This window comes from Peromyscus californicus, unplaced genomic scaffold (assembly GCF_007827085.1).
Source record: "Peromyscus californicus insignis strain IS unplaced genomic scaffold, ASM782708v3 Scaffold_6__1_contigs__length_162567912, whole genome shotgun sequence".
NCBI classification, from domain to species: Eukaryota; Metazoa; Chordata; class Mammalia; order Rodentia; family Cricetidae; genus Peromyscus; species Peromyscus californicus.
Window position 1 is genome coordinate 118,036,371 of NW_026294584.1, and position 144,179 is coordinate 118,180,549.

General features: G+C 37.3%; 1 protein-coding gene and 2 long non-coding RNA genes across 10 annotated transcripts; 2 read left to right on the plus strand and 1 right to left on the minus strand.

The window, feature by feature from the left end:
* Positions 1-46,724: 46,724 nt before the first annotated feature.
* LOC128099492 (uncharacterized) lies at positions 46,725-98,675 on the plus strand. 8 transcript variants are annotated; one of them, XR_008214543.1, is made up of 6 exons: positions 46,725-46,868; positions 48,022-48,105; positions 48,216-48,315; positions 49,489-49,717; positions 52,129-52,192; positions 98,526-98,675. It is a non-coding gene; the product is annotated as an uncharacterized LOC128099492 (long non-coding RNA). The 8 variants fall into 8 exon arrangements; XR_008214536.1 differs by lacking the exon at positions 98,526-98,675 and adding an exon at positions 52,987-56,461; XR_008214541.1 differs by lacking the exon at positions 98,526-98,675 and adding an exon at positions 53,574-56,461.
* Positions 66,324-70,701, plus strand: LOC128099493 (uncharacterized). The gene is made up of 2 exons (XR_008214544.1): positions 66,324-66,562; positions 70,452-70,701. It is a non-coding gene; the product is annotated as an uncharacterized LOC128099493 (long non-coding RNA).
* Positions 98,676-104,809: 6,134 nt separating the features above from the next.
* Positions 104,810-106,118, minus strand: LOC128099030 (non-histone chromosomal protein HMG-14). Its single transcript, XM_052720676.1, has 3 exons — positions 105,859-106,118; position 105,806; positions 104,810-105,241 (listed from the first exon to the last, which is right to left on the minus strand). The coding sequence occupies exons 1-3, from the start codon at positions 106,003-106,005 to the stop codon at positions 105,096-105,098; spliced, it is 294 nt and encodes a 97-aa protein (XP_052576636.1). The 5' UTR covers positions 106,006-106,118; the 3' UTR covers positions 104,810-105,095.
* Positions 106,119-144,179: the final 38,061 nt, after the last annotated feature.

A 144,179-nucleotide genomic window follows, 5' to 3' on the forward strand; every position in this document is an offset into this window, starting at 1 on the left:
TCTGTTTGCCAATATTTTATTGAGTATTTTTGTATCAATGTTCATGAGGGAAAATGATCTGTAATTCTCTTTCTCTGTTGAGTCTTTGGGTGGTTTGGATATCAGGGTAACTATAGCCTCATAAAAAGAGTTTTACAATGTTCCTTTTATTTCCATTTTGTGGAATAATTTGAGGAGTATTGGTATTAGCTCTTCTTTGAAAGTCTGGTAGAATTCTGCCCTAAAATCATCTGGTCCTGGGCTTTTCTTGGTAGACATACTTTTAATGACTGCTTCTATTTCTATAGGGATTATAGGTATGTTTAAATTGTTTTATCTGATCTCAGTTTAATTTTGGTATGTGGCATCTATCAAGAAAATTATCCATTTCTTTTAGGTTTTCTAATTTTGTGGAGTATAGGTTTTTGAAGTATGATCAATTATTGTCTGGATTCCTCTGGGTCTGCTGTTATTTTTCCCTTTTCATTTCTGATTTTGTTAATTTAGAGAGTCTCTCTCTGCCTTTTAGTTTGGAGAAGGGTTTGTTTTTCTTGTTAATCTTCTCAAAGAATTAATTCATTGTTTCATCCATTCTTTGTATTGTTCTCTTTGTTTCTATTTTATTGATTTCAGCCCTCAGTTTTATTATTTCATGCCATCTACTCACTTGGATTTCTTTATTTTAGAGATTTCATGTGTGCTCTTAAGTCACTAGTATGGGATTTCTCCAAATTCTTTACCAAGGCACTTAGTGCTATGAACTTTCCTCTTAGCACTGCTTTCATTGTGCCTCATACATGTGGGTATGTTGTGCATTCATTTTCATTGAATTCTTGGCCATCTATAATTTGTTTCTTTATTTCTTCCTTGACACAGTGGTGATTCATTTGAGAGTTGTTTAGTTTAGCTGAGTTTGGAGGCTTTTGTGGTTTGTGCTATTGTTGAAATTCAGCTTTTATCCATACAAGGGATTATTCCAATTTTTTTTGTATTTATTTGTGACTGAGTATGTGATACATTTTGTAGAAGATTCCATGAGGTGCTAAGAAGAAGGCATGTTCTTTGGTGGTTGGTTGGTTGAAACACTTTGTAGATCTCACTTAGGTCAGCTTGAGTAATAACATCTGTTAGTTCCATTATTTCTCTCTTTACTTTCTCCCTATATGACCTGCCTATTGGTGAGAATGGGGTGTTGAAGTCTCCCACTATTGATGTGTGGGGTTTTATATGTGATTTCAGCTTTAGTAATGTTTCTTTTACAAATGTATTTGTATTAGGAGCATAGACATTCAGAGTTAAGACATCATCTTGGTGGATTTGTCCTTTAATGAATATGAAATGTCCTTCTCCATTTAATTAATTTGGGTTTGAAGTAGGTTTTGTTAGATATTAGGATAGCTACACCAGCTTGTTTCTCAGGTCCTTTTGACTAGAAAATCTTCCAACCCTTTACTCTAAGGTAATGTCTGTCTTTGAAGTTGAATCATGTTTCTTGTATGCAGCAGAAAGATGGATCTTGTTTTCATATCCATTTTGTGAGTCTGTGTCTTTTTATTGGTGAATTGAATCCACTGATACTAAGAAATATTAATGACTGGTGATTGCTAATTCATGTTATTATTATATTTTTTTGTGGTGGTGGTGGTGGTGCTGGTACTGGTGGTTGTGGTAGAGGTGGTAATGATGCCGGTGCTGGTGGTGTGTGTGTGTGTGTGTGTGTGTGTGTGTGTGTATCCCATCTTTTGTTTTTGTTGATGTGGTGTTGTCTACTGCCTGTGTTTTCATGGGTGTAGCTAACTTCCTGGGTTGGAGTTTTCCTTCTAGTACCTTCTGTAGAGCTGGATTTGCTGATATATATTGATTAAATTTTGCTTTGTCATGAAATATCTTTTTTTATTCATCTATTGTGATTGAAAGTTTTCCTAGGTATAGTAGTCTGGGCTGGCGTGATGGTCTCTTAGTATCTGCATGAGGTCTGCCCAGGCTCTTCTGACTTTTAGTGTCTCTATTAGGAAGTTAGATATAATTCTGATAGTTCTCCATTTATGTTATTTGGCCTTTTTCCTTTGCAGCTTTTAATATTCTTTCTTTATTCTGTATGTTTAGTGTTTTTATTATCATGTGGTGAGGGGACTTTTTTTTTCTAGTATAGTCTATTTGGTATCTGTAAGCTTCTTGTACCTTATAAGTACAACAATCTTTAGGTTGGAAAAATTTTCTTCTATGATTTTGTTGAAAATATTTTCTGGGCCTTTGAGCAGGGATGATTCTTTTTTTTTTTGTTCATTCTCATGATTTTTGTTTTTGAGATTATAGTATAATTTTTTATACTTTTTTATTAAGAAATTTTTTATTCACTTTACATACGAATCACAGATTCCCCTCTCTTCCCTCCCCAACCTACCCCCTATATCCCCCTCCAAAAAGGCCTCCCATGGGGAGTCAGCTGAGCCTGGTTGTGGTAATATATTGTGCACTCTAATAAAACTTGCCTGAGGATCAGAGGACAGAGCCAACCATTAGATTAGACATAGAGGTCAGACAGTGGTGGCACACACCTTTAATCTTATCACTCAGGAGACAGAGATCTGTCTGGATCTCTGGGAGTTCAAAGCCAGATTTCTTACTTAGACAAAAAAGGGAAATGTAGTTGGTATTTGTCCCACCTATAGCCTTGGGGTACTTTTTTATTGATAAAAGGACTATTTATTAAAGGTTTATATTGAGAGGAACAACTCACTAATAACAAATGAGGCAAATTCCATCTTAGAGTCCTGGAAGGCTGACAACCAATCCCAAGCTGCTTCATGCCACCTGATTTGGTCTCCACCTTTCAAGACTACGAGAGAGAAGGGACATACGTACATGATCCCCGGGTCTTAAGCTAACCAACAGGCCATGCCCTAGATGGAACAAATTCCCACTATACCTAGGACCAACTTGGCCTCTGGTAGAGCTTCTGGGGCTATTCTTTCCACTGCTCTGGACTGTATATGAGCCTATGGCAAAAAAAAATCTAAACATACATGTATATGTATATATACATAAAATATTTTATATTTTATGTTAATTAAAAATCTAAGCTAAGACTTTGTAAAAAAGATAGAGGGATGGGTTATCCTTATAAATGATTTAGACCATCAATGACTCTTGATCCTATGTAATTTTCGTGGACAGGTTAGTGTTAGATGTAAACTGAAATTCTACAAACTCAAATTTCATTCCATTTATAAATGAGAAAGCAATCTCACATTGATTTGACCTACATGATGCTGAGTTCATAGAAATTTCAAAAAGATTTTTTGAAGTATTTTATTAGTTCTTTGAGAATTTCATGTAACATGTTTTGGTCATATATATCTCCTTCTCCTAACACTTCCAGATCCACCATTCCTTTCACAGTCACCCACCTTTGTGTCATTTTTTTTTAAAAAACTCATAAAGACTGTTTTGTTCTGCTCAAATATTCTTGAATATGTGGCTCTCTACTGGATCATAGACAAATTTACCAGGGGCTGCACTCTTAGGACAAACTGGCCTTCTTTATCAAGGTGCTAACAATTTCCAATAGCTCCTTATCTAGGGATTGGACTTGGTGCCAAACTCCTCTATCCATGCTGGGATTTGACAGACTTGGGCTTGCATGGATCTTATTCAGATGGTTACAAAACAACTACTCTGAGTTTATATTTGCAGCTGTCCTACTACAACCAGAAGATACTTTTTCCTTGTAGTCATCCACCTCCTATGACTCTTAATTTCTTTCTTCCCATCTTTCCACAATGATCCCTGAGTCATGGAAAAAGAAGATATGGTATATATGTCCCATGTAGGGCTGAGCATTCTGCAATCTCATATTCCCTTCACCTTGACCAGTTGTGTGTCTCTGTGTTAATCTCAATATACTACAAATAGAAGCTTCTCTAATGAGAGTTGAAATAAGAATTAACATACAGGTTAATGATAAGTCATTAGTAGTTAGTTTAATACAGTATCCATTTAGCAATTTGATAGTAATAAGTTCTCTATTACTCTCTAGGGCCTATGATTGTCTAGCTACAAGTTCTTGAGCTGATGATATCAGATATCTTTTATCCTTTTCAACTTATGGAACAAGCAATAAATTCTCTCTCTCTCTCTCTACACACACACACACACACACACACACACACACACATATATATACACACACCATAGCTAGACACATTGATGGTTACAGTGCTACAATGTGATATTTAATTGACATATAATAATAAATTATTTTAAACTTTAAGGCAAAACTTACCCCCAGTCTAAGATGTTAGCCAGTATCGTCAAGATGGCTCAGTTGGTAAAAGGACCTCTTCCAATCCTGAATACCCTAATTCAGTTCTTGAGCAACACATATTGCAAGGAGGGAACCAAATTTCACAAGCTGGTCTCTGACCTCCATATGCCACATTCCATGGCACATGTGTGTCCACACCTACAGTAAATAAAAAAAAATAAAGGTAATGAAAAAGATTATCTAAAGACTCCATTGAGAAGATATGTATGCAATACTTTAAAAATATATTTAAAATAATATTTCTCTCAGGGTAATTTGCGTGTTCACTCTTAATGATTTAAGGAAAAGTTTAATGTCATTATATATAAAGAATAATAAAAATTTAAATAGCTAGGGTAGGTGTAGTGAAAGAAGAATGACCTTTCTAAAACATGAAATAGGACATCTGAATTTTATCCTAACTACATTGTTGAGTTTGTACTAAAATTATGAAATGTGCCCCAATATTTAGAATTTAAATAATAGTTAACTCTCTTGTATTCAATGTGTAGTTTCTATCTTAGGATTTCTGTTGCTTTGACAATCACAGCAACTCTTATAAAGTAAAACATTTAATTGGGGTGGCTTCCTTACAGTTTCAGAGATTCAGTCCATTCAAATTGTGGTGGGGAGCATGAGGGCATGCAGGTGGACATGGTGGTGGAGTAGTAGCTGAGAGTCTTACATCATACAGTGTTGGGAGGCCAACTGAGACACTAGGCAGTATCCTAAGCATAGGAAACCACAAAGTCTGCCCCCACAGTGACACACCTCTTCCAACAAGGCCATACCCACTCCAACAAAACCACCTTTCCAAATAGTGCCACTCCCTATGAAATTATGGGGCCCAATTACATTCAAACTACCACAGTATAAGACATGACACAGAAGGTGTGCATTTTCTTAGGAAAATACCATACTCATACCCATTTAAAGCTGTTTTTGATGTGTATTGGAAAGACAGAGTGAAATAAGTCATGATTGTGCACATTTCCCAAATTTTATTTACTATTTGTTTTCTTTTTACTTTATAAGGCTGCCCTGAATTTTGTCATACATGAATCCTTATAGAATATGGACTTTATTTGTCTCTGTGTTAATTATCTCGCTCAGTTTACACAAATTAGAAGAGCTTAGCATGACCATAAGGAAGTGTCAGAGCAATCCCTGCAGTGCTCACTTCATATCTACTCTACATAGAGTTGTCTGAAAAACATTTGTTCCTATGTTCATCCATAACTAGTTATTTTTCAGAAAGTCAAATAAAAGTTTTTCATTTAGCTATTTGCATATAATGTTCATTACATGTTGAAATTAATTTAAAATTTTAGGTTGTGTGTTCTCCCAGCTTGTACACAAGGTGTTTACCAAAGTGGTACTCTAAATTTGTTACCATTAACTAGCATCTGTGGGCCTCTTGCATTACATCTGACTGTCTGACATTGAAGCAACCATTTATGGACTTCTTTCATCTCTTTACTGCTATTTGAAATCTTTTCTTTGGAAAATGCACTCATTTGCGTGGACATTTGGGTCATTAAAGAAAGAAGGGGGAAAAACAGAGTAAGTCACCATTGATCCCTAGAGAACTTCTCGAGCATTGTAATTAGCTGACATTGACTTTGGAGTAAAAACTATTCACTATGTAAAAGTAAAAGCCACCTCATTGGCTGTTTTCATATTCAGAATTGAACTTTCATTCTTAGCAGTCATAAATTTGCTCTAGAAGATGATATTAATTAGTTACTGGGTAAAACCATGTGAAACAATTTTAGTATAATTGGGGTAACAATGGGATTGTTTGGGTAATAAGAATGAATCATTTAAGTATAAAGAGCCTAGGATATAATATTTATGCCTTAGTAATCTTTACCCCCAAAATGAACAAAGTTGCTTTTATAATTAGTAGAATAATGAAACATGTAATAATTGTACAATATTAGGAAAAAGCTTATAGATCAGTAATTCAATTTATACATAATAAAATATTATGTATTGACTGAGTTAGCCTTTCTGTAAGCCCATGAGCAAATAAAGAACAAATATAGGCATTATACTTTGATTTACTAATTGAAAGGTTGGTGTCAAAAATAGAAATGATAAAAATTTGTGAACATTTTATGATGAGAGGAACAAAATATCTAAATATAGGAATATCCATTTTCATCATAATTTTATTTCTTTCAGTATGTTAATCCAACCTTTTCAAAATTGTAATAAAAGCCTTTATAATTGATCACATTGAAAAATATGTGTTTATCCCTAATATGATATAACTCCTGTCTATAAAACAAATTTATTTGTTTGTTTGTCTCTTTGTTTTTCAAGACAGGGTTTCTCTATGTAGCTTTGCACCCTTTCTGGAACTCTGTAGCCCAGGCTGGCCTTGAACTCACAGAGATCTGCCTGCCTCTGCTTCCCAAGTGCTGGGATTAAAGGCGTGTGCCACCACAGAATGGCTGAATTTTTATTCATTGATTCTGGGGATTTGTAATATTTTAAAATATCTCACAAAGGAGAATTCAAATCATAAGAATGATGGATTTTATACAAAAATTTCTAGTACAAAATTATTTCGCAGCAAGTATTTAGAAGCTTGTGTGTGTGTTTGTTTGTGTGTGTGTGTGTATTTATAATGAATTCAGAACATTCTCAGTGGTCTTTCATTTATTTTCATTTCAACAGTAAATTCTAATCTTATGGGTACAAACACTGTTATGTAAAAATGTGAGTCTTCTGCAAGGTTCAGCTGTGTGCAGTTATACATGGGGCCATTAGAGAGTATGTGCTAAGCTAATAGGTGACATGAAATATACATGAATAAATAGCAAAGCTAAACTCATAGCTTTTCAGACAGCTCTTCAGGGTGCTCAGGAACCCACTCTGTGTTTCTGCCCATTCCTTACAGGATCCAGGTTGTGAGTGTTCCTTCGAAATGCCTCCTCTATGGCCTCTGCCTCACAACAATTATAAAATGGCTCCAATGCAAATACTGCTTCCTGACCTAATATTCCACAGTTTTCCTCACATAACTTACTACTCTGTTATTCCATCTCGGTTCTGAGTGTTTTTAAGTCTATGGTCAATTTTCTTTTTGCCCAAACTTGATGTCTTCCTTTGTTTGTAGGTTTGTCCTTAATAACATTATTCTTTCAGGAAACTCAAACTGAGTCCCAACATATATTTTCTCTTCTTTTCTTCCTGTTATTTTCCCTACGTACTACTTCTTTATATTCTATTTTCCATTATTCTTAGGGCTCTAATGCAACAAGTATATGGAAGATTGTAATACAAAAGATTCCTTATTTAGTGTACTTGTTATATATCAGTTAAGTAGGAAGATTCTTTAATGGTGTCTTCATTGGGTCCTCCAGTGTCCTTGGATTCGGTATCCACAGACAGAATCAATAACTGGTGAATGTCATCATAAAAACTGGATTTTTATTAAAATGTGTAAACTTTTTATGCCTGTGTGTTCTTGTGCATCACATTAGATGTTATAATCAATCTAGAAATGAATTACAGTATGCAGAAGCACGTGAGCAGATTCTGGGTAAATACCTGGTTTTATACAAAGAACTTGAGCATTCATAGTGTCTGTGAAGAGTCTAAGAATCCAGTCCCTTAATGAGCCTGGGAGATAATTGCCAACAAACTTACTTAAACTAAAACTGTATTTTTTAATTTTTTTAATGAGGATATTAGTGTTGACAACTTACAGAATTTGTACTTGGCTTATAAGTATCAGAACCAGAGTTTGAACCTACTGATATTTGTTCTCCAAACATGGCTATTGTTGCATCTCCTTTTTCTTCTTTGACATCTTTTAATTTTTTTTCTAGTCTTCTCTCTAACACAAAAAAAGATTTTGTCATAACCCCCACCCACCCAAATCATTCAGATTCCCATATTTTTTTATCCAAACTCCCTGGCAGGGGATAAAAGACAGCTGAAGATTGATCTCAATTTAATATTCAGGTTTCACCTCCAGAGTGCTTGACATGGATGTGCACTCCAGCCACCCTGGGCCTTACTCAAGTCTCAGCAAGAGGTCTTTGTGTTCCACCTCTGTCATTGATTCAGCTGTTCATGAGGCTTGGAATATTTCTCCACTCTGTACCTTCCTGCCGTAATTTTAGCTCCTTAATAAGACATGAGAAAAATATAAAGCACAGATAAAAGAGACAAAAGGAACCATGATAAGAATATTGAATACTGCTATGTTGCAGACAGCAGAACTCTAGACTAATGCATGTCATATACACGTCTTATGATCACTCATTGTCTTTCAGTACATGCATAAATTATTCATTCATTATATTAGTCTCTTTTATGAATTCTTCTATTGTGATATTCTTAATTAAAAACAGACTTTTTAAGAGTATTTTTAGGTATATAAAACAATGCATACAGTTTCTCCATTATTAATGTCTGGTATCAGTGTAGTGCATTTGATACAGTTAGTGGGTGGGCCAGTATTGATACATCATTACTAATACAATACACAGTTTATGTTAGGATTCACTGTGCAATGCATTTCAAGGGGTTTGGGGAAATGCACCATGTTATGTCTGTTACCATATTTTGTGTAAGACAGTTTCATCATTATAGAAATCTCTCCAATCCCATTTGTTCATTACTTTGTATAACAGTAAAATGTTTTTTTAAGCAATTTTCATGTGACACAGCAGGTTTATAGTTAATTCCATATTCTCTCTTCTACTTTGTGTGTTTTTTATATAAATAATAAAGCATGGATTCTCTCTGAAGAAATCATTTGAGTCATTCAAAATTCCTTATCATTTTACATATTCTTCCCTACGGTGTTGATAATGCAGATATACATCTATATATCCATCTCTTTATCTACATACATTTTATAAATAATGCATTAATATATTCTAATTTTTAAACTTGCACACTGCAGGTAGAAGTAGAATTTTTATGGCCATCCCTTTAGTCCCTGTATTTTGCCCTGAGGGAACCACTCTTCTCATTTTATTTACATATGTCCAGGAATTTTCCCCAAGCATTTCTATATAGGTTCCTTGCCTATAAATTTACAATATTTATATGGTCATACTTGTTTCGCAACTTGTGTTATTCATTCAAACTCTAGGTGTTTTTATTTTTATATACCCTTTGCTGTTGTGTTACTACATATTATGAATTATTTATATTATTTGAGCCATTTCTCTGTTGATGAAAATTTATGTTCCTTCCAAACTTTTATTTATATTGACAATCCAACAATGAATATCCTTGTTACCCTGCTTTGTGTACTTGAATTGTGTTTTTTGAGATGATCTGATCCTCTTTATTTTAGTACATGAACTCTTTGTCATCACAAGTCCTTTCTGTTAACTTCCACAGCATTGGTTCTGTCAGTGTCTATACAGTCCATGCACAATGGCATATGAATAAATGATGGATACATGAACTTGATAAAGAGCTGACATATCATTAGAGATATTTCAGCTCAGCTTGCTATGTTCTTTGAGGTCATCTAAGATTTTATAGATGATTTTCAGTGGCTAGACGACATTTAAAACATGAATTCTAGATCTAGAAATGAGCTAATTAGATGCTAATTTTATCTGCCCTTCTGTTTGTCACCTTTAAATTGGTAACATATCCTAATGTTAAGTATTTCTCATTAATGAGATATTCTTCTATACAACAATTACTTGCAATAAATCAGGGGCTTGTTTTAACCCTCTTCTAGACCCAACATCAGAACAGGAAACCTGACCAATATCTGCAGGAAGATAATCAATCTGCCAAACAGTGACACCTGTTTGGGACATATTACAGAAAATCTGCCACAGCTTTATTCTAGTGAATTGCTTCTAGTTTCAAAAGTGAGACATAAATTAAAAATCAGGTCCAACGGATTACATGGCCATTAGAAATAAAAATATCGATAAAGTGGCAAGTGTTGAAGTGTTTTATTCTGCCTAGTTTAACTGAATTGTCCTGAAAAGTTCATTGCTCATCATTGTGCCTCTTCATGTAGCTTCACTGAGAAATTTTATTCAGCAAAATCACTGGCCTTTTGCATGAAATCAAATAAATGTGAGCTAATGTGCTCAAGTGTAAAGTCAGCCCAGCCGGTTTCTGTGTGCTGCTTGTCTGAGGGTGCAGAAAGCAAACAAAAGATTGCTGCAATTTCCCTCTGCTCACTCTGCAGTTCTGTTGGATGTGTTCCTGAAGAACGTGTGCTTGGTGCTCCTCTTTTCCAGTTCTACTTTGCTAGACATTGCTAGACCTTTTCATTAAATTGATAAAACTACACAGGACAAATCGACCAACCAACCAGACAAACAAACAAAAGAGCAGCCTATGGACCTCAGCATAGTAGATACTTCTTAAAATGTTTATTTCAATTTTTAAGTTGTCCTGTTTGTATTTCCATATTTATAATATTTATCTATAACATGATCCTTGTGTGTGTGTGTGTGTGTGTGTGTGTGTGTGTGTGTGTGTGTGTGTGTGTGCATAACCATGGTTGGATATGCATGTATGTGTATAGGGACACATGCATGTGTGTTTATTTGTGTGGTTGACAGCCAACTTCTGGTGCCATTCCTCAGAATAACTTATCTTATTTTTTGGGGCAGACTTCCTCATGGACCTGAAACTCGCTGATAAGGCCAGAGTGGCTGGTCAGGAGACCTGGTGGTTCTTCCTCTGTCTCCTTCCTCATCATCAGAATTATAAATGTGCTCAGATAATCATGCTCAGGTTTTTGTGTCAGAGCTGCAGATCAGTGTGGCAGGTGAACTTTCTCTCTGGCTTCTTCCTGAGACACGACTTTAGCAATCACTGAGTCACTGCACAGTGATGCAGATTGTATTAGACATGGAAATGACAACGCTACTGCTCTGATGGTGAATGTTAGTGCTTGCCTTTGTATTTTAAAATGCTATTAATGAAGATGGAAGAGCAAATGATGAAGATGAAGAGGAGAAGGGAAAAGTATAGAAAAATGTAACTTTACATGCATTATGAGGAGTAAATGATAGAACAGACCTGAAAATGCTCAGTCAAAAGTCATATGTGGGCTGGAGGGATGGGTAAGAGGTTAGAACATTTCTTTCTCTTCCAGAGTACTGGAGTTTAGTTCCTAACCCTCAGGTTGAGTAGTTTGCAATCACTTATAACTGCCATCTAGGAGATCTGACCACTTCTGGCCTGAGTGGGCACATGCACATATGTGGCACACACACACACACACACACACACACACACACACACACACACACACACAAACACACATACACACAGACATAAAAATAAATCTTTAAAATAATATTTTAAAGCAACCATTACGTAATATACTATGGTGTAACAATGTAATTAGCTCATCTTTTTAAGGTAATAGCTATTAAAACAAACAATATGTATAGGAAAAATGACTTGGTGGGGTGGGCCTTGTTGTGGTCTTTCTTGTCCTGCCTGGTGACCAAACATGAACAAGTAAGTCTGACTTTAGCACCATGCTTTGTACTGGGCAATTTAATTAATGTAAAATTAACCAATACTATAGAAGTAAAAGATTTTATGTTCTAATACGTTTCCCATTTTCTTATCTTGCTTTCATTACCTCTTGGAGAGCCTGATTGCCTTTGAGCATTTTTAGTTTCTGTAAATGTTCCCACAGGTTTCAAATACTGCAGTCAGTTTAAGCCAACATCTCACCAGTTCATTTGACTCGATAGTCTTTAATTAAGGGACCCCATGCATCTTGCTGAGTTGGCATTTTTAGAAAATAGAACTGAACATGTTGGACTATTAAGAAACCCTCCCAGCAGGAACATCCCTAAGAATCTACATTTTTATGGGTGTTTCTGCGTTCCTCATCAAGATATAGAAAGGATGTTTTTATAAATGTCAACCACACTGAAGTATGATACTGAATTTGTTGCCATACATGTCAGTGATTTGTTCTGCAACAGGTGTTGTGGACTGCATCTTAATTGATGCTTCAACAGAGGTCAGGTGTGATTTTGACAGTTCGGTTTGCAGTGTCTTGGAGCCGACTTTCCAACTCAACACGATTGAAGATTTTGATTTGACAATTATTTCGTTTGAGGGCTTTCCTTGTCAGCTGTATGGTGTTCCACAGCGAAGCTAGCCTCCACATACTTGCTGAGTAGCACCACTCTCTCCTGACAGTTACAGATGTCTCTAGATACTGCCAAACATCCCATGGGAAGCAAAATCAACCCTAGATAAGAAGCGGTGTGTGAGAATTACTATTATAGAGCAATGCCCAATTGAAGACGAGATGTTTTACCTTAGAACTGGGTCTAACATAATAACTGAATTCCCCAAATGGCATCCTGCTGTAGAAATGTTTGCTTCTTGAAGGCAGTAATGACAGTGCTTGCCACCTGTGTGTTCTTGCCTGAAGTTGTGCTTCGGTTCATGAGTTGAGCCCTATTGTGGGCACTATTGCCAATTAGATTTAAGAGGAAATGAAAAGCAGCTGCAATATTTCAAGGCACTGGGCAGATTGGGCAGAAGGTATGTGGACAAATCCTGTTAACAAATAAGTGGATTTGTGCATACACAGGGCTGCCCACACTGTGCCTTGGAAATCTACAACAGGCTGTTTCCTTCTGTGTTATGCATAAATCACAGAAATTACCATAAATTGAGCAGAATGTTCTCACACACAAGGAGGTTCAACCTACATTCCAATGATGACAAGATATCTTGGATCATTAATTTAAGAAGATAGATGATGAAACAATCTAATCCATCTTAGTTTCCAAATGGCCAGAAGATACTAAATACATCTGCTTTCAATTTGAAAGATGAATATTAAAAATAATAACGATAAGCTCATTTATGGGATCTTTATGAAACAGAAAAACATTAGTGACATATGCCATTCAGAGGTTTGACCTGAATGGCCTTCGAATTCCTTTCAAACCTTAGGTTATGAATTCTCAACAGATCTGATTGTTTCACAATGTTTATTCCTTCTATTCTAGAGCACCTTTCAGCTTGTAGCTATGGTGAAAGTGTTGTCTTTATTGTTTTGTTATTATTCTGTTCACAGTTGGCCTATGGAGATGCTTGATATCATAGCTGTATTCACTAAAATATATGTGTATATAAATGAAATAGGACGTGACTTCCAGAGATAGTAAGATTGGATTTTCTGAGCCCCTTGGTTCTGAATATTTGGGAATGGTCACTTCATATATTTAGTCTTTACAACCCAATACAACAAAGGCACAGATTTGAAGCAGGGAAATGTAACTATAAATATGAGTGCCAGTTTGTTTCCTGATTATGGAGACTTATTAACCAAAAGTTCGTTTATAGTAAAATTCCCAAAAGTCCTGACTACGGGATCATATATAATGTTTATCTGAATGTCTGCATGTGGTCTATTTTTCTTTCCTCAACTCTCTTCTCTCTTTTCTTGCCACTTTGTCCTTGATTGATTTCATCATTCATTTGAAAGGTGGTGCAGTGTGGGATAGAGCAGGGATTGTAAAGTCAGAATGCTTGGATAAATTTGAATGTTAGTAGACATGGGTACTTGGGATACTTCTTTATAGTTAACAAACACCAACAGTGATTATGTTGTTCCAGTAGAGGTTAAAGTTTTAATTTACCCTAATATGTGATAATTCCTAGAACACGGTAAGATTTAAAGAAGCAATAACTATTTTAATGTATTCTTTCTTATGATGACTTAAATATAACTATGTTTGTTGTATCCAGCATAGCTTCAGGTAAATATTTGACTGGGCTGACAAGGGAATAAGAAGAAGCCAGACAAACAGACAGATGGAAAAACCAGGATCCAGTGGACTGTGATCTCTGATGGAAAAGTTACATATCCCAAAAGCTCAGTACATTTGTCATAAATAGTTGAACAGGGGGTTGGATTATTATATACAGCTGAACAAGGAGGCAGGGTTGATGGCATACAGATGAATCAAGGAGACAGATTTAGTTGATCTTGGTAAGAGTAATCTTTGTAGGGGATCAGTCTTCAGACAGTAAAAATTTGGCTAAAAAGGTACAGTGGACATTTCTACATGTAGTCTTAGTATCCACATAGAGACCAGAGGAAGGTTTTGCCCTCCCTCTCAGTCTCACCCATGGGGAAAGCTTTGCCATTTTCCTGTGAATCTCAGGCTTTAGTCCTCAACATGGCTGGTTCATGTCAATAGTACACACACACTCAGGGCTTCCTCCACTCCCCACTGTGTTTCCAAGTTGAAGAAGTATAATAGATGGTCAAAAATATCTTCTACCTATTCTTATGTAATGTACAGGGTTTATTTTTGAGAAGCCAGGTGTTAAATACAGAGAGAGAGAGAGAGAGAGAGAGAGAGAGAGAGAGAGAGAGAGAGAGAGAAACATGTTTTCTGAGAGACACCATTCTAAGGGACCGTGTAGCAAGGAGCAAGGAAAACTAGCAAGGAGACAGAGTTTTGGTCTAAACTGTCCCTTATTCATACACTACTTATTTAAAAGCACCAGTGTGATACTATTGGGAGACATGCACACTTTAAGAGGTAGGGTCTAATAGAGATACTGGAATCTTTAGGGGACCTTCCCTGAAAGATGATGAGACCGTGCCCCTCTAGTCCTCTTTTATTCCTCCCTGCCAAGAAGCAAGAATCATACTCCACCACAGTCCTTTACTATGAAATAGTTCTATCTTGCCACAGACCAAAAGCAACTAGCCATTGGATCATGAACTAAAACCTCTAAAACTATAAGCCAAAATAAACCTCGAATCTTTATAAGTTGATTATCTCAGAAACTGGCTACAGTCATATAGAGTTGACTAATACACGCTAGTTGAGTGTGGAAATAAATAACAGATGGTTATGTGAGAGGAAGAGAGACAAGCCCTTAAATACTTGTCTACCACATTCCTTTAAAAATTGTCCATGTCTGTAGCAGACCTTTGCTCAGAAATACTCAGAAAGTTACATATCCCCAAGAAGCCTGACAGCTGATAAGGAAGAGGTGAGGAGCCTCCGAATCTTCGTGCTAGTTTATAGTGGTTTGGTTTTATGTTTATGGTTCAGACTTCTCTAGTCTGTGATTAATGCTAGAACTCAGTGGAAGCCAATCCCTTGCTCCTTTCTCGCACTTTCCTCTCTTGGTTCCAACAGTCCTACATCAGTCACTTATTCAGAATCAGTGCCTCATACAAATGAATTTGCACCTAACAGCAAACATACTGAAAATAAATCCTGGAGTATTGCTTGGCAAGGCTGAGGACCTATTGGAAACTGGAATCAAGAATATATAGTGGTCCAAAGTTGTTTATATGGGTCTGTGGTGGTTTGAATGAGAATTTGCCCCATAGATTCTAGCATTCAACCATGCAGTTTCTAGCTGATAGTGTCTTTGGGGGAAATCTAGGAAGTGTGGCTTTTCTGGAGAAAGTACATCACTTGGAGTTGGCTTTGAAATTTCAAAGTCTCAAGCCATTCCAAGTTCATGCTCTCTGCTTCCTACTTGCCTTTTAGGATATGAGATTTCAGGTTGGTGCTCTAGTCCTCATCCCTTACTGCTGAAACACTTCCCTACCATGATGGTGATAGGCTCTTATCAGCCTGTAATTGTAAGTCCCAAAAAATATTTCCTTCTATGTGTTGCCTTGGTTATGGTGTTTTAATCACAGCAACATAAAAGTAACTTATGCAGGGTTTACACCATATGATGCTTGGTACTAAAAACTCAGGCCCACATAATATTTGCTTGGGAGTATTATAAAAAGATAGACATGCACCAGAATTGGGGTATTGGCAAGAATATCTGATTAGTGGGATTGTATCTCACTATAGTTTTGATATGTATTTCCCTGATAATTTGTTTAAGATTGAGCATTTTTCATACATTCTATTCAGAAATGTCTATGGAGATCTCTTGACATTTTCAGTTGGATGACTTGGTTTCAGATTGTTGAGGATTATTCGTTCCTTGTATTTGGTAGAGATTGATCGTTTGTCATAGAAATACTCTGTAGATATTTTCTCCCATTTTACAAGTTGTTTACTCTTTTAATTGTGTTCTTTGGTACACTGAGTTTCTTAGTTGCCATGGTATCCATAATTTAGTAGGGAAAAATAGCAACAAAAAACAAGAAGCAAAGAAAAGATTTGGCAAAAAAAAAAAAAATCGGAGACACCAACACAGTAAAGATAGAATACACCATCAGTTCCACTAAAGTAAATAATGATAGTGGCACCCACATAAGACAAGAACCAATAATTCCAGAGATGGGGTAGTCACTGTACCAACAAAGTCCTCTGCATGGCTTTTTCAATAACATTACTCAGAATATTAAAATGGAGCTACTGAGGGGTATTTTCTGTGTAAAGTCAAAGGCACTGATGTATTGATGAGGCTTTAAACTGATACCAAGAATCCAGGTGGGTGAGTGGAGAATAACTGACAGGCTGAACAAGGACAGATGGATGCAGTAGGGTAGGAGACTAGCCATGGAAGAAACCAGGAGTCAGTGAAAGGCATACTGAGCATCACAGTGATTTTGTTCTTTAAGTACTCAATATCCCCATAGGCTCATGTTTGACATTTAGTCCCCAGCCAACAGGGGACTTTGCATGGTTGTCTACCTTTTAGAAGGAAGAGATTAATCTAAAAACTGGGCAACCAGGAGCATGTCCTGGGGCATGTGGCCCTGTTTACTATCCTTTCTTTTCCTGCTGCCTGTCTATGCAGTGTGACTCACACTTCATTCTGCTGCCACCCTGGCTTTTCCTGACATAAAAAAAACAGTATACTCAAACTGTAAGCCAAACTGGACTCTTACTATTAAGTTGTTTCTTGTCAGCTCTTGGTTCACAGGAATGGGAAAAGGAACTAGCACATCTTCTAACCCCTACCGTTTACCAAGTTAGTAAACACCAAAAGAAAGCTACAGAGAAGTACCTTCTAATGAGAAGTCAATTTCAGCTAAGACTAGAACTGATAACTCAGAAATGATGAAGGATAAAGTGGAGTTTGTAGATTAGTCTCTAAAATGATGGCCCATTTAATGGTATTTGCTATTTGTGCTGTTCTGGAGCTCTCATGAAGTGACTTGATTTGGTGAGTGGTCCATAATAAGTGAGGAGAGTTGCCATATTCAAGCTGTTCTCAAGTGGGAAGTTTAAATGTGGCTTGGTTTGCTTGGAATCTTGTATTTGTGAGGATAATTTGGGTTTTGCTGCCTTAACAAAAGTGAAAATTTTGGCATTATGGGATAATTTTGCTATTGTCAGACAACTGATAGCAAAAGGTGACTTAACATTCAGAAAATTGGTAGTCTGTGCTGTACCTGGAGACTGACCCAGTCATAAAACAAGCCATAGAATGATCTTTTCCTCTGCCCAGATCTGCCCCAAGCCTACAGATTTCTCTGTTTTCTATCTGTAAAACTCCTTAGTAAGTCAAGGGATAACACTGCTCAGAATTTCAACTCTGAATGGAGAGTTTTGTGTGGTCCTAATTGGAAGAGGAACTTGTCAAAAATAATATATTCGCAAATATTCTGAACCATCATGGGCCTAGCAACACTCTATAAATTGTCACAGAGCTGGTGGCAGGTGGTTGATTTTTTTCAGCAATGCTAAAAGCTGCCAGGAATGTCTTTCAAAAACCTACTTCTTCGAGATTTTAGTTCAGGTAATAGCAGAGGTAAGGAAGGGAGGTGGAGGGGGAAGGCATAGATAGGAAGGAAATTAGATGGCTGGGTACCTGCTGTGAAATATTTGAACTATGACAGTCGATTTCCCTTTCATTTGGGGTAGGAACTAATCTGCTTTGAATTAGGAAGTCTAGAGAAAGTTTGAATACTTCCTCACTAGCTTTGGACTGTAGAGAACTTGGGGGAAATTAATAAGAAAAGTAGCAAGATAATATCAGAAAAATTTAAATAAAGAATAGAAGAATGAACTCTTCAGATCTTTATGAAGAGGATGTGTCTGTGTACGTACAGGATGGTGGCAGTTCCAGCTTTTTCCTTTCTGATTACATGAAATCAGTGTTCCGTTCTCATCACTTCCTGTCCTTATTCTGTTTGACTGCATACACTGCCCACAGTTTTCCACACTTAATGAAAGTACTTTAAAGTGATTCAGAGACAAAAAAAGAATGTAAAAAGAAAGAGTGAATAACTACCAGCAAACATTTTCAGTTACCTCCCTCCTTTTCCTTACTTTCGGAGTTTCTTCAAAATGTGTTTTGCATCATGGGCTTCTTTGGCAAATTAGAGAAACCTATGGGTCTCTTTTCAGCATAGAGTTTATAAATGCACAAAACAAACTGCCTGTGCTTGTAAGAGAAACCGATTATATTGAAATACAATGCTGTCCTCCAAACCCAGAAGAAGAACCCCTGCCCTAGTTCTTGGGCCTTATTATGCAGATCATGGTAATCAGAGAACTGGAATCAGAATAGGGAATTTGAATTATGTCAAGAGTAACTCCTATCAAGCATGAAAGAAAAGGAAAGGAATTGGAAATGGAAGAACCCCTTGGGATGAAGTATATTTTGATGTTGCACAGAGAAGGCGAGACACAAAGGGAGGCTTCAGGGGAAACAGGAGGGGGTAAAAAATACAGTGGAAGCAATGGCAGAAGTATGATTTAATTTGCACATCCTTTGATGTTCTTTGAGAGGCACAATTAAAAATCAGAATCACTTTCTTACTATTAGTGGAATCTGTTTCCTTGAAGATTGGGCCACATGAAGTTCAGAAATGTGCTGAGATTATATATATATATATATATATATTTTTAATTTACTATTTTATGAATAGTCTTAAATCCCTGGTACAAACACCTCAGATTCTAGAAGGCATGTTTATTTTCCATGACCAATCTGAAAGTTTGGCTTCTCTTTGATGTTTTTTTTTTTTTTTTTGTAGTGTCCAATCTGGCCATTAATTGTCTCTCAGCTGTACCATCTTACTTTCATAGTTGGTATTTTTGTTAATTTCAAGCTCTTGAATGACCCCACTGTATTCAAGATATCAGGTGGCTTTCTTTAAAGTATAAAGAAACATGACAAATCATGTCACATATTAATTAAAATTTTGTAAAGAATCTAAAAAGCATTTTATAACTGAATGCACAGGAGATGAAGACAATGAGAAATACTGGACACATTACCGTTTTACAAACAGTTCTCTTGGGGATGTTTCTAAATACAGAAGACATTGTCATCACAGATATCACAGACATGAGCAAGGACCCAGGTGAACAACCAAACTAGGACTGCTCACTGCTCCATAGATAGAAAGAAAGAGTTATTGGGGCTGGTTCAAACTACTAAGGCTGTTTCTCAGGCGTAAGGCCACTTTGACCCTAATAATAGATACAAACCAATGAAGAGCAAGACACAAGCCAAATGATACAGAAAGTTCCTCAGACCTACAACCTATTGGGTAAATAACTCCGAATTTTTACTAATCCTGATCAACAGTGAAGAAACAAGATTCCAACAGAGGGGCTATTGATAATTGGAGATTTTGATTTGAATATGAAGTTGACCCTCTATGTTTCTTCTATATGTGAGTATTAAACCAACTTGTGATCAAAATGTAGACAGACTATTATGATGGTGGCATTTGCACTGAACATATACAGATACTTCCCTTGTCTTTATTGCCTAAGCTACATGTTACAGCAAGTACTTCCAAAATATACAGAATGACTTGAATAGTATTATTTACACATTATCCATTGTATTGTGTAGTACAAGTAAGATAGTGTTGTGATGGTTAATCTCAACTTTCAGCTGTATGAGTTCTAGAATTACCTGGGAGGTGACTACCAAGGATTATCTTGATTAGTTTAATTGAGGTAGAATATTCCTATTCTAGGTCACTGGTAAAATTCTGAAGGCCACAGACCGGGAATAGGTAATGTGCTCAACTCTGATGGCATAAGGATTCTAGTCTCTCAGTCTAATGTGTTATTTAAGCATTGAAAAAGTAACAGCTACCTTTTGAGTATTAAGATGATAAAACTGTAACTACCATTGAATCATAGGGGATATTTTACATTAATTTTAAAGGTGGTATGTGTTAAGGAGAAAAAACAATACAGCAAGAATGTAATTATTCTTGATAAAATGTAAATTATTCAGGTCTATTTAGTTTTATAGCTATATTAAATCTTGCATTAAAACAGAAATAATAAATGCATTATGTAAGTGATTTTGCCATATCTATACAAAACAGATGAATAATGTACAAATACAAACATACACTTTAATAATCTTTCCTGTATTTGGATATCTAAAGTAGTGTCATTATTCTGGGTATTACAATTGATTTAGGAAATACTTAGTTTGATTATTCACAATGATGTTAATGATGTTAACGATTAATTTTGAAGAATAATTTCTAAGTATCCCTTTTTAAATGTTTTAGTTAGTATTCTGATTTAACACACACACATGATTTTACGAAACAACAAAAAATTTCAAGTTATTTGATATTTAGTGTCAGTTCAAATGGCTATTACATGTCAACTATCTATTAAGTTTTACTTTAGGACAGTGGTTCTCAGCCTTCCTAATACTGCGATCCTTTAATATAGTTCCTCATGCTATGATGACACCAACCATAAAATTATTTTCATTGCTTACTCATAATTGTAATTTTGCTACTGTTATGAACTGTATGAATATCTGTGTTTTCCTATAGTCTTAGGCAGCCCCTGTGAACTGGTCTTTTGATACCCCCAGAAGGGTCATGACACACAAGTTGAGAACTGCTGCTTTAGGACATGAAAGCCTTTATTAAAACCATTGTTTAAACCTTAAATTAGAAATACTTCATTTAAATCATCCATTATTGCATTTTTTCAAAGGAACAAAATTGTAGGAAATGTATTTTTACCTAGATTGTTGTTTATCAATATTGTTGGCTGTTATTTATTACAAAAGAACAAGGTAATTAAAGCCATATTTAATCTGAGGATTTTGTTTAATATTGTCTGTTTTTGCAAGATTTTGTTTCACTCAAAAACATTAAAAAATTGCTTTGCATTCTGTCCTGAAAACTGTATTTTTCAGTTTTAACATTTTAAGAGGTCAGTTTGCATGTAGTGTGCATATGTAAGTCCCTCTACTCAGGAGGCTGAAGCAAGAAATCAAAGTTCAAAGCCTTCCTAGAAATCAGAGATAGTTCAAAACCAGCCTAGATATCTTAGGAAAACCCTAGTTATAAATTACATATGTTATGAATTATATATAATATTTATACATTATAAAATCCTAATTATATTTAATTATTGTAAAACCCTTTTATATATAAATATAAATATATTATATTATATAGATGTAGATATATACCTGGGGATATAGTTCTGTGGTTGAGGTCTTACCTATCATGTGTGAGACTCTGGGTTCAACCCTTAGTAAAAAGTAAAAAATTGAACAAATACATAAAATCAAAACCCAACTAACTGTGCCAAGAGGTATCAGAGTGAACATGAGATTACATCAACTTTCGTTTGTAAAAAAATAATAAAAAACATTTAAAAATTAAGGTAAACAAATTGACTATATCCTGAAAGAATTAAATTAATATTTTGGTTTTCAAAAAATATATTTATTAGCCAAACAGTTTATCTGAGAAAAAATAGACATTCCTAACATGAAAATGATTGGAATTGGAGTCACTGTCATTTAATCTATATCTATTCTAGGAAATAAAAATCAGAAATCTCAATCCAGATCCTTTGACAACGTTTTGATTAACAAGAAAAATATTTCCATAACTCCTCCTAACTCCAACAACATGTAATTGAATACACATGAGAAAAGCATCATTAAATGTAAAACTCCTCGCAAGAATTATAAAAGAGACATAGGTTGTCTCTCCTCCTGAAGGGAGTGACTTAGTGCTCATTAAAGACTGGATCATTAAAAAAAGTGTAGAGCTAAGTGTTGATCTAAGAACACAGAATGTTAGGATTTTATGAAAGCTATACCTATACACCCATTCAATCACTTAATTTTTAATATTTGAATTATATAGACTTTCTTGTAAAAACTGAAAAAATAAAAACAATCACACACCCAAAGTAAGCAGACATAAAGACTGAACTTCTGTCCAGTTTCAATAGCTATTCAGAAGCTGTGAAGCTTCACTTTGGATTTTACACTTTCACTATCGAATACACTTGTGTACTTTTCAGCACTGAAACAAAAATCCACGACAGAGTTAGAAATGGAAGAACAATTAACTTCATTTTTTTCGCTTGTAACTTGTGTTCATTACCTGACTTCTCAATCACTGATCATGATGTCATAATTAATGCAGGCAAAGATTAAACTATTAAGAGCTCAGGTTGTGACTCTACCCCACCCCTCCATACTGGGTCGGCTTCCCCAGCCTCAATACATGGGGAGGTGCTTAGTCTTAGCAACTTGATTGGCCATGTTTTACTGATACTCATGGGAGACCTGACCTTTCCTAAACAGAAAAGGAAGAGGAGTGGGTTGGAGGTTGAGAACAGAGGAGGGTGGGGGGGGGGAGGGACTGGGAGGAGAGGAGGGAGGGGAAACTAAGGATGGGATATAAAACAAACAAAGGAATAAATAAATAAATAAATAAATAAATTTAATTTTAAAAAAAAGGTTTAATAAAGGGATGGACTAAAAGAATAGTGCCGCTGACTGTAGTCATAGAACTGTTTATGAGCTATTGTGGGAAACACAAGGCGAATATCAGATCTATTGAATTACAAACCTCAAAGAGTTAACTTTATTATTCTAATATTAAAAACACCTACCACCAGTAACTGAGGAACACAGCAGAAAGTGAAAATTATAACAAATCAACACGACTGTAATAGAAATAAATGGCTTAACCTCCCTAGAGGTGATAAAGAAGAAAAATGCTTTAAGCAAATTCTGAGAGCAGTGTTTCGAGTCGATGTTTAAGGCTGAAGACAAAAGGAAATGAACTGTTCATAAGCACTATAAATGGCTGAAAATTCATTCCTACCAAAAATAAATCTGGGGAAACATAAAATAAATTTATGTGTGTAATGGGATCTGCCAAACAAAGATATACAAAGTAGGTAAGATTATGGCTTCTTGGCTTGGGAGCAAGTAGATATTAAACATTAAAAGGGGAATTCTCCAATACAGTCTTTAGTATGGGATTAGAATTGCGGGCTCTTGGTGTAATTAGAATTGATAGTTGTATGAATATCTATAGATATACAGAACAAATTATAAGTATGAAGGTATATATGGCTCAGGATAGAGATACACTTCTAACTGTTGCCATGGACAGCTTAGAAGCAGAGGTAGTTTGAATATACAACCAGAAGTTGCTGAGCCAGGCACATGAAAAAAGCTGATTTACAATGTGCAGCAGACAACAGAGGACACCATGCCCGTAGTAACTGCTTAGGCAGATAGTCTAGTGCATATAAGACAGATTTTCCTCTTGTGTAGTGCCTAAAAGACAGGCTTGTCTCTTGCAAACAGTACCAGAATTCAAGCAATGATGCTTGTTACAAGCCCAAAGGACAAGACTTGAGTAATACTAGTTTGGATCCCATTTTTAATAAAATACCAATCTGAAGTAAACAAATACTCACCTTGAAGTTGTTCCATAGAGTAGTGTTTTTAACACACATTTCTACAGCCTCACCATGCCAACAGCCTAACTGACAGGGGAAGTCTTTTCTTTCTTCTCTAATGAAGATTTTCTGTTTTCTTCTCTGCCTTGGATCTTAAGCCACACGTAATGGGAGTCACCCACGAATAGCCTTCTCATTTGGTCATTGGTTGCTCTTTATTTTCACCCTAGTGACACTCCATAAACTCACAGCCTAGATCTTGGCTCCTAGATATGATCTTCTAATAAAGGGAAGCAGAACAGGACTCTTTGTAAAAATGATTCATTTCAAATCTGAAGTAGGGGACACAAATACAAGATGATTTCCTGAGTTTCTTACAAACCCTGAAAATAAGGAAGTATTGAAGGAGAAGCATAAAGAAAGAGTGGTGAAGAGGAAGGGGTGAGGGAGAAAGATAAATGGTGTAAGTGTCAGCTTGACAGCTTTCTGGTGCCTAAAAATGTGGAAAGGTCTATTAGACCATTTAGAAAATAATGATAAAGAATATGGCCTGATGAGTTCCATGAGTCAAATTGAAAAGAGAGAAGAGGGATTCTATGAGCAAGGGGCATCAAGATCATGATGGGGAAAGCTACAGAAACAAACAAACCAAACTAGTGGGAACTCATGAAATTTAGGTCAACTCCAGGGGACTGGACTAGGCCCTCTGCATAGGTGAGACAGTTGTGTAGTTTGATCTGCTTAAGGCACCCCCTGGCAGTAGGATCAGGATCCATCCTTGGTGGATGAGCTGGCTTTTGGAGCCCACTACCTATGGTGGGACACCTCGCGTAGCCTTAAGGCAGGGGGAGGGCCTTGGGTCTGCCTCTACCGAATGTACCAGGCTCTGCTGAATCCCCATGAGAGGCTTTGCTTTCTTGTAGGAGGGAATGAGGGGTGGGTTGGGGGGAAAAGCTGGAGGGTGGGAGGAGGGAAGAGGGGGATCTGTGATTGGAATGTAAAATGAATAAAACATTTCTTAATAAAAAAAATTGAAAAGAAAGAATTGTCAACAATATCCTTTAAATAAATGGAATCTTTTGCCATGACCTGCACAACTTAATCTTAGAAACTTGACTAGGGCAACATGGGAATAAAGAAATGACAGATACTAAAGAAACAAGACACACAGAGAGAAAAGCTGTGATGAAGTGGGCTTGCTTTCTCTGATGGAGGACCTACTATGCTGCCCAGAAACTCAGCATGTTTATTATGAACAGCACAAGGAGGAGGGTTTAGCTAATCTCTAGGGGAGAAGAGCAGTCTCAGGCTGCAGTCCTCTGAGAAGAGGGTACTGCTGGGGTTGCTGTTTTTGTCACAAGCAGGTCAGTTGTTCACAAACATTTGCACTTGGGCTAGAGGAGAGCTTAGCCATGCCTCTAAACTTCACCAGTGTAAGGCTAGGTCATTCCCGTGGGTCTGTGGCATTGGCGTCTTTGACATGGCTGTGTCCATGTAACAACACACAATCAATCAAGACTTCACATGCTCCCTGAAATCTTCAAAGTCTTTAAAATTGTAAAGAATAAATTAATTGAAAATAAAATGTAAAGAGCTTTATGGTATTTAAAAGCTGATTATTTTCTTGGGCATATGTAAAATACAAACATATCTTCAGTTATCACATATGCTATACATTTTTTCCATACCATATCACAGTAAGCACAGTTTTATTGTATTCTTACTTTATGATTATAAAATCTAGGATTCCAGCCATTGTCACACTGTGATCCTTCAGGAGAGAGTTTCAAAATTATCTTCCCATTACTCTTGCCTAGTCAAATCATTTCTTCAGCTTCCCCTTCTCTGAAACCATTCTTGATTCTTGTAACCTCCACTCCCATTTGAACCTATATATCTCTTTCTCTCTATCCTTACAAAGTATAGATGCCTCAGGGGTAAGGCACTACTTGTTTCTACCTAAAGGACCTAGCACAGTGCTAACCCAAAGTAGCCACTTACTGAGCAATTCATTGCTCAATTAAACCAAAGGCTAATCCAATTGCTGACTCTCCAAGACAGCATAGAAATTACTGGCTATCAGATGCTGCCCACATTGCTAGACATTTATTCCAAACAAAATATTAGACCTTTAAGTACAAACATCATGCTAGATTAATGCCATTCCCTGTATGACTTGACAGGAGTTATTTTAGCTAGCTTCAGTGTGGTGACTTTTAATTAACTTTCTCATTTTCAAATCAGATCAGAAAGGATGCTCTGTAGACAGCAGCTTTTCCTACTCATAACCCAACATCATGGCCTGTTCCTATGCAAATAAATAAATGCATGTAAAACCTTATTGGCTAAATGGTCATTAGGTTCAGAATTTTGAAAAACAAAAGAAAAACACCATTGACTTGTGGGAAAATCCTCCATACAGTATATTTCCAGAGAAATTTTGAAAAAAAAGTATATGTGTGTGTGTGTGTGTGTGTGTGTGTGTGTGTGTGTGTGTGTATATATATATATATATACATATATATATATATATATATATATATATATATGTGTGTGTGTGTGTGTGTGTGTACGTTGTTTGAATCTTAGATGGTCTTTTAATAAAAAACGCAGAGCCATAGCTGGGTGGTGGTGGCGCACGCCTTTAATCCCAGCACTGGGGAGGCAGAGGCAGGAAGAGCTCTGTGAGTTCGGGGCCAGCCAGGTCTACAAAGCAAGTTCCAGGACAGCCAGGACTTGGGGGGAAAAACCCCAGAACCAGATATCAAGGTGAAAGCTGAACGATCAGAGAAGCAGAACAGTCAGCCACTAGTTCTTCCCTCTATGAAATCCTCAGCCTAAAGAGAGTGAGTTCCTGTTTCTTCACACCTTATACACCTTTCTCTGCTGTACCATACTACTTCCTGGGATTAAAGGTATGTGTGCTTCCCAAGCAAAGGCATGAGATCTCAAGTGCTGGGATTAAAGGTGTGTGCCACCACTGCCTGGCTCTGTTTCTAATTTAGTGGCTGGCTTTGTCCTCTGATCCTCAGGCAAGTTTATTAGGTACAAGATATATCACTACACACACACTTACACACACACACACACACACACACACACACACACACACACACACACACGTGAGTTGAAAGTTGAAATGAGCAGTTTGTAAAAGACTAAAAGGAGAAGTTTGGAATGAAATTTTAGAAAGACTAGAGAAGACATGGAAAACAAAGGGGGCCAATACTAGACTACTGACAGTTTTTATTTTGGGGGAGAATTTCATAATCTTGAAAAATGCTTACAACACTGGCTTCTTTGAAGGTATGGGAAATGTACTAGCATGTTATACTTATAATAAATGGCATGTCTGGGAATCTTAGCAATTCCATTCTTAATAACTTGAGATACCAACATGTTTCCTTTTGGGTTGAATTATTCAGAGCTCAATAAGGTCAAATTTCCACTTCACATGAAAACATTGCTGGAGGGCATAAGCCCTTAAATAAGCTCACTCTAATTTTAGTCACTAACTGACATAAACATATTACAAGATAAATAAACCCTCTCAGTTATTAGCATATAGCAAAACAAACCTATGTGACACATGCATTCTTCCCTTTCCGTCCTACTTGGTAACATCCACTTATTGTCACACAGTAATTGTAACCTTAGAGACCCTGTAAATAAACACTGTCCTTTACAAATATCTATATTTCTTCTAGGCAGATAAATACTTCAGAACTGTGTGAAATAAAGAAGGGAAACAAAATTGTTTTATAATTCATGTAAGATATTAGCTCAGGTAGAAATTTTTAAAAATATATTTACAATTCAAACTCCTCAGACTTTGTAAAGGAATTAATTTAGTTATTAGTACTGCAAGGTCTCATCAGTAGGTTTATAAGAGAAAACAATTTTTAAAGACTGGAGAGAAAATAACCATTTTCCAGAACTCAACTGTATATTTTCAGAATGAAATAATATCAAACAATTATTTTTTTGTTGCTTTTTTTTATAGAATCTCAGGTTTAAACCCAATCTCATTTTATTGTAGGGGCTACAAAACTTCCCCTGGTAATAAATTTATTTTTTCCCTCTAAAGTTGAAGTAATGTGAATAAAATGTTCAAAAGAAGAAAAGCTCTTCTCTGTCTATCTGTCTGTCTGTCTCCCTCTATCACACACACACACACACACACACACACACACACACACACACACACACACACACACACACACATTTTATCATTAGAGAAGCTTTAAAGAAGTTTAGTTTAAAATGTAATGACACCATTTCCCCCTTCCCTTTCCTCTATCGAACCCTTCCTATGTACTAACTTCTTGCTCCCTTTCAAATTAATGGTTTCTTATTTTTTAACTGTTATTGTTAAATATATGGACATTATGTGAAGACAATCTTCTGAGTCGCATTAGTCTTTCTTGTATGTATATGATTTTAGGGCCAATGACTTGGTGTATGATAACCAGTTATGGGGGTCATGCCTGGAGGAGACTATGTCTCCATCTGTTGACTGCTTCTCCAGTTTCCAGTAGCTCTTTGTCTAAGGATGAAGCCATGTGAGATCTTCTCTTTCCATGTTAGCATATATCTAATGGTGGATTTCTTGTTCAGGTCTTATTTAGGCAACAATACTATTGAGATATCATGGGCAAATCTTCTCTGTCATTTTTAGGAGACATAGTTTCACATCAGATTTCCTAGCCCACTAGCTCTTAAAATATTTCTATCTTCTCTTCTACAGTCATCCTTGAGTCTTAGGTACAGGAGTTGTGGTGTAGATGTAGCCATTGGGCTGAGTACCACATAATCATTTTTCTCTATATTTTGACCACTTGGGTTTGTGTGTGTGTGTGTGTGTGTGTGTGTGTGTGTGTGTGTGTGTGTGTGTGTGTGATGGTCACATCTACTGCAAGGAAAAGTTTCATTAATGAGGTACAAAAACTATACTTATCTGTGTGTATAAAGATGAGTATTTAAAATACAGTTAGAAAGTATTCTGGTTTAATAAAATGGCAGTAGTAGTTTCTCTTCTAAGACCTATAACCTCACAGTCTCAGGTATCTGGCTAGGTTTCCACATCCAGGCAAGATTCCTTTCCTGTTGAGTGGCCTGTGAGTTCAATTAGACAAATTTTGATTATTGCCAAGATATGAGTGTAACTACTATACCCATAGTGATATTTGCCATGTTAGTCATTATTGTGGTTCATGGGTGTCACAGTTGGGTAGTATTATTTGGCTGCTTCCCTCCCTTGGAAGCTTCCAAAGCAGTATGTGGCACAATGAAAGCTCGTTCTTGAGGAGAAGGCTTTCCAATCAGATCCAGCTGAGATCCGTTAAGTTTTCTACCAAAATTTGATTTCTTCAGCTCTTCAGCAATAGGGACTTAGCTTCAACCTGTGGGAGGCAACCAAGGGAATCAGTAGCAGCATATTTTTGGTTTTGGGAATCTCCTGGGCTCCCTGAACAATTTGATAACCGATTTCTAATGCTTGGTACTGGCATTTGTGTTAGATAATCTATGGCTTGGAGGGTATCATCAACCCAAGAGGTATAACTTCATAAAACATGTGTGTGTGTGTGTGTGTGTGTGTGTGTGTGTGTATGTGTGTGTGTGTGTGTGTTGATATACATGTATTTTAACAAAAACATTTAGTAGAAATGTATACAAATTTAGAAAGTTTTCCTAGCAGTTTTAAAGTAGCATATTTTTAATACCATAAGCCATGGAATCAATTCTTTCTGTTTAATTCAATTGTTTGACAGGGATGGGGAGACCTGGTTTACTTTGTAAAAGTAGAGAAACTTACTAGAGGTTATTTATTCACCTTCTCACTCATTCACTCATATACTCACAAATATATATGGGCTTTAAAACAGACATGAGCTTCTATGCTAGTCACATGAGGAAACAAACATGAACAAAACAAAGACATGGAGCTAAGGATTAAAAGAAATCAATACTACTCAAACTATCAAGACAATGAAAAACTGGCTTTACAGTTTGTAATTATAATGACTAGAGTGATATGGTACTGCTTAAGTTGTATTTGGGTTGAGAAGTCTTCTCAAAGACAGCATATTTAAGCTGAAATCTGAAGGGTCTATAGAAGCAAATCAACTCAGAATGGGAAGGTAGGCTGCACACTATAGATACCAAATGTAGTGGTGTTTATGAGTATTGACTACTTTACAAGTGCTGACCCAGGGCCTGTGGAACAGCTGCAGTGAGATACATAGAATAAACCTGAAGTAGAAGGCACATCACTTTACAGTGATTTTCAGGTTGGTAGACTTGTGCATGGATTTGAATAAGGGAGATACAAAGGGAATCAGTGACTGGCTACAGAAGAGAGACTATGCAGTGAACTGTGTGGATTGTTTTTATCCTGAGTGATGATCAGTGATTGAAACCGTGGAAGTAGGTAAGGGAGAAAGACTTCAGCAAAATTGCTATGACAAACAAGAAGATCATCATATGCATCAAAACTACCTTGAGAAACTATTAGGGAAAGATAATATTAAAGCTCTTTCCAGATTCATTGCTATTTGGAGAATATACTATCCAGATTTCAGAATAGGTATTATGATTCACTCTACAATATATGATGCTTGAGATATTACCAACAGTTCTTTACAGCAAGCCTCAAGCAGGTCAATTGGAGAAACTGAAAAATTATACAGGATAGAGTACAGTGATGGAGTGTTCTGTTATCTAAACTTTATATTTGTGCAATATGTATGCTTTTCCCATGATAAAATATCTGTCCCTTTAAATTACCTTCATGTCCTCTTTCTGCAAAGAAATTGAGCTGACTTAAAATCTGTCTTCTTTTTTGTTTATACTGGTATATGTTCATTCATTCCACAAATTTTAAATGGTTTTTCCCATTTGCATTCATTTGATTTTATGTTTTATCAAGACAAGCTTGTGGTAGCATTATTTGGCTGTCAAAAGGGGCTATGATGATGTGCGTTTGCTAAAACAAGAAATTATTAAGAAGCTATGCATGTAACAGATCTGCTAGGTGCTTGTGCATCTCTGGTAGCTTTCTTTTTTATCAGATAGAACTTTTGTAAAGAGCCAGCTTGCTATATGCACACATCAAGTAATCTGTATTCTTCTATGACCAGAGTTTTTCCTGTTCTGCTTTTAAAATTACTTTATTCTGTCTTGAAGAGTTATTTAGACAGTGTGGTGGATTCCTTTGTTGGAGAATCAATCAAATTATGTTGTCTTTATTCTAAGTATAACAAACTTCTATAATATAAATGTGAGTTCATCAGTATATATATATAATTCTTTCAGCCATTAACTTGATGAATGTAGAAATGGACTTACAGGAATAGTGACAACCAATTATCATTGTGGAAATAAAGTTTTATTTTAGCTAAGATAACTTTTAGTTAAAGCATCCAAGTCTTCTATTTGTACAGTAGCATAAAAGGAGCTATGTGATGGTGTGCCTTATCAACTTGACAGTAACTAGAATCACCTGGGATATGGGCCCTCTGAATATGTCAATAAGGGATTATCTCAGTGATGTTAATTGATGTGAGAAGACCTATCTGTGGTGGTTTGAAAGAGAATAACCCCACCCCCACTGGCTCAGATGTGAGAATACTTGGTTCCCAGTTAGTGGCACTGTCTGGGTAAGTTTGGGAGGTGTGGCCTTAATGGAGGAAGTATGTCACTGGGGGTAGGCTTTGAAATTTTAAAGACATGCACCATTCCCAGTTCTCCCTCTCTGTTTCATGTTTGGTATTTAAGATATGAGCTTTTAGCTTGCTGCTCCAGTTTCCATGCCTTGCTGTCTTGCCTGTCATGTCTGTGGGATGATGTTGGACTGTTATACCTCTGGAACCATAAGACCAAGTAAATTCTCCCTTCTATGTGTTGCCTTGCTAATGATGTTTAATCTCAGCAACATAAAAATTATACAGCATCTTATTTGTGTTAGAACCATTCCCTGGACAGACAGTCCTGGGCTGTACAAGTAATGAGAGGAGGCTGAGCAGTGGCATGCATGTATTAATTGCCCTTTTCTTCTGATGGCACATGTAATTTGACTCAGTGTTGTAAATTCTGGTTGTCTTGACATGCTCACCATAATGGAAGTGTAAGTTGAACTGTGAACTAAAATAAATCCTTTTTAATTTAAGTGTCTAGAGCCACAGGAGAGGGAAACTGACACAGACTCTGAACGCAAGACAGAAGAATCAGAATAATTCAGTGCTAAGCATATATACAAATATAGAGTGAGTACTAATCTAGTCTTCAGTGGTTACCTACATGACATTGGCCAAGGTTCTTACTCTGTACCTCAGTTATTTGAGTTGTGAAATAGGTGCCATAATAGTATTTACCCTGTGATCCTTTTGTGGTATTCAATAAGACAAAGAAGCATATGTAACAGATAACAAAAGCTAAAGCAACAAATAATAGTAGTTACAACACATACACTGAGTAAAGTATAATTGAAAATTGAAAGGAGTCTGGCTTTCTGAAACTAGACCTTATCAGAAACATTTGTTCCATCTTCTTGGCTTGCCTGTAATTTTTTGAGTGACAGTTGAAGGAAGCAAGAAGATAGAAGGAAGAATTGACTTATGAAATTCAAATAAGTGGCATTTCAAAGCACTGTTCAGTTTCTTCATCACTAAGAAAGCATTTACTGTTGCATATTTAAAAGATGAGAGAAAATGCATACATATTAATTTTACATTAGGCTTTCTAATGCTGATAGAACTTTTCAAGTGATTTCCAGTGGTGGGAAAAAGATGAATTCATGCTCAGTGAACCTCTTAGTGTTTCAAGAAAGTATAAATTAATTACAGCAATTTAAGGTATACCCCAAACTCTTCCAAGTTTGAAAATAAGGTTGGGACATATATGCATGTATGTATGTATATATCACCAATTAAAGAGTATTCTGTTTAGTGTGTTGGTTGATATTCTACTCAGTCATTATATATTATTCTCAACTTGGAATTATCTTTGCTTTATAGTTTATAGTTTACATATCCACCATAGCCATGAATCCTTCCAAGTATCCTTTACCAAGTATCCTTTAGCACTATCATAATGATTATAATGCTATGATAATTCTCTGTGTTTGATATTTATTTGTTTAGAGAGAGCCTTGCTATGCAGCCTATCTCCCCTGGAACCTGCAATCTTCTTCCCTCAGTTTCCTTGATGCTAAAATTATTATCATATGTCATTACGCTAGACTTTCAATACTCCTGAGAATTATGTTATTTCTTTTACCTAGTAGCAGCTGTGTTACCACAATCATTCCTCTTTTTCCTCATTTATTTATTTCTTAATGTTAGTCAGGCTCTATGGGAATAGTCTTATTTTTATAATATAATCTGTTATCTCAATAGCATCATTACTATTGAGATACTATTATTATTCTTTATTTGGACACAGAAAACTGCGTCTTAGAATTTGAACATCCAAATAAGTCATGCACACAAACTTTAAATATTGGCAACCTGATTCCAGAATGTAATTTCTATGTTTTACAATCCAATACTATACATTTCCTAATTTATATATGTACATACATTTAAAGATAGATGATTGATTGACAGAAAGATAGACAATCTCACTGTGCAGTCCAGGCTCAACTCAAAACCAGCATAGCTCAGGCTTTCCTGAAAATAGCCACCTTCTTGCCTCAGTTTTCTGAGTTTGCAAGTTTTTAATACGATAGTCATATTTGACTATTACACTGAACTTGTGATTTTATGTTATATCCTGATTCTTATAGCAGGAACTACTATCTTGTCCCAAATGTCTTGCTATCTTGTCTTTATTAGAATTGTAGTCTTTAAATTTGAATTGGTCATATGAACATCTATAAAAATGAGATCCACCTGCCTCTGCCTCACAGGTGCTGGTATTAAAGGCATGTGCCACCATGGCCTGGCCTTTGGGTCACTTTTTTTAAACCAGAATTTACATCTATCCCAGCCATTTCTGCCAAGTTAAAATGGGGAGAGTTGATATTAAATCCTGTAACACAAAGCTTGGCACACAAGTTAACAGAACAAGAGAAAACCACACTTGCAAAACCAAGATTCTGTTATTAAATATATGTTAACATTTTTTATTATGATCTCAACTTACATTACTAAATAGCTTGTCTATAACTACTGTGCATATACCATTCTAATAGCCATTTACACCATTTTCATTAGTGTTATTGTTAAACAGCAAGTGATAGTTAAATGAAAATGGCCCAATAGGGCTCCTAGAAGTGGGACCGGGATCTGTTCCTGGCACATGACCTGGCTTTTTGGAACCTATTTCCTATGGTAGGATGCCTTGCTCAGCCTTGATGCAGGGGGTGGGTGTGGGTTGGGAGGAGGAACTTACTCCTGCCTCAACTTGATATGCCATGCTTTGTTGATTTCTATGGGATGCCTTACTCTTTCTGAGGAGTAGATGGGTGGTGGGTAGAAAAGAGATGGGGGAGAGGGAACTAGAGGAAAAAAGCGAGGGGAAACTGTGGTTGATATGTAAAATGAATTAAAAATAATTATAAAACAAGAAAAAAAGAATATGGCCCCGTAGACGCATAGGAAGTGGCATTATTGGAAGTATGGCCTTGTCGGAGGAAATGTGTCACTGGGGAGGGTGGGCTTTGAGGTTTCAGAAGCTCAAGACAGGCCTAATGGCTCACTGTCTCTTCCTGCTGCCTGAAGATCCAGATGTAGAGCTCTCAGCTACATCTACAGCACCATGTCTGCCTGCATGCCTCCATATGTCCTGCTATGAGAGTAATGTGCTAAGCCTCTGAGACTATAAGCCAGCTCCAATCAAATGTTTTCTTTGATAAGAGTTGCCATGATCATGATGTCTCTTCACAGCAATACAAATCCCAACTAAGACACAGGATTACCAAAGGAATATTCGGGAAATGAGTATAAACTAAGTGAAGGAGAATGGCAGTCTAAGAGTTGCCAGTATTATCTGTTGATGGCATAAAGCGAAGATGATACAGATGGGGAAATGAACTATATGAAAATTTAAGAACCAGTCCTATACTTTTTAGTTTTGCCTTTGTCTTGGGAATATTATCTAATCCATTACTTTCTCAGAACACATGAAAATTTAGTGATAGAATAAAATGGTAAAAAAATTATTCATTCTTTTATTTACACTCCTTCAGAAATATTTCAAAGTCCGTCCCAGGCATCATTAACACTCTCATCTTTATTGATACAGTAATAAATGACCCTGACAAAGGCCATATCTTCTTGAACTTCCTTACAGAGCAAGATAGGCAATAACCATAAGCAACTTGAAAGTTAAGCCTTTTATCTTTTATAAGGCAGTGATTAAAGTTAACAAGATACTGAGGTTTTACGTACATGGCCACAAAGGATGGGCTTGATCTGATTCAGAGATGCCAAGATATGCAGCCTCATGAAAATTCAAGGGACAGGCCATCAGGGCAGGGGAAGCAATAAGTGCAGAGCCTTGAAGTTAGAGTAAGCTTTGCTGACTCAAGAGATGAGAGATACCTCCAGAGGTTCTGGAGAAAGGCTAAGAATGATGAGTGCTAAGGTTAGGGGGCAGCAGGGCTGGATCGTAAGGGACCTTCAGAATATTTGACTTCTCTTTATGATCTTTCAGCGCGAGAGACACTGGCAGTGGAAATTTCATATTAGAGACTTATAGTTCTAATTCAACTTCCCAATTTAACTTCAAATGAGGATTTTAAGGGTGTGAGTTCATGATCTCTTAATTTAGGTGTCTCATAACTTAGGTGTTTGTCATTGGCAGGAAATACCCTGTATTTCATAGGTGCTCATTTGAATGGATACATTGAAGCTGAGACATTTATAGATTATTGTGAGGTAATGTCATGTATCTTACTCAATATGAATCTCTTTTTATTCAAAATGAAGGCATATAGAAATGATAAACTCTGTTTCATCTGTTGATAATATATTAAGTTGATTCACTATTGATTTATACATTTTTAGATCTGTCATTTCCTCCTTAATTAAACTTCATATTTACCTTTCCCTATTTATTACTTCATGAATTCATTTTGTGTGTCTGGTTGAAAAGCTCTAGTAAACTATTAAATGCACAGGTAAAAATGGGAGCACACAGAGAAACAGAATGACTACATATTTGTGAAAACTCTTACCTTGTTAGAAAGGGTAAAATGTTGTCTACTCAGTGGGTTTCCATCATGGAATAAAACAGAAGTGCACTCGTTGTTTAGTTTGTAGGATTTAAGAGAGATACCCTGAATACACACACATTGCTTCTTTCCCCCACATATCATATATACCAGGTCACCTCCAGATTTTCTTTATTTGTCTTGGGGAATGGAAGCTGTCATTTCCAGTATAGGCAAACCCTAATATTGCTTGGAAAGAGCACAGAATAATCAACTGAACATAAAAGCAAACAATAAACTTACAGAAACTAGTAAACCTTTTAAATATAAAAATGTTCTCAACTCACCAATGAAAGGATGAGGATTAGCAGATTGGACAATACACCATCCAACTATCATCATCTCCAAGAAACTTATGTCATACTAAGTGCATTTTAAAGTTAAGATTCATAGGACATAAGTTAATCTATATAGCAATTAGAACCTAAAGACAGCCTGGTGCAGTTATTTAAAAAGAATAGAGGATTTCTTGGTGTTGGGATGGTTGCTCAATGGTTAAGAGCACGTTTTGCTCTTGCAGAGTGCCAGGGTTCAGTTCTCAGTATGTACAAGATGGCTCACAACTATCGATGACTCCAATACCAGGGAATCTAATAGTTTCTTCTGACTTCCAAAGGTACCATGCACTCCCATATTGCATATACATACACAGTCGAAGTATTTATACATATAAAATAAAATAAATCTAAAACATTTTGCAAAAAGCTTTTTCTTTATTTTATGTATTTGAGTGTTTGCCTACATATATGTATGTGTCCCATGTGTATGCAATGATCATGAAGTCTAGAGGGGAACATAAGAGAAACAGAATGTTTGTGAGCCACTATGTGGGTGCTAGAAACTGAATCCAGATGCTTTTGTTAAGAGCAAGTGCTCTTAACTGCTGAACCAGCTTTTTAGTTTTCAGTGTAACTACTTTAATATTTGATAAATCAAAGCTAGTCAGCAGAGATAAAGAAGACCAGTGCATACGTATCATACTCATAAAGGTGGGGGCGGGGGGAATATAAGCAGAATAGATGACTCAGTAGTTAAGAGCACTGGCTGTTCTTCCAGAGGACCCCAGTTCAATTCCCAGCATCTCCAGTTCCAGAAGATCTGACACCACCTTCTGGCCTCTGCAGGCACTGTATGCATGTGGTACACAGACATACACACAGATGAAACAGCCATACACATAAAATAAAAATAAATCGTAAAATAATAAAAATAAAACAGAAGCCGTTAACATGAAGATATAATGGTTCTTGATATGTGTACACTAATTATTGAGAATCCTATTTTCATGAAACCAATTCATTGGTAGAAAAGGTCCCTACCTTTGGCATCTTTGATAATTCATTCAAATTAAAAATCAACAAAGAAACCGCATATATAAACTATATCATGGATCATTGGGTGTGCTTAACATATATGCATATATACCCATATTAACATGTATTTGTATATATGACTTGAAAATAGAAAATTATAAATGGAATTATGGGGCTAAGAGATGTCTCAGTGGTTAAGAACACTGGCTGCTTCTTTAGAGGACCAGTGTTTAATTCCTAGCACAGATGTGGCAGTTCACAACTGTCTGATATTCCAATTCCAGGGGATCTATGGCACCAGGCAATCATGTGGTGCATATACCTGTGCATGCAGACAAAATATCCATACACACACACAAAAAAAAGAATAAAATAAATAAATATTTTTTAAAAAAGAAACGGAGATGTAAAAGGGAGGAAAAGTATAAAGGATGGGATGTATAGGGTGATCTCTAAATAAGGCTATTTTATTACATTTACCTACCATGTGTCATTTGTTCTAGAAATTAAAATAATATTAAAGGCTATTACAAGCATCCTGCTTCAGAAAGGGTAGAAATGGATTTAAAAATCTGATTTAGAAAAAAAAAAAACCTTGAAAGGAGATGTGTTTTATTCATTGTGAACCCCCCAGGATAGTGTTGGTCACTCAGTAACTTTGTTGAATGAATGAATAATCTGAATGAAGCTTTATTTGTTGAAAGTGAATAACTGCTCTCCAAATAAAATATAAATACAAGCAGTCTCTGTGTGGATTTTAATTCCCCTTTATGCTCCCAGATGATGGAAGTTGTTTATATAGCACAGGAACATTGCTCTTATTCACCAGCCCTGACCCTGAAAATGTCTGTTACCAATGACTGGAGTCTCTGATTGTTCATAATGACCCTGTTCTCCAAGCAGAACTAATCAGTGACTTGGAATCAAATAGACAATTCTAAAAATGAGACACTGCTTACATTGATCCTTACCTGGCCATCATCTTTGCATTAGATTAGACAACAGCAGTATGTTAGCATCAATCAATATTATGAATAAAATTTCCAAACACGAGGCATGACAACTGACCTATTGTGATGTTAATTTTTCCCCTAATGCCAGTTGTTAGCAGTGAAAAAGCTCATAATACCTTAAGATATGCATAATTCAACTTCAACTGCCTTCTTTTTCCTTTTCTTTCTTTCTTTTTTGTCGATTAAATTTGCTCGTTGGCAATTTCATACATGTATATAGTACCTCCTGTTTAACTCTCAGCCTTTCCCTCACCCCCCTTTCATCCATATTTTGCTCTCTGCTCCTTACAAGTCTCTTTTCCACATTCACAACTGCATCATTTGTGATCTTCTGATGTTAAATAGGACTGTTGTGTGGCTATGGAATTGGAAATATCCACTTAAACTTGGTAGCCTTGCCATTTGGTACATGGCAATGGCTGTCCTTCTCACAGAATCCATCATTTGTGAGAGTTCCTCAAGGAAGGTTAACACCATGTAAGGCCTACCCCTGCCTAATCCATGATTGGCTGTTAACAGGTCCAGTTTTGTGCAGGCGTTTACACTGGCAATTCCATTGGTGCAAGAACACATTTTCAATGGTTGTGTCATGCCTGAGGATAGCACTTCACATCACTTCTCCCTGTCTTCCAGGTCTTACATTCTTTCTGCTTTCTCTTTTACAGTAATCTCTGAGACTGCCAGGGGGTGGTATAAATGTTCTGCTTAGCGTTGATCACTAAATCATTGTTTACCAACAACCTCAAATCTCTGCATTCACTGTCATTCACTGCAAAGAGAAGGTTCTCTGATTCAGGGGGAAAGTGGCATTTGTCTATTGGCATCAGCATGAATATTGAAAAGGCACCTTGGCACTGTGTCAATTTAGCTAAAAAAAAAAAAAAAAAAAAAAAAAAAAAAAACAGTAGTGAGGTCCCCACTAGTTCTATGGCCTTCCCAGTCATAGGTTATTTACTTTTCTTACAGTACCAGAAATTTGTTCTTTCCATGGAGAAGGCTTCAAAGTCAGAGACAGATGTGTCGCTGTTGTACCTGTACTAGTGGCCCATTTTGCCTGGAAAGACAGCCTTGCAGTTCATAGCGTTCACCGATGAGGAAGATTGCTGATGACTTGTCTTCCCCAGAAGCCAGCATGGCACCTTCTCACACTATAAAAGCTAGGAAGGGTTTGGAGAGTGACAACTACTTTCTGATTGGGTGTAACACCTTCCCCATGAGACAAAACTCATGCATGTTATTATTGTTAACTAGGCAAAATGCCCACAGTTGGCTACATCCTACATCATGAGGGAGAAATTGATACTGCCATTCTGCTAAATGGATGCATTATTAACCTGCCCCAGTTCCTCTATTCATACCCATAGTTTTGTATGTCTCACAACCCTTATAAGAGAAGCTTCTCTTTATAAGCCATGAAGTAGTTGTGGTGCATACCAGTTCATATTCCATGGGGCACACTCAGATTAGCCTGCCTCTTAAAGGCTAAACACTAAATCAAATGCACATGATGTTATTTATGGGCCTGCCCAGATAAAGAAGCTAATAGTGATTCACTACAAATCTACTATCCTCAGTTATAAAATTTTAGTAAAATAACATGTAACTTGAAGTTATTGGATTAGTGAAAATTACCCTTGAGTCTGATACTTTAATTTGCTATATATTTTAATTAATCAAAAAGTTTCTAGATCCTGAAATAATGATGCTATATAATTTCATAGTGAATTACAAGGAAATAAGTCCATAAATATAGCCCTACACCTTTGGATTCCTATCTCCATTGACCAAATTTTAATATCAAATACAAGACAATTAATTTTCTTGATAATCAAATGACTTTGAGCTAATAAAATATAACTTGATAAAAGTGAAAGAGAAAATATCAGTTTTATTTTTATTTAATTTTTAAACTTGTTTGTTTTCATTTCATATGTATGTATGTGTGTCTACAAGTATGTATATGCACTGCATGCATATGGAGTGCCCACAGAGGCCAGAAAAGGGCATCAGATCCCCTGGAACTGGAGTAGTAATAGTTGATTGTGAACTGTCCCATGGATCCTGGGGACTGAACGTGAATCCTTTTGCTCTTAACCATTGACCTATCTCTCTATCCCCTTTAAATCTATCTATCTATCTATCTATCTATCTATCTATCTATCTATCTATCTATCTATCTATCTATGTGTAAGTCTATATATATTATATATGATATATACGAATGTATGTAGGATCCTAAATACTATGTAATATCTTTTACTGAGAACTTCAAAGTTTAAGATCTGACCATTCAAAACCTATTTTTAATTACTTTTTCTTAAATACTTTTAAAATTTGATGTAACTCTAAAACCAAGAGAAATAATACATTAACAGAAATAGGAGTTAATTATAAAATTTGTATGGAAGCACAAATGATTCCAGATATGCAAAGCAATGATTAACAGAAAAGAAATTCTAGGGATATCACAATATACTGTCTTAAATTATATTTCAGGGCTCCAGTAACAAAAATAGGATAGTCCTGTCCCCCAAGTAGACATAGACACCAATATTATAGAGGCAATGAATCAGAAAGAAGCCCATATAGCTTTTAACACAGACACCTAACTTTTAACAAATGTGTCAAAAAACATATGTGGGAGAAGAGAACCTCTTTGAGAAATGATAATCAGAATAGACATCCACACACAAGAAAAACAAGGTAGATCAATATCTATCACTCTAAACACACACACACACAATCAATCAATCAATCAATCAATTCAAAATGAATCAAGGACTTTAATTATATATAAAACTTGAAATTCTGAAACTGCTAGAGGCAGATACTTCAAGATAAAGGCACAGGCAAGAGCGTTCTGTAAAGGGCTCCAATAGCAGAAGAAACAACTCTAAGAATCAGAAAATGATGTTACATGAAATTAAAATATTCCTGCCCAGCAGGAGAAACAATCATCAAACTGAAGAGACAGCCTATTGAAAGGGAAAATATATATCTTAATAAGTACACATCAGACAAGAGAATAATACCTAGAATATATAGAGAACTGCAAAATTGAGCATCAAAAATTCTATCAGTAAGTGGGAAACGTAACTAAATATACAATTCTCTTAAGAGAAGAAATGCATATGGACAATCAGTTAAAAAAATGTTCAAAATTCTTAGTCTCAGAGAAGTACACAGGAAATGACATTTAGATTCCATCTTACTCTTCTAAGAACATGACAGCAAATACTGGTGAGGATGTTGGGGAAAGGAAAACTCTATTCATTTCTATCTGAATTTAAATTTGTGCAGCCATTATGAAAATATGTATAGAGTTCCTTCCAAAACATGAAATACAGGAAAAAATGAAATATGCCAGATTCAGAAAAACAGATGCCTCATTTTCCTTTAAATGTTCAAACTGGAATTGAAATTAGATGTGTGTGTGTGTGTGTGTGTGTGTGTGTGTGTGTGTGTGTGTGTGTGTGCTCTTGAGATTTAAAATTACTCTTAACATTGTCACATATTCCAAGAGAGAATAAAGTCAAAACAATAAGTTTTATGTATCATCAAGACATAAATACTTTTAATATTTTCCTTTTGGTTAATTTTATAGAGATGTGTTTATTTATAAAATTGATGATTTTATAAATGTTTCATACATTTATTTTAAAAAGATGAAGCTGAAAATGTGGTTTTATATCTTGGAAAAATAGTATCAAACAAGCACTATTAATTATGCATTGCTCTAATGTGTGCCTGTGTGAGTTTGTGTGCACCGCATGAGTGCAAGAACCTGAGGAGTCTGAAAAGGGGCTCTAGAGCCTCTGATACATGAGGTACAGGATGTTATGAGCCACCACACAAGTGCAAAGAATATAACTTGAATCCTCTGCAAGAGAAGTGTGTGCTTTTAATCACTGAGAAATTTCTAAAACCCATAGTTAAGTATCTTTAAAAACAAATCATTGGTCTTTTCAGGATAATATCTCACCCAATGAAATTCAACCACACATTGTATATTCAGAATATTCCTACAGTGATTATCTCTATCCTGGTACCATTAAGTGGATTTCTGGTTATTTTTTTTTTTTTCAGTTTTAGGACAAGAAACGACTTGTGTAAATTCAGGTAGCTTTTAAAAGGACTGTGCAGAGTTACTTAACAAAGGGAAAAAGAAGAAATTTATATCAAAAGATTTACAATTGATCAATTTCAGCTAAAATTTAGTTTACTAACACTGCCTTCCTGAACACATAGTCCCACAACCCCATCTACTAGTAAATATCTTACTGGTTGTATGTTTACAAACATACGTTTTAAGATGAAAGGAGGAAGCAGATTTCTCATAGAAGTGGATAATAGATATCCTGGTGGCATTTAACTGAGGCGTTTCCAGCTATTATTTAATTTGCATTTTAAAAGCATTTATTACAAGTTAATGAATCAACTGATACTCCAGGGAGCATTTAATAAGATTTATTGCCATATAAAATTTGTATGGCTTCAGCTAAATAACTGAGATTATAATTATCAGCAGTAGCATAATTACATTTGTGGCAATTCTAGAGATGATCTGAGATAGGGAACATCTAAGACATTCTATGAAATAGGTGACTTGAAAACATAATTTTTAAACATTTGAATAACTTTGAAGCACCAGTTTTTTTTTTTTTTGCTGTAGTTTTTTTTTTTTTTTTAATTTGGAAGTTATGTAAAGCTGTGGTAACAAAAAATGGAAGACCTTCATATTAGCACTAGGGCAGAGGACCTGAAAGGGCAGTTAATTAGGAAACATTGAAATACGCACTTTATAATGTCATGTTGCCGAAGGAATCTACAGTTCTGTGGCTGAAGGCAGAAAGTTTATACACTCCAGAAACTATTCAATGAGTGTTTCACATACCTTTCTTTTACTGGCTCACATCACTGGCATAATAAATCCAGTCAATTCATTGGAGGCAAGTTCACATTGCACCACACTCTCCTCCTTTCTTTCCTGTATCTACTTCACATTTTCTTCTCTAAGCCTTTGAGATGTGTCTTTTTATTAGCATACATTAGTTGCACACAATTGTTTAAATGAGACATATAATGTATTTGATCATATTCACTATTATCATTTTGTCCCCTTTCCCATGCCTCCTGATCTCCCTACTCTTTCAACTATTCCCCCTTCACATTTATGTCTTGTTGAAAATGTGAGTGTGAGTGTCTATGAGTATGTGTGTGTGTGTGTGTGTGTGTGTGTGTGTGTGTGTGTGCAAGTGTTTGTGAGTACGTGTGTGTGTGAGAGAAAGAGAGTGTGTGAGGGAGTGTATATATGAGAGAGAGTAGTTGGGGGAGACCCAGTGTGTTTTACCAGGATTGCTCATACGCGCATGAGTAAGAAGTTGTTTGGAGGACCATGGGAACCTCATCAAAGGTTATACCAATGAAGAAAACATCTCTTTCTTGCCCAGCAACCATAAACTCTGTATATACTAAGGTAGATAGAGGACTCCACGAGCCCCTCTCAATTCATGGATGTCAGTTCTTTTTAATTTTTGTTTAATGTTCCAAAGACTTTTATTTACAAAATCAAGCAGTGGGATAGAATTAGCACACAAGCAATAGTCTGTGCTCAAAGTAATATAAATAATCACAATAATACAAAATATAGTAAGTATAAGTACAATACATAGGTCATGGACAAATCAAATAGATTAACAAATTACACAAATTCTATACCTTGTATAGTGATTTTTTTAAGTGTAAAATACATAACCAAAATGTAAGTATTATTTTCTAATATTAACATCCAACCTGTAGCAGACAATACTGAAATCAAACTTTAAGTCAAAGAAATCCTGCAGTGAGAAAAAAAAATACATTTGAATACCTTTTCTTTTTTCCCTTTCTTTTTATTTATTTATTTATTTTTTTTTGGTTTTTCAAGACAAGGTTTCTCTATGTAGTTTTGGTGTCTGCCCTGGATCTCACTCTGTAAACCAGGCTGGCCACAAACTCACAGAGATCCTCCTGGCTCTGCCTCCCGAGTGCTGAGATTAAAGGTGTGCACCACCACTGCAGCCTGGCTATATCTGAATAACTTTTAAAAATACATATACATCATTTGAATTTTTTCAATTAAAATGTAATTATATCATTTATCCCCTTCTCTTTCCTCCTTGCAACCTCTTCCATGTATGCCCACCTGGCTCCCTTCCAAAATCATGGCTCCTTTTCCTTTAGTTGTTATTTGTTACACACACACACACACACACACACACACACACACACACACACACATATACACACACAGAGAATATAGGGGAGATATTTTCTCTAAGTTCTAGAACCTACCAAGTTTTCTGTTTCCTTAAAGTAAAGTAAGGTCTCTGCCTCTCCTGTATGTCACTCATAAACATGTATGGAATAACTGTATCTGTGTATTCTACTCATAAATTGACATAAGAGAAATGGCATTGTGATATAAGTAAATGGGAGCATGGCTCACTCTAGATTTTGAAGTTTAAACATTGTCTCATGCCATTTTCAAACTACTATTTCTCACAGAGTGTCATGGTCAGTTTCTACGAAGCATCACGATGGCAGCTGAGGTATCTTTGTTTATTATAGCAGTTCTCAAACTGTGGGTTGTGACCTCTTTAGGGTCAAACAATCCTTTCACAGGATTGGTCACCTACAACTATCGTAAAAGGGGGATATTTACATTATACTTCATAACAGTAGCAAAACTATACTTATGAAGTAGCAACAAAAATAATTTTGTGCTTGGGGGTCACTACAACATGAGAATGGTATTAAAAGGCCACAGCATAAGAAAGATTGAGAACCACTGGTCTATAACCTTTAAATTCAGGTACAAAGAAAAAGGAGGGACTCAAGAAAACCTATGAACATGTGAATGGCTCTGAGTTGTGTACTTATCACCTGAACAGAGCAAACAGCATTTTAATTGTTTAAATCATTTCTCAACCCTGAACCATAGGTTAGGTGTCATAGGGATTACTGATGGAGGGCAAATTAATGACTCTCAGAGTATTGGTACCTGAAAAAGGTTTTCAATGAACAACAATGGCTTCTACTAACTATTCTATAGAAAATAGTTGTAAGATAGCGGAACAGAACTGCTTATTGTCAAAGATGCTACAATGTAAGAATTCAATCAACATCATCCAAAGAAAGGAATCTGAACATACACAGGCAAGGAGTTATGTTTTCTGTGTCTTGACTAAATGTGCACAGAAATTGTTACAGTTAATAAAAGTGAACATACACAGAAAGACACCAGGAGTGTATGTAACTGGCAAAAAATCAAAATGAGGTCAAAAGATAGTGGCAATGATGATTTGCTGTGGATATCACTCTGTATGCTGTGAATGTGTTGCTCTGATTGGTTAATAAAGTGCTGATTGGCCAGTAGCCAGGCAGGAAGTATAGGCTGGATACACAGAGAAGAGAATGCTAGGAAGAGGAAGGCTGAGTCAGGAGTTGCCAGCCAAACACAGAGGAAGAAAGATGTGAAGGCAGAACTGAGAAAAGTGTGGCTAAACATAAATAAGAATTATGGGTTAGTTTAAATGTAAGAGCTAGTCAGTGGTAGGCCTGAGCTAATGGCTGAGCAATTTTAATTAATATAAGCTTCTGAGTGATTATTTTATAAGTGGGCTGTGGGACTGTGGGGGCTTGGCAGGGCCTGGAGAGAAACTTCTTAGCTACAATGATATTCTAATTTGACAGGGTGTTATAGTTATGCAAGGTGTTTTATTGGGTAAGGGTTAATAATCTTTCTGTGTCATTTCTTGAAACCAAGCATAAGTCTACAATAATCCAAAACTAATATAGATCTTAGTACAGGTGGTATGAAGGGGAAAGGGAACCTAATGTGGGGTAAGATTTAAGTAGGGAAGTGGATGAAAGAGAAGGGGTAGAAACATTTTATGGGCAGTGGTGGTGCATGCCTTTAATCCCATCACTCGGGAGGCAGAGCCAGGCAGGTTTCTAAGTTCGAGGCCAGCTTGGTCTACAGAGCGAAATCCAGGACAGGCACCAAAATTACACAGAGAAACCCTGTCTTGAAAAACCAAACAACAACAAAAAAGAAACATATTTTGCATGCTTTCTAAAAATATAAAGGTTTTTTTTTTTAAATTAGTAAGTATAATATTTGTTACAGGGTTGATTTTGACAGTTACCATAATACTATGATAATTTGAACTCTAAAGTAATTAACATCTTTCCTTAAAAACACAAATCTGGGGATGAGGAGATAGCCCAGTATTTATGACCATGTGCTGACGTAAGTTCAGTTTCCAAAACCCACATCTAGAAGCTCACACTGGACTGTAAGACTTCATTTTTTAAAAAACCACTCTAACATTTACCAGGGACAGCTATCAGCATTCCTCCTTCATGTTTCTGTGCAAGCTGACCATGACATCCTGAAAGGTAAGAAATTATTTACTCATTCTTTGATTTAGTCACTTCTATTTTGTATTTTGTTTCCCCCTCCCTTCGCTCTGTGTCTGTCTTTTCTCATATTGGACTTTCAATATAATCTTAAACTCCCACATATACATTAGCATATATTCTTCATAATCGTAATGATTTTGACATCATATTTTTATTGATTTTACTTATTTCAGGATTGATGTGAGCTGGCTAATGTTTTTTTCTGAATTCGATTGTCTTTGGGAGTGTTTTTATCTGTTCAAAGAGACTGAAAGACAGCAGACATCTACTCAACAGAGGTTTTATTTCACAGAAGCCTGGGGATCAGAGATTAGCTATTGAATGATTATCACAGCAGGAGTTTCAATCCCCTTTTTATTTAGGTCTAGTGTGTTTCTGTCATAGAGAGCTTAGGTAAAAAGGGAGTTCACCATCTCCTCCTGAGAAGTCTGCAAATTTTTATAAGCAAGAAAAAAAAAAAAAAGAAAAGAAAGAAAAAAATGCCAAGTGAGTTTTTTAATAGAGGATTACTCTCCCAGAAGTCGACTATAACTCTTATATATATAGGATCGCTGACCATGGCGGAGTGAGCAGATAATAGCCTGTTTAGAAGCAGTCAGCTTTGTTCGCTGAAGGGCATTCTGTCCTCCCACTACTCAACCTTCTTCTTTCTTTTTTTTTTTTTTTTTTTATCACGCCCACCAAATAAGAGAGATGCCAAGTCTGCAAATAGAAAGCAAGACTATTAACATATGAAGCAGCTCCAAGATCAAAATACTGCATGCAGCATGTGTGTTTTAATGAAAAAATCTCGGTGCAAAGGGAGCTGGTGTCTGCATTGTATGAGCTTCCAAGATAAAAGTGCAATTGCGGTGAGAAAAGAAACTTTCAACACTCCAAGTAAAAATGGCTTCTTACAGTTAGAGCCAATTACTTTCCCATGAGAAAGTGTGTGTCATCGCCAAACCTCTTTCCCAAGACACAGGAAGTGTTCTTTCTTCTGCCTGAGTTCCCCTTTGCCTGCGGGGGGTCTATCTGCAATGATCCGGTTCCTGCTATAAGCTGTCTTGAAAGGTGGTCATTTTATTTATTTGGGAACTCATTCCTGTTGGGGACTGGTGTTTCTAATGGCCTTATCTGTTACCCCTAGGTTTTGCATTTCTTCAGCTGATGGCTTTGAGGCTAATGTCATTGATCATCGTGGTACCCAGCTCATCATTCCAGAGAAAATGAGGTTACAACTCCATTTCCTTTGTCTAGCATATGCTTTGATGAACTCACATATTTCTTCCCCTTCCTTTAGTGTTTCCCTGCCTGTTCACCTTGCTGACACTTTTCTTACAGAGGAAGGGAAAGACAATCTCAAGCATGAAGGAATAGTGGATTGCAACAGAAAGGGAGAATTCTGAGGCCTGAGTTTCATCATTCATCCCAGCAAAGAATGGTATTGTTTTTTCTACTGCCCTGTATCAAAGGGCTACCAGCTTGGTTGTTTAAATCAACATGTATTGATCATTACAGAGCTTTTGTTGGTAAGGGGTTCAGGCATGGCTTAGCTGGACACTGTACTCTGGCCATCATAGACCAGTCAAAGTGTTGGCTGTTTGTGCAGTGGTCACCCTTGCTAATTTAGGAAACTAACCGGAACTGGTTCCTTATGTTTGTAGAAAAGAAGTTTTCCATTCAGAATCTAATTCAACAGCAACTGTAAATGTAATCATGGAAACATTAAGAACATTATACAGCAGCATGGGTTGTCTGTCCTACTCCTGGAATTCCTCCTGTCATTATGGAAACATCTGTCTTATTCATTAGTGCCTTGAGTTCTTAAGACCATGAGTGATATACAGTATGCAAGCCAAATATCTAAACAAAAAAAAAATCACTTCCATCTTTGAGATCATAAGAAGCAAAATTTCAATGTTGTCGTTATTTATTATTCTATACATGTATAATTCTATTTTCACAAAAAGTCCTATAGTGACAGTTAACAAACAACCAGTATAATCATTTCATAAGCACAGGACATAATGCTAGGTCATGAATGGAATGATTACTTATTACATGTTTTCTTAATTCCAATTATATAAGACAGAAGAACTAATGGATATTTTTGCCTCTTCAAATCCACACCTGTGTCCAGGCACTGCTTTGGCATGAGAGAAGCAGGAGTGACTTCACATGCTGAGCCCTCCAGTTTCTACATGCTTATGTGTTGGCAGCTGACAGCTACCTTGTATTTTTGAGAGCTGTCTCAGTATTTCCTGTGCTTTTTTTTTTCTTCCAAGGCTGATGGCTCAGCATGTGCAAACCAGTTTGTATGTTCATAAATTGCAGGAGTCAAGTTTTGAGCTCAGCCTTCGATTTTTCATAGTGCGGTGAGTTGTGGACTTGACTTTGTAAGGATTCCTGAGAGAAAGCACAAAAGAAGACAGAGCATTCTGTCAGTGAAAGGTCATAGGAAAGGAATGCATGGATATGTATCCTTTCATATATACATTTTATACTCTATATGAATATATTTTACATTTCCATATAAAGAGACATACTTTGAGGATATATTTTACACATATTAAATATTATGTATTTTTATAATATTATATACATATATTTGTAGTGGGTAGCCATTCCAACTTTGACCTGGAAGTTCCAACTCCCATTGAGGCTTCGGTAATGGTCACGCCTACAAGGTGGGGCTGATGGGGGGATGCTGAAGACCCGAGATCCGGATGCCCAAGTAGTCTTGGTTCCTGGACCCTGGACGTTGAATGTAGACTGAGCAGAGTTCTCCAGAGAACACCGCCCGACTGCACCTTTCCCAGACCATGTAGCCTATCCCTTTCCTTGTAAGTTACCCCGCAAAATAAACCTCCCTTTTAACTACGTGGAGTGGCCTTAATAATTTCACCAATATATATTCAAAGAGATAATGAGTATCTGTGTATGTGTATTATACAATTTAATAGAAGTTTGTTAATCTCCCTTAAACTTAGGGGTAAAATTTAGGATACAGAAATTTTGGACTGGGATGCAATGTAAATGCAGATAACATGAGTAATTCCAGGCTGATAGACTGAACAAAGAGTTTTGCATTTTCAAAAAAACTTCCTCAACTTTTTCAAATCGGAAGTCACACCTTACTGGAGGTGATTCTGTGTCTAGAATTAGAAGCCCTTCTGGCAAATCTCTTAACCTTAAACCTGAAAATTCCCATATGTCTAGTAGGAAGCAATATCCGCACCACTTCCTTGAGAAGAGAGCTGTGAGGGTTGAGGCAAAGCACTTGTGCAGGTAAAAAGCTTAGGGCTTCTGTTCTCTAAACTGGAGATCCCGCCCCCCTCCTAGAATAAGATGAGTATTCAGCTAAGTCACATCATTACTTGTTGTTGTTAAAAGTGCTTTGTAAGCTGACATCTTCTTTACAAGGGTGTGGACATACTGGCAAAATAATAAAGCAAAGGGGTCATTTAAAAAAGAGAGGGGAAAATGGATAGAGATCACAGTTCAATATTGACATGTGAGTATAGACCAAAGTGCTGAGTAGACCAAAGCTCCTAAATCAACATTATACTCACCCTTTCCCTCATCCATCTCCAAGCCACTCTCAACAACAGGGGAAATGTCCAAAATAGTTGAGTGAAGCACACTTAGGTAATGGGGAATGCACAGTTAGGTAACTACTTAAATACTGAAGGTTTCTGAGGCTTCTTCAGTTCTTGAAGATCATTCTTCTTGAGAACCAGGAATGGACAAACCCTTGGGTACTCTAGACAAATGCTCCACAGAGAGTTTCCCTGACCTAGAGCCACCAGACTTTTTTCTTTTCTTCCTTCCCATATTGTTCTTTCCTAACTCTGTCTCCTTCTCTGCTCTACCATCTTTCTGGTCATTTTCCATCTGTTACCCTAATGCATCATCCTCTGGAGAGAACCTAGCAGCTATGTGACACTGAACCAGTCATCTTACCTTTCTCCATTTAGGTATCTCCAATAAATTTAGTTAGATAATATTATCTTATGCCATGTAAAATATATATGAAAATTCAATAATTATAGAAGTTTAAACAGAACTTTGTATTTATTGTCAACTGTTTGTTAATCAGCAATATTTAAAATGGGCCTTTTATGCATATGAGCAGGTAAATGTCTCCAAAAATATCTGTGTCAGCGATGAAGAGAATAATCCATGCCTAGCCATCATTGGCATATGTGGTGGGTAGTCTTTGTCATCAACTTTAGGAGACACACTTCTGGTATGTCTGTGTTTCCTAATGGAAATGAGGACACTCTGAATGGAGTTGACACTGCTCAAGGGGCTGGAATCAAAGACTGAATAAAGAGAGGAAAAGTAGAAAACACGGTCATTAGGTGTTACCTTTCCTTCTTGACTGTAGAAGCAATGTGGCCTACCAACTCAGTGCCTTGCCTTTCCCACCGTGATCAGTCTAAACCCTAACCATCAAACACACACACACACACACACACACACACACACACACACACACACACACACACAACCTTCCTTCCTGCTTTTTCCTTTGTCATATATTTTATCAGAACAAAAGAAACATGCCTAAGATTCCATATCAAGTCTATACCTAAGGGCTAAGAGCACTTGTCAAGTGCTATATAGCAGCCTTTCCCAATTCCTCACTTGTAAACTGGTCTCCTGGGTTATATGCTCCCACCACGATGTGCTGCTGCAGTAGCCAATGACCATGAGCTAATCTAATCAAGCCATATGTCCTTATAAGAAGATATTCTTAGTTTTGTTGTTAGAGTGGTAGGAAGCTGGCTAACTTATTAAGACTTGCTATTTGAAAGCATTTTGTATACCAGAGGCCACAATAGGACTGTCTTGAATAAAAGAATAGGAAGGAAAAATCATGTTGTTTCCCTCAGTATGTTCGCTTTCCTTTTAAGCCCACCATGAAGGCATTAGGATGATGTACCTCCAGATCTGGGAGTGACGAATTTCCTAACAGGGACTTGGGAATGACAATATCAAATTTTATGAAGCCTCGATGAAAGATTTTCCTCTCGGAATTAGGCTGGGGATAAGTTCTCTTGGGTCTTCATGGTATATTTTCACTGAGCTGTAAATCTCTTTCTTAATCTAGTCATCTGATCCAAGAACATCCAGGGTTAAAGTCAAAAGAGAATGGGGGGGGGTCAACAAATCTTGGAAAATGTTCTATCTTCTCTGTCTTTCTGTATGTTCTTAGATCCTTTCCCTTTTATTCTTCTTTATGTTGCAGCTAATGGATTCTGAATTCTCCATAGGAATTAGAGCTCAATGAAAACCAACCAATGAGGGTTGAGGTAAGAAAAGGCGCAATGCTGTAATTTCTTTTCTGCTCACAGTCTAATTTATTTTACTCTATTTTCCCTAAGTAAATTTAGGCCGTGGGTGCATTTTTCAGTGCTTATTTTCAAAATACATCCATTTTCATAAATACAAACAGAAGTACAGCCATAATTACCCCCTTTCATTTGTGTCTTGAAATAACTTTGCTTAATTCAAAGTAAGAAATAAAGGATAATGTTGAAAAATAACTAATGAAAGGGTTCAGATTATGAAAGGGATATTATCCCAGTTCAAAGACATTTCATTTTTCAGAAATTGCATAGCATTTAAAATTTCAAGAAAGTGCTATATTAAGTAAGTATCTATTTGCTGAATATGAAAGCAGTGTGTTTAGCTGAAAAGTCAATGCAGGATATGGGTCACTGTAATGGTGACAGTTTGATGCTATCAGTAGGCAGTCTGTGCTTTGGTTTGACCTGAAAAATCAACTGATGTAGGCAATGGGTAGTATCATTTAGGAAGGAAGCCTATCTTATATATAAAAAAGAGAGTTTTCTAAGTTGTGTGAAAAGCAAAAATGTGACATAAATCACAATGGTATAATTACGTATACAGATCTAAATATGTTTGAGTTTGGATTTATTTGGAAATACTCTGGGTTAAATCTATGGCATCCAAGTCATGTACCATTCAGCAAGTTTGAAGAAACTAAATAAAATAAATTCCAATGAAAGAGCAACATGCATTTTTTTTGTTTGTTGAGATTCTAATTTAATTACATTTCTCCCTTCTCTTTCCTCTCTCCAAGCCCACTTATGCCTCTCTGATCTCTCCCACTTATGCCTCCCTGATCTCCTTCAAATTCACGATCTCTTTAAAACTCTTATTGTATACATGTATATATTTGTACATACATATATACTCTCAAATATAACCTGTTGAGTCCATATAATATTACTTGTATGAATATTTTCAGGGCTAACACACCAATTGGTTTTCCAAAGCCAAATGGCCATCCTTGAAAAATACACATTCTTTTGAGTTTTATTTTGAATTAGACTTTATGATTAAGTAGATGCCTGGAATTGGTTAGGCATAGGGCTTGGAGTAGGTGAATAAAGGGGCTGTAATAAAATTGTGCCTCCAGAGGATGTCAGGCATGGTACTTGCTCCTTATATCTTTTAGTGATATCATAGAAAACAATGGAAGAAACTAATAGCTCATGGACCCACCTCATGTTACATCTCCACATGTCATCATTTTTCTGTGAGAGAAAGCAAGTGAGAAATGGTTTAGTATGGTGCTGTTCAGCATTGGTTTTTATTGTGTGGATGTGTTAGCACTTTTAATTTCTTCTGAGTTGTGACATTTAACTGAGCCATGACCCCAAGTAGTCTTGTTCTAGGGAAGAACACTTTGAGGAAGCCTTGACCTTGACTTCAACCTGAAATCCATAAATGAAATCTGCAAGTTTGTATACCTGGAGTGCACCACATCAAGATTCATAGTTCTTCAGTATACCATGTGTACCAAAGTTTACAAAAATCACTAGATTACTGCAATGTGCACATATGGTTGGGAATCATTGACACAGAAATCAAAGTAGAAACTAAAGATGACAAAGAAGGATTAGTTTGTAGTTGTGCTTGAACAGCATAGTACAAGGTTGCACCGCAATCATTCCCAGCTCTGTATCTGTGAGGGATTTGTTCCATGACTCACCGTCTACAGGGAAACTGAAGTCTGTGGAACTTAAGTACCTTATATAAGAAATTCTGTCATTTTTGCTCATAGCCTTTGAACATCTTTCTCTAAACCTAAGTAATTTCTAGACGACTTTATAGCTTATGCAATAGAAATGCCATGTGAACAACAATCCTATTATTATAAATTTTAGGTGATAATGAATTGTTAAAAATATGTTCATGTTCAATACAAATACAATACTTTTCCAATATTTTTTCTGTTGAAATATTTGGTTAAATCTGAGGAAGTGACATGCACAGATCTCTAGGATAGCTACTTACTTAAAGTGAACTATAATAGATTAACTGTTTCTGTGGGATGCAACTATAGGGAATGCTACTGGGCCTAATGCCCCAACAGGCCACCAATTCCGATAAAATTAAAGAATTCAGCATGCAGGAATAAGACTTAGAGACACCACAGGGTCTGGCTCAAAACTAGACCTGCTGTCTGTACAGTTTCCTGTATTGTTTGCAGCTATTTTTATCTACAACTACCAGAGCAGGATATTTTTTCTCTAAGCAGATGTGTTTGGGGCCTTTCCAGGAGAGTTGATGACAAACCAGTGGAAATCCAGGTGGTGTCACTAGATGCCATCTTTACCCCAGACCCTGCCTGGCAGGAAGAAAACTATCCTATACTTTTAACAATCCAAATGATGTATTCAGCAGGCTTTACCCATAAGGGCATATCACAATTAAGGAACAAACAGAGGTTAATGTGGATAGGAAAGAAGAGCAGTAAGCATATCCATTAATCAAGATCCTGTTTACACATCTGCTAAGGAGGGAGATTTTCTCATTAACTTAAAGTGAAACCCAGTGTTTGATAACAGCTGTCTTTTTGTGACAATGTTGATTGCACCTGCCTCTGCATCCCATCTAAGAATTATAGAATGTACACTTTAGAAATTAATCTTCACTTTGTAATTAAAATATTAATATTCTCATTGTAAATATTATGCAGAGTAAACTAAAGTACACCACAAATGACTCACAGCATCTCTATTACGATGTTGATTGATTTTCATTTATTCCTCTGAATATGTGTGTATCTCTGTGTCAATGTGGATATGTATTTGTGAAAGTCATAAAAAAATCTTAGTTTTTTCATATTGATAATTTTCAATCCTCTTTTTATTGTTTCCATTGTATCATACTATTTCCATATATTATTATATATTGTTTATATTAATGACTTTAAATGGCTCTATAGTATATTAGTTTCTGGCTATACCTTGCTTCATGTAACCAAATTCTTTCAATCAAATACTGAGTCATTAAATTGCCTCTGTTCATAAAATCCCAATGAACAAACCTGGACCATCCTTGAGCTCTTTCTGTACAAAACCATAGACAAGGAACAATTTAAAGATTTCAGAGACTTTAAAGCTTTTTATTCATGCTGTCAAATTCCACTCCAGGAAAATTGTACCTATTTATGTTCAAGGTGTTTATGAGAATTCTATTCTGCTCTACCTACTAAACTGGGAATATATTAAATATTTGTCATTTTGTTCAAAATCTAGTGCCAAGAACAATTACATACCTTCACAGATCTCAATTTTACCATTTATAAAATGATGATAAAAAAGACAGTCTTGGCTACAAAATTGTTGTATCAAATTTGTTAATATGCACCAAGTATTTAGACTTAGCCTTCCAAGGGAGTAAATGTTCAATATATTAGTTTAAGTTCTTATTGGCAAAATGTGTTATCAGGCTATAATTCATATCTTTTTCTTTGCCAATAATCATTGGTATTAATTATCATTTTACAGGAAGTGTGTATGTGTCAGAGGGTAGTCTCTGGGGTCAGTCCTCTTTTTCAACTCTGTTTGACACAGGGTCTTCGCTTGGCTTTGGAACATTCTTTTTTCTTAAATCTTCCTAAAATTATTTGTTATCTACTGGCATCTTCCATTTTATCCTGTTATAAAATCTCATTGAATATAAAAAGTATTGCTTTCCCATTGGGATTTGTCTTTATTTCTTCAACTTAAATTCTGTCAACAGAAATGTTAAATATTTAATGTGATCATAGAATGTTCAACATTTCAACTTTAACTTTAAACACACAAGAATAATTGATGGTCATGCAGTAGAAATTCATGAGCAATCCTGCCCAGTCTTCAGTGGCACTTACCATTCCAATGTACATATCCAGGACTAGGATGTTTCTCTCAAAACTGTGAAATCCATGCTTTGTAACACTACCTTTGTGAATAACTATCTAAATACTCTCAGAGTTCCTCTTTTTTATTTCAACTAAAATTAAGACCTAAGTAAGTCTAAGAAAGTTACTCAGGTCCTGGATAGTTAGGCTGTGATTAAACCACGTTATTAATGTTTGGTTTTATAGCATTACAATATGTAAGTATGGCCTTTGTAATTTATGCCATGGGGAACTTGGGGTTTCCTATGTATCTTGGAATGTAGTCAGGGTTGCTAAATCTTTCTTGGCTATAAATATATCATGTACTGTGTTTTCCAAGATGGTCATTTGATTATATATTTATTCATTAAAACATAAACATTTGATTGAAATTCTGTGCCATTGTTTTTTTTAATAACAATGGGATAGAGAAGGAAGAAACAGGCAACAAGAAGTGCATGGTAAAACTACATCTCTCTCACTTTCCCAGCCCAAGCAGTCATCAAATATTCAAATTTAAAGGTTTTGGGCCGGAGGAAGAGTGAGGTGATGTGTATTTCAGCATGTGTCCTTCTCCTACCCTTTTGCAACAGAGAAATACCATGTAGTCCTGGAACCCCTTGATTTGGATTTTCATGACCTGTCAAATAGCGTAAGTGCTGAGCTTAAGACCTCACCACTGTCATTTTGTAGATGTAGCTTCTGAATATCATACCCCGCTCATCCATTGAAAGGTTACCCACTCCAACCCTCTATTATCCCATGTGCTCAGACCGGGCTTTACCTCCAGTGTTTATATTCCAACAAGACCCAAGCTTTTGCTTCCATATATAGCCCTCATTTTCCTCTTGGTTTTTCCTTATTTTAACTCTGAACAGCCTCTTCTAGACCCAGCAGTGCTTATCTGGGTAATTTAAAGTTATCTTTCATTATTACAATCAAGATTCATTTCTCAGGAAAGCCTTTCCTGATCCTCTAAGCAAACAAACAAAGTTTGTTTTTCTATCAAACTTCTGTGCTGTGTTATGGTTGTAGATTTGGCTGTCTTTCTAGTTGCATGTGCCATCAGCAATTTGATAGTATTATCATACAGTCCCTAGCACACAGTAAATAACTGGTTAATATAGGCTAAATGATGTGTGTGTGTGTGTGTGTGTGTGTGTGTGTGTGTGTGTGTGTGTATAAGTGTATTCACAGAGGTGTGAATGCAGATGCATACTGCAATTTCGTGCTGTGGAGGTCAGAGGACAGCCTCAGGTGTTGCTTCCCGCTTTCCCCCCTGTTGGAGGCACTGCCTTTCTTGTTAACTGCTGGCTGTGCCAGGGTACCTAACCTTTGAGCTTCCTGCGGTTCTCTATGCGCTGCCTCCAAATCTCCGTGGGATGTTTGGTGCTTATGCTACCAATCTGGGGATGCAAACTCAAGTCATCAAGCTTGCTGGGCAAATACATTACCCACTGAGATACCTTCCTAGCCCTTAAATGATGACGTTGTCTTTGAAAAATTTAATTAAGAAAGATAAAAGATGACAGAACATTAAAATAAATGAGATAGAGTTGTAGTAATAGACAATGGCTGAGTACTTGTAAGTAACTAGAGGATATTATTTTTACTTACTTAGGGATATATTCACCATCTATTGGTAGAAGTCATGGCGCATGGAAGGAATTACATAAACATTTCTAAAAGAAATCAACTGGTATGGAGGCTTTTAAGTTAAACCTGCCTGAATCTGGAGGCTACTTGGATAATGATTTTTCTTTTTAAAATTTTCTTCTGGATGTCTTTTAATAACCAAACAAAGACATCTGTCTACCTATTTACAAGATAATAATTTTCAGTAGACTTTTTTCTATTATCCAAGGCCTAGAATGGCAACTGGGTTAGCATAACCACACTACACAGTAATTCTTTCAAAATCAGAGAAGAGATTTCCAGATTCTGATTTTGCTTTCTAGTGTGCACAAATCTTAATCTTCATTCCAAGTTTCAATTTGAGTTTTGTATCAGCTTAATGCATAGACCATCTTGTGTGAAATGTGTTATGCCATATGAAGGAAATACATGCAGGCAGCAAGCTGCACTTCGAAGGGGAAAGACAGTATGAAATCTTAGCTTTGCCCCCCAAAAATGAATTGTTACGATATAGACTCAATAGTCAAGAATTAAAGTAAAATGTTTCAACATGAATGCCAACACTTTTAAATGGATTACCTTATTTTTATTGTGGGCTGCACATTTTTGTCAAGGGAATTTGATAATTATAAACTACAACAATAATGAGGTTTTGAATATTCATAAGCAATTAAAATGCCTCTGTGCATTTTAGCAGTGCCCTGTGGAAGTGTAACTCATTTTTAGAAATAACTGGGTTGTAATAATCAAATTCCCAAATATTCTGTTAAAAATAGACAAGGGGCTGAATTAGTTATGTTTTCATGTACTTGGACAACTCAAGGTTTTGATATGGTTACTATGTGGCATTTGGTGTCATTTTGACATATTGACAGAGTTTTATATTCTTAAAAGTCACAGGAAGACCCTGAGTAGAGAGGAATGTCCATTTTCAGTTGTGAAGACCTCCTCAAATCTGAGTGGTGTAGTAACAGGGGTATTCCTTTTGCATGCTAGAGAATAGACTGACAAGCTCTTTCCATATCAGCTGCTTCTTTGAAGATTGCAGGCACACAGCTGCATTTGTGCATGATGTAGATGTGCCACAACCAACAGAGTGGCAGGGTTGGGTGCTCCATTTCCAGTGTGGTCACAGAACCCCTCATTCATCATCCTCTTGAGATGATAAACAAGCCTCAAGAAGGTAGACTCATCAATGAAAGGGGACCAAGATCCCTGAGTCCTTGACCAAAGAAACCCCATTTAAATAAAACACTCACATTAAGTTGTCACAACTCTACAGTAAACATTCATTATGCTTCTGACATGTGAGGGTTTGTTTATTGCAGTAGTTCACTTCTGTTTTACACAAGGAGACTGGGGAAATGATTACCAAACTCAAATCCTCTTTTATTATCGATGCCTGAAATGAAGGATATACCTCAATCTATATTAATGATGAATTATTCTGTACTATAATATTTAATGGAGTTTGAGTTGATATGTTTAGAGGATTAATGTTATCTAATATAAATGTATATTCTTTTGTGTTGTAGCAAGAAAATCAGCATCCCTCAGTTGATATACTCTCCCAGTGAATACTTTCCCTGATATCTTTTTATTCATTCAATGCTTCCCATTTATGCTTTCTGAATGATTGTGCTGTTCTTCAAACTTATACGTGGGAACCTAATCTTTATGCAAAAGTATTTAGAGGTGGAGACTGGGGCCAGCGAGACAGCTTTGAGGATAAAGGTGCTTGCCCTTAAGCCTAATGACCAAAGTTTCAGCCCCAGGATCCACATGATGGAAGAAAAGAACTGATTCCTGTAAATTGCCCTCTGACTCCATCAGTGCACTGAGGCACATGCCCTCTATCACCTCAACCCCTGCCCCTACACATACAAAATATAAGTAAAGAGATATTGAGTCTCCAGGGTGTATTAGGTCATAAGCGCTCTGCTCAGGAGTGGGATTAGTGTCCTTCAAAAGATGCCTGAGGAAGTGTGTTTGCCTCTTCTGCCATGTGAGGAAATGCTAAAAAATAAATTCATGGCAACATAGAAACAGTGATATTTAGGGGAAAGATATACCTTACTTGGTAGAGTGCTTGCCTAGTATGTACTAAATCCTGGGTTCAATCACAGCACCATACAATTTAACTGTATGGTAGTGCACACCAGTAATTCAAGTTCAGTAAACCAGTAACTTGGTAATTCAGTTCAGAAGTTCAAGGTTATTTTTGGCTACATAGCAAGTTTGAAGCCAATGTAGGCTATGGGAGACACTGTTTCAGAACAAAAAGTTCTATATGAAATAAAGAAAAATTGAGCATCAGAGAATGAGTTTAAATGGTCATTGTGGCCATGTGAATAAGCTTCACATAACATCTGGTACTGCTGTCTGCCTGCTGTTTCAATACCTCCAGTGACCCTGTGTCCCAAATTACATGAGACAACCATAATGCCTACTCTGCCCATGCAATTGTAATATTGTTCTCCTCAGCTCTCAAGGATACCTCGGTCTGGATGATAGATTTTATTGTTGACTTATTTATAGCCCTGTTGTATAAAAGGGACAACATGGCTATCAGAGCCTGACGTCCTTCAATATTAGCATAAATCTCTTTGTTCAGATTCCAGACTTCACTAAGCAAGCAAACTTCTGATAATTTGGATTCTTTGTAGCAGGGCTACAAAGAGAAAGTACTAGCTGGACTCATATCAAAGGCAGGGCTGTTCTGTGCCCATGTGTCATTATCAATTAATGAGCTGACACCCTGGATGTATAAACTTCAAAATCCTTATGAGAGATGAATGTGAGACAGTTTCCCCAGTACTGATCAGTTTCAGGATTCTGAGAATATGGAGTTGAAGATTCTAATGAGATGTGGCACAGATGATTTAAGTTAAATGCTTGTGGGAAAAGCCGTGCATCAGGACCACTGGCCTCTGACAATTCATCTTGGGCACATTCCAGTCTTCATCATGTACAATTACATCTGGATGGACAATAAAAGATATGAGAGATCCCTAGAGCCAGGTTATCCAGAGGAGAAGAAGATTATGAAATAATCTTAAAAGCAGTGGTTGGATGAGTAATGAGAAAAATTAATTAAGGATGTTTTGTTTTGAGAGTGAAATGTCCTTCCTAGATTTACATATTTGAAAACTTAGCTCCCAAGGAGGCACACCATTCAGGAAGTTTATGGAACCCTCAGGAGTGAAGTGTCATTGAAAGAAATGGGTAGCTGAGGGTGGGCCTTGAATTTTATATCCTAGACTCACATCTGCTTTACTCTGCTTCCTTAGTATGTTGGGTGCAATGGTACCTATCAGTATCCTGCCCTTGCTGCTGTCTTTCTCTACCTGCTATCACGTCTTTCTCCCCGCTCTGGAACTATAAATGTTTGGTCATAGTATTTTATCATAGCAACAAAAAAAGATACTATGATAGATACATTATATTCCTCATCTGTTGCTCTTCCTTTGTTTACTAGGAATCCGATTAACAAGAATAGAGGAGAGATTAGTACACAATTAGTACTTTAATTTCACGTGTATCACTATGATCCACACAAAGGCAATCCCATTCTTTCTTAAGCCAAAGATTTACTTTAAATATTCATAATAAATGTTATTTTCTAAGCATCTATGGAATCATCAGTATTTCTATGAACACAACAAATACTTATTGAGTACAGCTATGAAGCACATGTTGTGCACCTTCAGCAAAAGCAGATGGCAGGAAAAGAAGGGTGTAGAAGATCAGACTAATGTATTCTTGGGTACCACAACCTGCAGAGGATGCCAAGGAGGAAAAGGAAAAATGAAAGTAATTACATGCTCCCGGTCAATAGGACTGGTATGGTTTGCATATGTTAAAGTCTAGAGTGCTGTCTTGGAAAGTTATGGAAACATTAGGAGTGTGGGTCTCACTGGAGCAAATAGTCACTGAGATTGAATCCCTGGCATTTTTTCCTTGGCTCCTTTGTTTTTTCTCCTTATTTCTAATCATACTCTACCATGAAGTGAATCTCTCTACTTTGCCACATGCTCATATCACCATAATGATTTTTGCTTAAGTGTATGAAGCCAAGAAACCATGGACTGCCTTGTTTGAAACCATGTGCCTAGATCGATTTTGCCTCCTGTGGGTTGTTTTAAGGAAACTTCAAACAGCGATACAAAAGTAACTATATAAGGATGCTATGGAAATGTTAATGTGCATGCAAGGACATTTATATACATGCAGGAGATGGTTGGAGACATTTATTAAGAAGAAAAGACTTTTGGTAAAATGAGATCAGTCAAAGAAAAAATATAGATGAGAAATCTTTTATAAATAAAACAGACAAATAATCAAAGATGTTAGGAACTTGTTGAATATTCTGAAAGTTCTATGAGCCACCATTAGAAATGACAAAGTCATCATAGGCCAGTTGAAGAGTGTAGATTGTCTCCTAATACAATGGGAAGCAGTTGAGAAACTCCTGCTGCACAGACCCATATCAGTGGTCTCAGAGCCTTCACACATCTTCTTTTGTTGGATTTGTTTTGGAGGTAAAAACAGAGGAATATGGTAGTCAGACAACCCATACCTACATCTAGTAATAAATTTGCTGAGAACTTTCATTGGTATTTATAAAGATTTTTATGCTTTTTAGAGGTAAAATCAAATAGCATCTTTGTTTTATGGTAAGAGAGATACAGTAATATTTGGGGTAAACATTTGACTACAAAGACGTTTCTTACAGGTGTTGCCTTTTCCTTCCCATGTGGCTGGATAGTTTGGATTGTTTCAATAATTTTTAGTCTCTTTCTTCTCCTTGGTTTTTGGACTATTTCATAATCAAACTATTAATGTAAGCATTATGCATCAGAATACTTAGGTAGAAGGGATGCTTCTTTTATTGTTTTATGTCTTTTGAATGTGAAACCCATCCTAAGATGTTTCCATTACTTAGTTGGTGGAAATTATAGGATCCATCACTGTAGTGGTCTTATGGGTGTTCCTCTTATGTGCTGGCTTTGGCTATTGTCATCCATCTAATGTGTACCTCCTATGTAGTCTGTTCTTTAAGCCATCACAATTCTGTGCTGGGAAGAGAATGCTCTTGGTAATATCACCTGTCCCTGATGTTTTTCTGTAGTGTTTAAATAATTATAAAAAGCCCTCCAAAATGAAAATGACCCCTCAAATTAAATTCAAGTGGAGTCCAGTCAGTATTCAAGAAAACTGATTTCCTTACAGTGTATGAAGAGGGGGGCCCAGAAAACTCAAAACCATGTCAAGTATTTCTATTAGTCACTATTCTCCACCATTTCAGTACTTTCTGGAGACAGGTGAAATTATCCTTACATTTTATGTATTAAAAGAAGGTCTCATGTAGCACAGGCTGGCCTTGAACCTTTGTATTCAAGGATTACTGTAATCTGAGATACTCCTGCCTCTCAATTGGAGGGATTTCAGACATGAACTACCATGCGCAGTTTATGTTCTAATAAACAATTGTTCTGCTATTGTTTTGTCTTCAGCACAGTGGCTGTGCCTTATTGCACTTCAATTTGAGCCAGCAATTGTGACTGCAGTTAATGGCCTGCTTCTCTAGCAGCAGCCCAGCCACTCAGGCTGCAGCCTGGTGGAGATTCTGTTCCCCGAGGCACTGGCTCTGCCACTGCCACTAAAGATAGCTTTAATTAAATCTCTACCATTTTATTTATAAATAAGATTTGAGATGAAAAGGCTGGGGTGAAAACCTGCTACTCAGAGAGGTTAAGTAGCATCTAGCTATCCTGATCTCCTTGCTGGCATCTCTGAAAGAGAGTGTCCTTCTACTCCAGCAAACAAACAAACAAACAAACAAACAAAACAAACAAAAGTGCCACTCCAAGGTCCTCCCTACTATTTCCAGTGGTCTCTCTCTCTCTTCCAGATGCCCTCTGATGGTCTATTATTAATTTTTGTCAACTATGCTAACTCAGTCATCTGACCCAAGGTTAATTTTATTTAATTAATATAAACAAAAACTCAGGGTCCATAATGTGATCTAATGTCCCCCAACATTCTGCCTCTGGAGCTACATTTTTACCCCCTCCCCATGATTTTTAAGACATGATGATGGAAGTGACACCCTTGACCCTCTAATAACTCAAAGCCTTAATTCAGTGAAGGGGGCAGAGTGCCCAGGATTTTGTTCACATATGTTTTATGAAATGCTGGCAGCTTTCTCTAGCACAGTATGACATTGTACACACTCTGACTGTCATTACAACTAGCATAAATGATGTTTTTATGGGAACTGAACCAATGAAATTTTCATGAAGACAAGTTAAAAGGAGACAAGTTTTGTAAGAAAATAAATCTACAAATGATGAATTCTCCAGCAGTCTTTCCCTGGGAATGATAGAAATGTAATGTCCCCATTGTACTTCAATAATTTAAAAATCTCTACCCTCACTTCCTTAACTAAAGCTCATCCTGGCAATTCAGTGACCCACTGTTAGAACACATTTCTGTGAAAGAGAATTTCCTCATGTGAAGAGAAGCTCACCAACCCCCAGAAGCATGACTAAAGAACACAAAGGCATGTCTATTAGAAAGGAGAATCTCTCAATCTCCCTTAAATAGGAAGAAAACAAACAAACAAACAAAAAAAAAACACGAGAAAGGGAAATTAGAAGGAAGAGGCCTTTACTCTACTTCCTCAATATAAAATCCTGCCATGTGGGGCTAGTGTTTCCATGGTTCACAGGCTAGATCAATATGCCAAAACAATAGGCAACTATAAGTTAATCATTCTTGGTCTCACTCTGAGAATTCAAAGATTAAAGAAAGAAATGTGAGCTGTTTGCAAGTCATAAGACCCCAAAACTGAGAACTAGATCTTAGCCTACAGTTTGTTCCATGTATTATTCTTTGAGCCTGAGTCATCCTTATGGAGTCATGACATATTCATACATGGGCAACATTTCACATTCTTCTTCTCAACAAAGGTGTTTTGTTTGTTTGTTTTGTTTTATCTTTTCAAATCACCCTCAAGGACAAAATACAGCACAGCAACTTACGTTTTTTGGTATATTCAGCTTAGGTTTTATATTTTAAAAATGACAAATGGTATTATCTGACAGTATGATTATGTTATTTGCTTAATCTCACAGTATATTGCTGCCCTCCTTGTAGAAATTGATAATAATAATAATGTTAATGTGAATGTGTGCTTAAGTCAGTAAGTAGGTTAATGCACAGAAAACCTCTATAAGGTGGTATGTTCCATAGTAAGTACCCCCAAAATATTAGCTCTTACTACCTGTGACAATTTCTGTAGTCATTGTACCAACTAAGGGTCATATAATCAATCATCTTATAACATCAATAACACCTGCTTAAGCTAACAGTGAAAGACAGCACAACTGAAGTCTGATTTTGTTATGCATGTTACTTACTTTGTAGTTAACTTTCCTTGGCTGTGACAAAATGGGAAAAAGAGGAAGAGGGCCTATAATTAAGGAGGGCAGTGGGAGAGCAATACAGAAAGAAAAGGAGAGAGGAGGGTAAAATAATACCAAAAATGCTGTGTAAAGCCTTGAAGGATCATATTATTTTATATTTATTTATAATCATATGCAATACATATGAACTTGTATTTTATACAAATCTTTGGAAGTCAAACCCCAATGGATACATCTAGAACAAAACTCCTGCACTTAATGCTTAGGTAACATCATGGAAGAGAGGGAAGAAAGATCGTAAGTGTCAGAGGACCAAGAAGTCTAGTCTGATGTGAGATTGAATGTACTAGAAATGATAAGGAAGTTACAGCCATGATGCTTCAACAACATGGTTTCCTTAAAAAAAAAAATGAGCAAGACAATATCAAGAGAGATGCTAACATAGAGGAGAGAAATCTCATGGGTCCCACCCTAAACAAAACAAAACAAAACAAAACAAAACAAAACAAAACAAAACAAAACAAAACAAAACAAAAAAACTATAAGCAACTGATGACTGCTGCAAGAGGGACAATTAACCTCTCCCAGAGAGGAACCTCTTAACAGGCTATCCAATCCAAAGTGATCAGTCCTGAGATCTTAAATCACACACACACACACACACACACACACACACACACACACACACACACACACACACACAAGTGGACTCACCAGGTTGTATTTAGATATTTGTGTGTGGTGTGTGTGTATCAACCATAATAAAAGTAAGCAAAGCCATCTATTTGAGAGGGAGTGAGGGAAACGTAGGAGGTATTGGAGGGAAGAGAGGGAAAGAGGAGTGATATAATTAGATTTTAATTGAAAGAAATAAAATGTCTTGGTTAAACACTGCTTGACAAAAACAGCTGACAGTAGTATTGGCTTATTCAGACTTTGGGTTATGTAGTTTATTCAATCATGAAAGGGGAGGCATAAAGTCATAGTAAATCATAGTAGGACAGGAAACAGAGAAAAGAAAATGCCTAAACTTGGATTCCTTTCTCTCCACCCAACTCCCTGCCTTCTATTTCATCTGGGATTTCAGCCCATGGAATGGTGCCACTCAGATCTGAAAACATCATCAAAGACACACCTAGTGGAGCCTTGAAGTTTCTTCTGTAATCTTCAAGCGTCCGACTGTTACAAAAGTGGGGAGTAGGAGAAAGGAAACATTGCTAGGAAGCAATGATCCATATTTTGATACTGCCAGTAACCAGCTGTTACTAAGCTTCCAGATAATCAGGTCTCGCTCTCCTTGCATGTAGAAAGAAGTGTGAATGGCTATGGATTTTAGCACCCTTGCTGCTCACGCTGTCCAGCATCCAAGAGAGATCACAGGCAGAAGATGCCCTTACTGGACAAACTCACTCCTGCAAGTATGCTTTTACCCATTTTATTTGTTTGTTTCTTTTACTTTGCTCTGAGGAGAAGAGGCCTGAATTAAGGAAAACTCACAGCAGATACTTAGTAACTCAACAGGGATTAATTTCTTTTACATATTATGATACACTTTTTACATGACACATTGTTACTTATTCCTTGATGGCCCAGCATGAGGTAGATGATTATAACTTCATTGCTGATGTTTGAAAGATTATGACTGATAAGGTAAGCCTTATGCTTTCATATTTCTTTTGTTTCTACTTCACTTTCCTTATAAATAATTCATAGAACAAAATTACTGTCCTAGAAAAATACAGTCTGTTTCATCAGCCCCTTCACACTTTATTGATTAGTGCATATAATTTTTAATATGTATCCATGGAATAGAGAAATGTAGCTTTTTCTTTTGTTTCATGGGACCTTAGAGGCATGTATTTCTGCCTAAATATTTATATTTATAAATGCTATTTTACAAAAACATTATTTCTATTTATTCTATTCATTTTACAAGTCTCTTGGATACTAAAGGTAACATTCATCCCCTGCTGTAAAAATCAAATCTAGCTATCACTTATCAGGTGCTTTTGAATGATCTAGTTTCTTATTCTTTTGTCTTTATCATATTATAAGGTTAATCTGAGTGGTTGGACCCTTGAGTCCACAGCAATCTCTAGCTGTGGTGCTCTTTTCCAGTGAAGACCATTCACAGGAATGCATCCACTGTTCCAGCTCTGGTTTCTCTGTTTCATTTTGTCTTCCCTAAGTAATTGATGTGTTCAAGGCTTTCAGTTGTCTATCTGTATTAGACTGAATGAAAAGTGTCTTTCAGAGGCTCATGTCTTAGAATACTCAGTCTCTGGTTGGTGGTGCTGTTTGGGGAGGTTTTTCTCCTTAAGAAGGTGCAGCCTTGCTGGTGGATGTATATCACTGGATGTGGGTTTTGAGGACTTATAACCTGCCCCACTTCCTACTTCTCTTGACTGCCTGTGTGTGATTGAGATATGATCACTTGACTTCCTGTTTCTGTCAACATGCCTTTTCTGCTGTTCTAGATGCTCTGGACATCTAAGCTAAATAAGTTCTTCTATAAGTTGCTTTTGGTCATGATATTTGATTGTAGCAACAAAAAATTAACTAATATGTCATCTTTCCATCATGACCTACTTGAAAGGAACTAGAGGCTAATATATTCCGTTTTGTATGTTCAAACAAAAGACTAGTTAGACATTTTTAACTAATACTTTTATTTTTTTGAATATTTCATGCAATATATTTTGATCATATTTATAATCCTCCCCGAAATCCACCAATCCTCCCTAACTCTATACCCACTCAGTATCATATTTTCTCTTATTCTTAACAAAGCAAAATAAAACATGGAGCCCGGTTTGTGTTACCTGTCTGCTCCTGAGCATGGAGTCTGCCCTGGAGTCTGGTTGTCACTGACAAAAACTGACTTTATCTATCTTAACCTATAATTTGCTAATAATGTCTCCTAGGCTAGGAGTAGGAATTTGTATCCACGTCCTCTCCTCCCTGGTGGGATTTTTCTGACGTAAGCTTGTGTAGACCTTGTGGGTGATGTCATAACCTCTGTCCGTTCATGTGTGCATCTGCCCTGCTGTGTCTAGACTTTCTCCTTCATTCTCTATATTATTGTAAGTGAAGACATAGTTCTGGTGTGGGAGCCAGCACCAAACAATGGTAAGCCAACCCAATACTGTCAATCAGTGGGCAGAATAACATCCCAGAGTAAGTCTCACATCATTGAAATATAAAATTAGAGAATATTTAAATGCAGTGAGAAAGTGAGTCAGCAGTTAGAATGAAGAAACTAAATGATTAAAGAAGATATGGGTTTGGCGTGTGATGAAGAGATTGCTTAGGAACTAATGGTACTTGCTGCCAAACATGATAACCTGAATTCAGTCTTCAGAACCTGCACTGTAGAACTGAGCTCCTCACGTTGTGCTCTGACCTCCAATGATGTGTCATACACACAGAAACACAAAATAAATGTGTGTGTGTGTGTGTGTGTGTGTGTGTGTGTGTGTGTGTGTGTGTGTGTTGTGTGTAACAAACCAAAATTCAGAGTTGTGGAGCCCAGTCCCAATGGATACATCTACAAAACACTTCCCCATTTGAAGCTCAGGGAACCTTGCAGAAGAGGAAGCAGAAAGATTGTAAGGACCAGAGGATCAGGGAGTTTGCTATGAGATGTTTGTCTCCCAATAATATTAAAGACTGCACCCATAAAGTCTCACCAACATGACTGCCCAGTTGTGAGCTGAACAAGGATGACAGCAATGGATATGACAAGAAACTAGACATCAACAAACCAAATAATCAAATTAAAAAAAATGAGGTACAGGTCTACATAAAGGATTCCCAACAGAAGAATCTCAAATGAGTAAGAAACACTTAAAGAATTGTTCAGCATCCTCAGCCATGGAGGAATGCAAATCAAAATGACTCTGAGTTTCCATCTTACACCTCAGAATGTCAAAGATCAAAAACACAAATGACAGCTCACACTGGAGAGGATGTGGAGCGAGGGGAAACTCCTCCATTACTGGGAGGAGTGCAAACTTGTAAAGCCACTTTTGAAATAAATATAGAGGTTTCTCAGAAAACTGAGAATCAATCTGCCTTGAGACCCATCTATACCACTCTTGGGCATATACCCAAAGGATGCTCAGTTATACTACATTTGCTCAACTATGTTCATAGTAGCTTTATTTGTAATATGTCTAGTTTCTTGAGTTCTTTATTTATTTTGGAAATCAGCCCTCTGTCAGATGGGGGTTTGGTGAAGACCTTTTCCCATTCTGTAGGCTGTCTTTGTGTCATATTGATGATGTCCTTTGCCTTACAGAAGCCTTTTAGTTTCATGAGGTCTCATTTATTAATTATTGATCTTAGTGACTGTGCTATTGTTATTCTATTTTGGAAGTTGTCTTCTGTGCCAATGCATTCAAGGCTCTTCCCTACTTTCTCTTCTGTCAGGCTCAGTGTATTTGGATTTATGTTGAGGTCCTTTATGCACTTGGACTTGAATCTTGTGCAGGGTGATATAGATCTATTTACATTCTTCTGTATGCTGCCATCCAGGTAGACCAGCACCATTTGTTGAAGATGCTTTCTTTTTTTCATTGTGTAATTTTGGCTTCTTTGTCAAAATTCAGGTATCCATGAGTCTTGTTCTTCAATTTGATTCCATTGATCAATCTGTTTGGTTTTATGCCAATACCATGTGTAGACAACACTCTTCAAGGTGCCACCATTGTCACCTCCTGGTAACATCACGCTAGATCCCTAACTGGGGGACAAAACAGTGGATAACTAGCAATTAGGAAGCACAAATGATTACATATTTTATGCATTAAATAGATCATTCTGTGTCATTTGGATTTTAATTTTTTCCCTGACAGGGCCTCACTATGTAGCCCTGTCTGACCTGAAACTCACTATATAAACCAGGATGGCCTCGAACTCACAGGGATCCACCTGCCCCTGCCTCCACAGGGCTAAGATAACAGATATGCACTACCATTCCCTACTTGTATTTTAAATATTAAAAATAGAGTAAGATTTTCCCAACTTTTGCATGAATTTGAAGACTCATTTTGAAAGACAGATAGCTTCAGTGTGGTGTTTCATTCCTATCCCTTTGGGAATCTGTTTTATATAGATGAAAAAAATTCCCCATTCTTTCATGGAATTCAAACAAGAGGATAATTTTCAGTTGGTTACAGAAGCACAAACAATTAAAACCAGATGGTAGTTAAACTAACCTTTGCCAATTTTTGGGGGGTGGTCTGGAGTAGATTCTCTTTGGAATGATTCTCAGCAGGCTTTTTTCCCCTTCATGTACCACCCCAGTAATGAGAAGACAAGAAAGTTCCATGCCAGTGGCTGGATGTCACACAAGTTTCAGCAACCCACTTATCATTTTGTTCAGTTTGTGGGACAAATGTCATCGGTTGTGACAGGATCTTGGGCTTCACAAGCATTGCTGACAGCCAAAACACTCCCAGCTCCCTTCACAGGATGTGGCCGTGATAGTGGCTTTATAATGATGGGGTTCAAGAACAACTAAATGTAACTGAAATAAATGGAAATTTACAATTTTTTCTTTTCTTTCTTTCTTTTTTGAATCCAATGCATTGTTGATATTGATTTTATATGGCCCTTTCCTCTCTCAACTAACCCGACTGTTGCAGCTTCATAACAGTATGTGGTCCATGCAGCTTTACTTTTGCTACACCTTACTTAACTGGAACTAGAAGAATCAGGTTTTAACAGTCTTGTCACCTTAGATACACAAAGTGGCCAGTGGGTTAGAGGCCCTAGCTAGCTATACCTAGAAGCTTCCTAAAGCAATTTAATCTGTTCCTCGATGTTCTAAATTAGAAATCATGCTTAACAGAATCCACAGGTGATTCTAATGTACTTTGTATTTTTAGAAATAATGAAACAGGGCAGGGGATGGAGGAGTCAGTTCCATTTATAAATCCTCAAGTCCACAGGAAATTTCAATAACTGTTATGGCTGCTCTTTACTTCTGAGCATTTAAATTGGGTATTCTGAGGTGGAACCCAGACATAGCATTTATAACAAATTTTTTATTACACAATCTTGTACCTTGGATGGAAAGCAACTTTACCCCCAGTGAAGGGCTTATTTGTTATATATGTGTTGCATCTCTATTCAGTTCAGGTAACTGCTGAGACAGATGTGATGATGATGAATAAGAAGTACAGAATTGTAACCTCATACAATGTGTTGCCTAATGAGGCCTATGTTATTAAAAAATGAAAACAATAAATAAACAAGAATCTGGAGAGATGGCTTAGCTGACAAGAATGAGTACTACTTTTGCTGATGATCCAAACTCAGTTCCCAGCATCCATGTTGTTGCGGGGGGTTGGGGGTCAGGACTTACAACTACCTGTAACTCTATCTCAAGGGAGTCTGATGACATCCACTGACCTCTGTGTGTTCTGCATTCATATGCACACACACAAGTGTGCATGCACACACATTTAAAATAAAAAATAAAATTTTGGAAAAAGTAAACAAATAATAAATGTGCAATAACTTCATAATACCAAACACTAAATAAACCTGGGAAACACTTAGGGCAAAGAAAGAAAGTCATTCCAATATAAGTAGACAAGACTAAGAAAGGGAGAAAGACCCTGACTTTAATTCTGAGGAAAAAGCATTCTGCTTGGGTGATGGAGTTAGTTTTCTGCCCAATGGCCTATGACCCTGTCATAATTAGGGTTTCTATTGCTGTGAAGAAACACCGTGACCACAGAAACTCTTAAAAAGGAAAACATTTATTTGGTGTGGCTTACAGTTCAGAGGTTTAGTCCATTTATCATCATGGCAGGACATAGTCGCATGTAGGCATACATGGTACTGGAGAAGGAGTTGAGAATCCTACATCTTGATTGGCAAGCAACAGGAAGTGACCTGAACTAGGTAGGCATAGCTTAAGCATAGGAGACCTCAAAGCCTGTTCCCACACATATCCTCCAACAAGGCCACACCTACTTTAGCAAACCACACCTCCTAATAGTGCCACTCCCGATGAGCTTATGGGAGCCAATTACATTCAAACTACCATATTGACCCAGAAAGTCCAATTCTGAATTTTTGTACTTTAGTGAGGCAACCTGCATTTAAAGTACTGAAGGGATTTTTGTCTGATTTATCTTTCAAATGATTCATTTTCTCTAAAATTCCTTAGCACAGCGGTAAGCATTATTTTCTAACTTGCATCCAGTTGTGTCACATGAACAAACTAACAGTATGTCCATCATTTCCTTCCTCTAGTCTCCTATCTTGGGCATCTGCCAGTACCATAGGTTGTTATAGCTACAGCTGTAGGCAATGAAGGCATTCCTCACCTGAACAGTAGGGATGTTCTTCAGAATGTCTAAGATCTGATGAGTTTTGAGTTTTGTAGCTATCCCCTAGTCAGAATTGAAGGATTAAGACACCATGTAAATTGTATTTATAGTTTGATTTGCATTGTATAAAAATTATTTTGTATGTATGGGGGTTTTGCCTGTATGTCTGTGCACCATATGAGGGTCTGGTACCTGCAGAGGCCATAAGAATGCATTTGTATCTCCTGGGGTTAGAGTTACAGATAATTGTGAGCTGCTACATGAGTGCAGGTATCAAACCCAGTCCTCTGAAAAAGCTGTGTTCTTAATTGATAATCCATCTCTCCAGCTCCTGATTTACCTACTTGAAGTTCCCACAAGACAGAGAGACAGGATTACTGTGGAATGGGGTTATAGATGAATGGATATGGAGAACCCAGTAGGAGTTACACACTAACAGGTGAAAATTGATTATATTCTGTCCTAGAGTAGACACAGGAGAATATAATGGACTTATGATATAGCCCTAAACTTGGGGGTGTTTATCCAAACAACAGATAGACAGAAAAAATTGTTGAAATAAATCCACCTCTGATACTAGTGGAATCTGGAGCAGAAATATGAATCCAAAATTCAGGAAAAACAAAACTCTTAGAATAGGTTTGGCTTCCTTGAAAGTCAAAGCAAGGAAGTACTCAATATATGTTAATTCTGCCTTTTTATTCCTAAGGAAGTATTGCCACATGTAACGAGCTTGTCCCCTTCTGAACCATTGCTTGAGTCAGTACTTCTAGGCTTTTCTTAGAAAAGGATATAAGGAGTAGAGAAAATCTAACTTCCTTCTCTGGCCCATGCAAGCACAGTATGTAAGAAGAGATGTGTAAGGTGAGGTTGGACAGATTTTGCAAAACTTCAGGGCCTTGTGAAGAGTTCTGTGGTCCACCATTGTATAATTCAGGGGCAGATGGGAACACCAGTGTTGCACATTATTGAGGCAGGACATGAAATTCAAAGGGACAAGCACCAGGAGTTTTTATTTCTGATGAAATCAGAACACCGTTTTCTAATTGTACTAAGCCTTACACAACCAACTGTAGCCCTGCCCTTCAGTGTCTCTGGTCTCCCTCAGCGGCTTTTGCTAGGACCAGGAGTCATTGCAAACATAATAAAGTAAGTGAATAAGGTGTGTCCCACATAGTATGGTAAGGTGTTTTTCTCCAGAATCTTCTGGATCTAATAAAAGTTTTAGATTTATCCTGAAGTCAGAAGGAAAGGATTGGTTCTCTCTCCCTGTGCCCCCTCCCCATTTCCCTCTTCCTCCCTCTTTATTATCAGTTCTCTCTTAGGTAATGACATTAAGAACTGAGTAAGCAATAGGTGCTGTGGGGGGTTAAAAAGTATACTTATCCACTGTTTCCATACCCACAACTCTAACCAACCACAGAACATTAAAAAAGTGTTTGAAAATTGGAACTGTAGTGAAAATATATAGACAGGTTTTAGGGAATATTCTCCAAATACTAGTATGACAATTATTTCCTGAGAAATGAGTTATGTTAGTTGTAAGTCATCGAGAGGCTGTTTAAAGACTATAAGGGCTGGCAACAAGGGTCACAGGTCAAAGGTTTTTTTCTGACAAACCTAATGACCTAAATCCTATTCTTGGAAACTATGATGGCAGAAGGAGGAAACTAACCCTTGAAAATTGTCTTCCAACTTTCAAATGTATGCTCTGGTGAGTGCACGTACATGCACACACACACACACACACACACACACACACACACACACACACACACATACACACACACACACACACACTACCAACACTTTAAGGATATAGGACAGATATAAAATATTTCAGTATCTACAGTTATGTAGAGGTCACTGTAGATATTCCAACAACAACTTTGAAGTTCTGCCTGTAATATTAGACCTTCTCCCAGTAGCCAGGAACTTTTCCTGCCCTCTTTTATATTCTGTCTATTTATCTACATCCATATAGGCAGCTTGTCTATATAGTGTTACTTTTAACCAATGAGCCATTTCTCCAGTCCCTGTCTTTCATTTGCTTTAATCCATGTGATCATGGCATGCCAGTTTCTATTTATTACCACTGAAAACACTGTGCTTACTGGAATGAATGATAAAATTGCATAATATAGATATATCTATCTTTGGTTCAATGTCAATATTCATACACACACACACACACACACACACACACACACACACACACATATATATATATATGTGCATACATAAAATAAAAATTATTCAACATTAATAAATAGTTATCAAGTAATGAGAAATACAAGAAGGAAGCTTAAATATGTTTCATGAGTGACTCAAGCTCAAAGGCTACATTTGGATTCTGACTTAGGACATTATGGAAAAGGCAAACATGAAGACAATAGAAAGGTGAGTGAGTGCCTGAAATTATGAACAAGGAAAGTATAGATGGAGCAGAGAATTTTTTTTTAAACAATGATTATTTAACTACTTTTATATACCAACTGCAGTCTCCCCTCCCTCCTCACCTCCCATTCCTTTCCCACTTCCTTCTGCCACCGCCCCCCAAGCCCCAATCCACTCTTCCTCTGTTTCTATTCCTAGAGAGGCAGGCCTCCCATGGGTATCAACAAAACATGGCATATCAAGTTGCAGTAAGACTAAGCACTTCCCCTTATATTAAGGCTGGGTAAGGCAAGCCAGTAGAACTAGATTCCCAAGAGCCAACCAAAGCCTTAGGGACAGCCCCGGCTCCCATTATTAGCAGTCCCACAAGTAAACCAAGGTACACAACTGTCACATATATACAGAGGGCATATGTCAGTCCCAAGCAGGCTCCCTCATTGTTGGTTTAGTCTCTGTGAACTTCTATGAGCCAAGTTAGTTGTTTCTGTGGGTTTTTTTGTGATGTCATTGACCCTTATGGCTTCTACAATCTTTCCTCCCTCTCTTCAGCAGGATTCCCAAGCTCAGCTTAATGTTTGGCTGTGGGTCTCTGCATCTGTTCTCATCAGTTATTGGATGAAGGCTCTCTGTTGACCATTAGAGTAGCCACCAATCTGACCATAGGAGGTGGTTAGTTCAGGCTACATATCCACTATTGCTAGTAGTCTTATCTGGGGTCATCCTTGTAGATTCCAGGGAGTTTCTCTTGTACTAGTTTTCTGCCTGACCCTGAAATGTGACCCCCTTTCCAGTCATCTCTTCCAGTACTCTCCTCCTCCATCCACCCCTAACCCAATCCCTCAAGTTTCCATCTGTGGGGGGTCATCCCTCACCCCCATATTTCCCCAGAGTACTCTTGAGTAGGAGCAGCAAGAAATATTAGTTACAAGGACAGAGGGGGAGAAAAACAGAAAGAAAATACAGGATAGCCCCAAGAGGACCTGGATCCTAATTCATCTGGCCTCGACTGTCTCTGCCCTAGGGTATTTAAAGGGATGCCAAGGGGTGGAGCAAAAGACCTCCCCTCAGCACAGCTAAGCATAGACCATCTCAGACACCTGCACTCAGGCCCCATGGTCCAATCATCCTCTCTATACAGACCTGCTGGGTAAAGCCACTAGGAACCTCAAAATGGGCTCCAACACCCATCCCTACCTTCTCCCAGTCCACCCAGGAGATGTATTTCCCCTTCCCAGGGAGATCCATACATCCTCCGTGGGACTTCCTTGTTACCTAACCTCTCTTTTGTAGCTTGGCTATCATTTACAGCTAATATTCACTTATGAGTGAGTACATACCATGTTTGTGTTTCTGGGTCTGGGTTATCTCATTCAGAATGATTTTTTCCAAGTTCCATCCATTTGCCTGCAAATTTTATGGTGTCATTGTTTTTAACAGGTGAGTATACTCCGTTGTGTAAATAGACCAAATTTTCTTTATCCATTCTCCCATTGAGGGGCATCTAGGTTGTTTTCAGGTTCTGGCTATTACAAATAAAGCTGCTATGAACATAATTGAGCTAGTGTCCTTGTGGTATGAGTGAGCATCCTTTATGTATATGCCCAAGAGTGGTATAGCTGGGTCTTGAGGTAGATTGATTCTCAATTTTCTGAGAAACTACCATATTGATTTCTAAAGTGGCTGTACAAGTTTGCACTCCCACCAGCAGTGGAGGAGTGCTCCCCTGGAACAGAGGTTTTAGTGAAGTGAAATCACTCGGTATATTATTCAATTGTGGACACATTTCATCACAATTGTCCTAAATGCCCCAAATATACAACACTTAGAGTGAATCCAGGTGTAAACTGTGGACTTCAATGAGGAAATATGACAGCATAGCAAGGCTCTTGTCTGGCCCAGGAAAGTAATAGTGTAGGCTAAATCTGCTCCAAAAGATAAGATTTAAGATTTTTATTAAATTCACTGTTGGGCAGTCTCTTACATGCATATAATACATTTGGTCACACTTACCACCCCTCTCCTATACCTTTCCCAGCCTCACCTATCAACCTTACCCTCCTCCCAACTTTCCTGTCCCTTTGGTTGTTTGTTTTGTGGCCCACAGTTTATTTAATAGGATCTCCCTTCTGACCATGGAGAGGGAGGGAGAGCTATTCACTGGAGCTTGTGGGGACTCACTGTCAATTAATAGCACCAAAGACAATGACTGTCTCAGTAGCCATCATCTGCCCGTAGTTTCCTGCTGAGGAGCAAGACTCCATGATCTCCTCCCCACTCATGATGAAAATTTTAAAGGGGCCAGTGGTTTGAACGCTCAGTGCAGGCAACTATAACTACTACATGTTCACGAGTGCAAACTCTGTTGTGCTCAGATTGTCTTTCACAGCCCTACTTCTATCATCAGGCTATGACATTCTTTCCACCCCCTCTTCCACAATGTTACCTGAGTCTTAGAGAGGGTGACGCTGGTGTCCCATTTGGGGCTGTATACTCAACCACCATATATTCTTAACACTTGAGCAGCCACCGTGCAGTGCATTCAAATCAAAACTGCTCTGATTAGTACTGCAAGCAGCACTGGTCTGTGAGTATAAACAGGAAAGTCTAGGAGGCAGACTGACAGCATGTTCATTTAGCAAAAGTAGTAAATTCCCCCTATTCTTCCATCCAATTTTGGTATAAACCTAAAACTTCTCCAAAAAATAAATTTTAATACCTTTTCAAAGTCTGAAAAAATGACTGACAGATAGTACTAGCAGCTATTATTATTATTTTAGGCTTTGCATGAAAGTTAAAGTCTGTATTGAAAAAAATATATCAATAAAGGAAGAATAAGTTTCGTTCATTTTATTTTAAAAATATATTGTTATGTTCATTTATTTATTCATTTCTCCTCTCTCTCGCTCACATGCTCTGTGGCTATGTCTGTGTGAGTGTGTGAGTGTGTGTGTGTGTGTGTGTGTGTGTGTGTGTGTGTGTGTGTGTGAAGTCAGAAGGCCGCTGGGGGATTCACTTCTCTCCTTCTCCCACCTGTGTCCCAAGGATCATGCTCAGGTGGACAGGCTTGGGGGCAAGCACCTTTGTAGGCAGAGCTCTCCCACAAGGCCCTTATTATGATTTTATAAAGAGGGTGAAAATGGATAGGCAGAATTAATTTCATGGTGTGATTAATATCTTTGGATTTAGAACACACCTTAGCTGACTCCTTTCTACACTGGTGACAATGCATGAGCCAGCTACCTGAGCATCTTACCTTTGTGTGCACACCCAGCAACATTCACTCTCTGATACTGGTTCCCACTTGGAAACAGTAGTTCACTCAGTTTGGCTGCTGCTGACAATGCTGTCTCCATTGCTTTAGGAGGGAGACAGTACAGCATTTCTATCTGGACTGGAGTCCTCTGACCACCTTGTCCTCTAGTTCTGCCTTGAGTCTTTGGAGTATATCTTCCAAATGTTAACTGCCTGATGAAATGTCAGGTGCTGAGTACCAGTAGATAATTGGTCCATTGGGTAGGTTCATTCTACCAGAGTCAAGGGAACAATGGAAGGAAAATTCTCTCATTGAGTTAGATGGACAGAATGGAAACATCAGACAGAGGAGATTTCTTCTTACTTATCACCTACATAATTTGGAAGGAAGCTAGAAGTTATTTGAAGAGAGGGGCTTGGACCTGCCTCAGCTGAGTGTGCCAGGCTCTGCTGACTCCCTATGGGAGACCTTGACTTGGGAAATGTAGGGATGGGGGGAGGGTTGGGGAGGAAGGCTGGGGGACGGGAAGAGGGAAGAGGGGGGAATCTGTGGTTGGTATGTAAAATGAACAGTAAATTTCTTAATAATAAAAAAGGCAAAATATATAAAAAGAAAGAAAGTGGATGTAAAATACTTTAATGAGTATTTAAAAAAAAATCCTTAATTTCAAAGTTGTCTTAGAAATAAAACATATCGCCGGGCGGTGGTGGCGCACGCCTTTAATCCCAGCACTCGGGAGGCAGAGCCAGGCGGATCTCTGTGAGTTCGAGGCCAGCCTGGGCTACCAAGTGAGGTCCAGGAAAGGCGCAAAGCTACACAGAGAAACCCTGTCTCGAAAAAAACCAAAAAAAAAAAAAAAAAAAAAACCAAAAAAAAAAACAAAAAAAGAAATAAAACATATCTTCAAATATTTAAACAATTTTTATTGAATTTCTAAATGTATTCTTATTAGAGGTAAGACTGATTCTTATAAACCAAATGTTTGTCAAATGATTTCTGCAGGCTTTGGGCTATCTGTCCTGTAAGCAGAAATATGAGTACTTTCCATGATCAATGTCATTTTATAGGGTTGGGAACTGAATCATGGAGGTCAAATAACTTACCTGTAGCCTTGATATATTTTATTGTCATTTGTCTTTGAGCTTTCTAGACAACCCTGGATGACTTGTTGCTTACCGTGCAGCCTAGCTTGGCTTCAGATTTGCAGCAATCTCCTTGTGTCAGCTTCCTGAGTCCTGGAATTGCAGACATATACCATCATGCAGAGATAATAGTTATATGGTGGTATTAAAATATAGACCTTAAGTCTTTTTAACCCCCAAACAAACCTATTTTGCAAATGCTTTATTTTTCTTTTTAAGAATTATATCTGTGTAGTGTTATTTGCTCCACCCATGACCTTGGGCTATAGGGCCCTAAGGAGGTGGTGCTTCTTGTCATTACATATGACCTCTTATAAGGGAAGGGAGAAGGGTCAAATGCCCCTTCTTCCTGCTCCTGCCTGTGAGGTGGATTTGCACCTGGTCAGATGTGGTGATATTGTGTCCCACAATATTATTGTGCACCCTAATAAACTTATCTGGGGTCAGAAAACAGAACTGCCACTAGATAGACATAGAGGCCAGAAAATGGGGGCACACACAACTTTAATCCTAGCATTCTAGAGGCAGAGATCCATCAAAGCCACACTGGAAACACCCAGGCATGGGGACACACGCCTTTAATCCCAGGAAGTGATGGCAGGAAGCAGAAAGGTATATAAGGCGAGAGGACCAGGAACTAGAGGACTGTTAAGCTTTTAGCTTTTACCAGCAGTTCAGCTGAGATCCATTTGGATGAGGACTCAGAGGCTTCCAGTCTGAGGAAACAGGATCAGCTGAGGAATTGGTGAGGTGGGGTTGAATATGGCTTTTTCTGTTTCTCTGATCTTTCAGCATTTGCCCCAATACCTGGCTCCAGGTTTGTTTTTATTAATAAGACCTTTTAAGATTTATGCTACAGTCAGATCAACGGATGGCTTAAGCTGTCTACTCCGTTTTGTATTCGTGAGTGTATTTCCTCAATTTGTATCTTAATAAATTCTGTTACCCATTTAATAGACTCATATGGATTGATCGTAATGTTTGTGTGTGTACGTACTTATGTATGCAAGAGTCCACAGAAGCCAATTGAGGGTGTTAGAGTCCCTACAAAAAGAATCGAGGGCTAATAGAATTTAGTGCTTGGAAATCAAACCCACCTGCAGAGGCTGAGCTCTTAACTGCTGAGCGATCTTCCCGGTGCCAGCAAACCTCTTAACTGGGCTTCATTAGACAGTGGAGAATGTTGAAAGACATGAAAACTAAGAGTAGTGAAGACACTGTTCATATTACCTGAATTAGGAATAAGAAGAACATTGTGAAGAATTATTTTTTTTAATGAAGACCAAATCTATCCAGCAAAACTTCCTCCAAAGAACTACCAGAAATATCAAAAGTACCAATTCATTATTTTAATGTTTCCATGTGTCTTCATCAATATTCTACTGCTGTGAAAAGATACCACGATCATGGTAATTCTTTTCAAAGAAAGCATTTAGTTGAGACCTGTTTACAGTTTCAGAGGTTTAGTCCATTATCATCATGGTGGGAAATATGGCTACATGCAGGCAGACATGGACTGGAACATAGCTGAGGGTAATACATCTAGATCCAAAGGCAGCAGGAAGAGAGAGACAGAGACACTAGTCCTGGCTTGGGTCCTTAAAACCTCAAAGCCCACACCTGGGAAGTCTCCAGCAAGGTCATACTTACCCCAAGAAAGCCACACCTCCTAGTCCCTATTAAGGAGCATCATTCCCTAATAATCAACTATTTAAATATAAGAACCTATGGGGACCATTCCTATTCAAACCAGTACACCATGTACATCACTCCTTGCCGTGATATTGACTTGTTTTTCTCATATTTGCGCTCCAGTGGAGAGTTTTGAAATGTTGCAATAAAGTCACGGTATGGATAATTACTAAATGTGCTATTTTTACAACTGTTTTGAAAAGAAATAATTAGATACAGCAAACCACATGTTTTGTTTGTCTTTGATCATGCTCTTTAGACTTCATAAAAATAAATGAAATGTGCTATTAAAATAACAGAATAGATCACAAGTTCACACAAATAAAATTTGGAAGAGTACCATTGAACTGTACCTGTGATGAAAAGAAGCTCAGAGATGGTGGCTAAAGATGCAAATTAAGCCAGAAGGCTTTTCATTTTATTAATGCTCCTGTTTTCCCAGGCTGGCTAGCCTTGAACTTATGATCTTCCTACCTCAGCGCCCCCCTCCCTTGTACTGGGATGTATTTGTGTACCACCACACTCAGCTCCTCAGTGTCCTTTACAAGATGAATTTGTTGTTGTTGTTGTTGTTGCACATTTCAAGAGATGAAATTAGAGCTATTCCAGCCTTTGATTGACAGGCTGGAGGTAAATGGCAGAAGAGGAAGTGGTAATACTGTCTTCTTGCATGCCTCATGTCCATTTGGTGCCTTACCTCTTCTTCTATGACAGCAAGTCTAGACTAGCCTGTAAAGGTTCACATATCATGAGGAGCAGAGATGGAATCGTTTACCTGACCCATCTAGAAACAGCTATTCCTTGGCTCACACATGACCACATACTCATGAAGAAACAGAATCCAAAGATACCAGACTTCATAGAAAGATGAGGCCAACCTACAGAATCATGAACTAAATAGTTATTCCAAGGCACTATATTTGATTGTAGAAAACAATTATTATTTAGTAAGATTGGAACATCTAGGTTTGAACCCTGTTGAGATACCTGCTGCCTTTATGAATGTGGGCAGTTTAATTGCCTTGCAGTGTGAGATTTCTCATCCCTAAAGTGATGATAATAACAGTGCTACTTCTCTTGTTCTCAGACTCCCATCTGTCCTTCTTGGAATACATCACCAGTGATCTTTAAAGTTACACATGGACATTGGACTAGATATGTCGAATTTAATGCAGTAAAGGATTTTTTTTTAATACTTATGAAATCTAAAGTATTTCCCTCCTAAAATTACAGTGTTCCAGAAGGCAAGTTCCATCATGCATCTCATAGCAAGGAGAACATGCCTCTGGAGCCCCCTCCTGGCAGACAACAAACAATACAACTTTGTGGTGGTTGTTACTACTGTAAATCCTTATATTTTGGGCATAGGTTGTACTTATGTATTTATGGGAGGACTTGGAGGAAGGAAAGGGAATGCGGAAATGATGTAATTATAATATCAAAAAATAAAATAAATTTGTAAAAAATGATATAACTCAATTTACAAAATTATTTGTATATATATATAGATATATAGATATATAGATATTACTTCACATCCAAGTACAATTCTTGAAACAAAATATTCAATATTAAGAAGTATCACAATTGCCTTGGTTAAGAACACAAATGCTTCTTGGAGAGACAGAATCTAAAGGTTGCTTTAAAAAAATAATTATCTTCTTAATTGATATTCATGCACCATTTTAATATCATCCTGCAATAAATCAGGGCTTAAAACTTTGTTTATCTGCTCACTGTACCAGGAAAATGCAGTATAATTGGAGCTTAATCTTGTTTGATTCATCTTCAACTCTATAAACTTAATATAATATTAGTTCTTCCATTTTTCAACTATGAGAAAACTTAGAATTATTTTAGGGAGCTGAGGATTATGATTAATATAATATATATTTATAATATTTCTCCATGTTTGTTTTAGATTACTTTTTAATTTTTCACTGTCACCATGTCATAAGCATGTTAGAAAGTTCTGGATACCAAGGTGAATGCCTGCTGCACAGTTGCATGAAGATTTGATAGGACAAGATTGTGCCTTACATGACGTTTAAAACATTTTTTTCCTTCACTTCTGTTTTTAATTCATATACTAGCCAGAGCCAAAGGATATTTTCTCTAGTAATGCTGGCTTTTTTACTCTTCTCTAAAAGTCTCCTCTCTACTATGTGGCTGTTTGTCTGCCATGTGACTGGCTTCTTTGCCTAATTCAAACTGCATGTTTGTCTTTATTGAGCTTTGGTCTATTATATACTTCTGTCTAGAACAACAGCAGCAAAAACTTAACCAAAACAGAAGAAAACAAAAATCGTTTCCCAGTACCTGATTACAGAATAATGTGCCTACATAGCTATGGATCAGTGGGTCACTACTGCAGGGAGACGTCTTGTGGTTCAGAGATGTGGCTAAAGCAGAGTAAATCACAGGATTTTGTGATACTGAAAAAGCAGATACATTAAACCAATACTCTTAGCTAATGTGGAATTTTGACTCTAGGAGGATTTTGGCAAAAGTGTAATGACATACTGACTGGCACTTTTCATTGAGAGGTAATGCTACTAGGATCTGGTGAACAGAAGCCAAGTTATTGTGAAATGCTTTCCAATGCACAGGAAAGTGCTTCATAGCAGACAATTGCATGAACCAAAATGTCAATAAATGCTGGGACTCAGAATGTGACCACTCAGTTTGTTTCCAAAGCCATTGTGAGAGATGTAAGCTGATTCTTGAATTGAGTATGGCATCCCTTTAACTGCATGGACACCGCAATGTGTGAATAGCTGGGTGTTGGATATGTTGCACAAGTCATCAATTAAATCATCTTGTCTTTCCAGCTGTACTCAGAAGCTTGTCATTCTATGACTCACCATAGCTATTGAGGCATACAGAAAGGAAAACAAACATCACATGGATAGAAGTTTCTGAATATTCTCTATATCTGTGGTGTGTTAATCTGACAGCCAGCTACATGGACTTACATGATTATGTGGTTAGCACACAAAGATGACAAATAGACAAGCCATAGCCCAAAGATGACATTTTTTAGTATTAATATTCTTAATCTTGCACCACATCTCATTGGACAGACATACCTTGATGGAAGCTAGGTAACTTATGCAGATCTGATGGGTTCATATAGTCAGTCTTTCCTTGAATGGAATTCTTAGAACACTTTTATATCAGCTGCATTCTCAGATGAATGAGACTACTAATATATCATCCATTCCCACTTCCCTGTTTCCAAGTTGAATGTCAGTATCCAAACTGATTGATCTTCCTCTGCTTTGTTACCATGGTTGAAAGGTATATCATGAGGCATGGTAATTCTTGCAAGCAACATTTATTCATTACTGCTTTGTGGTTAGCCCAGCCCTAGCATAGCTCAGAAAAAGGAAGACATAGATACTACCATTGTAAATCATATTCCTTGGCTTTAGTTCAAGCATGGAATCTAGAAAGGGGCACAGCAAGGCAAACTACCCAGAAGAGATGTTGACCAAGAATGAATTCGGCATGTGAAGAAATTTTCTAGTAAAGAAGACACTTACTGGTATTTCTGATATAGTGACTGGAATAACAAAGAGTGGGTATGTGAAAAGAAATGGTGTCCATGGAGAAACTATCATACATCAATAACTTCTAAATCTCAAAAATAAAATCAAGAAAAGAGAACCCTTAAGTAGAATGAGAGGACAAACTCTTTCTATATATTAACAGACAGATAGAGAGGTATGTAGATGGGTGTGAGACACACATATGTATATGGGGTAGGACAGCTAGATGATAGACATAAAGATGTTAGATAGCTACACAAATACTTTGATGCTAATGATTCTGTGATAAAAAAACAATCAAAGATGGACATATGGGAATCGCACTTAGGTAGTTATTGTTATTACATTAAATAATTGAGGACTGGGTTAAAGTAGAATTAGTAGGAATGGGAAGATATGGAATTTTTATAAGTGTCTGTGAAGTAAAATATGTATTTTATTTTGGTTTTATAGATTTGTGGGACCAGACACAGAGGGTTTTTATACTTGCTCTCTTTCTGTAGTGTACTTTTATACTTTTTAATTTCAAAGTTGAAAGGAAAATATGCTAAGGTAGGTAACATTTAGAAGAATCATGAGCATCTTTAATTTTAACGAACTTAATGGCTGAGCAAGTTAGGCCTCGTTAGTCACAATGAAGTTTTATGCAGCATGATCTTTCTTTGTGGTATGGTGGATGGAATACAGGGCCATTTAAAAAAAATAAATGTATGCTTGTGCTGTTCCCAAATCCCACCAAGATATATAGGTAGGTAAATAGACAAATATACATGTATACATCCATTGACTTAAAGCAACATTGAGACTACTTGTGGGGCCAGAAGCCATAATGTGTAGTTAATAATATAGAATCAAAAGAGAGTTAATAGTTCCTTTTAGAATGAGAAATAGTAATGACCACTCTGTATTTAAATTAATAAATCCACATCCTGGATACTAATTTTCTGTACTTGAGTTTCTGACTTAGGAAATGTTTCAACAATGAGAAAGTTTTGCCGGGAGCATGAGCAATATATTCAATTTCAGTTGGACATTAGTCATAAGGGAAATCAGGCACGTCAGAAAATTTTACTGTGGGTAACAGAAATAAAACCAGCCATCATTTTTGAAATACACCAAACATTAATACACACACAGAAGTTTTAGGAAGCAGTGAATGTAATGAAACAATCAGCGTACAATAGCCTATTGCAGAGTACCTACGATAATTGGGTTTTTAAATAATGGATTTATTTTTGGTGACTTAAAGTGTCAAGTTGAGCCTTGTAGGATCTGTAGTATTTTAATATTTAGTAAATCACATCCATTTTATCATTGTAAATATGCTGCACAAATAAAATGGCAACAATTAAGGCACACAACACTAGGGATTTGTGACTGCGGGAGCTAAGCCCAATTTATCTCAATCAAAATATACAAGGCTTTAGATAATTGAATAAAATAGACTAAAAATTTTTGTAGATTTAAATGTCTGAGACTCTTCTAATTTATTTCTATTTTTCTGGTTTTTCAAAGGAGGTCTGAGAATAATTGAGAGGTCTGAAGAAAGTTTACAGAACGAATTTGCCATAATTATACACACACACACACACACACACACACACACACACACACACACACACACGATTATATATATATATATCTTTTCAAACCATTTTGGTAAAAGCCAAAAAATATATATTACTGATTTTAATTATTAGAGCCCAATATTTTGGCTAGTCTCAGATGATGTCTAAAGAGAGACTAAGCCTGCCTACTGGGAATACAACAGTACACCCTGTTGTTTAATGAAGTACTGTGATGAACAGGTTCATTTCATTGTTTCTAAGTCTACTTCATGTAAGTAATATTGCTCACTCAGTAATATATATATATATATATATATATATATATAACACATAAATAGTGTAGATTTCATATATATTCTTACATTTATGTGAAACAAATGTGGTGATATGCTAGCTTCTTTCTGCTTCCCTGCTCTCTCAGTTTTTACCCCAATATCTGGCCCCAGGTTTTTGATTAATAAGACCATTTGGCAATTCGTATTACAAACAAATGTGGTGGTATTGTGTCCCCCAATATATTGTGCACCCTAATAAACTTATTTGGGGTCAGAAAACAGAACAGCCACTAGATAGACATAAAGGCCAGAAAATGGTGGCACACACACCCTTTTAATCCTAGCATTCTGGAGGCAGAGATCCATCTGGATCTCTGTGAGTTCAAAGCCAAACTGGAAACAGCCAGGCATAGTGACACACGCCTTTAATCCCAGGAAGTGATGGCAGGAAGCAGAAAGGTATATAAGGCATGAGGAACTAGAGCCTTTTTAAGCTTTTAGCTTTTACCAGCAGTTCAGCTGAGATCCAGTCGGAGGAGGATTCAGAGGCTTCCAGTCTGAGGAAACAGGATCAGCTGAGAAGTTGGGGAGGTGAGGCTAGCTGTGGTTTGTTCCGCTTCTCTGATCTTTCAGCAATCAACCCAATACCTGGCTCTGGGTTTGTTTTTATTAATAAGACCTTTTAAGATTTGTGCTACAGACAAACATAGAAAAGGTATTATTCTGTCCAATGTTACCCAAAGTTTGTAATCTATCCAAAGTTTCTAGAACATCCTCAAATGTTGTCACTTGTTAAGGGCCAAGCATTAAACACATGAGCCTATGGGAAACACTCTAGACTAAAACTGTAATATATAGGAAGGTGGTGCCAGTGAAGTGACTGATTCATCCTGTAAATTATGAGTGTGCTTCTCAGTTCCACATTCTCCACCACCTTCTGTTGCCCTCAGTGGTTACTGATTCCTTCTACTGTGCTGCTGTTTTTCTTTTCTCCAACTAACTATTCCCAAGAAAAGAAATAGCTTAAGTTTTTAATGAGGTATTTGTTCTCAACTAAACTGAGAGTTTGTTAATGATAGTGCTAGATGTTTAATAAACAAAAACATGATACTGTCTATCTCATATTGCTATTCACTATCGTGCACCTTCTCTCTTAGAGCACTTGCATTTCCATGCATCAAAGCAGAAAAATGTCCAATAATTTCAAGCACATGGAAAAATATTCTGAGCAAATACAAACCAAGTGTGAACTTGATGAATGAGTGTGTCAAGCTGTGTTAGAGTATAGGTATTTATTAAGGGAGGAGTCAGCATGGTGCCAGGATTGGCAGTGACACCCACAATTGTGGTGAAGTTGTTTGTAGATAAACCCATCCTAGCATAAGCAGTGGTTAACAATAAATTGTAGTAGCTACTGTGATATGAGCTACAGGGAGGTCACAACCTTCTTAAGCTGACATAGTGCACTTGGAAGCGGGGAATCCAGTCACTGAGAAGCCATTGTCAGTAAATCAACAGTTCAATAATCTAATGAGTATGGCATAGGTTAGAAGACTTGACCAATACTGGGATTAGGCAGAAAGGGACCAAGACTGTATTGAAGGAAGCCCCTGGAGAGCACAGTAACAAGTGAGATGTGATGGAAGATCTAGTAGAAAAACTTACATGCCAAATGTACTATTTGGGAAAGACATTTAAGGAAACCAACAATCAATGTAATACACCACATAAACAAACTGAAAGAAAAAACCACATGATCATCTCACTAGATGCTGAAAAGGCCTTTGACAAAATCCAACCCCCCTTCATGATAAAGGTCTTGGAGAGAGATCAGGAATACAAGGAATATACCTAAACATAATAAAGACAGTTTACAGCAAGTCAACAGCCAACATCAAAGTAAATGGAGAGAAACTCAAAGCGATTCCACTAAAATCAGGAACAAGACAAGGCTGTCTGCTCTTCCCATACTTATTCAACATAGTACTTGAAGTTCTAGCTAGAGCAATAAGACAACATAAGGAGATCAAGGGGATACAAATTGGAAAGGAAGAAGTCAAGCTTTCACCATTTGCAGATGACATGATAGTATACATAAGTGACCCCAAAAATTTGACCAGGGAACTCATGCAGCTTATAAGCACCTTCAGCAATGTAGCAGGATACAAGATTAACTCAAAGCAATCAGTAGTCCTCCTATATACAAACGACAAATGGGCTGAAAAAGAAATTAGAGACACATCACCCCTTACAATAGCCACAAATGATATAAAGTACCTTGGGGTAACTCTAACTAAACAAGCAAAGGACCTGTATGACAAGAACTTTAAGTCCCTGAAGAAAGAAATTGAAGAAGATGTCAGAAAATGGAAAAATCTCCCATGCTCATGGATAGGCAGGATTAACATAGTAAAAATGGCAATCTTACAAAAGCAATCTACAGATTCAATGCAATCCCCATCAAAATCCCAACACAATTCTTCACAGACCTGGAAAGAATAATACTCAACTTCATATGGAAAAACAAAAAACCCAGGATAGCCAAAAGAATCCTGTACAATAAAACAATCTCTGGAGGCATCACAATCCCTGACTTCAAGCTCTACTGTAGAGCTACAGTAATAAAAATAGCTTGGTACCAGCATAAAAATTGACATGTGGACCAATGGAACCAAACTGAAGACCCTGACATTAATCTGCACACTAATGAACATATGATTTTCGACAAAGAAGCCAAAACTATACAATGGAAAAAAGAAAGCATCTGCAACAAATGGCATAACTGGATGTCAACATGTATAAGACTGCAAATAGATCCATATCTGTCACCATGCACAAAACTTAAGTCCAAGTGGATCAAAGACCTCAACATAAATCTAGTCACTCTGAACCTGCTAGAAGAGAAAGTAGGAAGTAGTCTTGAACGCATTGGCACCGGAGATCACTTCCTAATTATAGCACCAGTAGCACAGACACTGAGAGAAACAATTAATAAATGGGATCTCTTGAAACTGAGAAGCTTTTGTAGGGCAAAGGACATGGTCACCAAGACAAAATGACAGCCTACAGAATATCTTAAACAACCACACATCTGACAGAGGGCTGATATCCAGAACATATAAAGAACTCAAGAAATTAGACATAAAAAATACCCAACAGTCCAATTAAAAAATGGGCTATAGAGCTAAACAGAGAACTCTCAACAGAAGAAACTCAAATGGCTGAAAGATATTTAAGGACCTGCTCAACATCCTTAGTCATCAGGGAAATGTAAATCAAAAGGGCTCTGAGATACCATCTTACACCCATCAGAATGGCTAAGATCAAAAACACTGAAGACAGCTTGTGTTGGAGAGGATGTGGAGCAAGGGGAACACTCCTCCACTGTTGGTGGGAATGCAAACTTGTATAGCCGCTTTGGAAATCAATATGGTGCTTTCTTTTAAAATTGGGAATGAACCTCCCTCAAGACCCAGATATACCACTCTTGGGCATATACCCAAGGAATGTTCAATCATACCACAAGGACACATGCTCGACTATGTTCATAGCAGCATTATTTGTAATAGCCAGAACCTGGAAACAACCTAGATGCCCTTCAACTGAAGAATGGATAAATAAAATGTGGTACATATACACAATAGAGTACTACTCAGCAGAGAAAAACAATGACATCATGAGGTTTGCAGGCAAATGGATGAAACTAGAAAATATCATCCTGAGTGAGGTAACTCACACTCAGAAAGACAAACATGGTATGTACTCACTCAAAAGTGATACTAGATGTAAAGCAAAGGATAACCAGACTGCAACTCACAATTCCAGGGAGGCTACCTAATAAAGAGGACCCTAAGAAAGACACAGGGATCACCCCATGACAGAGAAATGGATGAGATCTACGTGAGCAAACTGGGGGTGGGGAGGGTAATGGAGGGCAAGGATCAGTGGAAAGAGAGCTTGGGGAGCAGGAAGTGCCAGCTGGATCAGGAACAGAGTGGGAGAACAAGGAAAGAGATACCAAGATAGATGAAGACCCCATGGGAATAGAAAGAAGTAGAGTGCTAGAGAGGTCCCCAGAAATCCACAAAGATACCTCCACTATACACTACTGGCAATGGTTGAGAGAGTGCCTGAGCTCACCTACTCTGGTGATTGGATGGCCGAACACCCTGTCATGATAGAACTCTCATTCAGTGACTGATGGAAGCAGATGTAGAGATCCATGGCCAAGCCCCAGGTGGAGCTTCAGGAGTCCAATCAGCAAGAGAGAGGAGGGATTATATGAGTAAGAGATATTGAGACCATGATTGGAAAAAGCACAGAGACAAATAGCCAAACTAGTGGAAACACATGAACTGTGAACCAATGGCTGAGGAGCCCCCATGGAACTGGACCAGGTCCTCTGGATAAGTGAGACAGTTGATTAGTATGAACTGTTTAGGAGGCCCCCAGGCAGTGGGACCAGGACCTGTCCTTGGTGCATGAGCTGACTTTTTGGAACCTAATGCCTATGCTGAGACACTTTGCTCAGCCTTGGTGTGGGGAGGAGGCACTGGACCTGCCTCCACTAAATCTACCAGGCTGGACTGACTCCCCAGGGGAGACCTTGCCTTGGAGAAGGTGGGAATGGGGGATGGATTGGGGGGGGGGGAAGGCTGAGGTGTGGGAGGAGGGAGGACAGGGGAATCCATGGCTGATATGTAAAATTAAATTAATTATAAAATAAAATATAAAAAAAGAGAACATGCACAGAAAAATTAGTTTGTCCAGTATCTTGGGTTTTATGTTTTATTTTGTTTTGTTTTATTTTTCTTCTTTTAATGTAAAAGAGAAAATATAAAACTTGCCAGATGACATATTTGGAAAAAGAAGAAGAAATGTAGAATCCATCTGTGTCAAGGATCCCAAGACAGGAAAATGTAGGAAGAGTGACATGGTCTCCAGTGTAAGCATGCTATTTCAAATAACTGAAGGATTAACATACAGTTAAATATATTCTTATGCATTTGAAGTCACATCTCATGGCCAGTTTCCCCTGGAGGGTAAAAGCCTCTTGGTGCATTGGCTAGATTTTCCCAGATGTACCATAGTCTTTTCAAGTCACTGAGCCAAGTCTTTCTTCCTCTGTTAGTCATGGACCAAAAGAAGGCTATTAACCTAGAAGGTTAATCTGTTTTAAGAGTCCTTTCCCAGCTGCATTATATAAGGCATATATTGATGAAAGAAAGCCTTATTGTTCAGTACTATAGATGAGAGGCAAATTAAGGAAGCGAGAGTTCACTGTGGGTTGTAATTATCAGAGGCGAGTCCCTTGATGGTGTCAGATCGGAACTGGACTTTGAAAGAGAAAAAGGAAATGAAAACTCTATCAAAGACTCAGGATAGTGAGACATCAGCTGTGCTTGGTTTTAATGAATGGTGGGGAAGGGATCAAATGAAAGTGCAAAACAAACTTTTATCACAATATTTTATTATCTTTTCTAGTATTGGTAAGAGATAAAATTTGATATCACCTACAAATGCTGTGCTGACAGCAGTGTGATTTTTTTTAGTTGATTTCTCCGTTTATGGAATTTTAAATCTCATTGCCATCTATATAAATCTCTGCTATATTCTTCAGCATAAAGCAAAACAATTTTATAACTTAGTAGCCTGTGCTTTCGGATATAGTAGCCACATACCAATAGCAATGCCAAAATTATTTAAAACCAAATTATATACAAAATTTACTACCATGATTAAACCAGACACATTTCAAATACTTAATATCTCTATGTGGCTACTATATTATACATAGTTGTCCAGTGCTTGAATTTGCTTTTAAGAACAAGCATGTTAATGAGATACAGAGTCAAGCATGGGTTGCCTGCCTTTAATCCCAGCACTCCAGAGGCAGAAGCCAATAAATCTCTGAAAGTTCTAGGTCAGCATACTCTATTTAAAGAGCTACAGATTGGTAAGGAAAATAAACTGAGACTTTTTTCAAAACACAAATAAGCAAATAAAATACCCAACCAAGAGACAGAGGGATGGTTTGAGTGATAGACTTCCTGTTGTTTTAGTTGAGAATTGTTTGATTTGTTACCAGTTTGATAAGTGTTTACTAGCAACTCATCATGAGCTGACCCTGACCTTGATTTTCAGGGCTTAATAGTCATTGCTAAACAGATTGGTCTATGTTATTGATGGAATGTCATATCTAAAAACAACGTTGTTGTGATCCTGCTATTGAGACAGGACAAAAGAGTGCACAGGTTACTTCATCTTGTATTTTTACTGAAGTCATTTTAGGCTTAACTAGCATTTGACCTCCTTGGTGGAGAATCCCATGAAAATTACCCAACTGTATTCTAGAACTCAAGGCAAGGATGCCCTACCTAACTTAGCTTCTGTTAAACTGCTTGCTTGTGAAAACCTCCCCCTCCAGCTGCTGAGCAAGATACCAAAATGTTTTGTTTTGTTTTGTTTTTTGCCTTTAGAAGCCCTTCCCTTCTTGTAAATGTTTGGGGCTACACTTAGGTTCCAATTACCCGAGTGTAGTTACAGCCAGGCTGTTATAAAGACTTTCTTTTTTTTTTTAATTTCAAGTATATGATGTATTTAAAAAAAAACGCTCACAGAATTCATTTTTTTTACAATAGCATGTAAGTTTTATTTGACAGAAAACAATGTGCTTTTCTTTTCTTTTTTATGTAGCCTTGTTTTTTTTTTATTTTTCTTTATTAAGAAAATTTCTACTCACTCTACATACCACCCACAGATCCCACCTCCTCCCTCCTCCCAACCCCCAGCCCTTTCTCCCAAGCCACCCCACATCCCCACATCTCCCAAATCAAGGTCTCCCATGGGCAATCAGCAGAGCCTGGCACACTGAGCCTAGGCAGGTCCAAGCCCCTTCCCACTGCAACAAGGCTGTGCAAGGCGTCACACCACAGACACTAGATTCCCAAAAGTCTGCCCATGCACCAGGGACAGATCCCAATCTCCATGCCTGGGTACCCCTAAAACAGTTCCAGCCAAACAACCATCTTCCGTATCCAGAGGGCCTACTCGGCCTCACATATACTAAAATTGGAACGATACAAAGATTAGCATGGCCCCGGTATGCTGGAATAAAGACATTCAATCGGCTGTAAACTGTGTCTGAGTAGTCATCTCTGGTGGGCTACCCATAACAGTATCACTCTGATGTAAAATCACAATTGTAGTATAAAAACAAATACATGTTTCCATGAGGAGGTGGCTATTATTCAAAGAGAGTCAGGGAATCTTTATTTACCAAAATGACATTGAAAACATGCAAGTCAAACGATACTTTCCTTGACAAAAGAGACTGCCATGGAGGATACAGAGGTGATGAGATGAACAATCAGAACAACAGCAGGAAGAAAATGAAACATAAATAAGGTCATGCAGAAAAACCAACCAAGAATCGGGTGTGGTGGGTCTTGCCTGTGTTCCTAGAACTTGATCAAGACTTCAAAGTAATCATAACAAGTTGTGACACTGAGGGGAAAGAGAGGCAGAGGCAGAGGCAAAGGCAGGCAGAGGGGTTGGGAAGGGATCAAGGAACATCTAATACATTGAAAGATGATAGGATTTTTCATGTTTTTTTTTCTTTTAATGTTATATCCTGCTATTAACCATGCAAGAACAGTGCAAATTGATCAGGCCATGCACTTTAGTAAGAAGCATATGAATTTTAAGTAAAAGTGAAAGAAGTAGACATTGCATCCTATATCTTCATGAAGCATCACTGAAGAGTCTTAGAATTCTAACGGGAACATAAGGCTCAACAAGACGGCAGATGCACACATTATTCAAGGGAGTAGACACTTGAGCAATTACACATCAGCCTCTTTCTTTCATTAAGACATTTTTCTCACTATGTTCACCTCGTCACCGTCTCAGCCCAAATCAGGCTTCCTATAAAAGATAATCCAGTTTCAAGTCTTGTTAAATTACTTTGATCATCTATGAGGAAATAACCCATGTGGAACACACTCTGGAGTGGAAAAGCACATTTATATTGGTAATACAAAGGCTGCGCTGTGAAATTAGGGTAGGATGGTAGGACTCTGCTCTTAACCTCCTATAATTTGTAGTAGAGAGTGAGAAAGACACAGTGCACTACAAATCCACCCCACAGTGTGTCCATGGCTGCCCGGGCAAGGAAAACAGGGCTCCTGGTAAAACAGTGAAGGCAGCACTAGGGCTTGTTCAATTGAAGAGCAAACTGTTCCAGCATTTCCTCACAAAACATCCTTTGGAAGTGCAAAGAGGTTTTCTGATGCATAGTCTTTGGGATTAAATTAACATGACCCTGTGAGATCCCTTGTGGAATATTCCATGGAGTCTTCCTTGTGGTAGAAAAGCATGGTTGGCATGAGGAAACATCAAGACTTCATGGAGACCCCAGGAATACAAGAAAACCAAATTTCTCTGTCCATACTAAGGTCATTTGATGTTCTCCTTATGAAATTCTTAGTGTCTAAGTTATAATCTACTCCAGATAGAATCCCGTGCATGGGAGGCATCTGATACCTTCACAAATCCTTGGCTCTCCTTCCTAAAAACCATTTCAACAGCTTCACCAAACACATATGCTCTATTCAGCTATTAATGATGTCTCTAGATAGAATCCTTGTTAAAACATTAGTAAATGAGAAGACTGCATCTATGTAAACTGTAAGCTCATTGTCCTGGACATAAGCACACTGTAGCATTTGCTTTCAACATTAAAGTTTTCAAAAATATATATTATTCAATCACATTTGAGTATAGTTTACTCTTCATTTCTTACTTTCTTCCTTTTGGTTCATTTTCCATTTCCTGTATCCCCATCCAGTATCAGCCATACCAACAGGGGAAACCATGCCAATGATTTAATATATATTTATTCCAATTTAATTGGTTGTTGCTGTATGTTTTGACCCCCTTCAAAAGTCATACTACAACTTAATCTCTAATGCAATAATTTTAAAAGCTGAAGTCTCCAGGAGGTGATCGGGTTGCTAGGGCCTCTCCATCCTCTCCCTCCTACCTCCTACTGCAAGCAAACAGGTGCTCATCAAAGCCACAAATGTTGAATGTGGAAATACTAGACTGAAGAACCCTGAAGAGTAAATTTCTGATATCTAGACAGTGTGCAGGATGGCAGAACAAATGAAATAAGACACACGTGCTTAGTTTTATGCAGACATTCTGACACAAACATACACGTACAAATTTATATTGATGTTTATGCATTGTATATATCTTACATGTATTGATTACTATGATAGAAAAATAGTAACAAGCTACCCATATTTTCTGCATTTTGATTTAATAATTGGGAAGTCTTCTTCCTTCTTACTTTTATTTTGGATAATGGGAAAGATCTAATCTCTATTTCACATGACAGTCTGTGACCCAAGAAAATATAGTTTACTTCATTTATGCTGATATAAGAGATTAGATACGCTTATAAATTCCATTTGACAAAGTAAACCAAAGATACTAGATAAGATTTTGTAAAGAAAAGGGAAGAAATTGTTTTCATGCATTGAGGAGCTGACAACGGTGTAAGACTCAGACTTCATTCTTAGAAATGCTAGGAAAGGGGAAGGGAGCAGTGAAGAAATCACCATCTCTTTCTTAGGTTCCTGGTTTTAGTGGGTCATCGTCCCAAAAAGAAGGAGGAAAAGTGTTGTTGCTTGAACAAGGGAAAGGCTGTTGATCCCCAAGAAGGTGACATGCTCAGGGAGACACAAGAAAAAACTTATTTCAGCAGGAAATGGGGATATGTGCCCATCTTGGCAGTATCTCCTTTGCTAAACTCTAAAGAAAAGTTAAAAAGTAGTTACATTTTAGGAAATGAAAGCTGTGTAATCCGAGAAAACTTTAGTTTCAGTGTTTGTAGATTGATACTACTAAACATGTTGACAAGATGGCTCAGCAGATAAAGGTGCTTGTTCCCTAAGTATCATCACTGGAATTCATTCCCTAGAATGTTGTGAGGTATTTGATCACACTGTATGAAGATATCTCTGTTTTACCTCACCTGCATAAGGCACCTTCTAATTTGTTTAATAAAGATCTGACTGGCCAATAGCTAGGCAGGAGAGAATAAGTAGGACTTCCTGGGAAAGAGGAGAACTAGGGGGCAGGTAGGATCAGAGAAGGAGGATTCACCAATGAGAAGCAGAGGAAATCAGATATACAGTATGGAAAAGAGGTAACAAGTCAGGTGGCAGAGCAGGTTAATGTAAATGGGTTAATTTAAGTTATAAGAGCTATTTGGGAACAAGCCTAAGCTAAGGCCAAGCTTTCATAATTCATAAAATGTCTCAGTGTTGTTATTTGGGAACTGGAGGTCCAAAGAAAGTCCAGCTATACTAAAACCCACATAAAAGTGAAAGGAGAGGACCAAACATGTAGTGCAAATGGGCCTTGCCCCTCTCCACTGTAATAACAAACAAAATAAAGTTAAATTCATTTTAAAAGAAAACTTGTAAACACCTGACAGAAACAAAAACAAATTGTTTCTTAAATGGTTGATTTTAAGCAAATCAAGAAAAACTCCAAGTGAAATTTTCAAAGTTCCAACAAATATAAACTCCAAAATATAAACTTTCTCAAATAAGTAGATAAATAAGTAACAAGGTTGTCATAGTTAGATTTAACTGCCCAGGTTAGACTTGCCTGAGGTCATGTCATTAAAGGATTGTCTTGATTGCTAACTGATGTAGGAGGGTCTAGCCCACTGTGGGTAGCACCATTCCCTGGGCAGGTAGTCCTAGGCTATGAAAAACAGATAACTCAATATGACTCAGTGAGTAAGCCAACAAGTGCTGTTCTTTCCTCCGTGATTTCTGCTTCAAGATCCTGTGTGAGTGCCTATGCTGACTTCCCTCAATGATGGACTGTGATCTATAAGATGGAATAAACACTCTGTTCCTTAAATTGTTTGTGGTAAGAGCATCATTATCACAGCAACAGAAAAGAAAGAAATGACTACAAAGGTCATAAACCATTCTGAGAATCAAAAATAATTGTATCAGCTCCACAAAAAGCATACCTAGAATATTCACTATGTAATAAATGTGTTTAATTTTCAAGAAATAAATGTTGCAGTAAATGGCAGGAATATTTGAGAACAAGAGAGCATCCAGAACAATGGAGAATCATACCATACAATGTGAATATGGTGACAGTGAAATGGCATGGGGGCCTAAACAGAAATTGCAAAACCATCTACTTGAAAATTATAATAAAACACAGAACTCAATGAATAGTTATCAGACTAAACATAGACGGAAAACAAGTTAATAAGCTAGAAGAGAGATAAGAATATCAAAATATAGATCTAAGGAGCTGAAAATACAAAGGCTGAACTATTAAGGGAATTTGAGACCTGGGTTACAAAATGACATCCTCTAAGTTAGGGCAATGGAGTTCCAGAACAATTAATGGTAGTAAAACAACCTCCATATCAAAAGTAGATGATACAAACTAATTCTTAAAATTTTAAAGTCCCCAGATATTGAGGAGGATAAACAGAAATCAGCTTAGATAATTAAGAGCCAAACGGCAAATGTGTAAAGGCCAAAATACAAAAAGGGGTTAAAAGATCTTGATGATAGATACAGAAGACTTGAGAGGAACCATTAATTAAAGTACAACTTACTTTTTAAAAGTGACAATGAAAACAGGATGTCAGTGGAATAATGCTGGGCGGCTGAGAGCAAACAACTGTCAGTGTGTAATTACATGCTCGCTAAAGGGCTCCATTAAGAACTCGTACAAAAGGAAAATATTTTTCAGGCAAACAATTTAAAAAAATCTACAATGCACTCTTACTGAAGGATTTTTAAAGAACGCATTTTCTGAGAAAAGACATGAGTTGCATGAAAATGTGAAAAGTCAGGAAAATGGGAAATATATGAGGAAACTGGTGTATATTTAATAAACGAAGCATTGGTAGCAAAGCCAATTTCTCAGGTTTAAATATTCAAGTTGGCATAAATTTTGTACATTAATTAAAGCTGAATGAATATGAAAATAACTTCAAAAACTTGCAACTGTAATATTTAGGTGACAATTATGGTTTAACTGCTTCTATTAAAAAAGGAGTGTTGCAATTAGTGAACTAGACTCTCATTTTATTTTCTTTTAGTGCTGTGGATTGAGCCCAGACCTGCGTGCATCTCAGACAAGGCTTCTAATTTCCACACCATAGACATCTCAGTAGACAAGAACAAATGAACAATCCTGGAGGATAAAAAGCATAAATCAATGAGAAATTGAAAGTAACATGAAGTAGACATACAAAGCCATCATTTTTTTTTTTTTTTTTTTTTGTGGATATTTAGTACAGGGGCTGGATAGCTGGCTCTGTGGTGGAGAGAACTAGCTGCTTTTCCAGAGAACTGGAGTTGGATTTCCAGCACCCACACAGCAGCTCACAATCTAAAACACTCCAGTTCCAGAGGACCTGAAGCCCTCTTCTGGCCTTGGGAGCTCATACATGTGGTGCACAGACATATGTGCATGCAAAATACCCATATACATAAAATAAAATAACCATTTAAAATATATAATATATATTTTAAAGTTAAAGTAGGATTAATGAAAAAAATAAGAAGTGTGAATGATGCCCAGACAAAACAGAAAGTAACGTATGTACTAAAGAGGCAACAATTTAAGTGATTAGATATAAAATAATAAGAATTGTGAAATCATGAAGTCAAGGGAAAATTGTATGTGAATCTCTCAAATTTGTCCTATATTCCTCTTAAGAAAGTGCTTTTGAAATGGGATTTTATTGCAGGCTGGCCTTAAACCACCTGTAAAGGGAAGAATGACCTTGAATTTCAGATCCTCTTGCCTCCAAGTACTGAGTTCTCTGGCTACAGGATTACAAGTTTGTGTGTACCATCCCACTGATTTTCTGTGATGCTGGGGATGGAAGCTATCATCTCCTGTATTCTATCTAGTCATTCTACCAACTGATCTCAATCCCAGCCTCCCTTTATTTTATTCCAATTATTTCAGCTTTATAGAAAAAAAAAAAAAACCTGAGTAGAAAATCCTTCTCACATACTCCTCCTCTATGCAAATAATTTTTCATGTTACATCTTGCATTTGAGAGATGCTTTTCTTATAATTAATGAAATTAGTATTGAGCTGGGCTGTGGTGGTGCACGCCTTTAATCCCAGCACTTGGGAGGCAGAGCCAGGTGGATCTCTGTGAGTTTGAGGCCAGCCTAAGCTACCAAGTGAATTCCAGGAAAGGCGCAAAGCTACGCAGAGAAACTCTGTCTCGAAAAACAAAAAACAAAGAAAAGAAACCAAAAAAAAAGTAGTATTGATATGCAGTACGAATTAAAACCTCAAGGTAGTGTTGTTTCACACGTTGTTATGTAGTGTTATATGGGTTTTGAAAAATGAATATTGTCATCTATCATACATATAGTTTCATTGCCCAATTTCCTGTACTGAGCTGATTCATCCCATCCCCTCCTTCCAAGTCTCACAGAACCACGAATTTTCTTACTTTCTGTAATTTTGCCTTTTCTAAAATGTCATGTAGACTGAATCATACAGACAGGCTTCTTTTATTTCTCAAAACACATTTAGTTCCCTTCACATCTTTGTAGGCTCAGTAGTTAATTTGATTTTATGATCAAATAATAGTCCATTATTAGGATGCACTGTAGTTTGATTGTTTATGCTCCTGCTGAAAGACACTTTTGTTGTTCATGTTCATAGCTACTATGAACTAAGTTACTAAGTATATTAATATGGAAGTTTCTTTGTGGACATGAATTTACACAATTTGGTAATATCTGTGGAAACAGTGGATGGATTAGATGGTAAGGGTATTGTGTTCTCAGTATCAATGAGTGGGGTTTTCTGATGCGTCCCATCATGGCTGGTATTTGGTATGATTATTTAACAATTTTGATAAATATATAACCCAATCTCATTATGCTTTACTTTTTACTTATCTAATCAAAAAAGGATGTTCTACCACTTCCTACATGCCTATTTGCTAATTGTGTGTGTTCTTCAGTAACAGGGGCATTTCTGTATTTTGGAGAGCTTTCACATTAGATTTTAAACGGTTTTGAGGTATCATTTTCTGATGTATTTTGGACATAACAAAACACCCAATGCAATTTTCTACTATTCTCTCTTGCACAGATTTTATCATTTTAGAGCTTGCCTTTAGGTCTAAGGTCTGAATTAAAATGTATTTTCAGCAGAAAGGGCTCCATATCTCTCTTTGCTTCAGTTTGTTTTGTTGTCGTTTTGTTTATGGAGCTCCACTTGTCCCCACATCATTTGGGAAGAGACTGTCCATTCTCCATATAACTGTCTTTCCTCCTTGGTCAACTGTAAGTTTACTCTAACTGTAAGTATCGGTTTCTTTATTATTTGTCTGTATTTTCAACAACAGGAACTGGTGTTGATTGTTTTATCTATATAACAAGCCTTCATTTTGGTATCAGCACACCTACTTTGTTTTTCTCCTCTGTTGTGTAGTGGCATTGTGTTCCCCAAAATATTGTGCACTCTAATAAACTTATCTGGGGTCAGAGACAGAACAGCCACAATATTAAACATAGAGGTTAGGCAGTGGTAGCACACGCCTTTAATCCTAGTATTTCAGAGGCAAAGATCTACCTGGATCTCTATGTGTTCAAGGATACAGCCAAGCATGGTGACTCACATCTTTAATCCCAGAAAGTAAGCCTTTAATCCCAGGGAGTGATGGCAGAAAGCAGAAAGATATATAAGGTGTGAAGACCAGAAACTAGAAGCATTTGGCTGGTTAAGCTTTTAGGCTTTTGAGCTACAGTTCAGCTGAGACCCATTCTGGATGAGGACACAGGCTTCCAGTCTGAGGAAACAGGATCAGCTGAGGAACTGGCAAGGTGAGGTAGCTGTGGCTTGTTCTGCTTCTCTGGTCTTCCAGCATTCACCCCAATAACTGGCCTCAGGTTTGATTTTATTGATAAGAACTTTTAAGATTCATACTACATTGTTGTGTTTCCTCAGTTAGGTCTTCTGCTTTTCCATATTAACTTTGGTAGAAGGTGGTAAATATTAACATTATCTGAGGTTTAAGAAGAGCCTGAATCAAATCTGAAGAAGTTGAGAAGATCTGCATTTTATACTGTTAGGTGATCCTGTCTGTGAGCATGGTGGGTCATCACATCTTCCTGACAGTGGCAAGGTCTGAGGGATGTGTCTTCAGCTGACAACATAGAATGTATTCACACAAAGCAGGTGACAAAGCGATGTAATGCCTCAGGATCACCATCCCTTATGTGGTCTCTTATTGATCAACAGGCTCTGGTTGCTCTTGACTGTGTAACTTGTTTCATAGCTCTGTGATTTTCTTTCCGTAGATCAGTGGTTCTCAGCCTTCCTAATGCTGTGACCCATTAATACCGTTCCTCATGTTATGGTGATCCTCAGTGATAAAATGATTCCTTTGCTACATCGTAGCTGTAGTTTTGCAACTGTTATTAATTGTAATGTAAATATCTGTTTACGTATGCAGGATATCTGATATATGACTCCCAAAGTGATTGCAACTCACATGTTGAGAGCTGCTGCCAATATGCTATACATATTTTGATATTCTGTACATAGATGGTTATTCTGAGATGCTAATATGAATGGTATGAGTTTCTTTTGTGTTTAACTTGGAAGTTTCTGTTCTTCCTTGCTAGTATCCAGAAAAGCCATTGGCTTCTGTTCTGTCATATTGTCTTCTGCAATCTTGCTTGAATAGTTTACTAGTATCAGGAAGTCTTGTTTTTCCTCTGCAGTTTCTGTAATATTGTCTACATAGACAGTTCTGTTTGCTGAGAATAAAGATGGTATTATTTTTCCTTCCTGAATTGTATATATTTTATTTCCTTGTCTTGATGCATTAACCAGAACATTTAGTGATACTGAATGATGAAGTTGGTGGTATGTAGTCTGTTTCAGTGAATTCTCCATATAAACACAGAAGATTGTACTACTGACTTTGGTTAATCATTCTGTACATGTTAATTAGATGCAGCAAACTGATGGTCCTGCCTTTATCAATTTCCTGCCTTCTGGATCTGTCCCAAACAACAGAATATTGAAATCTCCAACTCCACTAGTGAGCTTACCTTATTGTCCCTCAAATTTCTGTCAGTTTTTTCCACCTATGTTTTGGCTCTGTTACTAGATAAACATACATTACAGATTATTTTCCCTTATAGAATTGACCTCTTTGTCACTATGTAATGGCCTTTTTTATTTCTATTTTTATTGTACTATATTCTTCTTTCCCTGAAATCAAAGGAGCTGTTCCAGCTTTCTTTTGATGAGTGCTAGCGTGGTATATCTTTACTTGGCACTCTGTTTTTAATCACTGTATTACTGTGTTTCAAGCAGATTGTTTTAGTCAACAGCTGGTAGAGTTTTCTTCACTGCTCCAGCAGTCTCTGTCTTTTAATTTGGGCAGTTAGATCACTCATATTTAGAGTGAATGTTAATGTAATAATGTAATTGGATTAATAATTATCTTGTTTGTGCTCATTTTTGTCTCTTTAAGCTTTGCTTGTTTTCCTATCACCTCTGCTTTGAATGAGTATTATGTTTCCATTCCGTTTTCTTTCCTGTCCCAACACATTCAACTATGCTTCTTTCTGAAACGAATTTCTTTCCCTAGAGATTGCACTATGCATTGCTAACTAGCCTAAGCCAACTCGGAGATAAACAAACCACGGTACACATAGGCAATGTAAGAGTCTCACAATAGTGTGCTTCGTATTCTTAATCCCACCATTGTTTGCCTCCTTGTTGTGTATGCTATGAGATCCCAATGGGTCTTTAGTATTATCAACATCTTTTATGTAAATTAAGCGCATACATATTTTCTTCTCATTGTTCTTTCTTCCTTGCATGTTTTAAATAAAGGAAATTTGAGTTTGTGATATTATTTTTCTTTTCTTTGAATTATATTTACATTTCTAATGAGGTAAAACTATGAATCACAAATTTCTTCCATTTTCAATTATTTTCCAAAAACAGTCTTCTTCCTTCTCTTTTGGAAGATAATCTTATTAGAATTAAAACTTCTAAATCAGCAATTGTTTTTCTCACACCATCTTAAACCTTTCCTTGCACATTTTTTTTTTGCTTATGTTACAATCATAAAGATATGACTATATCTTTAGGACTACTTCCTTCTGGGCTTTTTCTGCATTCCCTTTATTTACTTTTAGTGAAGTCTTCTTTTTCATTGTCTGTGTATTGTCTACTTATTTCTTCTGAGCTCTTGATACAGGAGTTGTGCTTTCTTGAATGCTTGGACTATCTCAATGTCTATATTATCTTAGTGTGTCCTGATGTATCCTTTATCTCTTCAGGCTGTGGCTTTCCTACACCCATGAAGAAACGTTTTGCCAAAGCTGGGTATGATGTATTAGGTTACAGAAAGTAGGATCACGCTGGGTGGTGGTGGCACATGCCTTTAATCCCAGCACTCTCAAGGCAGAGTCAGGTGTGTCTCTGTGAGTTCAAGGCCAGCTTGATCTACAGAACTAGTTCCAGGACAGCCAATGCCACACAAAGAAAAAGAAATCCTGTCTCAAAAAAAGCAAAAATAGAAAAACCAAGAAAAGAAAAGCAAAAAGGAAGAAATAAAACAAAGCAGGTACATTACACGTTAATGTGAGCTGTTTCAAGGTTTTGTTATTGGAGTTGCTAGTTTCAGAGCCTGGGCCCTAGAATCCCTCATGTGCTGGGCACGCTTATTCATTTTCAAGGGAACAAGTAAAGAGATACGCAATAGGGAAAACCAGAGATAGTTTTATCCAATGTGGTCATGTTGGGAAGAAGAACAAGTAATTGTGGGGTGGAGGAGGGGCATCATTATGTCCTCTATGAGGCTTGTGTTTAAACAGAGGGTAAGGAATATGCTTAACTTAGCGCTTTTTTTTTTCTCTTTCACAACTGAGACTTTATTGGTTGAGTACACAGACATTTCAATTCTTAAAACATGGACCCAAACTCTAAGAGTCATACAATGTATTCACGTACCCAGAAGAGCCATGTGTTGTTTCTCTTTGAACTTATTCCAGTGATGTTCCATCCTAAACTTGGCAAGTTTTTCATAAGACTTCACATCACAATCAAATGCTCACAATCCTTAATTCCACTGACTCACAATTTTATGCCACATACAGTACATATTCAAAATTTCAATCTTTCACAGCACATTATCACAATTGTTAGGAAAATGGACTGCCATGACCAGAGACAGTTTGACAGGGCAAGGACCGAGGAGTGGTTTTTTAGGATACAGTTCTACTATAAACACGAGACCAGAAATAACTGAAAATATTCCAGATACAAATGCATGACCAAGACTCCAAGTATGCTTTGTGTTGTAGGATATAAAACTAGCCCCCTCTACGGAATGTTATGGTGACCCCCGAGACAGTCACAGCCTCTCCTGATTCAGTATCCTGCTCTTTTCTGGTTGTACCAAAAAATAAACAACCAGCAAGTGATTTAACCTCTTAAAAAAATCATTTACACTTAAAAAATGGGATGAGGCGGGACTTCTTCCCACCTTTTAAAAATGTTTCTAGAGCTACTAAAAAACTCGCATTTACAAAATAGTTGATAAAAATATTCCTCTGGATTGTACAAGAAGGGAGGCGGGGAAACTGACAGACACGATGGATGGTTAGTCGGACTTGGCTTCTTTCTCTTCAACTTCAGAGGCTGGACTCTGGTTCTCAGCCTCTCCGTTCTCCGCAGGCACGTCTGTGGTCTGCTGGTCAGCCACCTCCGCCTGTTTGCCCTTTGCTCCCCTCTTGCCTTTGGTTTGCACTTTTTTTTTTTTTTTAATTTATTTTAATTTATTTTGCAATACAATTCAGTTCTACATATCGGTCACGGATTCCCTTGTTCTCCCCCCTCCCGTCCCCCTCACCTTCCCCCCAACGCCCCCCCCCCATTCCCATCTCCTCCAGGGCAAAGCCTTCCCCACAGACTGAGGTCAACCTGGTAGACTCAGTCCAGGTAGGTCTAGTCCCCTCCTCCCAGGCCGAGCCAAACAATCCTGCATAGGCACCAGGTTTCAAACAGCCAACTCATGCAATAAGCACAAGATCTGGTCCCACTGCCTGGATGCCTCCCAAACAGATCAAGCCAATCAACTGTCTCACCCATTCGGAGGGCCTGATCCAGTGGGGACCCCTCAGGCATTGGTTCATAGTTCATGTGTTTCCATTTGTTTGGCTATTTGTCCCTGTGCTTTATCCAACCTTGGTCTCAACAATTCTCGCTCATATAAACCCTCCTCATTCTCGTTAATTGGACTCCCAGAGGTCCACCCAGGGCCTAGTCATGGATCTCTGCATCCAGATCTCTGGTGATGGGATGGCCAAACACCCTAATTGTTGTGCTAGAAACCTCATCCAACTACTGAGGGATCTGGTTTGCACTTTTTTGTCTGATGGTTTATCCTTGCCCGCGGCCTTCTTCGGCTTCGCGTCCACCTTGGCAGGGGCGGGCTTGGCCGACAGCCTCGCTGAGCGCCGCTTGGGCTCCGCCTTGGCCGCTCCGTCCGCGCTAACCTTCCTCTTGGGCATCGTGGCGGCGCTGGGTGGGAGGCGCGTGCGAGGCCGAACCTGTCACGGAGCTACGCCGCCTCGGCCGCCACCGCACGAACTGCTGCGACCCGCCGCGGGGGCGGTGGGAGAACCGGATCAACTTAGCGCTTTTGTTTTGCATGTGAGTGTAGTCTCCTCATCAGTGTTCTGTCATTCTCTGTTTCATGTCCATCATGCAAGGTGGTCTGAAAAGTTATCACTACTGTGGGAAATCTTTACTGGAAGACACAGTCCTCTGTTGGTTCGCACCAAACTCTTCCTTTTTCTTTCCTTTCCTAACATTAGGTTCCCAGGGAATTTCCAGTTTCTTGGGGACCATTGTTTCAGCAGGGTGATAGGCAAGAGATGGATATGTGTCTCCCTTTGTAATACCATTTTGTTTTCAGGATAGTGCCAATGAAAATAACAGCTGTTGTCTCAAAGGAATAGAAGAGATAGTTTATTATACATAAAAATATGAGTGACCATGGCCTGGAAACACAGATTTAGGTTTCCCTAAAACCTTGTTCTAATGAGATAGCAGTTCCATGAACATTTTATACAAACAGAACCAAGAAGGTCATACAATAATACAATTGTCAAATGCACTTCTGGGTACTTTAGGTAGGTAGGTTACTGTAAATGGGGTTTCTGTGTCCCACCCCATCCCATAGCCATTTTCAAATAATAACTCAGAGGCATATATTAATTACAAATATTAATTATAAATGCTTGGCCAATGGTTCTGGCTTATTACTAGCTAGCTTTTACATTTAAATTAACCCATATTTCGTATCTATGTTTTGCCATGTGGTTCATGGCTTGTTACCTTACTTTTTAGATGTCTTGCTTCCTCGGTGACTGACTGGCTGGTATCAACCCCAACTCTGCCATTCCCCTTCCCAGAATTCTCCTAGTCTAGTGCTCGATTCAATCTCTTCCTGCTCAGCATAATCCACATCAGATTACAGCAAAGCAAGGAAAACTTTCTATAGGCTTTAGATGCTGGCAGCATTCTCAGCTTTTTCATAAGGCAAAATTAAAGATCTATGTAATGGTCACAAAGACATTAGGTCTTTTGCAGAGAAAGCAATAGATGGCGATTAAGGAAGCTGGAGATGCCTCAAGATAAATTGGTTTTTCGCTTGCAACATTCCGATTTCTAATAAGTCAGTCAATCTTTACAGGCTTCTTTCCAGGAATTCTCATTGCAGTACTTATACTCTTGTGTCTATCTGACTTGAATCAAAAGTGTTTTTTGTGTCTGGGCTATGTCATACCCACCAACCTCAGTTTCTATATTTTTTTTCTTCCTTTTGAATGTGAGTTTTCCTAAGGACTTTTTCCTAAGTAAATGTTCTGAGTCTGAACATGGTAGCACTTGCCTATCACTCCAGAACTCTGAAGGTGGAGACAGAAGGATGTTAGAGGCCACATTAGGCTACATATAGAGATCTTGTCTTCAATAAACAAAGATTCGTATTGCAGTTCTCTCATTTGCACTCTGGTGTTGTGCCTCTGATGATCTGTTGATGTGGTAAGAAGTTGTGCTAAAATAGAAGAATTCCATAAATTTGTGATGAAACCTTTTTCACACTCCCATTCCTCTTTCTCCTTCTCCTCCCTCTCTCCCTGCACCCCCCCCATCTCTTTCTCCTCTTCTCCTGGGCCATGACATTCAAAAGACTCCTTTTCTTTTTTTCTTTCTTCCTTTTTTTTGAGAATGATGATTACTTTTCCCCTGATTTATTTCCAATGGTCTCTCCCTCTCTGGCCCCTCTGTTCAAATCAATGGAGGAATTTTCTTCAATATTTATTGTAAGAATGTGATGGAAATCATGGAAGTGAAGCTAATTCAAATGTGGGGAATATTTTAAATTTGAGTTTCAATTTAGTTCACAATTAACCACGATGATTTCATGAAGTAGGTAACCATTCCTTTCTCTCTGTGGCTCCATTGGCTTTTCTGGTAAGGTGATCTCACCTGTAACTTCCTGAATATATTTAACTTTCCACATTTGTGGGAAGGGGTCAGGTCCTATATTCTGAATTCTCTGGGGTATTGAAGAGAAATAATTGATTTTTAGGTTGTTCCCATCTGTGAGAATAAGAGTTTCCAATTCTTCCACATCTAGAAATGGAGGCTATCTTTCAAGGACTTGTTCATGGCAAACAAACTAAATGATAGAAGTAGTTTTTCCCTTCAGAGCACAAGGCGTCTTTCCTGTAGCTTTAGAAGACAAAGATAATGGCTCTCTGGGGAACAAAGGTTAGGCTTCTTTGCTCATTAGAAAAGATCCAGGCTGTTAAATTCAGATTTCCTCTCTTAATGTAACCTACTTCCCAAACATGTGTCATCCGGCCCACTTATCTTTGCTCTGTGGGAATTGGAGTGTGGGGAGGCAGCAAAAGAATGTTGATATTCTGGGTCTTCTTGTGAGCAGTAAATTGTCCTTTGTCTCTACTCTTCCTCCTGTATTCTGTTGGCATCCAAGAAACTGAAAAACTTTTGTCTTGGAGGTTTGTTAACTGTCAGATCGATCCCAGTTCTTTACCAAAAAATCACCAAGAAATTTGCAAGGACTAGTTGAAAGGGACTCTTAAAAATCATATATTTATACAGTCCATACTTATTAATCAAGAAATGGAAAATATGAATGATAATACATTGATATTTATAAATTTTATGATAAGGAAAACATTACATGCATCTTTTTTATTATTTTTACTTCATTTTATGTGTATAGGTGTTTTGCCTGCCTGTATGTCTGTGTACCACGATCATACCTGGTGCCCACTGAAGCCAGCAAGAAGCATTAGTATCCATTAGGACTGGACTCTGGATGGTTATGAGGGACCACAGACATGCTAGGGTGTTGTGAAAGGACAGCCAGTGCTCTTAGCCACTGAGCTACCTCTTATACCAGTCGGCCTCTTTCAGAAAACATTTATTTAAGAGTCATGGAGGTGATAATGGCAAGGTTCCTTAAGTTCATCCAAAAAATGAAGCAAGATTTGCAGGCCTTTCAGGAGCTTACTTTGAAAGCAATATAATCAAAACAAGCTAAGGGCTGGAGTGTAGCTCAGTGACCGACCACTTGCTGACTACATGTGAGACTCTAAATTTCATCTCCATCTCCAACACTGAAAAAAAATCTGTTAGAAGGAAAAAAATCAGCAATTTCATTCCTCACAATGCGCATAAGAATTTTTTTAAGATTTACTTTTATTTTTTTTATGTGTCTACATGAATGTGTGTCTATGTGACTATGTGTATCTATTTGAGCGTATGTATTTATGTGAGTTTATGTGCCTATTTGATGTGTATGTGCATGTGTTTATGTGTGTGTGAGTGTGTCTGTGTGTGTGTGTGTGTGTGTGTGTGTGTGTGTGTGTGTGTGTGTGTGTGTATGTGTGTGTGTGTGTGCAGGTGCCCACAGAAGCCAGAGGAGGATATCAGATCCCTCAAAGCTGGGTTACAAGTGGTCATGAGCTATCTCATGCAGGTGTTTGGACAAAAACCCCAGTCTTTATTATTAAGCAGCAAGTATTCTTAACAACTGAGCCATCTTTCCAGCCCCAGTTACAAGAATCTTCAACAGTTGAATTCAGTGTCATATAAAAACAGCATATGCCTTCACCAACTTAAATTCTACCCAGTAATAAAAGACGGATTCTGCAAGATATAACTTATCATATTCAACAATAAATAAGAAAAATAATTTAATAATATGGATACATGTTTAAATGGATGAGCATTTTCAAAATTACAAATAAAGAACTTTTTTCTGTGCTTAGATAATTTTATTTCATATATTGAAAATAGGTTCTTTTCTCATACAATATATCCTGATTAGTTTCCCCCCCCCCTTATTCCTCCCAGTTCTTCCCCATCTCTTCTCCCTTCCATCTTTCTGTGTCTTCCCTTCTGTCTCTCAATAGAAAGGAATAGGCTCTAAGAGATAAAAAACCAAACATGGCAAAATAAAATATAATAATATAAAATAAAAACCATTACATCAAGGCTGGACAAGGAACCCAACAGAAGGGAAAGAGTCCCAAGAGCAGGCATAAGAATCAAAGACCCACTCATTCTCACACTCAGGAGTCCCATAAAAGCACTCAGCTGAAAGCTATAATACATACTCAGAAGATCTGGTGCAGACCCATATCTGCCCTATGTATGCTGCTTCAGTCACTGTGAGTTCATATGAGCCTTACCTACTTGATTCTAAGGGCTTTGTTCTCCTGGTATTCTCCATCCCCTCTGGCCCTGACACTCTTGCTGCCTTCCCTTCTGGGATTACCTGAGCTCTGCAGGTAGGAATTTAATGATGACTTCCCATTTAGAGTTATGTGATCTAAGGACTCTCTACCACTGAGTAATGTCTGGCTGTGTGTCTCTGCATATCATCCTGTCTATTGCAGGAGGAAGCTTCTCTGATGTTGACTGAATAAAGAACTGATATATGAATATAGCAGAATAGCATTAGGAGTCATTTTATTGATATTTTTTGTTTTTTAATTTTCTTTTCATTTATTCTTTTTGTCTTTCACATCAGGCATTTCAATTCTATTCATCTCTCTATCCTTTCATATCCACCCTCTGCCCTTGCAACCTCCCCCACAAAATGAAATAAAATTGCAGAGAAATGAACAGGAGGGAGGGAGGGAGGGAGGGAGGGAGGGAGGGAGGGAGGGAGGGAGGGAGGGAGAAGGAAAAATCTCATTATGGAAGCTGTAGTGTGACACAGTGAATCACATAGTAAACCCTTTAGTCTATCTTTACTTGCAAGTGTTTATTGCAAAGAATCTTTGGTCTGATTCTAGGCCTCTGGTTTCTGCTATACCATCGAGCTGGGTGATCAATGGGACTTCTCTTGGATATCCTGTTGTTGTCCTGTGTCATGGAGATACTGCAGTTTTGAATCTGCAGGACCTGCCCCTTCACATGATCCAACAGAACATATATACCGTGGATATCAGGGTGGATCAATTCGTAATCCTGATTGTGGGCATAGGTAGTTGCAGGGTTGGTCAGCCCACCAGGTCTCTCCTGTCCTCACCATCAGTGTGAGCTCTCCAGCACTGCTCCAGCTGGTACACCCTATGTAGCAAGATATACCCTCAGGGTTCGCTCTCCCACACATACACAACCAATGCCATCTCTACTGTATTGCCTAGGTGAGGTACAAGGGTCACTCTACTAGGTGCTGCAACTGGTGAGGAGCAGGGGCAGTTCTTCCACTCTTATGACCTCAGGGCCAACTCTCCCCACTGCCACAGATGCTAAGGGGCAGGGGGCATCTCTTCCTAGCCCTTGCCACCATAAGGTAGATGAGGGTAGGGCCAGATATCCCATGCCCACACACCACTCCTTCCAAACTCCCACACCCTGACCCCTGTCAACAGGGTCAGCTCTACTGTGCTGCCCAGGTGAGCTGGTAAGAGGGAATATCAGAAGACAGGACTTCTCTGTGTAACAGACTTAGCCTTAGCTGTGCTGGATCTTGCTTTGTAGACTAGGCTGGCCTCAAACTCACAGAGATCCACCTGCCTTCTCCTTCTCCTTCTTCTCCTTCTCCTTCTCCTTCTCCTTCTCCTCCTCCTCCTCCTCCTCCTCCTCCTCCTCCTCCTCCTCCTCCTTCTTCCTCCTCTTCCTCCTCCTCCTCTTCCTTCTTCTTCTTTCTTCTAAGACCAGTCATGTCTGATTTTACCTTAGGTCTCTGGGCTATCTAGTTTCTGGTTCTTTGTTACCCATGCAGTGTCAGGTATGGCTTCCATCTTACAGTGTGGGCCTTAAGTCAAACAGACATTGGTTGCCTATTTGGACAAGTTCTCTGCTACCATTGCCCTGGCATATCCTGCAGACAGGACAGATTGTAGATCAAAGATTTTTGTGACTGGTTTGGTGTTTGCATTTTGCTTTTGAAAGCTTGGAGAGTATCTTCCCACACCAAAGACACTAGAAAGTAGGGTGAAGGCTCCATAATTCAGTTACCCACAGTAAGTACTACAAGGTGAGACAGGGAGGTCTAGATGAAAAGGAAGGCTCCAGAAGCATCAAGATTAGCCTATGAAAGAAATGAGTGGCTGAAAAAAAAACCCCTCCTTCCACTGAAGATGACTCATAAGAAAATAGAACAAAAAAAAGTGGGTAATACGTGAATGACTCAGAAAGAGGTCAGGGCGTTCTAAGCTAAGGGCCATTGGACCTTTGATCTTTCTTAGGCTCTGGCATCTCCCTATGTCAGTGTTTTTCCTCCATTATGAACAGTCTCTTTTCTTACAACCATTTTCTCTGTCTAAATCGTCGTTCAGCAGCACAGAACCTAAGAACCCTAGGTATAGGGAGGGGACAGGAGAGTGATGAGGCTGGCTCCATTTTCTGATGCAAGTCTGTTACTAGAGCAAAAATAAACCATTTTATCAAATCCGATTGAAGACAGGAATATGGGTCAGCAATATTTCTATCCACCAGGAAACAGCATTCTAGGCATCAGTTGCTTCTAAGACGATCAACTAAATCAAATATAATCTTAAGAATTTGAGAAGGGGAAAGTGAAATAAACTGCCATCATTATTTTATAGAATGCACAATTGTCTACATAGAAAATCAAGAATCTACAGGTATTATTAAAACTAATGACATATGATGTGTAAATGTAACACATAGAAGCCAATTTCATGTAGACATGTCAGAAATTTATATAAATAAAATACAGTTTTGAATTACTATCATTTGTAATAACCCTGTCCAAAAAATAATAGTATTTTGAAATAGAATGGAGCATATGAAAACTTTAAGGGATGTTTATCTATTTCATTTATTTATTTCCATTTAAGTTTCCTGTTTTATTTCCATTTCTGTTCCACTAATAAGCACCATGACAAAAGCAACTTGGTGAGAAAACAGTTTATTTCTGCTTAAACTTACAGCTCACACTCCATCACTGAGAGAAGTCAGAACAGGAACTCATCAAGCAGGAACCTGGAGGCAGGAAATGAAGCAGAGCTCTTGAAGAATGGTGCCTACTAGCTTGCTCCCTGTGGCTTACAAATCTTGTTTTCTTGTACAATACAGGACCACTGGCCAAGGGATAGCCATAGTCAATAGTGGGCTAGGCCCTCACTTACCAATCACTGATCAAGAAAATACCCCACAGATTTGCCTCCAGGCCAATATGATGGAAGTATTTTCTTTATTCAGGGTCCTTCTACCCAGATGACCCTAGCTTATATCGAGTTGGTTAGTTAACAGTACAATTATTATTTGTTTACTTATTTATTCATTATTTAAAAGGATTTCCTCTGTAGCCCAGGAATTGTTTCAAATTCACAACTCTCCTCCTAACAAATGCTGGGATTATTTATTGGTATTTGACAAAATACACCATTTCAAGTTTTTGATAGTCATAAATGAATACAATAGTAGGCAAACCATACCTTATTCAAGAATATAAACGTTTGATTAATAATTTAAAGATGTTAATTTCCCTGAAATTTATCTAGATAATCAACAAGTTTCAAATAAACCCCACCAATTCTAAAGTGTACTGGAAAGTTCAAATGACTGCAAGAAATATTGGGAAGGGAGGACCAACACTGATTGAATAGTGGTGCCGAGTACTCATCTCCTCTTCCACAAGTCAGAAACAAAGCCACAGGTATTGAACAGCATTTTGAGAATGACAATGAGAGAACTCTTAACAGCCAGAGACACGAAGTCTTGAAGATATTGCATTTGTTCAGTGCATACTGTATACATTTGTCAATAATACACCAAATTGCAATAAACATATTAATAGCAGTATTTAAGGAGGTTCAGCAGGTAAAAGTCCTAGCTACACAAGTCTGGAGATTCCCCAGAACCCACTTAAAAGCTGGTTGCCATGGCAGGCATTAGTTATTCTAGTCCTCCCAACCTGAGATGGGAGATGGGGACAGAGGACTCACCTGGAGGCTCATGAGCTACATAGCCTAGAATATGAAGCTTGGCAGTAGAAACAACAAGAAAAACCTTATCAAAACAAGGTCCATAGTCCCAAAACTAATTAATTAATCAATAAATAAAAGTAAAATGCATAAATATTTCTTGTTTTCAATGTATTAGAGTTCATTTTAAGAACATACTGGATTTTGATACCACCACAAAGTTGATAACAAATCAAGGGTATTTTCTCTTGAAGATACAACGATTTGTTGACCTGAAATGCTTTCTAAATGTGATTTTTGACAAATGGAACTTTGTGTTTAATTTTACAAACAGGGTTCAATTGGTCTTCCTGATACTGGCTTCATAGCTTTACTTTTCATTGATATCATGATAAATGATCCATTTCTGATAAATTAGAAATACCCTGTCAAAAGTCAATGCCATTATCATACCTAGCAAGTTAATAGCAGTGTTTAGACATTTAAAAAAGAGCTAAAAATATAGTAGTAGTAGATGTAGATTAAGGAGGAACAAATCCACCAGGAGTCTCATAAACACCTGTGGCCTCACAGTAAGAGGACAGTAGTACTTGTATGGAGAATAATGCTTGTAGCTACATGAAACTGTCCTGTAAAATTTCAGTTGCATAGAAAGAAACATGTTTCCTTTAAATTTGGAAAGTAATGTCCCTTTGTCCCAAATAGATACCAGACTGAGTGTCACGGCTCAAGTTAGGGGTGGACCATCATGGGGCTTGAGCACCTATCAGTTAGGATGATACAAATTTAGACAGCATTTTGATAGATGGTTGATATACGGTTTTTTAACAGTAGAAAACACTTCAATCATAAATCATGGAAAATTCTGTTTTATATCTCATCTCATCTTTATTTTTCTATTACATGCTTTAAAGTCATAAGAGGAACTTTAAACAAAATTAATGATTTCTCTGTGGATCACCCATGCTACTAGAAACACTACCTGAATTAGTTTGGGACATGGAAATCAATTGGACTTCAAAGGAAATCCTTATATTGTGATTTATAGGTCATTCTTTCCGCAGCACTTAACACTCATGGTTATTTATTTTGCTGGTGATAATAGTTTAAAAAGAAAGGTGTTTGGTGATAATGCAAACATCTTTTCACCTAAGTTTATATACAGATTGAAATGCCTCACTATTAGCATGTGTGTTTTGTAAAAAAGAGAATACCTTTTTGATAACCTTCAAATTTTTACTTAAAGTTATTTCATATGTTCATCTAAATTTAAATTAATAATTTACACCCATATCTTAAAATGTTATAAATGGTTTTGCAGTATCTTTGACATGTTTATGAAGTAGTTTCAACAAAGAATTGCAATTTTTAAAAATATTTCTTGTAATGACTCTTTTTGATTTCATATAATTTTTAAGCATTGGGCTCACACATTTCATAAACTTTCATTGCATAATGAATTTCTGTTTTCATGCCCTCCAAAGCCTTTGGTGCATGTCTTGAAAATCATTCTAAAAGCAATTCAAGCCATTCTGAAATGTGCAAGTGTTCCTTCATTTTGTCAGCCACTGTCATTCAATAGAGGCCCCTCTTGATTAGAACACAGATGCTCACCCAAACTGTCACCCTTCTCAGTGATGGTTTCAGTGACGGTGCTAGCCTTTGGCTGCTGCAGTTTAAATTTCAAATACTAGTTATTTAATTATTTTATTTTGTAAACATTTTTGTAGATATATCTATATGTGTGATTGGGGCGGGGCGGGGGGGGTGGCATGAACATCCCACAGCATGTGTTAAGGTCAGAGAACATCTTTCAGGAGACAGTTCTATTCTTTCACTCTGTGTTCTGGGGATTGAGCTCAGGTCATCAGACTTCTGTGGCAAGTCCTTTTGCCCACTGAGTTGCCTCACTGGACCTGCTCCCTTCCTTCCTTCCTTTCTCCCTCCTCTCCCTTCTTCCCTGCTTGCTTTCTTTGTTTCTTTCTGTCTGTCTTTCTTTCTGTTTATCTATTTATTTATTTTCTTGTTTACTTATTGAGACAGCATCTCTTTCTGTAGTACAGGCTGGCTTTGAAATCTTTATACTCTGTAGCACAGTCTCACCTCTAACTCTAACAAGTTATCCTTCTGTCTCTAGTGTTAGGATTTTAGGTGTGAGCCTCACTAGTACTCTGGTCTTCCCGACATTCTAAATGCCTTAGGCAAGCAAGAGTTTTGACATTACTGCTGATTTTCTACCGTTGCTTCAAACCTAATGACTGTTTCTTCTACAAAACTGATTTACTTTTATGATCCATCATCAGATCACCCAGTGATCATTATTTGATTCCTTTCTCTCATTTTGCCCATCCTCTCTCAGTAAGTTAAGTCTACTGCCAGTTCTTTGTTTTGAGTTATTTTTTTGAGATGCACTATATCTTATTTCTCAAAATTCAAATGTTCTCCCTCTCTCTCTTCCCCCTCTCTCTGTCTCTCTCTCCCTCCCTTCAGAAAAATTTAAAATTAAATTCAAGTAACCTCATGATATATTTGTATTCAGCTATAATAAGCATCTCCCCCTCCTGTGGTATTTTTAAAGGAAACTCCAGTGAGCCTGCATTTTCTACAAAGCACACCAGTAAACCAGCTATATTGCCTCTCTTAAAATAAATTGCTGCAATATTTGAGTTCTTAAATAAATTTTGGTTTCTCAGCAGGGAACAAAAATATATGCTTCAGCCATGTTTTGGAGATCAAATATTAAATAAAACCCATTTTTGAGAAGGCAGCTTGCAACAAAATACAAATAAGTGGAACAAACCTTTCACTCATGTAAACTCCCATGCAGTCACCTCTTGAGCAAATGTTTGGGCAAAGGAGAGGTTTGTTCCATTTGAAGGAATTGGCCTACTGCCCAAGCTAGCAGAGCAAGTCACAAAGGAATTGAATGCTGCCTCGGGCTGACATATCAAAGCATTAAATGAAAAAAGAAACAGCTTAATCAACCTTAGCTGAACCCTTCTCTAGACACTGAAATAATTCATCTATTAAGTGTGCCGTCCAACACCTAAGTATATTTCCTGAGAGAAAGCTATGCCTCATGGGTAGTGGCCTAGTGTTGAATTATGGATGTAAGAGAGCTGACAGGTGTGTTAGTCAGCTTTCCATCACTATAGCAAAATACCGTAGGTAATCAATTTATAAAAAGAATGAGGTTGATTTGGCCTATACTTTTGAACAGTCCAGTCAACTGCTGTCATCAGTCACCCCCACCCCACTTCATTGAGCCTATTTAGCTCCCTTAAAGATTACCCTAATAGACCAAGCTAGGGACATTGGAATTTTTGTATAATTCAAAATCCACACTATAGCAACATATACATTAATATCTTCAATGCATCTTTCTTACAGCGTTCTATCCTGGACTTCATTATGCAATTCTGAACTCAAATAGATCTGAGATAGTTCTTAAATTCCTCCTACCCCAAGAATTACTTCAGTACTTTTAACACTGCTTCTCATCTTCACAGACTTTCATAGTCTTTGTAGGAGAAGCCCAAGCAAAGGAGATGAGACCACTGAGCATATCAAATCATGGTGTCTGAAGTTAACACATGTTTTGAATCATCTGTATTTGAATTGTAAATATGAAGGCATGAAATGGCAAATTAATATTTTTCACTAAGGCAGTGGTCAAGCTTAATGGGAATGCTGCAGGTTAACTCTTTAAGGGAGTTGTAATCAAACTCAAACCCAAAATTCCTTGAATTCCAAAGTTATACAACTGATTTTTTCATAGATTACTTTTGTTCCATTAATTCCAGCATTTAATTGATGCCAGATTTCACTGAATGAAGATCTTGTTACTGTGAATGTTATGGTGAAGAGATAATAGAAAAATAGGGTATAAAATTCAAGAAAAAAAATGGGCACCCAACATGGACTGGCTTTTTGGAGCCCATTTCCTATGGTGGGATACCTTGCTCAGCCTTGATGCAGTGGGAAGGGGTTTGGTCCTGCCCCAACTTGGTATGCCAGCCTGTGTTGAGTCCTCAAAGGAGGCCTTACACCCATGAGAAATGGATGGCGGGTGGGGGTGGGAAGGAAGTGTGGGGAAGCAGGAGAAGGGGAGGGAGAGGGAACTGTGGTTGGTATGTAAAATACAAAAAATAATAATAAATTTTTAAAACATGGGCACTCAAAAGTTAAATCTCTTTGAACTTAAGCTAGAGATTCAGTAGTGGTTAAAATTAGATCTCAGCTGCTTGTGTGATAAAAGAAGGACCTGGGGAACAGTTTATGGTGTGTGTGTGTGTGTGTGTGTGTGTGTGTGTGTGTGTGTGTGTGTGTGTGCATGTATGTGTGCGTATGTTTTTGTTCATGTATGTGCATTTGTAGGTATGAATGTGTGTGCATGCGTGTGCATGATCATGCAGAGGCCAAAAGTCAAACTGTGGTCTCACTTTTAAAGAGAAGTCCACCTCATTCTTTTTATAAATAGATGAGTTCACTCTCTAAGCACCAGGACTTGTTGATTAAGCTAGGCTGGCTGACAGTCTGGAGAGCCACCTCTAGCTACCTCTCCAGTGCCAGTTCACAGGATGGACTACCATGTACAACTTCTACACAGCTGTGACAGATTGAAACTCTCATTATGCTTTTGCAGTAAGCAATTTACAGAGTAAACTATGCACCCCCCACTATCTGTTTTAAATGTAATCACTCATTGTTTTACAAAAGGAACTAAAAGGAACTATCATTTCACTTTTCCCTTCTTGTATCATTTTTTCAAATTTTGGGGGGGATATATTCTTTGTTTTAGATGATGTAACAAATTAGCTCAGTCATGGTGACTTAAAAGAAAAGACAATCGTCTATAGCTTGAGATGTCAGAAGTCTAGAAGCATTCTCACTGTGGCTGGGGGAAAACATATTTCTTTGCCTAGTCTAGGTTCAAAACTGTCTTCATTGGCTTGTGTCCCTTCTGGTTCTTCCACAACAAGATTCCAGAGTGTCACAGCTTCAGTCTAACACTGACTTTACCTTCTCCCATCGACACTCTCTGTGACATTCTTTTTCTTTTTTAAAAACTTTATTCAGTTGACTTCATTAAGTGTAATAAATATGCAATAACCCTTCTTAACATATTTTATGTGTTCAGTAAAGTATCATTGACTCCATTTATAATGTTTTGCAGAATATTTGCGCACAGTATCCATCATGAGTGACTGAAGCATTACTACCCTTCAGTAGCAACTTTTCATTTTTCTTACACACCAGTCTCTGCAAATCATCATTTCACTATTTGAGTCTATAACTTTAATTACTTTAAATACCTTACAGAATGTGTCTGTGATTGTCCTATTTCATTCAGGTTTTATATATTTTTGAATCTTCCGTTTTATTGATAAATTGTGAGTACACTGTTTGTATCATACTTTCTTTGCCCTTCTGTCTGCCCAAGTGCATGCATGCGTGTATGTATGTGTGTGTGTATATATATATATATTTATATTTATATTTATATATATATATTATATTTATATTTATATATAATATTTCCACTACCCGGTTACTATAATGAATATGCCTACCATAAATTGAGTGTCCTAATTCATCTTCAAAATTTTTATTTCAATTCTTTTTACTAGATACGCAGAATCAGAATTTCTGGATTATAAGATATTTCTATTCCTAAATTTTGTAACACCTTCACAGCCTTTTCCATAGTGAGAAACAACATTTTGTATGCTAACCAACTGTATATAAAGATTACAATTTCTCCACATCCTCCTTCTTGTTTTTGTTGTGTGTGTGTGTGTGTGTGTGTGTCTGTGAGTGTATGTGTGTGTTTGGTTAGGCCTCAGGGCTTAGATAATAGCTATATGTCTAACTGATATATATGCTAATGATATATTTTTTATGGTAGCTTGATGTCATAATTTGATTAAAATCAGTGTGACGTCTCCATTTTTGTTATGTGCCAAGATTCATTCAGTCTTTTGTGGTCTTTTGTGGATCAATATAAACTTTAGAATACCCTTTTTCATTTATGAAAGAGTCTTTATAGTGAATTTTTTAATTACATTCTGTTTGTACATCATCTTAGGAAGTCTAGGTGTTAGAAAAATGTTAAGTGCTCCAGTATGTCAACACAAGGTATTTGTGTAGGTGGAAGTTTCTGTCCCACCAGCCTAAGTAAACACACAGAGGCTTAATATTAATTACAAATTCTCAGTCAATAGCTCAGACTTGTTACTAGCTAACTCTTACATTTCCACCTAGCCCATATTCTTATCTATACTTTGCCATGTGAAGTGGCTTGGTACCTTTTCTCATTGTGGCATATCCACCTTGCTTCTCTCTGCATCTGCTCACTACCCTTTGACTCCACCCTTCTTCCCAGCATTCTCTGCTTGGCTCTCCCCCTAACCTTATCCTGTCCAGCTATCCAGTCAACTTCTTTATTAAACCAATCACAGTGGCATATATTCACACAGTGTAAAGGAATATTCCACATTCTCATTTATTACTTTGTCTTTAATTTCTCTGATTAATGTTTTCTAAATTTTAGTATGTAATTATTTCACCCAGTGTTATGGCTATTCTTGGTTGTCAACTTGATCCACCTGGATTAACTAAAACCAAAGTGGCTGGTTACAACTCTGATTTTTCTTGTTTGAAACATTTGAAGTGAAAAGTCCTACCCTAAATACTGATCTTTTGAGGTGAGAAGATCTGCCTTAAATCTGGGCCACACCTTCTGATGGCAGCCTATAGTGGAAGGACACACTCACTCTTTGTCTGCTTGCTCTCACTCTCAATGGTAAGTTCATTTTTTTCTTCACTGGTATTAGACCCTCTTTCTTTGGGATTCTGGCATATACTAAAGATCAACTGAGACGTCCAGCCTATTGAACAAAACAACTATTGCATTATTGTCCTTTCCATTATTAGGCAGCCATTGTTGGATTAGCTTGACCACAGCACGTAGGTCATTTGAATAAATTTTGTGTGTGTGTGTGTGTGTGTGTGTGTGTGTGTGTGTGTGTGTACAATTTTAATTCTGTGGCTTTTGTACATGGAATTATTTTCCAAATTCTCTTTTTTTGCTAGTTTATCCTTGAGTTTAGAAGTGCCATTGACTTTTGCATATTTTTTTAACGATTGTGTGTGTATGTGTGTGTGTATGAACTGTGTACACACATATATATGTGCTGGTGCTGGAAATTTCTTGAGGTCAGAATAAGGTACTGAACTTCAGAAATTATGAACTGCTAGAGATGGATGGACTCTGGTCTTCTGAAAGGGCAGCAAATACTCTTAACTATTGAGCCATCACTTCTACTCCATAATGTCTCTTTAAAATCTTGAAACATTGCTAAAATTCTTTATTGGTTCTTATAGATTTTTTGCGTATTTAAAGAATGCTATATGTAGGATTATATTGTAAAACCAATGGAAGCTTTCCCATTTCATCTCTTGTTTCAATATATCAGTTTCTTGTTGTTCTACCTAAGATTGGCAATGCTTTGTAGAATGAAAATGAGGGGAAAGAACATCTTTACCTTCTACCTTATCCTAGAGGGCAACCTTGTAGTTTTTACTACATTATGTTGTTGGTTAATTTTTCTGCAATTATCTTTATTATGTTGAGGTAATTTTCTTGCATTCCTAGTTTTTTTTTTACAGTTTTCATTATGAGAAGTTGAACATTTTATTAGGTACCTTACCTTAATATAATAATACTATTGCTTTATGTTTTATTCTGATAATGTGTTGTACCAAATTAAATTGATTTTATGGGTGAATCTATCCTCGTACCCCAATGACATCCTACTAGTTTTGGTCTATGATCCTTTTAATGTTATGTTTAATTTAATTTGCTTGTATTTTTGAGTATTTTCCCATACATTTCATCAGAGATGTTAACTGGTGGTTTACTTTTCCCGTAGAATCTATTATAGCTATTTTTACATTGCTGTGTTAAAACACCATGACCATGGCAACTTATACAGATAGCATTTAATTTGGCTTATGATTCCACAGGGTTGGAGTCTTTTATGATGTGGTAAAGGAGCAGCTGAGTGCTCACATCTTGATCCAAACCCATGAAGCAGAGAGAACAAAACAAGTCCTGTGAAACAACAAAGGCTGCCCCCATTGAAACTCCTCCTTTAACAGTGCTACGCCTTTTTTTTTTATTAAGGGATTTTCTATTCATTTTACATACCAACCACAGATTCTCCTGTCCTCCCTCCCCCCACCCCCAGCATTCTCCTACAACCCACCCCCTTTTCCCACTTCCTCCAAGGCATGGTCTCCCATGGGGAGTCAGCAGAGCCTGATACATTCAGTTGAGGCAGGTCCAAGCCCCTCCTCCCTGTACCAAGGCTGTGCAGTGTCTCACTATAGGCACTAGGTTTCAAAAAGCTAGCTCATGCACTAGGAACAGGTCCCGATCCCACTGCCTGGGGTCCCCTAAACAGTTCAAGCTAAACAACTGTCTCACTTATCTAGAGGGTCTAGTCCAGTTCCATGGGGGCTCCTCAGCTATTGGTCCACAGTTCATGTGTTTCTACTAGTTTGGCTAGTTGTCTCTGTACTTTTTCCAACCATGGTCTCGATATTCCTTGCTCATAGACTCCCTCATGTCTCTCATTGATTGGTCTCCTGGAGCTCTGCATGGGACCCAGTTGTGGATCTCTGCATCTGCTTCCTTTAGTCACTGGATGACGGTTTGGGTATTCAGCCATAAGATCACCAGAGTAGGCCAGATCAGACACCCTCTCGACTATTGCCAGTAGTCTATGGTGAGTCATCCTGAAGAATGGATAAAGAAAATGTGGTATACATACACAATGGAGTACTACTCAGCAGAGAAGAATAATGACATCATGAGGTTTGCAGGCAGATGGATGGAACTGGAAAATATCTTGAGTGAGGTAACCCAGACTCAGAAGGACAAATGTGTGTACTCACTCATAAGTAGATACTAGATATAAAGCAAAGGATAACCAGACTGCAACCCACAGCTCCAGGGAGGCTAGCTAGTAGGGAGGACCTTAGGAAGGGTGCATGGATCACCCAGTATAGAGAAATGGATGAGATCTACATGAGCAAACTGGGGGTGAGGGGTGATAATGGAGGGCAAGGGATGGGGGATAAGAGTTTAGAGGAGTGAGGGGTTTGAGCTGGAATGGGAACAGAGTGGGGGAGCAAGGAAAGAGATACTATGATAAAGGAAGACACCATGGGAATAGGGAGAAGCAGAGTGCTACACCTACTAATTTACCCCAAACAGTTCCACCAGTTGAGGACCAATTGAGTTCCAACAACTGAGGTATCAAATACATGAGCCTATGTAAACCATTCTTATTTAAGCCACCACAGCATCTTTCTCTGACATGTTTTTCCCATATTTATCCCTTGGTGTGTGTGTGTGTGTGTGTGTGTGTGTGTGTGTGTGTGTGTGTGTGTGTGTGTTTGAGAAAAGGTCTACTTATATAACTCAGGCTGTCTTTGAACTTGAAATCCTTTTATTTCAACCTCCAGAGTGATATGATTATAGGCATACACAACTATACTCAGCTTTCTGACTTGTATATCAAAACAAAACTTGTCTCTTAATGTTACTTTCAAATTTGTTTCTCTTGCATTTCTTAAAGCAGTTTGTGAATAATTGGCATTACTTTTTCTCCAAATGTTCAATATAAGTGCACCATGGAAGCCATCTGTTCTTGGAATTTTCTTTGTTGGATGATTTGTTATTGCTGATCCAGACTATCTATTCATTTAGATCTATCAATAATTACTTTATGATCCAATGACAACAGTTTAAACCTTTTTAGAAGTTTACCTGCTTTTATTGGTTGTCCAATTTCTTTATGTACAAGTGCAGTATCTCTCCCTTATAAGAAAGCCAGTGATAAAATTTAGGACATATTTGTTTAACACATGATAACTTCCTCCATCAGGGTCCTTGACTTATTTGTATCAGAAAGTCTCTTTCAATTGTGAAGTAATATTTGCAGGTTGAAGAGACCAGGACTTGAATAAACTGTGAGCTATTTTCAACTGTATATACTTGACTATGCCACATTCTTTAAAGATTATACTGATCTGATCATAGGTGGTATAAATCCAGTTATAGTTTCTATAATTTTGAAAACAGAATTGATTATAAACTTGTAGGAAACTGCAATCCCTGAAGGTTGTGGGAGGAAGGAAAGCTATGTGCAAATGGAACCAGAGGCAAACAAAATCATGGCATATCATCTCTTTCCTTATTGTTTCCTACATATTCAGGTATCTCTTTTCTGCAATAAAAGTCTCCCCCATTACTATGTCTAGTCCCTTCTTCCTGCTCCCCTTGCTCTATCTCATCTCTCTGTCTCTCTGTATTTTGTTCACTATGTTTCTGTGACCCACAGCTGTAGCATTTGAGTCTGTAATATCCTCCAAAGGCTTGTCTGTTGGGGGTTTGATTGTCAGCCAGCAAATGAGATTTGAGCAAGTCAGTGGTTCCTGAGGGATGTGACCTAATCAGTAGAGTGACATTTTTAATGGATTCATTGTTGGAGTGTGATGGAATAGGAGACAGAACAAAGTTGAAGAAAGTCCCTGACTTCTTTCTCCTTTCTGGACACCATGAAACAAGCAACTCTACTCACTCATGACTTTCTGTCATGATATTAAGACTCACTGTGGTCTAGAGCAATGGAGTCAGTCAGCAATGGACTAAAAACCCTAAAACTATAACCCCAAATATATTCTTTCTCTCAGTATATATTTGTCACAGTGATGAAAAACTAATACATCCATGTTCCCGAGGCTTGATAGATGTACCTGCTAAAAATCATGCATCTCTAACCCACAGGTTTAGAAAAATGAAAAAGGAAGACATTGATTACAATAAGACAACTGGTATTAGTCTACTCTATCTAGTGTGGAAACAGCATTAATTAATAAATTTAGTGACCTTTCAGCATTTTATTAGGTGTGGGAGGAAAATACACATAGGCAATAACTAGAAACACTGAAATGAAGTGTTAGTCAAATTAATCTTTATCAATAAAATATTGAGAGTCATATATTGGGAAGGAACCTGAAAATAATATGCTATATACATCCAGAGTTAAAAAAAAAAGAAAAAATCTTTACAATTATACTTGTCCTTAGTTATGATAAAAGGCAAATTAGATGCAAAACTTTGGACTCATGAAGAAAAATGATAGAATATTTTCTTTAATTTTGCCAAATATAAATAAACTAAATATTATAACTGTAATTGTTACTTAATAACTGTTTTGTTATATGTAGTTTTACTATGTTAAGGTTAAAAACTTTCTTTTTAATTAGACAAAAAGGGAGAAATGCTGTGGAATAATCCTTCTGTATATTGTAAATATATATTACTCTCATTGGTTAATAAAGAAACTGATAGGCCTTTAGCAAGGCAGGATAAAGTTAGGTAGGACAATCAAACTGAGGAGACTGGGATAAAGAAGAATGGAGCCTGAGGAGATGCCATGAGATGCTGAAGGAGCAGCATGGGAAATACGTAGATGAGGTAAACAAGACTTGGGGCAGCATATATATTAACAAAAGTGGGTTAATTTAAGTTATAAGATCTAGCTAAAAGCAAGCCTAAGCTATTGGAAAAGTATTTATAATTAATATTAAGTCTCTGTATGGTTATTTGGTAGTAGCTGGTGGGACAGAACTGATCAGCGAGACACAGAAATTTCTGCCGACACTGAAACACAGTTGTAGGGAAAACTTCCCTGTGTATCTTTTGCATATATATTTTTAAAAGTTTCTTTGAGGACATGTGGTATAAAGAAAGTACTTTATAATTACTGCCAGAATTTTACATGAGATTACTATTGAAGCAGGATTTACTTTTTCTATAGATGAAAATGTTAAAGCACAAAAATAAATGTGACACCATTTACAAGAACTGACTAAACAAGTCTTCTGATAATCAAATTATTATCCTTTCCTCAACTGATTGCATTGATGTGGTAAAGCAAACTAAAAGAAGAGCCATGATTATGTTCTGTTGTGCTGTTTACTACAAGTTATCCTACAAGTTTTATTTACTCCATCCCAGTCCATTGTGAGAATGATAATTCATATCCAATTGTATCTTGTTTTCATGTTTAAAAGAAATAAGTAAAGTAAAATCTCTTTATATTTGGTATTTTAAAATCCTAACTCTTCCATAACCTACTCAATCTGATTTGATACCACTTACATTGTTTGAACTGTTCTATTTCAATGGATTAAGTGGAATTTGTTTATAACATAGCTTAGTATACACTAAGAATTAAAAGCAGATTAAGAATTCAATTTAAGCCTTAATAATGGATATGTGCACCTGCAGTTATTGGTAGACAGTAATATTGTTTAAGACCAAGGCTCCTGCCTGTTGAGGAGTTCAGGGAACATTCCAAGAGACCTCAAGTTCTATATAAAACCTAGATTCACCTGCTTGATTAGACTTGTGAATCCTTCTTCTGTCTTTCCAGTGGGATTTATTCAACAGTTTTGTTCTTGTCAGTATAGAAAGTCAGACTCTTCATATCATTAATGATCTGAGAGCAGGAGGGAGTGTGAGGAGTAGGAGGAAGATGTAGCCAGTGTCTGGGGCACTATTCTGAGAAGATGATACAGATTTTTTTTATTATCAGTTTCAAATTGAATGCTTTTTCATTTAAGGGAAATTTAAAAATGGCATGGGAATATTTTTCCAAAACACATATCAACATTAGCCACATTGCTGGATGTTAATGATTCCCTCTGCTCTCTTTGTACCTCATACACACAAGATAGATGAACTCACAAGTTTTAGACTAACCTTGAATTTAGAACTAGTTCAAATACTTTAGGCTCCATCTGCTTGTGGGGAATATAAAATTATGAGGATTAAAATGACCAGGAGATTAAAAAAATATTGTTCAGGGTTGAAAGTATGTATTCCAACTTACAGATTTCAAAAAGCATTCACTTCCATGCTTTGTATTTTTTTAATTCTTCATGTGCATTTGGCTAACCTTCTCCTCTGAAGAGCAACTATAATAGGCATTAATTCAATGTGCCAGCTGTGTTTTCTATTTTGCTGAAGATGAGCTGGTTAAAATAACATTCATTCTTCAGAGGAAATAAGAAAATAATTTTTAAACTTTGATTTTGAAGATTTTTTACATAAAATTTATTTTTAAAATCTTGAATAAAAGGAACAAGAATAAGTTAGTTCAAATGTTGTCCAAGGCTGGGGATGTAGCTCTGTGCTTGTGTGTGACTAGTACATTGAGAGGTTGTGGGCTAGATTCTTAGAACTAAAAAATGAAAAAGATTATACAAATATTAGCACTTTTTTTAATTTTTCCTTTAAAAAAACAAAAGATAGGAGGTATTTAATTGGTTCATTAACTCATAATATTATAAAAGACCTTGAGATTACTGAGAGGTTTTAAAATATCTGACTGAAATCATAAAACTAACATTAAGATTTGTTACCTTTGTATCAGACACATTGAAAATAACATCATTACAAACTGGCTTATTTATTTTTCCTTCTTTTGTTTTGTTCACTTGTAGGCAGTAAAAGTAAAACAAAATAATTAAATATGTTCCCGCTCAAAAGAAACAGTGAGGAAACATATGTTGAAATACTACCGCTGGAAGGATGGATTCCTTTGAATTATAATGCCCAGTCTTGTGTGCATGTGTAGGGTCCTGGCTTAACCACTCAGCCTTCTCTCAAGCTGGACAAATGCTCAGCCAACTTGATATATTTCCATGCTGTCATGACCTCAGTAGAGAGTTATTTACAGTCCTTTCATAGAATTCAAGACAGAATGATGAAGTACATATCATCCTATTCTTCTTAATAATTATGGCTGAAAAATATTGAAAAAAAATATTTAAGCCCATCCTGTCAAGACTAAAAAAAGTTAGCCAAAGAAAGTTGAGAGACATGAAAAGTAGTGGGTTTCCTGTGGTTGTTTTTTTTTTTTTTTTTTTGCCTTCAATATGTCTCAGCCTTCTTCACACCAAGAGAAGCCTGTGACTCAAACTCCCAAGTGTGCTGGGAACTGATTGAAGAAAAGCCTTCACTCTCTTGCCAAGGTATCAGAAACAGTGCAGACTTTGGATTAAATTCACCCACTTGAGGACAATGCCAGAAAGAAACCAAGGCCTCTTTCCATGCATGTGCAGAGCACTAGAGAGACCTGGGGGCTCAGCTCTTCTTTGTCCTTGCCAATGCCTTCTATGTGGCATTCTGGAGATCTTCTCATAGGCCTGATTTCTTTTACTAACTTTATCCCATACTGATTTTTTTCTTCCTTGCTTATGCCTTCAATTCTCTTATAGTTCTTTTATTCTCATGTTTTCACTTACATTGAAATTTAATACATAACACATAATTATGTTATAAAATAAAAACCAGTGCCTCTAAACCTCTAAACTCACCACACACCTAAAATACAAAATTCTTCCTACTTTACCTGAAGAACCTAATGTACTTTTATGGCCATCCTGGTCCCCATCTCTTCACTTCCCTCAGTCATTCATGTCTTCAGTAATGGCACCTATAGGATCTTGAACTGAGCTTTTGACACTAGAAGTCACTTATTTTAAAAAGAAGACTGAGACATTCTAACACTCTGTTAAAGTTGAGTATCAATTAGAGTAATGCTTCAGACTTCCACATGAATGGTTTCCATTGATCAAAAAATTCTCTCAAAATGTTTTTGTACTTTTTCCATTGTTAACACAGCATCTACTTAGAAATTAAAAGGAAAAATAATTTCTCAATGTTTCCAAATTACTCTGTGACTAGCAGTTAAATATAAGCTCTTTAGATGGCATGCTTTACATAATTCGTGATGTTAATGTGGATAGAAGAAATGTATCGGAACATATATTCCAGCTCCATTAAGGCATGAGTGGTATTCTTTCATTTTTGTTTCACAGTTGCCATGGCAACCAACCATATGCATTTATAGTACTACTCTGGCTGCATTTAGCAGCCTGTAGTATCTCACTTTCTCACTTTCTCCTACACAGTCCATTCCTCTGTTTTTCCTTCTTTCTCTTCATCCTTCTTTCCTTTGCTCCATTTTTCTCAATAGTGGAGTCTAGGCACAACTGTTTAACTGTTCTGAATTATTCAAAATCAGGCAATGGGCTGCACGATAGCTCTACCTGTGAAGGTGTTTGCTGCCAAGCCCGGCCACCCCAGTTGCAATTCAAGGATCCAAATGACGAGAGAAGTAAGCACAGCAACTTGTTCTCTGACCTTCATATACACACCATGGCATGTGCATGCACACACACACATCCATACACAGACATGCATAATTTTTTTAAATGTAATAAATAAAGCATGTGGCATAAATGGGCCAGCACTCCCAGGATTCTCCTAATGGTATGGGGTGCTGTGAGATTACCAAGAAATACACAGGTAGGCATTAGGAAGAATTTGGAAGATCAAAACCTTGGCAAAGTTATGAAAGGTTAAGATCATAACAGCAAACATTTAGTAGCTACTGTCCATCGGTTAGTGACAATAACTTACTTGTTTTATGTGGTATGCTAACAAGAACCTGACACTGTGGAATCTATTTGAAGTTTACCCCAAATGAATAAGAATTGACACAGTGGAAAATTGTGAGCGGAGTAACAGACTTTGTAAGAGAATAACAAGAATCAGGATCTTAGAAAACTTAGGATTAGTAAGCAGAGCTATATACAGCTATATGCATGATGCAAACTCAGAAGGACATCAGGAATTGGGGTAAAGGGGAAGCCAGGAGCTACGTCATAGTCATTATCTGGGCTGGAAATGTGGCTCAGAAATTAAGAGTAAATTCTGTTCTTGCAGATGGCTGGAGTTGGGTTGCCTGCATATATGTTAGGCATCTCATAACCGCCTGTATCTGCATCTCCAAATTCCTTAGATACAACATCTCCTTCTTGTCTCTGCCGGTACTTGCACAAATGTGAACATAAACACACAAGACATATATTTATTAAGTAAAAATTAACAAATAAATAGACATTATCAGCAAGTTATAAGGCATTAGATTATTTTCTTAGGATTTTGTTCAGAGATTGAAAGAATAACCTTTAATAAATTATGGAAATAAAAGACAAAATACAGGAGACAGAGTGATTTTTTTTTCTTTTGGCACATGTTCATCTTCTCTTGGTCCAAACCTACAATGTTTGCATTTCTTTGCTACTAAGCTTGGGACACTCAGAGTGTATTTCTGATTTTCCAGCTGGTTGCTTGTTAGGCTTGCTCGCACAGAAGGAGAGATTGGCAGGCTGAAGGAGGTTGAAAGGGGCTTGTTACTTCCTGCTTTGATCTTTCTGTACCCTCATCTCTCCCATGGCCCTTTACCCCAGCACAGGCAGTTGGTGATATTCTGCAGTTTTGTAATTCTGCTCCAAACCAGGCTCTTCATAAGGAAAATAAAATCAACAAAGGCAACAGTCAGTGACAACTTTTAGGTAAAAATTATACCCTTTTTCTTATGGTTTATTAAGAAAAGCAGCTAAGTTGTGCTGACTAGCATTTAAAATATATACATATATAGCATTTATTATAATAACTTACAGGTTATGGTCCAACTATTTCAACAATGGCTATCTCCCAGTAGAAAGGCCAAAAATCCAATAGTTTTCAGTCCATGGTCCTGAATGTCTCAGCTGATCTTCAGTATATGCCAGAATCCTAAAGTAGGCTCTAATGCCAGTGAAGGAAGACTAGACTTGCCATTGAGAGTGAGAGCAAGCAGGTAAAGAGCAAGAACTTTCTCCCTCTATGTTTTTTGTATAGGCAGATACCAAAAGGTGTGGCCCAGATTTAAGATGTATTCTCCTACCTTAAAAATCTGGATTTAGGGTGAGTCTTCTCACTTCAAATAATTCAATCAAGAAAAATCCCTCACAGGTGTATCCAGCTGCTTGGATTTTAGTTAATTCCAAATGTAGTAAGGTTGACAACAAAGAATAGACAGCAGAGTGTGACCTGAGAGTTGTAAGCTGAATTAAACCCTTTTCCTAAGTTGCTTTGGGTTACATTGATTCATCTCAGCAACAGAAACCTTAATGCAGTTGCATAGGATATTGGAAGATAATTGGTTCCATGCTTGGACTTGTAACTCAGCAAGGTCATCAAAATTCCTGCACTTGTAGTTTTTAGTTCCACTATTCTTCAGTAAATTGGCCGTTGGTACTATTATGTGCCTACTGTGGCTGCACAATGGGTCCCACACCTACACACAACACATTGCCATAGCAAAGCAGGCAGCAGAGACAAAAATTGGGGCAGAAATGTAAGTGGGCATCTAAGCTATTGGCAATAGACTCAATAGGGCTGCTGAAAGATGAATGTCTATAAATGTATGTCAGTGTTTTTGTATGTGTATTTTAATAATGATTGCATACACAGAAATATGTTTAAATTATCCTTTATCAATTTTCAGATAATTTGTGTGATTCTTGGTGTTGTATAAACACACAGCCATTGCCTGACAATTTTTCCCTTTAAAAGTTCATGTAAATAGTTGCTGAATCAGAGAATGGGGTATCTATAACTCTGAAAGACATGAGCACTGTACTATTCTCAGTATACAAGCTAGACAATTTGATCAAGCCCCACATCCAACAACCCTCTTTCATGTAGAAGCTATTAACTGTAGGAGGCATGGTATCTACAGAAACATGGCTGTCCAATTTTGATTATCTGGATAAACTTGAATTACCAGGCTTAATATTTTTAGAAATGGGCATAACTAAGCCAGTCACTCAAGGGTTTTGTGTAATTTAATCACTAAATATTAAGTATAACTTCTTGAGATCTGTAAGCAAAGGATTTTGAGCAGATGCAAAATGTCATTATCAATAGAATCTTAACATCTCACTGAGCTATTAAAAAATGGCATCACAGAGGCCCTTTAAACACCCACAAGAATATACCCTATACAGCAATGGTAGAATTTGTAGAGTATTTCAACATTTGGTGGAAAAATTATAAGGGCAAATAATTGAGGTGTCTGTATTACTAGCAGTATTAATTACTTCTGCTATAAAATTCTAAAACAAAAATAATTTGTGGAAGAGAGGATACTTTTTATCTTACTGTTCCAGAGGGATAGAGTTTATCAGTAGTAAGAAAAGAAAGAAAGGATATTACATTTAATCCACACGCATGGAGTAGCGGAAGTGAACAGGAAGCAGGGTAAGGCTATGAACCGCCAAAGCCCATCCAGGTGATATACTTCCTTTAGCAAGGCTATACCTCATGAAGTTTGTAAACCCTCCCCAAACAGCATCAACAACTGAGAACCAAGTATTCAAGAACATGAGCCTTTGGGGGACATTTCTCATTTTATCCACCACAGTATTGATATCATTTTTCCTAATAATACAATTCAACTTTTGTTCTGGCAGTGGGTAATTTAAAAGCATTTTAAATGTAGCGTTTATTTAGAAATAGCCTCATGGACACCAGTGATTCACTGAAAATATTGAAAAACACTGAGACATGTCCAGTTTGAATTACATTAATTTTTATATATAAAGCTCTACATAAAATTGCATTTGTATTTATCTATACATAAATGTCAGAATTATGAAAAGATATTTATTAAGCTTCAACTTTATACATTTGAAAATCAAAGGCTATAGTCTATTTTAATTGTTAGAATAGTCTAGCAAGTATTTTTCCGTGGAAATTCTTAAAAGAAACCTCATAGTGGGGGAAGTGAGAATCTTTGTGGGAAGGGAAAGAAAATCTGTTGAATGGTGGCAGCTCCTTTTCCTGGCCTCAGACCAAATTGCTTCCTTGATCGCTATCAGCATTCATAATAATTCCTGTAGCCTTTGAAATCTTAAAAAGCAAGACTACAACCATATTTCTTGCCTATAGTGAGTAAGTAGCTTTATGTACACAGATGATTACAAATATATCTTTTCTAACCTCTATTTCCAGAGAAAAATATAACTTTCTCCCTGGCAATTTGAAGAGCTGTGTTGTGTAGTATCTTACAGTGAATTACAATAAAAAACAGAAGTACAAAAACATATCTCTTACTAATGTTCCCATGAACCATGGTGCTTCACAGTGAGTGTTTGACATTTATGTATCTATGGTACATAGATATTCTATAAGCCTAGACACTAGAGAGAAATATACCCAGTGAGTGTGCATGTATATTCTCTATTCTGTTTATAAACAGAGACAACACATTACATGTTGCTATGGTATACTTGGAAACACATACTCAGATCAGAATGTTCTCTGTTATGACCATCATTTGCAGATATAAACTGGCCAATTTTTTTGAGATAGCATTTCTCTATGTAACCACCCTGGTTGTTCTAGAACTTGCTCTATAGACCAGGCTGGCCTCCTATCTCTGTCTCCTGAGTGCTGGGATCAAAGACATGCCACCACCACCTGGCAACCTGTCAATTTTGGTTGATTCATTTGTAATTTATACATTACCTCATGTATCATGTACCGTGCAGACCTTGGGGGACTCAGGACAATTAATCTCAGAAAGCTTGCAACTTTCTGTAAAGAAAAATAATTCATTAGTTATTCATTGACACATAAGGAATAGCCAAGGAAATGGGGAAAAGATATCAGGAATTTCAAAAGAATGAAAAAATATCAATATTTATGTATTTCTAAAATCATACATCTCTATGAAATAAAGAAAATTTGTCCATCTGAGCATTATGAAAAACTCTTTCAACCAGAGAAAATGCTTCAAAGAAAAATATAAGCTCATTACATGGGTCTATTTCACATGCTTTGCATCAGACTTCACATAACTTTTCCCATTGACTTGCAGCTAGACCATCAGCATGCCTAGTTTCTTTTGCACTTCATTGCATAGCAATAGGAACTTTTCTTTTATTTACCAATAACAATCATCTAAAAGTATAACTTCAGGCTTCACTTCTCAGGCCAACTAAGCCAATATTTGCTATATCTCAATCTGATTGTATAGAATGGCAACTGTCATGCACTGATTGACATTATAAGAGCCTCTACTGTCCTGTGCAGTGCATAGTTACCCTCCAACCCATAGCCTGATTCCTTCCACTCTTGTATATGGGTTTTAGGGATGCTAGAATTTGGGGCTTCTCATTTATAGGAATTGGAAGCTGTTCCCTAGTTTTTCTCTCTGTTCCTTTCAACCCATGATCATTCACAAATAATAGGTGCAGTTATATCACAAGTTAAATTCTTATCAACTGGACACTGAAATTCAAATTTCATATAATTTTCTTGTGACACAAGATACTTCATTATTTGTAATCATTTGAAAATGTAAAAGTACATTATTTTTAAGATTTTATATTGATATCCTATAAGATTCTTCTATTGAAACTCCAATAACCAAAGCAACTATGCTTAGAGGCAGATATTTGGGGAGGTAATTAAAGTTAAGAACACAGTGATTCAAGAGGAGAAATACTGTCTTTCAAGGTAGAAAGAGATGCTCGCCAGAATCTGAATCATCCAGCACTTTGATCTTAAGCATCCAACATCCAGCATTACAATAAAATATCTTGTATTGCTGCAGCCATCCAGTTTGTGTGATTTTGCTCAGAGAAGACACTGACAGCTCAGTGACCGTAAAAAAACAAGTGGTAGACTGAATTTGACATTCTCTTGATCCACACACTCATATTCTGTTTATATTACTGGGACCCATAAGAAGTAGTAATGGTCTCATTCTAATTTGAATTTAGAAAGTTAAATTTATCTAATGGTGTTTATACTCATAGTCATTGTTGAGCTCTGTGTGTGTGTGTGTGAAAGAGAGAAAGAGAGAGAGAGAGAGAGAGAGAGAGAGAGAGAGAGAGAGAGAGAGAGAGAGAGAGATTGAACATCCAGATCTTTTCCCCCCTGAGAGCTCTGATTCTGTGGGTCATAACACACAACTTGAAAACTGAATAGGAAACTGACAATCAGTGAAGTTGTTAAATGTTGTGTAGAAGATAAATGGACACAGAATCCTCACTAGTACATAATTTCTAATCTTCTCATGCTCCTCCATCCCTTCTCCTCCAATCGCCATTTCAAGATATTTAGTTATTTCCCAGAGAAAAGACTTTTAAATCAATAATTCAACAAGATTCCCTTTGAAAATATGAACCATATTAGAAGACAGTCCAGGCATACTGCTAAGTTTGGATTCCCTGAAAGCCCAGTCTTTGCTGTTATTATTTCACCCACTTGTCCTGTGTGTGGGCATACATTGTTTGTTCCATCCTATATATGTAGTAATCCTAGTTGAAGTGACCTGCTTACTCTAGAGTGCTTCCCTCTGGACCCCAGATTAGGCACAGACCACACCCAAACACAAACAGATCTCTTATTAAACAAGGCAAAGAGACAAGGTGGCTGAATCTGAATGGGGCAGAAACAGCAGCAAATTGTTTTGTAAGTATTAATTTTATGAAGGAGAATGGCAAGTATGTGTTAGAATGAGCTAGGGTGGGTTGGTAAGTTTTGATGGGTTGTGTTAATTAATTAGGGTAACCAAACGGAAATTTTTGATGTTGGACCTTGATGCTGTGTTAGTTGGACCTTGTTGATCAGTCTCAGGAATGAGGCTGGTCATAAGAAAGTGTCCAAGTAAAGAAATAGACCTTGGTGGCTAGCTTTAGGAATATAATAATTTAGCAAGGGGGAGGGAAAGGTAAGACCTGCCAGCACCATGTTTGCCATGCTCAGGACTACTGGAGCTTTTCACTAGTCACTGGACATAACCACTGAGAACCCTTCAGTGCTTTATTCTTTTAATGAAACTCACTTAACAACACATCCTGCTTAATGATTAGGAAGACACCAGCCAAGCTAGGCTCTTTGGTATGGTGTCATCAGTTTGCCCTTTAAACAGCGCATCTGCTGTGTCACCAAGAAAATCATGCTTTCTTCAGTTGTGTTTTCATAATTACAAAGAATGATGTATTATGTGACTCTTTCACTTAGTACCCATAACCAATACCAATCGCCAGCAAACAAAACAACACAAAATTTAAAAAGGAATTCTTTTTGAAGTTTTCTCTTTTATCCTGCATTGAACCAACTGGCCTGTCTATTTTTCATAGGCAACCAGAAAGGATGAAATGTCCACTTCACTCATTAGCTCTGCTGTGTTGTTTTAACATTTGTAGAGGAATGGATTTCCTTGATCTTTCTCTCTTCCTAAGCACCACATCTCTTCATTCCCATGGGAGGAAAAAAAGAACCTTTGTTAATTACAAAGTGACTAGCTTTGTCAGACTGTGAAAGCAGTTACATCATAATGGATATGAACCTCTTTGAAAGCAGTTATGTCACAATGAGAAAAATAATGAATTTTTCTTTAAAACAAAAACAAACAAAAAACTTACAAAAATTTTCAAAGGCTACTTGTATGGCATCCTAGAATAGCCTCCTGTGCGTGGGTTCAGCTTATGTGTGACTCAAAAAAGAAACCAGAAAGCTGCTTTCAATAAAACAATCCAGGGTTAATTTCACTATAGTTGCTCAGAATTTTATGAAATCTTCTCCAATTGTAAGAAGGTGGGATACAGTTGAATACAAAGGAACAGAATTGGTAGAATGGACTGAATTTGAGGATTAGAAATTGAGACTATGAGAAACACATTCATATTGGTGAAATGGAGCCTTATCCAGGTTTGTTTTATCAGAGTCTGTTCCCTTGAGAAACTTGCATTCAACACAGAAAGATTGCTTTCATTCTATCTTAAGACTATTGCTTCCAACAGAAGCCTGTGGACATTGAAAATAAAAGATTTTCTCAAGTCTCTAATTAGCTGGTCAATGAGAATTATAACACCTGTTCTGAATTCTTTGCAAACACCTGAACTATAGATGGCACAGAGTAAGGAGAAACGATGGCCACTGAGTTATAACATCTTTGCCCATCAATACAAAAAGAATCATAAGCCATGTGCAGCCAGCTGAAGTAACACAAGAACAAAGAGAAGCTATATGGATGGATGGAGTGTTAAGAAAATTAAAGCAATAAATACATGACAAGATGAAATCAAGTGTGTATGATAGAATCCCATTTACTCATACACATGCTATTTTATATAAATATATACGAATGTATTTAAGTATATTCAATTGTGTAAGTATATATTTAAATAGTAATTCCATAATATAATTGATGAAAATCCACATGCACTCAATGATATAAACACAAATATTTGTGTTGACAAGTTAATATCATACATATACAAGGGAGTTTTATGTATAATGTAGATCTCAATTGGTTGTTTAGAAGAAACAGGAGTGGAAAAGAGTCTGAAGAGAGACTTGCCTTTGAGACAGTGTTGAGACAGGATGTAATAGTAAAGACAGATTCTTTTTCCACCTTATAGACTTGTGGGTTGTTTCATTGTTAGCTCAAATATGGATTTTGTTGGCAGTAAAGCCTCTTTCCAAGGTTTAAAAACACAAACAGAATCTATTGCTCGTGTGCTGTTTAAAAAACAGTGAACTCCCAGCTGGAATGAACAAACCCCTAAATCTGAGTCACTTTGGGTCACTTCCTTAAGAGTTACAGGAGTGGCATTTGTTAATCCCCAGGGATACTCTCTGTTCCTGGAACACAATGCTGTACACCTCTTGATCTGAGGTATCTGTCAAGTAACTATGTATTTTGCATGTGTAGTATTTGCTTATATGTGGATATGCATGTGTGCAGGTGCACATGCATGTGTGTCCATGTCTGTATGTATAGGTCAGGGCTTGATCTGAGGCGTCTTCCTGATCACTCTCTACTGTATCTATGTGGGAAGGGTCTCTCAAGGAAACTGGAGCTTACCAATTCAGGCTAGTCTAGTTAGCTGGTTTACAGCAGATTTGCAACACTAAGATTATGAGATGACACCTCCTCAGGCTATTCATGTGAGTACATGGGATCTGAACTTTGGTTTCCAAGTTTTTTCAACAAGTCCTTTATCCACTGAGACACCTCCCCAGCCCCAATTAGGATTTTGAATATGTATTATACATTTAAGCTGTGTAATTTCCTTGAGAAGTAACCTACTTGCCCAAGTATCCACATCAAATATATCTAAGCATGCTGAGTTTAAAAAAAAACATTTAAATTCTTACTGTGTGGTAAAACACATAATGTGCCAAGCAATGGTCTGCATTCTTTGAGTGAAGTAAGATTTCTATGGGGTTTTGTTTTCCTTGTCTTTTCACAAAGCCTGATAATTGTTTTTTCAATTTTCATGTGTGTGGGTTAGAAAAATATAAACCCATTCAAACCTGTTAAATTTGAAATTAAATATTAATGATTCAACCACAGCAATGGCAACCTGGGGTGGAAAGCATCCTTTATGATAGTGGATTAGAATGCCATAGCCTAACTAAATTGTAAATCTTAATCTCCCATTCCCAAGGCCGCAACTGACACAGAACTTTTACAGATCTCCCAGTAATTGCAGCTAAATTCCTGAATCATAATTTTTCTCAGCTTAATAATCAAAACTTTTCAAATGCCAAACTTAGCCTAGTATATGATAAGTATTCAACCATCGAATGGTAACTAGACATTTCTTAACTATGTTTTTAAAATGCACTTAGGTCTTTTAGTTATGACTGAGGTGTAATTTATCAAAAGCACAATGAAAGGTTATCAAACTCTCATTTTGGTTAAAGAAAGAGGAACATTACCCCCAAGAGATAAATCTTTCAGTAAACTTTACAAAGACCTTAAGCAGACTCTACCCCATTTATCATTCCCAGTTTACAGAATGCACCAGCTGCCTGGGTTTAGAAAGAAACATAGGGAACGCAGCTAAAATTGAGGTTGATAACTCGTAGAGTGGTTGAAACTTCTGTTCCACCTTTATATATTCACTCACCTTAGAAACTACTTTTAAAACTAGCCATGTTTGGGGCTAAAATTTGATGCTGTATTGAACTATTGAATAAATAAGTAATATGTTGTTTTTAACTTCAGGACTACTTCTCTATCAAAAGATAAAAGCAAATTTCCTATATTATCTTTAAAAGTACATCTTGTCTGATGTCAGCATACTCTTCCCTTTTACTCCCACTGTATGCAAAAAGCCAATTTTACATTTGCTTATAACCAAAAGGCCGAGAAGCAATGAGCTATTTTTAATTGTTTAATTAGTTTTGCTTTTTTCAGACATTGTTTCACTGTGTTGATAGAGCTAGCCTGAAACTCACTATGTAGTCCAGGCTTGCCTTAAATTTATGGTGATCATCTTTTGTCTGTTTCGTGAGTGCCGGGATTAAAAGCATAAGCTGTCATACCTGTTCGAACCCTATGCCACCACCACCATCTCTCAAAGCTATTTTCTTTGGATTAATCATTGGTCCTGTGTTACATTCTTTCACCTAGCATTGTGGTACATGCCTACAATCGCAACATTTGGGACGTAGAGACGGGAAACCCAGCAGTTCAAGGTTATGTTCTGCTATGTACCAAACTCAAAGTCAGCCTGGGCTACATGAAATCTTGTTCCATAGAAAGAAGCAAATCTAGCAAAGAGATGTTTGCTGTGCAAACATGGGAACCTGAGTCAAGAACCCCAGAAACTATGGAAGAAGGTGGGCATGACACCATGTGGTCGTGCAGATGCTGGATATGGGGTGAGAGCAGAGATAGAAGAATTCCTGAAGCTCATTGGCCAACCAGTCTATCTATATCAATAAACTTCAAGTTGAGTAATAGAGCTTGTCTCAAAAATAAAAGTGGAAAGAAAGATATCCAAATTTTGGCCTCCATACACACATGCACATGCAACCAACCACATGCAGACAGGCACATTCATATACCACACAAATACAATACAGCACAAACATTTTTAATTGAAATTATTCCGTTTTCTATGTCTCCTGGGGTTCATAATCGTTTCCCCCTTTAAAATATAAGGTTATTGAGAGCAGGGACTTTATCCTGTCTAATTCACGGTTACTTTCTGAGCACCTAACTGAATGCACGTGTGTTAGCAGATATCTATTCCCGTGACCAAATACCTGATGTAAACAACTTCTTAGGCATAAAATTGTAAGTGGCTCATAGTTCCTGAAGTTTCTGTTCATGTTGCATGGCTCTATGGCCTTGCACACAAGATGTCACAGTGTATTGTAGTGGGGCATGTGGCAGAGAAAAGTCACACTTCATGTTGGCCAGGAATCAAAGGGAAAGAGAACCAGACCTATGGCTATAATATTCCCTGTCAGAGCATGCTCCCAGTGACCTGGCTTCCATCCACTGGACTGTATCACTTAGAGGTCCCACTTCCTCCAAGTAATGTCACACCCTGGCCAGGGCTTTAACACATGGGCTATTGAAGTCTAAGAAGATAATGTATTTGGCCTGTGTGGAGCATTTAAGATTTAAACCATAAGCCCGGTGTATAGAATACATTCAACATAGATTTTTCAATAAATGAATGAATGCTTAGACGGATGAGTGGGTAAAATGCTTTAACTGCAATAGTTTCAAATACTGATTTATTGTTTTTATATGGTTTTTATAGCCAAGACAATAAATCATTCAAATCTGAGGATGTTTTTATGGATTTTTATTTCAAGGGTCATAAAATAAAAAATTAAGTACATATTGGATATTAAATTAGAAGTAGCACTCATTTTATTATTTTTACATGCTGAATTTATTCATTGAAGTTTTAAATAATTTCTGTAACTTTGGATTTTATTCTTTCCATTATCATTCAGAAACCTTATTCAGTATGAATATTTCACTAGTAGTAATTGCATTAGATACTAAAGTCCAGGATAGAAAAAAGTCTATGATTATACGTTTAAGAGTTTCACTGAAGGATGGGGTAAAATACATGCAAAAAAAATCGCAAATGACTGAGAAGTAATGTTCAGACAATGGCAGATAAAGTGTGTTATTGGACATATAAGATAGAATATCACGAGTCCTTTGGTGGACCATTCTGGATTTTCCTGGGTCTTCCTATGAAAGCTATGATCAACAGTGCCAGCATCACTGTAGCCAGACTTTTATATCATTTATGTGGAGAGTGAAATGGATGCTGCATGTGGATGACATGATAATGACTGCTTTCAAGAGAAGCAAGTGGGAGCTAAGAGGGAAGGTCTGTCCTGCAGTAGTAATTTGACACTGAAAAGATAGGATATTTATTTATGCTGGAGATAATGCAGGAGCTATAATAAACAATGAAGATGAAATGTTATGACATCATACAGTAGTAAAGGAGTGTGTAGACTGCCAGCCTTTGCAGCCCAGGATTTCATTGAATACAGGAAACACTGCGTGTGTCCCTAGTGCACTTATAAAACACGACAGACCTATAAATACCTACAAAGAGTGCTGTTAATAGTTTGACTACTTTCCTTTCTGAATATTCAGTTTTTTATTATTACTTAATTTATTTTTACACCCCAATCACAATTTCCTATCCCACTCTCTTTCCATTCCCTCCACCCACCTCCCCTTTGCCATGCCCCAATCCACTCCTCTGTTTTCTGTTCAGGAGGGCCAGACCTCTCCTGGTCATCAACAAAATATGGAATATCAAGTTACAATCAGACTAAGCACCTCCCCTTGATTCCATTGGGGCAAGGCAAGCCAGTATGAGGAAAGAGCCAGTCAAAGCATTAGGGACAGCTACTGCTCCCATTTCTAGGAGTCCTACAAGTAGACTAAGCTATACAACTGTCACATATGTGTAGAGGGCCTAGGTCAGTCCTATGCGGGCTCCCTGGCTGTTGGTTCAAACTCTGTGAGTTACTATGAACCAGGTTAGTTGTTTCTGTGTTTTTGTTGTTGTTGCTGTTTTTGTTTTTTGTTTTTATGTCCTTGACCCCTCTGGTTCATACAGTCCTTCTTACCTCTCTTCAGCTGGGAAAAAAAAAAAAAAAAAAAAAAAAAGCAGGGAAGATTTCATGTCCTGGATTGATTTCCATGTTCATTAGTTAACAAGTGAGTTCCAGACACTATAAAAGGAAAAAGCTGGAGATATTTCTGCAAGAGGGGTTTTTAATTCCTTTTAATCTGGTTAATTTATATAATCAAATTTAATGTCGAAAGAAATTTAAAGTGACAACCTAGAAATTAGAGTGGCTTACCAAAAAAATAAAACCAAACAAACAAAAAAACCCTGTTATATAAGGACAAATCATAATAAATATTTGATTTTCTCTTCCATGCACATATTTTTAAGAAATAGCTTTATTGCACATATGGCTTAAGAAATGGCATAAAATTAAAACAAAATGACTAAAGTCAGTACAGGTTATAAATTCAATAACTTAATTTTCTCCTTGTTATTTATTCAATACTGGATTAATGTTTTGCTAATGTCCATAACCCCTTTAATTGTCACTTTCTTTTTAAATATAGTGAGAACATGTTATGCTTTGAAGCCCTCTCTGGCCCAGTACTTGCTGCGTAAATAAGTCAAGACTCAAACTTACAGCAATCCCCCTTCCTTTGTCTCCTGAATGCTGGGATTGCAGTCACGCTCCACACAACCAGCCTTTGTTTGTCCAGACAGTGTTTCTCTGTGTAGCTTTGAGACTCAGAGGAGCCCTTGGACTTTTTTTTTTTTTTTTCCTGAGACAGGGTTTCTCTTTGCAGCCTTGGCTGTACTGGAACTCACTCTGAAGCCCAGGCTGGCCTTGAACTCATAGATATCCGCCTGCCTCTGCCTCCCGAGTGCTGGGATTAAAGGCATGCACCACCACCGCCTGACTTCACACCCAGTCTTTGAACTGAATTCTGTGAGCTGAATTTTCTTATTCTCCACCTCTATCACTATTAGTAACTCGAGGAGATAAATTAACTATTTTTGAAGAATTGAGGCTTCTAGGCACAGTTGAATACAAATGTGTATTTGAAATTGACATGGAAAGAACCTTTAATGCCATGATAGTTTCAGCAGTATTAAACAACGTAATTAAATTTTGATTTGAATGTTAACACAAAAATACGCCAAAGGCAAAAGAAGAAAGGATTTATAAACCTAGGATGATCTTGCTCCAGAGATCTGCTCACAAACCAAGGAAGAGTGATGGCAATACTGAGACACCCCCAGTTCTTACTTGATTTCACCTCAGATTGTACTCAAACATTTGATCCATTTCAACAATTAACACTATTTCTGCCATGCATAATCACATGTATAGTTAAAATTAGAGAGCACAGGGTCAGGGAGATGGCTCACTAGGTAAGGGGATTAGCCACCAAGTCTGCTAATGTGAGTTCCACCCTCAGGACCCCCATGGTGGAAGAGAGAAACCAACTCTTGTAAGTTGTCTTCTGACCTTCACACTCACACTTTAGCACACACATGCCTAAACACACACACACACACACACACACACACACACACACACACACACACACACACATCTGACATTTACAAGTATTTCGAAATATCACCAAATTATAAAAATAAACACAGAAAAATCAATATAATTAAAAAGCATGTAAGACAATATACTTTCTTAATTTTCCTCTTGGTGCACCCTGAAAAATGACCAATAGGATCATTTTCACATGCCCAATTTACCAGTCTTTGTATACACAGACATGAGATGTGTGTGTGTGTGTGTGTGTGTGTGTGTATGATCTCAAAGACCATGCCACATATTTCATTCTGAAACATGCCTTTTGCACCAAATAGTGTTTCATTAAAACCCTTTTGTCACATTTGATGTTAGTGGTTTGAACACAGACTTAGAAGGGTCACAAATATTCAATCTTTGTGACTTGTATTTAAAAAAAAAATCCAAGCATGCATTGTGGTTTGATCTATTTACTTTCCTCTTTTCAATTCTCAGATATTATCTTATATTCTGGATCATCTGGCTGCAGCACAACATTAAAGTTAGTTGATGAGAGGAATTTGGTCAAAGTTTCTTAATCCTAAAGGGCTAATAAGATTGAAAATGGTTACCTTTTCTCTAGTGGGCAGACAGTCTTGCATTTACAAAGTGGGGTACAGCCTGCTTAGCTTTACTATAAGTAAGAAGAGAAACCTCTATTAAATATTTTTCTGTTGTGTCTGTTTGAGTAAAGGACAGACAAGTTATTGCCATATAATAAACATAACTGTGCCAAGGAATCCTATGAATTAATCTTGCTTATTGGACTGTGGCTACCGAAGAGCAATGACTATCAAATCCTCTCATGGAAAGCCATCAATTTTTGTGCAGTGAT

Bases quoted from the DNA above. Each gene is read 5' to 3' on its own strand.
- LOC128099030 (XM_052720676.1), bottom strand. From the start codon at position 106,005: ATGCCCAAGAGGAAGGTTAGCGCGGACGGAGCGGCCAAGGCGGAGCCC.